Source organism: Pristis pectinata, chromosome 1 (assembly GCF_009764475.1).
Source record: "Pristis pectinata isolate sPriPec2 chromosome 1, sPriPec2.1.pri, whole genome shotgun sequence".
NCBI lineage: Eukaryota > Metazoa > Chordata > Chondrichthyes > Rhinopristiformes > Pristidae > Pristis > Pristis pectinata.
This window is the reverse complement of record NC_067405.1, coordinates 74,133,962-74,278,140: the sequence shown is the minus strand read 5'-3', so window position 1 is coordinate 74,278,140 and position 144,179 is coordinate 74,133,962. Positions and strand designations below refer to the sequence as shown.

Sequence of the window (144,179 nt, the reverse complement as noted above, 5' to 3'; positions counted from 1 at the left end):
CAAGTACTAATAATCAACTGCAATATAAAACCTTACCAGTACCTCCTCACCAAAGCTTTTTTAAAGATACACTCTCACTCCCAACACCTGGACCACTTACTCAACCTCTTTACAGACCCTAGGCCTCAGCTTCCCCACTCTTCTACCAACTCCCTCTCACAATGGACACTCCACTTGAGCCTACCTTCTTTTTATTGGCTGCTGTTAATGAGCCAATCAACTATTAACTAACAATTAGCAAATTTGCCTTTTTTAAATTCCTGTAAGGTGACACTCACAAGCCAGTCCTAAGACCTACCTCTTTTAAACTCTCCTACTCTCACTCCAAGTCTTGACTCCTGTAGGGTAGTGCTGCATTAATGAGTATTGATACAATTAGAAGTAAAAGCTAGTAACAATATTATATCTATAAAGTCTAATGAAGGTCTCCAAGAATTGCAGGAACTGTGCCTTTAAACAAGTCTCAAACTGAATATGTATTAGATGCCTTGCATAGACCATTCAACTTGCTAGATTTAAGGAGCTGAACTATTTAAGATGACAGATGCCAATTTATGAAGTATTAAAAGATTAAATTTGGAGAAGTTGTCCCTGTTGACAGAGGGAGCAGCTAAGCAGAGAACAGAGATTTAAGTGACAAAATCCAAGGGAGAGATGAGAAGGCATTCTTTCCTGTGGTTTATTATGACTGGGAACATATTCCCTGAAAATCTGGCAGAACTATGACCTTCAAAAAAGAACTGAAGATACTGCATATATTGAAAAGAAAAACAACTGAGGAAAGATGAAGTAGAATTAATTGGGCAGCTCTATCATTAAAACTGTCACAGGTACAACAGGCTAATTAACCTTATTTGTCCCACGTGATTCATTGATTCTCAAACACAGAATAGGATGAATGAACTGATAGAACAAATACATTTATTGAGAATGAAAAGTAAAATGAAGCACAGAAGTCAGCAAACACAACTTAAATAACTACAATAATAAGGTCTGTGTTGGGCCAGTACTCTTTGTGAGAACGCCAATGGATAAAATAAGTTTTTTTTAAAAACCTGGAAAATAATGGAGACATAAGAGACTGCAGATGCTGGAAATCTGCAGCAACACACAAAACGCTGGAGGAACTCAGCAGGTCAAGAGGCATTTACAGAGGGAAAAGGACAGTCAACATTCTGGGATGGGACTCTTCAGCTGGACGTCCATTTCCCCCCATAGATGCTGCCTGACCTGCTGAGTTTCTCCAGCACCTTTATGTCTTGCTCTGAAAAATAATGAACAGTTTAATCTGGAACTGCAAGTTAGAACAAATGCTTTTGTCTCCTGACATCTTGCTATCCCTGTGCCATTTTCATTGTGACTATCTTGTTCACTTGCATGGATCATTGCATGCATCACTTTCAATGATGCCTAATGATATTATCACCTTGCATGTTGTTGTTCCAACATACACAAGGCCTAAGAACAGTTGCATAGTCCAACCATCTGCTAATTTACCATAGAATCCAAGAGCGCTAATATTCTGAATGGAAATTAAAAATGTCTTTGAAGACTGCACTGACTATATCAACTGGATACTTCTGCTCCATCAGATTTGACAAAGGAAAAGAAATGGCAATCTTAGCCTAACCCTCCTCTGAGAAATTTGTAGGCGGGTGATTCACAGCTCATTTGCATTCAGCCTCCATTGGATGGCAATAGAGAGACAAACATTGCGCAAGGAATAAACCAGTACTTCAGTTGAGCTTGTCGGTTTTCCACCTGGCAGGTAGATTAAAACCGTCTCTGACATACTTGAACTCAGAGAAAAAAATATAGACAATGTTCCAACAGTTTCTTTAAGTAGCTCAATTTCCTTAAACTAAGATTGATTCACAAAACCAGCAACACTAGTGGAAGGAGATTTTTGATCAACATCGGTGACACATACTGCACATCTTTTCCAAAATACCAAAATAGTTATTTCTAACTGTAGTATATACTGGAATTACATCAAAATTTCCAAGTAAAAGTGACTAACTGTTGCTTCAAATGAACGAAATTGGTATGAATTTCATTCGGTTCTGAGTATCTCAGGATATTTTGGACTTAAACCTAGCCATGTGCAAGAGGCCTGAGAATGATAATTCTCATATTATTTCTCATATTTGCATATGACATAGAAGGAGGTTATTCAGCCCATCGAACTTACGCCAGCTCTCAGAGCAATTCCACTAATCCCATACCCCCATTTATTTTCCTATAACCTATTCTCCCTTCTGATTCTCCTACCGCCCACCTACACATTAGGGGTATTTTACAGCAGCCAACTAATTTATCAACCAGCATGTCTTTGGTATGTGAGAAGAAACTGGAGCACCCAGGGGAAAGTCATGTGGTCACAGGGAGGATAGGCAAACTCCAAAAAACAGCAATGAAGGTCAGGATTGCGCTAGGATTGCTATCTGCACTAACTGCTGCTTGAAGCCAAAGGAAAAAAGAGATTCCTCAGTAATTACTAAGAGCAAAATTTTCTCAGAGAATGTAACTGTTTATGAAACATTAATCTCCTAGCAACTGAGTATATATTAGGCATTCAATATTCCAAAGAAACCTACCACTTTTTAAAGTTTATTTTGTCACAGCAGCTTTTATGCCACTGCCAAATGAAACAGAGAGACATCTTGTTAAAGCTCATATTGAGACAATAATGCTTCCTAGTGCATTCAGTGTGTTCTCAGATCTAGCCTTTGATATCTGTGCTAAATATCATTTGATAATTCAATTGTCACTCCATTCTCAGTTAGCTAATCTAGTAGCAGCACTTGCAATGCCTCTAAACTACTGAGGGGCAAAATAATTTGGGCAGGTTTCCTGTTTCTGATTAATATTCAATGATTCATGAAACAAGTCATGAAAAAATCTTTATATATATGAAACCATTCTTGTTTACACAAAAAAACCCTGGTTATGTTTATTAAGCTCCAGATCTAAGGCACTGAGAAACCCATAAACTCAGAGCAATAAGAACTGTAAACTCTTTTCCTTTTATTCAGCATGTTCTCGCCAAGATGGAACATTGTGTTCAGAAGGACTGTGTGGTCTACCAATGTCATCATTGGCAGATGCATCTGTAACAGGTTGATTGGTGAGGATGAGATCATTTGGGTTTATCCCCCATGTTCATTTGAACACAATTTGCCACAGATCTACCCTTGAAGTTTCTGTGCCCTTGTTACTTTTCAGTGCTTGTTCCAGGTGTTGTTCAGCATGAAGGAGCACTGATTCAACAACAGATGGCAAACAGCAAGATGTTGATGTTTGAACTGATGCTCCAAGATTTCATGGGAGCTGGAGACATTGTTGAGAATTCCTAGGGCTACTCTCTCCCATCTGTACCACTCTCCGCTGTACCGCCACTTCTGGTGGGTCTATCTTTCTCAGGCGGTAGGATACATCCAGGGATTTGATGGCGGGCATCAATGAACAAGATGGGTTTTTAATGGGTGGTACAGTGGTGGCTAGCATCTCGTGCCAGCAATCCGGTTTCAATCCTGACTTCTGGTGCTGTCTGTGTGGAATTTGCATGTTCTCCCTGTGGCTGCATGGGTTTCCTCTGGATGCTCCAGCTTCTTTCCACGTCCCAAAAATTTGCGAGTTGGTAGGTTGATTGACCACTGTAAATTGCCTCTTGTGTGTAGATAAGGGGCAGAATGTGAGGGGAGTTGTTGAGTTTTGACAAGAATTCGGTTGACAGTAGCCTATAAAGTGCCAATTTCACAACTTGCCATGATAAAATTTGTATTTGGAATGTGCTGCCAGGGATGCTGGTAGAGGCAGATACATCAGGGATGTCTAAGAGACTCTTAGATAGGCACATGGACGATAGAAAAATGGAGATGTATGTGGGAGGGAATGGTTAGATTGATCTTAGAGTAGGCTAAAAGGTCGGCACAACATCGTGGGCCGAAGGGCCTGTACTGTGCTGTTATGTTCTATGTAATTTGCATCCAACTTACCCTTGATAGTTTTAAGAGTCTTTCTATAAAACTACATTGTTAAAACTTTATAGAAATATGGTTTATATTCACTGGCTGAAATCAGTTAAGTGTTTGACAGTTACTAGTTTTGTTGTAGGACATTGATAGTTCCCTCATATTGTAGATTAATTCTGTATGTCCAAGTGCCACACTCAACATGAATAACATAAGTAGTTAACTTCAGAATCCAGGCTTACTCTTATTCTTTACAAGACTACCCATCAAACCAATCGAGCAGCTTGTGTTAGGACATTGGGTTACAGGGTAATCCAGAGGCATTCAGTTCCTTTACTGAAGCAGCCTGGATGGCTACCAATCAACAATGCCATGGAGTACCAAAGATTCACGGCCACAGGCATCACATATAAGAGTCTGCCATGGAGAGACATTCATCATCAACCATTGTGTTTAACTCAAGAATTGTCAATGAAATGTTGCATAGGAGGATGCCTGAAACACTTGCATTGGGCCCCATCACTGGATCATCTCAGGGGAAATGGAGACAAGGAAACTGTCTCTATCTCAGGAATTTAGTGCTTATAAGCTAGAAGTTATTGTTGAAAGCACTTAACTAAGCCTTTGCCATTTATGAATCAATTAATTTTAATGTGAAAAAAGTGGTCAGATCGTGTGGCCGCAGTTATATAACAATAAAGTTTGCTTTTCAATGGAAATAAGTGAGGTTAATTATACTCCAAGATTGCTCACCTGCTCTTCTGCAGCCATCAGCTCTTATTGGGTAACTCACAAAGGTTCCCCACTGTTAATGTAGGCCTAGGCAGAGAATACTGGTAGACTATTTGGCTATGGGAAGCACTTTAAGCTAGCCCTATCTGCTGTTTCTAGCAGGGTTACCTTGAAAGCCTTGTACTCAGCACACCTAAAGAAATGGTCAATACAATTCAGTTCCGTGGTTGATGGCGTTGAACAGCCACTGCATGTGGTCATGGTTCAAACAGCTGTGATGCCACATTACAAATACAAACCATTATATCCAGGTTTTATGTTGTGGAAATATTGAAATAGTAAACCAGGCAAATATAGGCAGTATTTGTCCTACCAATCAAATTTAATCATCTCCCTCCCAACACTGGATCATTAATATAACTCTTGCCTCTGATTCAGATACTTTGGGGTGAAGTCACACTCCAAAACCTTGAGCACTGAAATCAGACTAATATTTCAGAACAGTACTGAGGTGATGCTGCACATTTGGATGTGCCAGTGTTTGGATGTGATATTAAACTAAGGTCCCTTCTGCTCTCTCAGGTGGATCTCTTGACACTATTCTCCTGATTGTCACTGGTAATATCTCCCTCAACAAGTTGCCCTAAAACCCATTATTATAATGCAGTATGTGGGAACTTGCACACACAAGCTGCATTGTTTTCTACATTTCAAAATAATACAACTAAAATATTTATAATCGCAAAAGAGCCATTCAGCCCATCAGATTGATGCAAATCTGTATGTTCCACATGAGCCACCTCCCACTTCATGTCATTCTATCAATATATCTTTCTGTTCCTTTCTCCCCAATGTAGTTATCTAGCTTCTTATACTATTGCCCCAACTACTCCATGCAAGAACATAAGAAATAGAAGCAGGTGCAGGCCATTCAGCTCCTTGGTTCTGCCCTGCTATTCAATAACGTGATAACTGTTTTTTTTTGCCTCAGCATCAATTTCCCATACTAACTGTCAACTTCTTTAATATCTCAAAATATATCAATCTCCGTCTTGAAAATAACCTGTGGCTGAGCCTCAACAGCTCCTTTGAGCGGAGAATTCTAAAGATTCACCATCCTCTGGGTGAAGAAATTCCTTCTTATTTCTGCCATAAATGGCAGAACCCTTATTTTGACTCTGACCTCAGGCAGGGGAAACATCAGTTGCTCATCTACCCTGTCAACCCCTGTACCAATTTTGTATGTTCCAATGAGATCATTCTTCAAAAGGTCCAGTCTGCTTCATCTCTCCCAAAGTGACAAATACACCATCCTAGTAGTCAATCTGGTTGACATTTGATGCATTAACTCTATTAGCCATTGCTTGCTTAGTATCATACCACATGATGAAGTTTCCCAATCTACCATTACCAACTCATGCCTCATGGCTTTGTGTTTTGATTTACTTAGATACAAGACCTTGGTTTCAAATCGTATTTTTGTACCAAGTTCTATGTGTTTTGATCCCTAAAGGCCCCTTAATGACAAGATCATCATTTTTTTTCTCATGATACAATACTACATTTACAATAGGAGGTTCCCCCTGTGGTTACTCAACATACTGATCTAGAAAACCATCCCTTTTAACCTGCATGATTTCATCTTCCCCACTGTTACTGATAATTTGGTTTGCTATATTAAACTCCTCCATAATTATTATATTCCCATGTTATATGCCTTTGGAGGTCAATGCACAACTCTAGCCAATGTTTTCTGTACCTTGCTGTTTCTTAGCGCCATCCAAATTGATTCTACCTTATTTTCAGTCTTTTTGCCATTCTTTAATATCAGGGCCACACTGCCTCCTTTTCCATTTTGCCCATCTCTTTCAAGCATTGATTATTATGGAATTGTTCACTCCAACCACATCTGCATAATAGTTATTGGAGTACCCATGTGCTCCTTATGCTTCTTGCCTTAAAGTACCACCCCACGTTTATCTATAATAATTTAGCAATAATACATCAATTCTGCAAGTTTTTCTATGCAGGGATGAATCCAAATGCTTGATTTGACTTTTTTATGGCCTTATTAACCTGCGTTGCTACTTCTATAATAGGGAGTTCATTCCAAAAGTACTTTACTGGCTGAAACTATCAAGGTACATCCTATTGGTGTCATACAATAAGCCTTCATCTTCCATTACAAAATTCCGCTTTTAATCTACTTAGGTTTTCATCACCTTGGCAGTGAGGCAACTTTACTTCCTGACGAAAATAAAAGTAGATAATGCTGGAAACACTCAGCAGGTCAGGTAGCATCTGTGAAAACCCTTATGCTGCTGATGTAGTTTCTCAGTCTATACTAAGCAAGCAATGGTGGAGTTAACCCTTCAGATCGATGACCCTTTGTCACAACTGGGGAAGAAAGAAAACGATTTATTTTTAAGTTGCAGAGAGGGAACGAAGCAAAAGAACCAAAAATAAATCCTTTCGGAGAGAGGAGCAGAGCTTCTTCAAGAGAAGTGGCAATGAATTCAACAAGAAATGAAAATTTAAAAAAAACTGCAGATGCTGGAAATATAAGACTTCTGATCAGTTCTGATGATGGGTCTTCAATCTGGAACATTAATTCTGTTTCTCTTTCCACAGACGCTGCCTGAGCTGCTGAGAGTTTCCAGCATTTTCTGTTTTTATTTCAGATTTCCAGCTATTGCATTGATTTTCATTTACCTCCTAATCATTGCATTAACCTAGTATCTGAAACATCAGTGGCACTTGCTTGCATCAGCGGGCCAGAATATGACCAAAATCAATCCCTTCAATGCTGAAGATATCTTCTGACATTTCTTGCTTTTGATTGTGTGACTCTACATTCCAAAACATTTTGGGATCAGGTGAGGATGGTGCTTGTACAGAGGCAGAAATTAGAATTTATTTTTAAGCATTATTATAAACATACCACCCGTGTTTTGAATGACAGAGAAAGAATGCTAATATCTAAAGTACTTCCCATATCATAAAACTTAGAGTAGTACAGCAGAAGAACAGGCCCTTCAGCCCACAATGTACTGCTGAACTAATTAAACTAATGACACCTAACCCCTTCTGTCTACACATCAGAATCAGATTTATTATCATTGACTTGTATATCATGAAATTTGTTGTTTTGCGGTAGCAGTACAGTGAAAAGATATAAAATTACTATAAATTACAAAAAAAAAGGAATAACAAGGTAGTGTTCATGGGTTTCATGGACCATTCAGAAATCTGATGGCGGAGACGAAGAAGCTGTTCCTGAATTGTTGAGGATGGGTTTTTAGGCTCACACTCAACGATTCAGAAAACATTGTCCATATCCCTTCATTCTCTGCATATTCATGTGCCTAGTATATCCTCAAGGCATCCATTAGCCAAAAAAGTACATTTAATAAAAAAAATTAACAAACTGTTGTAATGAAGGAAACACAGCACCCAATTTGTACTCAGCAAGCTCCCACATGCAATAATGTCTTAAAGATGAGGTAATTTGCTTTAGTGATCTAAATTATAAGGCTTTGGCTGAGACACAGGAGAGAATTTTTCATCAAAACACACCTTAGGGGACAGACAATTTAGTATCTCCTTCAAAATATAATTTATGAACAAATGGGATTGAACAAATATTTTACACTGTCAGAAAGAGCCCAGAAATCTACACTCTTGTAATGACGCTCAAACAGGAATTTCTGCATTTTTCCATTGATTATAGTCAGATCTTCAACAAATCCTGCAGTGAATGTGACAACTCCTAGTTACTTTTTATGTTTATCAGATTTGCACAAATAAAATAAGCAATGGTATACCCTTAATGGCTAGTGTTGACATATTACAGGAATTATTTAAGTCATGCAAGTTTATACAAGGCTTGTAGTATTCATTAGCAGCACAGAAACATAAGTTATGCTCCCACCTCCCCCACTCCCCTCACTGCCCAGCCCATCCAATCTCCATTGTCTGGCTCATGTCAGACACACAGAAAGGAATGTGTTTACTGTTTAGAATTCCTAATAAGCAAAAGTACATTACTTTAATAATGTAGACAGGGCGCCAAATTAAACAAGAACAAAAAAGCAATGATTTATCATTGATAGATTAATGTTCTATGTAAGACAGCTCACCAGAACAAGAAATAATCTCTATTTTAGACACATGTGCTAGCTCTACTAAGCAGCTTTGATGTCCTCTTTAAAGAATGTCCTCTCCCCCCATCCTTGCCCAATTATTCTACAGCTTTCAGTCACTGACCTCTGACAAACTGCATGGACTTGGCTCGGCTTGCTTTAAGTAAAGACAGTCTTTGCTACATATCGGGATGGGGATTGTGAGCCCTGCAGGCTCCCAAGGGAGTGCTGTTTCCAAATACTTCTTGTGAGGAGGTGAAGAGGGGGAGGAAGGTGAACTGGAGAGGAGGAGTGCAGGTCAGCAGCAACCCACTATGCTGATATTGAGGCAGGAGTACTCCTGCTCTTCCAGGTTCTAAACTAAGGTAAATGAAACCTATCCTGCTGCTTCTTATATATGTGAGTGCTGACAGGCTGTTTCCACATTGTTTTAATGCAGAATATAACATGCTACAGAGTCTTGACCATCACCGTTCCAGCCCTCTTTTTTTCTGTGTGCTGTGTGAGAGTTTGACCATTGATGGTAAACCTTACAGTTATCATGCAAAGTGAGGTGACATGGCCACACAGCCAACTAACCAGCTATTCAACTATCAGAGGTTGCATAGCCATCCAGCAAGATACAATGGTCGAAATCTTGGCTGATTTATTTCTTAAAAAGACAGGTGGCCCAGTAATACATTCACTACAGATGGTATATCATTCATGGTGTTTCACTTATTACTTGCATGAAGATGTTGCATTTGATAGATGGGCATCAATAGCCATCATATGACTTCAACATGCCTTTTAACGAATCCAGTGATTTTGACCTGGGCTCTGGTAAGGGGTGCTGCAGAGCAAGGACAAGAGACAGGAAGCAGCATTTTCTTCCATGTCGCCTTCTGTTTAGTTTTCTTTCCAAATGCCCAGGTATTCTGGTTATACTGTTAAATTGTTAAACCATCAGATGTGTAACTCCTAACATTGCAGATAAGTTCACCCCAAAATTTTCAACAACTGTGTTCTCCTGGTAATGCTACTCCAACTAGTTAATGGAGTAATCAGCCAACGTTGTTGGTATTGGACAAGATCCATCATTAACTGCAGTGGGGGCCCCCAAGAGTGATTACACTTTGGAACTGACTGCCTGCTCCTGGCCAACAGTTTGAAAAGGAACTGACTTACAATTATGATGTCCTTACTGTAGCTGAGTAACTCAGGTAGTGTGCCAGCCATTGTGGTGAAGGCTTTTATCATAAATTTTATCTGAATTGACCATTTCTAGCAATTACTTCTTCATTTGGTCAATTTGTGGCTCCTTTGGTAAATTAAAACAGAATTAGTGAATATTGCAGAAGTGTAATCAATTACTGTGAATGTGACTCTCCAAAATATTTAGGGACATACTGGGTACAGGGTGGATTACAAGGTTGTCGCATAAGGAGATTTGGGATGCAAATTGGGTTTAGGCCTCATTTTATTAAAAGCTTGTTTCCATGACATTAGGACCTTCCAAAGCACTTTAAAGCTAAGTAAATGTGTTTTGATACAAATCATTGTTGTAATATAGACTACACAATAGCCATTTTGAGCACAACATTGACTCACAAACTATAATAAAATCATTATCTTATCAAGATCATCTGTCTTAGTTACATTGGGGAAGGATAATTACTGTCAGCTCATTGGAAAGAATTCTCCTACGCTTTGCAGCAGTGTTGTGGAATTATATATCCACTTGAGAGAGCAGACCTCAATTTAATGTCTCCTCTGAAAGGCAGCATCTCCAAAATGTAGCTCTCTTTTGGTTGGGCATGAGAGTAGATTATTTGTCTGCTGTGAATATTGATCTTTAACTCATAGGCAACAGTGTACCACTGAGCCATAGCTTCTCAAAACACCCACAAGCTGGGGCCTCCAGCTGGAAGCCCCATGGTGCTCATGAATCAGTCGCCAAGCTTGTGAGGAGGTGAAGAGTGGGGAGGAAGGTGAACTGGAGAGGAGGAGTGCAGGTTAGCAGCAACCCATGATGCTGATATTGAGGCAAGGGTACTCCTGCTCTTCCAGGTTCTAAGCTAAGGTAAATGACAAAAAAAGCAAAAATGTGTTGGACCGTTGTCAGAGTTCAATAGTCTTTTTAACCATAAGAAAATATGGTAGTGCATGTTTCACCGAATTGTTGCCATATCTGGCAGAAGTATTCTGAAATAAGCATCACACCTGTGATTATAATGAGCAAAGATCATCTGTTCGGTGAGGGTTCATATCACCAACTGTTTATCAGGTACGGGATCTCATTCACCCGAACATGAATTTTACACTCAAAAAGATTGTGTACTGGGGACTGAATTCTTCTCCAATGATGTTTTCCCTCCCAGATTTACATGAAACTTTTTAATTTTTTTTCAGGATCTGGGTATCACTGGGAAGGCCAGCATTTATTGCCTATCCTTCATTGCACTTGAGAAGATGGTGGTCAGCTGCCTCCTTGAACTGCTATTGTCCTTCAGTGCTGTTTGGTAGGGAGTTCCAGGACTTAGACTCAGTAATGTAATTCGAAATCAGAATGGTTGTGACTTGCAGGGGAACCTGAAGGTGGTGGTATTCCCATGTCCCATGGTGTACTCACCTTCTTGAGGGTTTTGGGAGGTGTTGTCAGAATATCCTGCAGTGCATTTTTGTTGACAGTGCACACTGCAGGCACTGTGTGTCAGTAGTGGAAGAAACGAATGTTTAGAGTGAATGAATAGCAATATATAGTGTAGAGGTTGTCACCAAAAAATAGCTACTGCAGATGGTTATGGCTGTCAGTATGGACATATATAACTTATGTAAACTCTGTCATCGATGATAACAAAAGCATGAATCTGATACTCAAGTAATGTAGATAATGCTAAAGTACAGAATCTTGTTGAATTGACAATTTCAGGAAGAAGTTGAAAAAACTGAGGAATTTTATCCCACGACAAGCATATTTCACCAAACTAAGTACAACATTCTTGCAGAATGTGGATATTAGTATCTTTAAATTCCCTATTCCACAACCCACAACTGTACTCTCTACTTTTCAGTGATGCAAATTCACTGTGAGACATTGCCAAATGGTAGCAATTTTCTATATCCATTCTCAATAATCGCTCATGTCCTGAACACAAGTATTGTCTGTGAGGAGTTTGCATGTTCTCCCTGTGACTATGTGGGTTTCTCCTAGATGTTCTGGTTTCCTCCCACATTCCAAAGATGTGCCGGTTGATAGGTTAATTGGCTGCAGTAAATTGCCCCTGGTGTAGGTGGATGGTAGGAGAATCAGGGTCCCATTGATGGACGTGTCAGAGAAGACAGGCTGGGGAATGAAACTGATGGGATCGCTCTGACGATTGGCATAGACTGAATGAACTGACTGGCCTTTTTCTATGTCATAGAGTTATATAGTAGAGAAATAGGCCTTTCAGCCCAAACCGTCCATGCTAACCAAGGTGCTTACCTGAGCGAATCCCATTTGCCTGTGTTTAGCCCATATCACTCTAAACCTTTCCTATCCATGAACTGGTCCAAATGTCTGTTAAACATTATAATTGTACCCGCCCCCACCACTTCTGCAGGCAGCTTATTCCACATACCCATTGGCCTCTGTGTGAAAAACCTCCCCCTCAAGTCCCCTTTAAATCTTTTCCCTCTCACCTTAAACCCTGCCCTGGGAAAAAGACTGTGAACATCCACCTTATCCTTGCCCCTCATAATTTTATAAACCCCTATAAGGTCACCCCTCAGCGTCCTTCATTCCAAGAAAAGCAGTCCCAGCCTGTCCAGTTTCTCTTTATAAGCCTGGCAATATCCTCGCAAATCTTTATGGCACCTTCTTTAGATTAATCACATCATTTCTATAGCATGGCGACCAGAACTGCATGCTATACTCCAAGTGTGGTCTTACCAATGTCTTTACAGTTATAACATGGCATCCCAACTCTTGCACTCAATGTCCTAAATGATGAAGACAAGCGTACCATATGCCTTCTTCATAACCCTGTTTACCTGTGTCACCATTTTCAAGGAACTATGTATTTGCCACTTTACAACACTCCCCTGAGCCCTGCAATTCACTGTGCATGTCCTCCCCTAGTTTAACTTCCCAAAATGCATCACTTCACACTTGTCTGAGTTAAGTTTCATCTGCCGTTATTAGAAAAAATATAAAATATGAAGGGCATGAGTTTACTGTAGAATTTGATCAGTTAGTGAATAAGGACATTTTGTAATGTGGAGATAAAATCAACAAGAAGGCTCCAAAGTATGCGGGGAGAAAGCAGAACTTATTCCTTGCTTTTAGAATCTAAATCTTATAGTTGATATGGATATGGAGATAAGTAATGGTAATGAAGCCAGCCTCAGATGGTTAAGGTTGGTGGCTTGAATGGTTAATATAATTGGAGGGATCTATTTGCTATACAAGAGGGAGGCAGAGGTTAAAAAGCTTGTTCTTCAAAGAGGTTAGGAATAGTACATCAGGAAGAGTTATTTACAGGAAGTAATTTGGTGAAAATAAATGACAATAAAGCCTCATCTGCGAAGTGTATCTTTGACGTAACAAAATAATATAAAACAGCCTGGTTTTAAATAGTTCTAAAGAGCTCAAAAATATAAAAACCAAAAACCTTCTCTCTCTCTCCCTCCGTCTCCCACTCTCTGTACAATTAGGGCATTTAAACATTTACAGAACTGCATATTAATAAATAAAAACAGAAGATGCTGGAGGTACCCAGTGGGTCAGGCAGTATCTGCAGAGATAGAAAAACTAAGTTAATGTTAAAGGTTGATAATCTTTCAGCAGAACTGCCATTCTGAATCAAACTGGAGAGAGTGGTCCAAATAGCACAAAGTGGAAGGTGAACGTGTGATATCTCATTGCTGTACAGATGTGTCGATGCCTTCATCCACCAGACCATTGGGAGAACTAAATAGGTACATTACTAAAAATAATAACTGTTTTATCTATATTTGGGTTGTTATCTAATTGCAAGTTATCCAATTCTATCCCTCAGTGAAAAGCAAGTTGTGTATTTTCGTTTTGTTATTGGACCCAGAGTCTTTTTCAAAACCCGTTTCTATTTGTTTGCCTTGCACCACCATGGTTTAATATTTACATAACTCAGCTGGTACAATGAGAAGCAGTGTTTGATATTAAGAGGACATTAATCACAGCTTAAATTAGGGACCTCAGGAGCAGATCAGTTGCCACCATCAAAAGTGTTCCATAACTCTGACTTTGGGCTCAAGTTCTCCACCATGCCAGATCCACACAGTCACCCCAAACAAAGCCACTTTTGCATTAGTGCTTCCTGAGATCTGATGGAGAGAATTCACAAAGACTTTTGAAAATTGTTTGGAGATTCCACCAAAAAGATCCAGATTCAGTGCATGATCTGTATTATGTTAGCTGATATCAAATATGGCAGCTAGTATCATTCAACACACCAGACCCTGAAAAAAGGGGCATCACCTGGATTGTTACCTCCATTTCTCTCTCCACAGATGCTACCTAATCTGCTGAGTGTTTCCAGCACTCTTCTGTTTTATATTTTATCTTTGAACCTTGTTGCATCATGCTTTCAGGAAGTAAATTCCAGATCATAACAAAATGTATTGAAAAAAACCTCTCCTCTGGATTTTTTTTCAATTGCAGTGGTTTTAATCCTCCGCTGGAGAAAAAAGTCCTATTTTAACAAGAAACATTACTTTGAACACCTCTGTTTATTCTCTGCCTCACTTTCACCCTCCCACGGAGATCAATCCAAGCTACTAATGTCTCACCATGTAAGTAAACTCTTCATCCCTACAATTCCAGTAAATATTATGGCAACCCCTCAAAGGCATTAGAAGTAGCCCTCTCATCCCTATCTTTGGGAGTGGAAAATTCAACTATTATCAAGTACTGCTAACCAATAACAGCTTACTTAATACATCTCCATGCATGTCTTATCTGCATTGCTTACCTTGCACTTGCCATCTTTTGTCACAGTTTTTGTGATGGCTTTTTTCCTGTTAAAAGGCTGATGACATGGTTATGTAATATTACCATTTGTTAATAACACACCACAGGCTGATTAACCCGGATACACAATATTTATTTCAAAAATGGCAAAACCTGCGCAGCAGAAAAAGGGTAGACAGATAGTTTTAATGACAGGTTTTGAGGGAGGGAAAATTCTTATTATGGAAAGGTTGCCAGACACATAAAGTAGCAAGTCTGTTTATTTGGTCGCAAAAAAATTACTTTCATTTATATGGTGCCTTTCACGATGTTAGGTCTTCAGGATATCCCAAAGCACTTTAGAGTCAATTAAGTACTTCTGAGTGTCCAATTTGCAAACAATAAGATCCCACAAATAACAATAACTTATCGTCAGATAATCTGTAATAAGTGATGGATTATTTCTCCATCACACTCAACAAAACCACTGTTTATCTCATTACACTACTAGAACCATGTACCCAAGTAAGTATTAATGAGAAGTACAAGTGAACACATCTATAAGTTAAATAAGGCAAATCAGTGTCAGAGCAGTGGGGGGGGGGGGGGGGCGTTTGAAGAAATTCATGGGCAAACATCACCACAAAGAAAGTAGGCGGGTGTTTTGAATGCATAACCCTCTGGACAACGAGGAGTACAGGGGGTAAGAAAGGCAAAAAAAAAGAAGCTTATGTCTGACACTGACAGAATACTGCAGAAAGCCCAGTGTAGTACAGAAAATGTAGGGTGAAATTAAAAGGGGAATTATGAAAGAAAGACAAGGGTATGAAAAATTACTGACAAGTAAAATATGTTAAAAAAAATCCAAAGGTTCTTAATAATCACTTAAGTATGAAAAGGATAACTAAGCTAAGAGTATGGCCTGTTAGCTGTCAGAAAGGTAACCCATGTGTCCCTTCAAGGATGCAGGGAAGGATCTTAATGAGTATTTTGCTGCTGTTGTCAGAAAAGAGGGAAACAATGTAATTACGGAGGAAGTGTATGATATTAAGGGTGATAGTTGATGGATTATTGTGATTGGTAGGCTGGTTCTAGTGGTGCTCCACAGGGCTCAGTCCTTGGGTCCTTGTTTTTGTAGCCTACATCAATGATTTAGAGCTAAATGTACGAGGCATGATGAAGAAGTTTGCAGGTGGCACAAAAATTGACTGTGCAGTTGACCAAAAAGAGGAAAGCTTTAGACTGCAGCAGGATAATGGAAGACAGGTCATTTGGGCAGTAAAGTGGCACATAGAATTTTATCCAGACAGGTGTGAGGTAAAGGATTCAAGGAGATGGAACAAGGCAAGGGAATATACAATAAGTAATTGAGAAGGCCACGGATTCTTAAAGTTAGCTGGGTAGGTCAATAAGGTAGTTAAAGAAAGGATACAGGATGCTATCCATTATTACCTGAGGGAAGGTACACTGGAACTGCACACACCTTGAGTATGTGTATACAGTTCTCACTATTGCATTATAGGATATGATGTACTGGAAGGATGTGCAGGGGATTTGAGGATGTTTGCAGTACTGAGAAACTGTAGTTATGAGAAAAAAATTAAATAGGTTTTCTTTGGAACAGGAAACTGAGGGGTGATTTGATTGAAGTGTATAAAATTATGAGGGCCAAGATAAAATAGAAAGGATCCACTTCCATGAGCTGAGGGATCAAAAGCCAGAGGGAATATATTTAAAGTAATTGGGAAAAGGATTGGAATGTGAAAAAATCTTTTCACTCAGAGAGTGAACTCTCTGCCTGTAAGTGTGGGCATAGGAAAACCCATATCACATTTAAACGGTTCTTGAAAAGCTTTGGGCTATGGACCTAGTGATGGAAGATAGCATTACATTGGGTAGCTCTTTTATCACTGGCAAATAAGGGATAGGCCAAATGGATTTCTTTGCAGTTGTAAGTTTTCTGTGACTCCAGTGCATTTGTTGCATTTTCTTTATAATTTTCATTCCTAAGCACCCTTGTATAATGAAGGTCATTGTACTTTTATCATTGTTCAGTCTCCTTAACTTGCTTGTTAACCTTTGCATATGTTTTTAAACCTGTTTTGTATTTTCTTAAGTACTTTACCCAAAAGCTTTCTCCTTCCTTTTCCTTGCTGGTTTACTTCCTTCTATTTGAATTATTCTATTCAGCCACCTAAAGCTTTGCATATCATTTTAAGATGTTTGTGTTTTTTTTTCCAAATCTAAATAGTGCTTTTAAATTCCTTCAATTCTTACCCAAGTTCTATTGAATTCATAGCATTCTGATAATGTCAGGAAGAGAATCACTGGCTAATTTTTCTTCTCCATAAAGTACTGTTGTTAAACCCAGCTGGGTACTTGGTTTAGATCAGCCAATTAATTAGAAACATGGGATTGGACTTCACTTTCTGATCTCTATAGCTTAGTGGAATGGTGGACAATCCCTTTATGATTCAGTACATTTGGGAATCCAACCAGATCCTTGCTTTGGCTCCATTGATGATGCCCTGCCAATGAAGCTCCTGAATCTCTCTTCACCAACCAACTGGGAACCATGCAGAGAAAGACAGATTTGCATTTCTACTGTACCTTTCACAAGCTCAGGATAGGGTGGTACAGTAGTGTAGCAGTTAGTGTAACACTATTACAGTGCCAGCGATTCAGATTCAATTCCCACTGCTGTCTGTAAGGGGCTTGTACGTTCTCCCTGTGTGTCTGTGTGGGTTTCCTCCGGCTGCTCCGATTTCCTCCCATATTCCAAAGACATACAGGTTAGGAGTTGTGGGCATGCTATGTTGGTGCCGGAAGAGCGTCGACACTTGTGGGCTGCCCCCAGCACATTCTCAGTAACGCAAAAAGATGCATTTCACTGTGTGTTTCAATGTACATGTGACTGATAAATAAATATCTTATCTTATATCCCGAAACACTTTACAGACAAGACACTCCTGAACAGACACTATTGTAATGCAGCAGCCAATGGTACACAGCAAGATCCTTCAAAGATTTCACCACAGCCAAATAATTCATTTTAGCACTGTCGGTTGAGAGATAAGTATTGGTCATTATGCTAAGGAGAACTCCACAGCCCTTATTCAAGTAGTGTCAGCAATCTTTGAATTCACTGGAGAGAAAATCTTCAAGTTATAGGATTGTCTCAAAGATTCTATCTCTAACAGTACACCACTCACTCAGTGTGGTGCTGAAGTGCCAGCCCAGACTATATGCTCATCTGTCTCGAGTGGGACGTGAACCCACAACCTTCTGACTCTAATACAATAATACTGCCAACTGACAGCTTTCTCAGCAGTGGGTGGATTCTTTTCCATGGTATTTGTTGCTGGGAACTGGCAGAATTCCACAACTTACATAGGCTGCTAACGATCACAGGGCCTCCTTCCATCCTCATCACTAGACAATCCAAAGCTATGGCACCATACCAGAAAACACACACAGCCTCCTGCACCTCCTGGCTAACCACTGGCTGATAACTGATTCCACATCTTTTTTGTTATCATGTCCCTATTCCTACATATGAAATCCTCACGTATTACCAAACTTTAATACAAACAACTTGCATAGGTGGTACCTTTTAGAACCATAAGACCATAAGGCCATAAGACATAGGAGTGGAATTAGAACACTCGGCCCATTGAGTTTGCTCTGCCATTCGATCATGGCTGATTTATTATTCTGTCTCTACCCCATTCTCCTGCCTTCTCCCTGTAACCTTTGATGCTCTTACTAATCAAGAACCTATCAAACTCCACTTTAAATATACCCAACGACTTGGCCTCAACAGCTGTCTGTGGTAATGAATTCCACAGATTCACCACCCTCTGGCTAAAGAAGTTCCTCCTCATCTCTGTTTTAAAAGGACATCTTTTTATTCTGAGGCTGTGCCCTCTGGTCCTAGACTCTCCCACTACTGGAAACATCCTCTCCACATCCACTCTATCCAAGCCTTTCAATATTCGGTAGGTTTCAATGAGATCTCCCCTCATCCTCCAGTGAGTACAGGCCCAGAGCCATCGAACGCTCCTCATACATTAACCCTTTCATCCCTGGGATCATTCTCGTAAACCTCCTCTGGACCCTCTCCAACACCGGCACATCCTTCCTTAGATATGGGGCCCAAAACTGATCACAATACTCCAAATGTGGTCTGACCAATGCCTTATAAAGCCACAGCATTACATCTTTGCTTTTATATTCTAGTCCTCTCGAAATGAATGCTAACATTGCATTTGCCTTCCTTACTACTGACTCAACCTGCAAGTTAACCTTTAGAAAATCCTGCACTTGGACTCACAAGTCCTTCTGCACCTCCGATTTCTGAATTCTCTCCCCATTTAGAAAATAGTCTACGCTTTTATTCCTTCCATCAAAGTACATGACCATACACTTCACTATGCTGTATTCCATCTGTCACTTCTTTGCCCATTCTCCCAACTTGTCCAAGTCCTTCTGCAGACTCCCTGCTTCCTCACCACTACCTGCCCTTCCACCTACCTTTGTATCATCTGCAAACGTGGCCACAAAGCCATCAATTCCGTCATCCAGTTCACTAACATACAACATGAAAAGTAGCAGACCCAACACCGACCCCTGCAGAAAACTATTAGTCACCAACAGCCAATCAGAAAAGACCCCTTTATTCCCACTCTTTGCCTTCCACCAGTCAGCCAATCTTCTATCCATGTTAGTACCTTTCCTGTAATACCATGGGCTCCTATCTTGTTTAGCAGCCTCATGTGTGGCACCTTGTCAAAGGCCTTCTGAAACAACATCCACTGACTCTCCTTTGTCTATCCTGCTTGTTACGTTTTTCAAAGAATTCCAACAGATTTTACAGGCAAGATCTCCCCTCAAGGAAACCATGCTGACTTCGGCCTATTTTATCATGTGCTTCCAAGTACCCCAAAACCTCATCCTTAATAATGGCCTCTAAAATCTTACTAACCTCTGAAGTCAGGCTCACTTGCCTATAATTTCCTGTCTTTTGCCTCCCTCCCTTCTTAAAGAGTGGAGTGACATTTGCAGTTTTCCAGTCCTCTGGAACCATTCTTGACTCTAGTGATTATTGAAAGATCACTGCTAATGCCTCCACAATCGCTTCAGCTACCTCTTTCAGAACCCTGGGGTGTAGTCCATCCAGTCCAGATGACTTATCCACCTTCAGACCTTTCAGCTTCTCAAGCACCTTCTCCTTAGTAATGGCAACTACACTTACTTCTGGCCCCTGACCCTCTTGAATTTCTGGCATATTACTGGTGTCTTCCACAGTGAACACTGATGCTAAATACTTATTCAGTTCGTCCGCCATTTCTTTGTTCCCCATTACTACTTCTCCAGTGTCATTTTCCAGTGACCTGATGTCCACTCTTGCCTCTCTTTTAACTCTTTATATATCTGAAAAAAACTCTCGATATCCTCTTTTATATGATTGGCTAGCTTGCCTTCATATTTCATCACTTCTCCCCTTATTGTTTTCTTAGTTGCCTTCTGTTAGTTTTTAAAAACTTGCCAATCCTCTAGCTTGGAATTGGTTTATTATTGTCACTTGTACCAAGGTACAGTGAAAAACTTGTCTTGCATATCGTTCATGATCAATTCATTACACAGTGCACTGAGGCAGTACAAGATAAAACAATACAGAATGCAGAGTAAAGTGTGAGAGCTACAGAGAAAGAGCAGCACAGGTAGACAATACGGTGTAAAGTCATAACGAGGAAGATTGTGAGGTCAAGAGTCTATCTTATTGTATAGGGAACCGTTCAATAGTCTTATAACAACGGGATAGAAGCCGTCCTTGAGCCTGATGGTACGTGCTTTCAGGCTTTTGTATCTTCTGCCCAATGGGAGAAGGGAGAAGAGAGAATGTCTGGGGTGGGTGGGTCTTTGATTATGGTGGCTGCTTTACCAAAGCAGCAAGAAGTATAAACAATGTCCATGGAGGGGAGTCTGGTTTCCATGATGTGCTGAGTTGTGTCCACAACTCTCTGAAGTTTCTTGCAGTCACGGGCAGAGCAGTTGCCCTACCAAGCTGTGATGCATCCAGATAGGATGCTTTCTATGGTGCATCAATAAAAATTGGTGAGTGTCAAAGGGGACATGCCAAATTTCTTTAGACTCCTGAGGAGGTAGAGGTGCTGGTGAGCTTTCTTGACTGTGGTGTATACAGTATGTGGTTGGACCTGAACAGGCTATTGGTGATGTTCACTCCTAGGAACTTGAAGCTCTCAGCCCTCTCAAACTCAGCACCATTGATGTAGACAGGTGTATGTGCACTGTCCCCCTTCCTGAAGTCAATGACCAGCTCTTTTGTTTTGCTGACATTGAGTGAAAGATTATTGTCATGATACCATATCACTAAACTCTCTATCTCCTTCCTGTATTCCAACTCATCGTTATTTGAGATACGGCCCACTACGATGGTATCATCTACAAACTTGTAGATGGGGTTAGAGTAGAATCTGGCCACACAGTCATGAGTGTATAGGGATTAGAGTAAGGGGCTAAGGATGAGGCCTTGTGGGACATCAGTGTTGAGCATTATCGTGCCAGAGGTGTTGCTGCCTGTCCTTACTGATTGCGGTCTATTGGTCAAGAAGTCAAGGATCCAGTTGCAAAGGGATGTGTTGGGTCCCAGGTCTTGGAGTTTGGTGATGAGTTTTCTTGGAATTATAGTACTGAAGGTGGAGCTGTCATCAATAACAATAGTCTAATGTAGGTGTCTTTACTATCCAGGTGCTCTGGAGATGAGTGCAGGCCCAGGGAGATAGTGTCCGCTGTAGACCTGTTTCAGTGGTAGGTGAATTGCAGTGGGTCAAGGTTTTCTGGGAGGCTGGAGTTAATGCGTGCCATGACCATCCTCTCAAAGCACTTCATGATGGTGGATGTCAGAGCCATTGGGTGGTGGTCATTAAGGCACGTTACCTTGTTCTTCTTAGGTACCGGGTTGATAGTGGTCTTCTTAAAGCAGGTGGGAACCTCAGGTTGAAGCAGGGAGAGGTTAAAAATGTCTGCAAATACCCCTGCCGCCTGATCTGCACAGGATCAATTTGCAGACAGCAAACTCCCACAAACAGGACCAGGTAGGTAGGTTGTTTTAGTATAGTTGGTGTAGGGATAAATATTGTTCTGTACTGAACATTCCTCTGTTCATCTTCCAAATAGTGCCTTGGGATCCTTAAATGCACTTGAAATGTCTTGAATTCCGTCTAAAATGAACAGCACCTCTGACCATTGATTACGTTTGCAGCACTCTTTCCAGGTCTTAACAAATGGCTGCATTCAATCCCATCTCCTATTTTCTTTTCTAATGACATTATATACTTGACTTCTGGTTACCTAACGCTTTGCCAGTGGAAATTTTCCCAATCAAGTCTCTCCTTAATTCTGCTAGATCTTTACTGTCATTCCAAAATCCAGTGCCCAAAACTGGACACAATACTCCAGCTGAGACCCAGCTAGTGATTTATAAAGTTTTACATAATCTATTTTGCTCTTGTGCAAATATACAGAACTGCAATGGGCTGGTTATTCAACTTGTTTCTGTTCTAGTCTCTTGTTGGTTGAATATTATTGAGTGCAATGTTGGGTAGAAGCCAAAAATATTGTGGGAATGACTGCTGAGTCACAAAGATTTTGCCATGAGATGGTTTTCAGCACTGTCAGAATTGACCACCAATACATTCACATTAAAACCTGATCCAGAAAGAAAAAGACCCAGGCCACTTACTCAGCTTGGGAGGAGAAATTTTCCTTTGATAATCAGTGCTAAACACATTCATAAATATTGACCACCACAGAAGTATTCCATAGGGTCCAATGCAGAGTGAGTAAATGGACAAAATTCTCACTTATATTTAGGATGGGCACAAAAAGAAAGACCTTTCCCCCTCCTGCCCCACCTACTCTGCGTTCCCTCAAGCCTGCAGCTCTCAGACTTAATTCATAAAAATCTGTAGAATTTTAAACATTAAAGAAAACATCTTTACACCTTTGTGCATGATAAGGCCTTTAATGAATTCCAGCCTGTTCTATCCATTCTTAGAAATAGACATTGCAAGGTCTGCTTAGCACCGGTTATATGCCCAGACAGGGCAGCCTTTTCATTAACTAAATATATTAATAAAACTCCCACTTGTTTTGCTTGTGAATTTCAGATACCCAGCCTTCAAAGCCTGGCAGATAACAGAGGAAACTAAAGTACTAGCAGAAATCACAATAGGGTTCTACCAATATAACACTCTAGTGTCTGTTAAATGTGGCATATTGTGGGGAACATAAACAGATTAAACTTGGTACCATTGTCCTCCCATTGATCCTCAGATGCAATGGATGATCTAATTGAGCCACTTAAGGTAATTAAGGGACTTGAGGAGGCTAGATGAGGAAAAACTATCTTCTCTGATAAGGCAGTCTAGAAATAAAAACAGAAAATACTGATATGCTTAACTACCAGGCAGCATCTATGGGGAGAGAAACAAAGCTGACATTTCAATTTGATGAGACCTTTCTGGTGAAAAGACAGTGATCTTAACTCTGCCTCTCTCTTTGGAGGTGCTGCCTGACTTGATGAGCATTCCCAATGTTCTCTGTAGTTATTTCAAATTTCCATGGTCCACAGATATATTTGTTTTTGTGCTATCAGACAATCTTAATATTTGGCCATCCAAGGGCCACCTCAGAAAGCACTGCTTCACACAAAGTGTAGGGGAAATCTGGAACTCTCCCCCCAAAAGGTTGCTGAATTCCACATATCAAAACTGAGCGTTTTTTTTTGTTAGACAAATATATTAAAGGGGTTACGAAACCAAAACATATAAGTGGTCTTGAAATCCACATAAACTATCATCCTGAGCAAAATGGGGTTCTCCTGTTCCTATGTTCCTTGCAATGAAGGGCAGATGGCATGCATGTACCTGTATTTCAATACTGGTGCTCTTGGGAGGGGAAGGAAGTTAGGGAAAACCAACTCTGCAAGTTATATATTTTTATATGGAGGATTTTTTTGCCAGATACAAGTACCAATTTGCTGCAAGCATTTGCAATTGATTATAATTTCAAGCATTATTTCCCCCCTCACCATAATTTTCACTTACTGCAGAGTAGTAAGCATGGAGTATAAAAGAACGAGGGAGCCATCATGTGGTTCATACCTGAACTGCTCCAAAATAACGCATGGCTGATTTGTGCTGGGAGGAGAGCATGGAGGTTGTTTTAAGAATGTGTATTTTCACGTCAGCCGATAATAAAGATTAATTCTAAACTCACAATAACCTCACAGTTTTTGCTCCCGACGTGAAGCATATTCGGTTAGGCAGTCTCACCTTATTAAGGAAACAGGTTATGTCACAAGAAGGTAGAAATGATTAGGATCCATTTGTGTAAAAGAGGTGCAGGAATTGCATTCACCCAGCACTTAGGACACTTGAAGAAGCATTGCTTGTCACACAACAACAAAGTCTTCCTGTCTTGCACTAACAGAATGAGACACTGCCAATGGAGAAAAGGGCTGGAGAATTCCAGTAGGTGGCCAAAATTTAGGAATATAGAAGCAGGAAGAGGCTCCTCACTCAGAGTCCATTAATCAATTAGATTCCAAGGCTGATCTGTATTGGTTCCATATACCCTTAATTTCCCCATTTAAAAAAAAATCAATCAATCTCTGCGGTGCAATTTTTAATTGACCACTCAATTCCTCAGATCTTGGAAGAAGCAGGCCCAGATTTGCCCTCTCCCACCCTCACCTTTTGCCCATCACCTACACATTCCTCCCACTGGTTCCCCTCCCCACCTCCTTCCCTTTATTCCATGGCCACTGTCCTCTCCTATGAGATTCCATCTTCTTCAGCCCTTTGTCACTTCCATCTATCACCTCCCAGCTTCTTATATCATTCCCCCTCTCCTCCCTCTCTCACCTGCCTATCACCCCCCTCACCTAGATCCACTCCACCATTTCCCCCCACATTTTTATACTGGCTATCTCCCCATTTTTTCCAGTCCTGATGAAAGGTCTCAACCCGAAACGTTGACTGTCCATTTCCTTCATAGATGCTGCCTGACCTGCTAAGTTCCTCCAGCATGTTGTGTGTTACTCCAGATTTCCAGCATCTGTAGTCTCTTGTGACTCCAGATATCTACTATGTTTGTAATAAAAGATGCTTTCTGAATGATCTAGCTATGATTTTAAGATTTTCTTCTGGACCCTATCATCAGATGTAATCTTCATTTTAGGAAATCCCACAGGATTGAGGCTGACTTTCTACCACTCTAGTTTTATGGACTGAGATAACTCAGAGGAAATGGCTTCTTTATATCTACCCTATTGTATTGAGGTATATTGTATATTACAGAAGGCTCAGAACCTTCTGACATTGTCCCTTAAATATACATTAATGGACTCCATTGCTCAGGAGCATGAACAAATATATATGGTTCTGGGGACGCTGCATTTTATCAAACCAACCCCTGACTAACCTGTGCCAACTCTAGCCGCATTGTTGACCGGTGCAACAACCAAAAGGTGTAGTACAATCCCTTTCCACAAAATGGAAAGATTGCCTAATAGAATTTATTAAAATTATGAAGAGCTTTGATTAGGTTGATGTAGGGAACTTACACTTGTGGGGATGATCAAAATTAGGGGCCATAAATAAAAACAAATTCAGTAAACTCAGAGACTCAGTGTTTTCCACTTTGGCCTCATCAGCCATCTCAGAACCCACAAAACTACAGTGAAAGAAAGACACCTTGATCCCAAGGGACTGCCTAAGAAGAAGAAGCAGAAAAGATTCACAAGGATGTTAGGACTGAAGGATTTGAATTACAAGGAGAGACTGGAAATGCTGGGGCTGTTTCCCCCTGGAGTGTAGGAGACTGGGGGGGGGGGGCGGGTTGGGGGGGCAGTGACCTTATAGAAGTATATATGATCATAAGGGGCAAAGGTGCATGGTCACAGTTTTTTTTCCCCAGGATAGGGGAGTCTAAAACTAGAGAGCATAGATTTAAGATGAGAGGGGAAAGATTTAGAGGGAACCTGAGGGGCAACTTTTTCACACAGAGGGTGAACATATGTGGAACAAGCTGCCAGAGGAGGTGGTAGAGGCAGTACAATTACAATGTTTAAAAGACAGTTGGACAAGTACATGGATAGGAAAGGTTTAGAGGGATATGGGCCAAGTGCAAGCAAATGGGACCAGCTCAGATAAGCAACTTGGTCTGTATGGATGAGATGGGCCAAAGGGCCTGTTTCCATGCTGTTTAACTCTTTGACTCAGAGATACACATAGGTGTAGAAGGAGGCTGAAGTGAAGCATTAACAAGAAGGTGTGGTGCTTTTAATTCACATGCCGTTCCTTCACACTCAAAGATTAGGTGGCTTGAATTAATCCTTCAATACGCAAGTAACTTTTCTTGAGTGGAAGAAAAACAAACATGCTGTCAATTTGCAATAAAAACAGAACATGCTGGAAATACTCAGCAGGTCGGGCAGGGTCTGTAACAACAAGACGCACTGTATACTGTCATGGCTGATGACACCTTTGTAACTGCTCACCTCAAAAAACTATACCCTGAAATCCAGGCACTTGAGAAAGGGTTAATGTTTCAGATCAATGAACAGTTCTGTAGTGTAAATTCTATGTAAGCCGCCAAATCAAAATGTCAGGCTTCATAAACTTCAACATGAAGCTTAAGCTGCAGCGGGAATTGACGAGTGGCTTTGGTGTATCACACTTCTCAAGGTATAAGTGTTATGTTTTCCTATATAGCAGGACACAACGATCCCTTAAATTCCTCGACTGAAAGCAATGTCCAAATGGTATGTGATCTACAGAAAAGCATTATGCATGCAATCTTTGGATTACTGATACCTGTCATTGCATATTCCACATTGTGGCACTGTCAATTACCTGTCTTTTTACGGACAAGCTGACATCCTTTTTGACAGCAAGATACTGAGACACATCCAGACATTCAACAAATGTTTAATATTTCAAGTTGATAATTGGATGATCTGTTGAAAGTTCATTGACCTGAAACGTTAACCCTTTTTACTAGAAAACAATAGGACTAGGGTTTGATGAGAATGACCAGGAGATCCAGAAGCAAGGTAACAGCAAACACAAAGTGCTCTTGGATTATAAACTCTCCAATGTCCTAATGGAAAGGAAGTGACTCTACATGCACCCAAAGGCTGGGATTCAGCAGAAAACCTGTAACCTGCAGAACAGATAGTGAATGGAAACAATGCAAGAGGTCCAGCATCTCATTAATAATTATAGTACTGTCAAGACCATCTATGGCCCAAGTGCCCACAGTGCTGAGAGCCAAGAATCAAAGACAGCTTCTGAAGGATGGAGAGACAGTCAGCGGCCACTGGAAGAACTCCTCAACTATTACTGTGCTCTTTATATGTGCCCTTGACTCCATACCATAGCAAACCATAGCAAAAGGTAGGTGTGATAGGCAGATGATAGAGAAGAGACGTGCTTAGACAGGTTTGTGATGTGTCTATTTTAACGCAAGGAGTATTGTGAACAAGGCGGATGAGCTTAGAGCTTGGATCAATGCTTGGAGATATGATGTGGTGGCCATTACGGAGACTTGAATGGCTCAGGGACTGGAATGGTTGCTTCAAGTGCCGGGTTTTAGATGTTTCGGAATGGACAGGGAGGGAGGTAAAAGAGGTGGGGGAGTGGCACTGTTGATCAGAGATAGTGTCATGGCTGTGGAAAAGGTGGACGTCATGGAGGGACTGTCTACGGAGTCTCTGTGGGTGGAGGTTAGAAACAGGAAGGGGTCAATAACTTCACTGGGTGTTTTCTATAGGCTGCCCAATAGTAACAGGGATATTGAGGAGCAGATAGGGAAGCAGATCCTAGAAAGGTGTGAGAATAACAGAGTTGTTGTGATGGGGGATTTTAACTTCCCAAACATCGATTGGCATCTCCAGACAACGAGGGGTTTGGATGGGGAGGAGTTTGTTAAGTGTGTTCAGGAAGGATTCTTGACACAGTACGTAGATAGGCCTACAAGAGGAGAGGCTGTGCTTGATTTGGTATTGGAAAATGAACCTGGTCAGGTGTCAGATCTCTCAGTGGGTGAACATTTTGGTGATAGTGATCATAATTCTATCTCCTTTACGTTAGCACTGGAGAGAGATAGGAACAGACAAACTAGAAAGGCGTTTACTTGGAGTAAAGGGAATTATGAGGCTCTCAGGCAGGAAATTAGAAGATTAAATTGGGAACAGATGTTCTCAGGGAAAAGTACGGAAGAAATGTGGCAAATATTCAGGGGATATTTGTGTGGAGTTCTGCATAGGCATGTTCCAATGAGACAGGGGAGTCATGAGAGGATACAGGAACCGTGGTGTACAAAGGCTATAATAAATCTAGTCAAAAGGAAAAGAAAAGCTTACAAAAGGTACAGAGAGCTAGGTAATGTTAGAGATCTGGAAGAGTATAAGGCTAATAGGAAGGAGCTTAAGAAGGAGATTAAAAGAGCCAGAAGTGGGCATGAGAAGGCCTTGGTGGGCAGGATTAAGGAAAACCCCAAGGCGTTCTACAGATATATGAAGAGCAAGAGGATAAGATGCAAAAGAATAGGGCCTATCAAGTGCAGCAGTGGGAAAGTGTGTATGGATCCAGAAGAAATGGCGGAGGTACTTAATGAATACTTTACGTTAGTATTCACTACGGAAAAAGATCTGGGGGATTGTAGTGGGGACTCGCAGCGGGCTGAAAAGCTTGAGCATGTAGATATTAGGAAAGAGGAGGTGCTGAAACTTTTGGAAAACATCAAGTCGGATAAGTCGCCGGGACCGGATCAGATGTACCCCAGGCTGCTGTGGGAGGTGAGGGAAGAGATTGCGGAGCCTCTGACGATGATCTTTGCATCGTTGATGGAGACGGGTGAGGTTCCGGAAGATTGGAGGGTTGCAGATGTTTTCCCTTATTCAAGAAAGGGAGTAGGGATAGCCCAGGGAATTATAGACCGGTGAGTCTCACCTCAGTGGTTGGTGAGCTAATGGAGAAGATCCTGAGAGGCAGGATTTATGAAAATTTGGAGAGGTATAATATGATTAGGAATAGTCAGCATGGCTTTGTCAAGGGCAGGTCCTGCCTTACGAGCCTGATTGAATTTTTTGAGGATGTGACTAAATACGTCGGTGAAGGGAGAGTAGTAGATGTAGTGTATATGGATTTCAGCAAAGCGTTTGATAAGGTACCCCATACAAGGCTTATGGAGAAAGTAAGGAGGCATGGGATCCAAGGGGGCACTGCAGTGTGGATCCAGAACTGGCTGGTCCACAGAAGGCAAAGAGTGGTTGTTGAAGGGTCGTATTCTACGTGGAGGTCGGTGACCAGTGGTGTACCTCAGGGATCTGTACTGGGACCCTTGCTCTTTGTGATTTTTATAAACGACCTGGATGAGGAAGTGGAAGGGTGGGTTAGTAAGTTTGCGGATGACACAAAGGTTGGGGGTGCAGTGGATAGTTTGGAGGGCTGTTAGAGGTTACAGAGGGACATAGATAGGATGCAAAGTTGGGCTGAGAAGTGGCAGATGCAGTTCAACCCAGGTAAGTGTGAAGTGGTTCATTTTGGTAGGTCAAGTATGGTGGCAGAATATAGTCTTAATGGTAGGACTCTTGGCAGTGTGGAGGATCAGAGGGATCTTGGGGTCCGAATCCATAGGACGCTCAAAGCGGCTGCGCAGGTTGACTCTGTGGTTAAGAAGGCATATGGTGTATTGTCCTTCATCAATCGGGGAATTGAATTTAGGAGCTGAGAGGTATTGTTGCAGCTATATAGGTCCTTGCTCAGACCCCACTTGGAGTATTGTGCTCAGTTCTGGTCGCCTCACTACAGGAAGGATGTGGAAGCCATAGAGAGGGTGCAGAGCAGATTTACTAGGATGCTGCCTGGAATGCAGAGCATGCTTTATTAAAGTAGGTTGAGGGAACTCAGCCTTTTCTCCTTGGAGCGACAGAGGATGAGGGGGGACCTGATAGAGGTATATAAGATGATGAGAGGTATTGATCAGGTAGATAGTCAGAGGCTTTTCCCCAGGGCTGAAATGGTGGCCACAAGAGGACATAGGTTTAAGGTGCTGGGGAGTAGGTATAGAGGAGATGTCAGGGGTAAGTTTTTTATTCAGAGAGTGGTGAGTGTGTGGAATGGGCTGCCGGCAGCAGTGGTGGAGGCGGATACGATAGGGTCTTTTAAGAGACTGTTGGATAGGTACAAGGAGCTGAGAAAAACATAGGACTATGGTAAGCCTAGTAATTTCTAGGGTAAGGACATGTTCGGCAGAGCTTTGTGGGCCGAAGGGCCTGAATTGTGCTGTAGTTTTTCTATGTTTCTATGTTAACCATCTAATCCAGCCTCATTGCTACTCCTTGCTTGCAAACAGAAACTGAAAATTGTCGATCCAGTACAGAAAATCCTACGGTGCTGGTCTGAGGAAATAGGTGAGCTTCTATAAGACAGCTTTGAGTCAGTAGACTGGTCCATTTTCAAGGACTCAGTGGCCAATTTAAATGAGTACATCACTGCTGTCACAGACTTCATCAGCAAGTATGTAGAAGACTGCATACCAAAGAGGTCAATCCAGATGTTCCTCAACATGAAATCATGAACGAATCAAGAGATCCACTTCCTACTGAAGGCCAGCAACCTTTTCCTCAATGTCAGCAAAACAAAAGAGCTGGTCATTGACTTCAGGTAGCACGGTGGAGTACACGCCCCTGTATGTATCAATGGTGTTGAGGTGGAGATGGTTGGGAGCTTCAAGTTCCGAGGTGTAAGTATCACCAATATTTTATCTTGGTCCAACCACACAGACGCTATGGCCAAGAAAGCACACCAGCACCTCTACTTCCTCAGAAAGCTGAAGAAATTCAGCACATCCCCATTAACCCGCAACAATTTTTGCAGATGTACCATAGAAAGCATTCTATCCAGATGCATCACAGCCTGGTATGGAAACTGCTCTGCCCAAGACTGCAAGAAATTGCAGAGAGTTGTAGACACAGCCCAATCTATCGTGAAAACCAGCCACTCTCTACACTTCTCCTGCCTCGGTCAAGCAGCCAACATAATCAAAGACCCCTTCCACCCCGGTCATTCTCTCTTCTCCCCCTTTCCATCAGGCTGAAGATAGAAAAGCTTGAAAAAAATGCACCACCAGGCTCAAGGATAGCTTCCATCTCGCTGTTATCAGGAGAGGAACTTCAAGCACAAATTCGCAAACTCGTCTCCCAAATCTGGGAATAAAGCCAGAGGACCACTCAGTATCCCGCAGGCAATGAATTCCAACATGGCAAAGGCACATCTCCCCGTCACAGATGACTTTGCCAACCTCTGCTAATAAATGTCTGGGGACTGGTATACGTAGGGACAGCTATCCCTTAGACTGATCAAGCAACAGTGTAATATAGCTGACCTTATAGAATCACATCCCTTGGTAAATGTCCTAGACCACTCTATCACAATCCCTGGGTACATCCTGCCTGGAGAACAAGCCTATTCAGATTTGCAGCAGGACAGATTGCTTCAGGATGTCATCAACACTGAGTCTAGATCCCATGAGGTTTCACATAAGCATGGAAATCTCCTTCTGAATACCACCTATCATCCTCCTTCAGCTGATTGATCAGTAATTCTCAATGTTGAACACCCACTTGAAAGTAGCAAGGGCACAGAATATATTCTAGTTGGGGAGTTCAATGTCCATCACAAAGACTCGCTCAGTGGCAATACCACTAATCAGGATGGCCAAGTCCTGAAGGACATAATGATCAGAATAAGTCTCCAGTAGTGATGAGAGAACCAAGAGGAGGGACAAACTATCTGATTTTAGTTCTCACTAATCTACATTTCAGGGGCATCTGTCCATCACAGTATAAGTAGGAGTGACCAGCACACAGTCCCTATGGAGTTCACCCCGAGGATATCTCTATCATATTTTGTAACACTATCATTTTAAATAGGATAGATTAAGAATAGATATAACACCTCAAAACTGGGCATTCACGAGGCTCTGTCAGAAATCAGTAGCAGGACCCAACGGTGTCAAAACTGAGGCTGAAGCATTTATAATCAGTTTCATCCAGAACGAGTGAACAGAGTCATAGAGCAATGCAGCACGGATGCAGGCCCTTTGGCCCAACGAGTCCATGCCAACCATGGTGCCCACCCAGCTAGTCCCAATTTCCTGCATTCAGCCCATATCCCTCCAAGCCCCGCCCCTCCATGTACCTATCCAAGTGCTTCTTAACTTATACGATTGTACCTGCCTCAAACATTTACTCTGGCAGCTTGTTCCATATACTCACCACCCTCTGCGTGAAAAAGTTGCCCCTCAGGTCCCTTATAAATCTTTTCCTTCTCACCCTTAAATCAATGCACCCTAGTTTTGGACTCCCCTACCCTGGGAAAAGACTGTTACCGTCCATTTTATCTGTGCCTCTCATAAGTTTAAACATTTCCACGTTCTTCTCATTCTCCTACGTTCCAAGGAATAAAGACCTGGCCTGGCCAACCTCTCCCTATAACTCAGGCCCCCTAATCCTGGCAACATCCTCGTAAATCTTTTCTGCACCCTTTCCAGTTTAACCACATCTGTCCTATAACAGGGTGACCAAAACTGTACATGGATGTATGGGTGATCCATGGATGGATGATCCAGTTCAGCTTCCTACTGAGGATTCAATCATCACAGAATCTTGTGTTTAGCCAATTTTCATGATTTCACAAAATGCACGAGAGCACTGGATACAATAATCCAGTTGTAGTGCACTCCAAAAGTAGGTGTGTCTCCAGCTGAGCTGTTCCAGTGGAACTATATCAATGGTGATTACACACTGCAACAATGCTAAAAATTGTCCGAGTATGCACTCTTCCAAAAAGCAGGAAAATCCAGTCCAGCTAATTACATCCAATGACTCTACTGTCAACCATTGGTAAATTATCTTCGATATGCCCACCAAGTGGGACTCACTCATCATAATACATTTGGTGTTGCTCTGTCTGGATTTTGTCAGGACCGCTCACTTCCATTCCTCATCTTGGCTTAAACATGGACCAAAGAGCTGAATTCTGAAGATGAGGTGAAAGTGAGTGCCCTTCACAGGGTGAATATTTCATCAGAGAGCCTAGATAAAACTGAAAGCAATGGAATCAAAAGGAATGCTGTCAGCTGACTGGGGCCATACCTTGCACAAAGGATTATTACGATTGTGGTTGTTAGCATCAATCATCTCATCTCCAGGATATTGCCATGGGGAGTTCCTCAGGGCTGCATCTGAGGCCCAACCATCTTCGCCTACTTCACCAATGGTCTATCCTTTATAAGGCCAGAAGTGGGTATTTTCATTGATGATTGCACAATGTTCAATCTATTTGCAACTCCTAAGATAAAAAGCTGTTCATTAATGAATGGAGCTCCAAAAGCACTCAAGAAGCTTGAAAGCATCCAGGACCCAATTGTTGCACAACCAATCCTCCACCCTAGACTTTTCCTCTATCATGACTGCATCATGGATATACTCTGCACTATCTTCAAAAGGGACTGGAACCCCATGCCAAAGCTTCTTCAACAGCACCGGTGTCCTCTGCAACCTATAAAATTAAGAGCAGAAGGCACATTGGATTAACCCCATCAAGTCAAGCACCCTCCTACCTCAAAAATATGTCACTGCTAGGTCTCAGTCCTGGAACATCCTACCCAACAGCATTGTGGCAGTACCATCGTCAAAAGAACTACAGCATTCACCAATACTGCCTTCTCAAGGGCAGTTAAGACTGGGTAATAAATGCTGACCATTCCCACAACACTGATATCAATAAAACAAAATATAGGAATACATGCATGGGGTGGCCCAGAGGCACAGCAGTTAGTCCTGCTGCCTCACAGCGCCAGGGACACAAGTTCAATCCTGTCCTCCATTGATGTCTGTATGGAGTTTGCATGCTTTCATTGTAAATGCATGGGTTTACTTTGGGTGCTCTGGTTTCCTCCCACATCCAAAGACAGGCTGATAGGTTAATTGGCTACTGTAAATTGTCCTTTTGTGCAGGGAAGTGGCAAAAGAATCAAAGGGGAATTGACAGGAGCAACAAACAAAATGCTGGAGGAAATTAGCAGGTCAGGCAGCACTTGTAGAGGGAAATGGACAGTTGACGACTCAGGTCAAGACTCTTCATCTAGACTGGCATATGTGAGAGAGAATAAACTACATGTAAATAAGGAGATATAGGGTCATACAGCACAGAAACATGCCCTTCAGCCCAACTGGTCAATGCCAACCAAGATGCCCATCCAAGCTAGTCCCATTTGCCAGCGTTTGGCCCATAACCTTCTAAACCTTTCCAATCCATGCACCTGTCCAACTGTGTTTTTTTAAAAGTTGTTATTGTACCTGCCTCAACTACTTCCTCTGGCAGTTCATTCCATATACATACCACGCTCAATCTCCTATTAAATCTTTCCCTTCTCACCTTAAACCTATGCCCTCTAGTTTTGATTCCCCCAACCCTGGGAAAAGACTGAGAGCATTCCCCTATCTATGCCCCTCATGATTTTACACACCTCTATAAGATCACCTCTCAGTCTCCTATGCTCCAAGAAAAAAAGACCTAGTCTCTCCAATCTCTCCCTATAACTCAGTCCCTCAAGTCCTGGCAACATCCTTGTAAATCTTTTCTGCACTCTTTTCAGTTTAATAACATCTTTCCTATAGCAGAGTGACTAAAACTGAACACAATACTCCAAGTGCAACTGCACCATAACTTCCCAACTTCTATACTCAGTGCCCTGACTTATGAAAGCCAACATGTTAAAAGCCTTCTTCACCACTCTATCTACTTGTGACTCCACCTACCACAGATGTTCGGCTTACTAGTCTATGGTTCCCAGGTTTTTCTTTGCAGCCTTCTTACATAAAGGCACAACATTCGCTACCTTCCAGTCTTCCAGCACCTCACCCTTGGCTAACGATGATGCAAATACCTCAGCTAGGATTCCTGAAATTTCATTTCTAACCTCTCATGATGTTCTTGGATATACTTGGTCAGGCCCTGGAGGTTTGTCTATCTTCATACATTTAAGATGTCCAGCACCTCCTTTACTGTAATGCTGACTATCCCCATGACCTCCCCATTAAATTTCCCTAGTTTCATAGTCTACATGTCTATCTCCATGGTAAAAGTAAAGGAAAAATATTCATTGAGGACCTTGCCCATCTCCTGCGGCTCCACACAGAGATGTCTACTTTGGTCTTTGAGGGACTCTATTCTCTCTCTAGTTATTCTTTTTCCTTTACTATATATAAAATTTCTTTGGATTCTTCATAATCTTCTCTGCCAAAGCTATCTCATGCCCTCTTTTTGCCCTCCTGATCTCTTTCTTGAGTAGACTCTTGCATCATTTATAATTCATCTGGGATGGTGGATCCACTTGATCCCAACTGCCTGTACTCAACCCATGCCTCCTTCTTTTTCCTAACCAAGGCCTCAATATCTCATCATCCAGGGTTCTCTACTCCTGCCAGACTTGCCCTTCACTTTAACAGGAACACGCAGACCTTGAGCTCACTATCTCACCTTTAAAAGCCTCCCACTTGCCAGGGGTCCCTTTGTCCGCAAACAACCTACTCCAACCGACCTTTGCAAGCTCCTGTCAAAATTTGCCTTGCCCCAATTTAGAACTTGAACCCTTGTGGACCAGTCCTGCCCCTTTCCATAACTATTTTAACTATTTATGAAATGGGATTAATGTGATTGCTCCCCTGGGAGCAAGTATGCTCAAGATGAACTGGAAGGTCTCCTTCCGTATTGCTGTAAGTATAAGATATTACACGAGAAAAACTGCTTCAACCTTAGGTCAAGGATGACTGCTCATGGTGTTTAATACTTGTTAAACCACTAGGTGGTGCACTGGATCCCTTTATGCGGAGGTTTTACATGTTTGCCCTGAATTGCAGCATGAAGATTGCCCTTATTAGCACTGCTGAATTATATTTCTCTTTTCCTATTTTTTCACAGTCTGTGAAAGCACATGCTCTTCCTGGATATGGCTTCACTGGTGCTGGCTATATTCCAGTGTCATTCCAGGGATCATATTTATCTATGGGCCTGGATAATGAATATGACAGAAAAAAGAACAACCATATCCAGAGTGGAAAAGCAAAAGTAAGCAGGTATTCGAAATCTGAAACAAAAACAGAAAACGCTGGAGATATTAAGCAGCTCAGGCAGCATTTGTGGAGAGAGAGATAGTTGATGTTTCGGGTTAATGACATATCATCAGAACCTCCCTACCTTGAAATTTGATCAGTAGCAGCAAAGCATGATATAGCAGAGTCTATGCATTATACTCTGCATTCTAAATATGTTTCCATCAATTTCAATATACAGGAACAGCAATAATACTGATTCCAAATAGAAAATCCAAAACCAAAAATACTGCAGTTGCTGGAAATCCATAAGAATGTAAGAAATTGAAGCAGGAGGAGGTCATTTAGCCCCTCATGCCTATTCCACCATTCAAATAAGGCCATGGCTGATCTTCCATTGCAGTTCCATTTCCTGTGCTAACAACATATCTCTTCATTGTTAAACTTCTATTGATCTCATTCTTGAATATACTCAGCAACTGAACCTGCAGAGGCTGAGACAATATTCCAGGAATCTTCATAACTGGAGCAAGACCTGTCTGCTCAAATCCTCTTGCAATAACTCCCACCAGACTGTTTGCCCTCCTAATTACTTGCTGTACCTGCATCTTAACTCGGTGATTTATACAAGAACTCCCAGGTCCCTCTGAACACCAACACCATTTCAAACTTCCACCATTTTTAAAAGATGTGTTGTTTGCTATTCCTTACTTACTTTATAAGGCTTAAGATGTGTGAATACCCAAACCTCATTTGCATGTATCAAGCAAGCTGTCAGCTTATAGTTGCCAACACTTCAGGAATACCCAGGAGTCAACACAAATTGAAGTTTAAGAAATCAGGGAGGATAATCCTAGCAACATTAAACAAAATGGTGATTTTGTCACAATTTCTTTGAAGATATTCATTCATTAAAAAATCATTTGCAACAAGTGGAAATGACTATATGGCTGAGCGTCAAGGAAAAATCATCCAATTGTGTTGCAAAGAATCTGTTCAACCAGTGATGCAGCATCACAAAGATGGGTATGCTGAGCAACCTGCCGTGGGAGTAGGACAGTTGATGGAAGAAGTTGGATGAGCTAGATTGCAATTCCATGCTAGCTCCAAAACTGGGCTTTGAGGCAGCTTGTCAATTGGGTGAGGTCCAGCTAACTACTGGAGCTGGAGAGTGGATGATGTCCACACCTATACATTACCTATATGTCCTCCCCACAGTGACAGACCTGCTTATGTGTTGCCATTTTGCTTTGATTGTTTTATTTAATCCATGTTTTAAATGTTTATCTGTGTTCTTTTTTTATTTTCTTATTATTGTACTTCATCAGTATTGATGTGGATTGCAATTACTCTGGTATTTTTTCCATACATATTTGTTATCTTTGAACAAGATTCTCAGCAATATGCTATGGTATTATGCAGCAATTGGAATTCCATTACCAAACAGTGAAGGTTGTGCAATGACCTTTACAGAAAGTCATCATGAAATACATTAGGCTCAGACACAAATGTCAGACAATGGATTTACAAGTTAATTAAAGCATCCACGATCGATGCCTAAAATTGTAGCAATTTTTAGTCAAGCTTTGTTCTTCATTAATGTTGAGAATCATGGCAAGAATTATTGACTGCTGTGATTGTGATTGTTTTGCCTGTGTTAAAGTAGAAATCTGTAATCAAGACCAAGTTAATGCTGCAAAATAACAAAGGAAAATTTGCTATGTAGTTGACAAATAACCTTTACTGCTCTACAGCAAATAATTGTGCTTAATCTAGTAACAATGTGAAATCTGCAAATGCTTTTATACTGTATTCTTAATTTCAATGATTCAGCTAGAGATGATCCTGGACTGAACTAAAACCCCACAAGGAAGATGTAATAATGCTGTTGCTCAGTTGGTACCATTCCAGTCGCCACTTCAGAAAGTTCTGGGTTCCAATCCTACTCCTGAGACTGAAGACTAAAAATCAAGAATGAACAGTGCTGCACTGTCAAAGGTTCATCCTTCAGGTGAGACAATAAACCCTGTCTGGCCTCTCAGATGGATATAAAAGATCCCATGGCACTATTTCAGAGGAATTCTCCCAGGTGAAATAATTACCCTTTAACCCACACCTGACATAGATTTTCTACATATTAACACATTCCCAGTGTCCTAATTAACATTAGGTTGTCAAGTCAACATTACTCTATCAGATAACTGGTCATTTAGTAAATTGTTGTTGGTAGAAGCTTGCTGGCTTCAAATTATAAAGAAAGACGGTGGGATTCTAGGCAGTTGAATAAAAGGGGATACTGATAACTGCAGACTAACATTAGAGCTGGAGAAATTTATTAGAAAAATGTCTGAACTGCAATTTAAGTTGCCATTTGAATTTTAGCAAGGGGTTTGATAAAGTTCCAAATGGAAAACTTTTCAGAAAAGTAAAACCACATGGATACAAGGAAAAGTGAAAGGCTCACCTGTCTCAGTGGCAGGTGACCAGTGCAGTATGGTTTAGTGCTATGTGCATGTTTTTTTTCATGGTATACATCAATAATTTAGGCTTAACAGTAGAAAGCATGATTAAGAGGTTTGCAGATGATACAAAAAATCACCCATGCACTTATTTGTGAGAAAGAAAGGTAAAGATTGTAGGAAGTTATAAATGGACTGTTCTGGTGGACAATAAAGTGGGAATAGAATTTAATCCAGAGGGGTGTGAGGTAATGTATTTGGCGGAGGTGGGGGAGATATATAAACTGTGGAAATTTCTCTTCTTTTTAGGCAGAGCCTTGGGACTGAGGATTACTTTCTTCCACTCGTTTTGTGGGTTCTGAGGTGTGAGCCACTAACTCTTCCACAGTTGGGGCAGGAGGTATCTGACGGACTTGTGGGTAACCTATGAGTTCCTTCTACCACTTCCTTTGGACATTTGTGTGCTGTCATGAATGCTCCTCTCCGCTTTGAGCAATCATGGGTCACAGTCAACATTGCATTCTTTCAAGGAGGCTTTGAACACATCCTTGAATGTTTTCTTCTGTCCACTTGGTATTCTCTTCACAAACTAAGGAAATGTACAATAAATAGCAACATACTGAGATACGTAGGGGTGCAGCTGAAGAACAAAGGGACTGGTAGTGCATCAGCATGTAGAAAAGCTGGTTAAGAAGGCTTATAAGATTTACTAATTTAAGGAGAAAATAAAGGAACAAAGGGGTTAGGCCAGAACCATACAAATATTACTTAGGCCACACACCTCTGGTCATAACATTACATAAAGGATATGATACCATTAGAGAAGACACAGAAGAGATTTATAAGGGTATTTTCAGCATCAGTCAGAATTTGTTAAGAGAAAAATGGAATAAACTGGGATTACTTTCCTTAGCATAAAGCAAGGTGATGGGAGCTTTAATTAAGGATATAAGTTATGAAGGAATGAAAATGAAGACCTCTTTTTCGGGTTAATAAGAAGGGGCATAAATTAATCCAATAGAATAATTAGGGAGATTTTAAAGATCAACCTTTTTACTCAAAGAGTGATGGGATCTGGTACTTATAGTCAGAAAGGGCTGGGGAAGCAAACAACTTAATCACATTTAAACAGGACCTGGAGGAGAACTCAGCTGTATCCTGCAAAACTAGGCATAGACAGCTAGAAAGTAGGAATGATATGAATAGTTTTATTTGGTTGGCATGCTCACAATGGTATGGGTTTCCTCCGTACCGTACATGTTGACGATTACAATAGTGACTATACTTCAAAAATATTTGTTTACAAAGCACTTTGGGACAATCTAAGTGCAAATGTTCCCAAATAAATTACCTGTGACATTATAAGGAGACTAAAATAAGGATGAATCATGCACTAGGTCGCCTAGATTATTGGTTTATTATTGTCACATGTACCAAGATACTGTGAAAAGATTTGTTTGCATGCTATCCAGAAAGATCATGATGCCATACATAATTACATCAAGGTAGTAAAAAGAAAACAGAATGGAGAATATTGTGTTACAGGTGTTACAGTTACAGAGAAAGTGCAGTACAGATAGACAAATAAGGTGCAAGGGCCACGACGAGGCAGACTGGGAGATCATGTTTTACCATATAAGAGGTCCATTCAAGAGTCTGATAACAGTAGGATAGAAGCTGTCCTTAGTCTGGTGGTTCATGCTCTCAAGTTTTTGTATCTTCTGCCTGACGGCAGAGGGGAGAAGAAAGAATGATCAAGGGCTCTAGTACACAGGGACCAATGTAAAGTACTTCAATAGGTAATTGAATCCAAATCATAGCCCTGAATGCTCAAATTTACTTTAATCACTGACACAATGATCTGTCTCATACTACTGTGGTCAGTGTGCTAACCATGTCTGTGGACATATAACAGATATTGGCTGATCCATTATGTAAACCACAAGCATAGAGATATTTAAGCTTTTTGCACATACAGACCACCTATTAGTGCCGGTATAGTGCCACTGCTACATGCCATTTTAATCCTGAACACTTGCAGCCATCTGACATGGATTGAATCCAATTCTGTTTTCACTGGTACCCTTTTCAGAGTATATTAGTTTAGCAAATCATTGGATTAGTACATTGTCCTCTATTCCAGAGAAAATCCAAGACCTATTTTAGCTTACATTCTGCTTTCCTTATTGAGGTTAAACTGAACTTCAAACTTGTAATCTTCCAATTGTGCATGGTAAAGCCATTCTAAATTTGTCAGTTTATTCACCAACTAGGCCACAGGTGAGAATTTGACCTATACTCAGGGTAGTATAGAACATAGAACACTACAGCAGAGTTCAGGTCCTTCGGCCCACAATGTTGTGCAAACATTTTATCCTGCTCTAAGAGCCATCTAACTTTTCCCACCCACATAGCCCCCTATTTTTCTATCATTCATGTGTCTATCTAAGAGTCTCTTAAATGTCCCTAATGTATTTGCCCCCACAACCTCTGCCAGCAGTGCGTTCCATGCACCCACCACTCTCTGTGTAAAAAAAACTTACCCCTGACATTCCCCTTATACCTTCCTCCAATCACCTTAAAATTATGCCCCCTCATGTTAGCCATTGTTGCCCTGGGAAAAAAAAGACTGTCCACTCAACCTATGCCTCTTATCATCTTGTACACCTCCATCAAGTCACCTCTCATCCTCCTTCTCTCCAAAGAAAAAAGCCCTAGCTCACTCAACCTATCCTCATGAGACATGCTCTTCAATCCAGGCAGCATCCTGGTAAATCTCCTCTGCACCCTCTCTAAAGATTCCACATCCTTTCTATAACAGGGCGACCAGAACTGAACACAATACTCCAAGTGTGATCTGACCAGAGTTCTATAGAGCTGCAACATCACCTCATGGCTCTTGAACTCAATACCGCGACTAATGAAGGCCAACACTCATACGCCTTCTTAACAACCCTATCGACCTGCATGGCAACCTTGAGGGATCTATGGACTTGGACCCCAAGATCCCTCTGTTCCTCCACACCACTAAGAGTCCTGCCATTAACCTTGTATTCTGCCTTTGAATTTGATCTCCCAAACTGTATCACTTCACACTTATCCAGGTTGAACTCTATCTGCCACTTCTCAGCCCAGTTCCGCATTCTATCAATATCCTGTTGTAATCTACAGCAACCTTCTACACTATCCACAACACCACCAACATTTGTATCATCAGCAAACTTACTAACCCACCCTTCCACATCCTCATCCAGGCCATTTATAAAAATCACAAAGAGCAGGGGTCCCAGAACAGATACCTGCGGAACACCACTGGTCACCGACCTCCAGGCAGAATACGCTCCATCTACTACCACCCTCTGTCTTCTATGGGCGAGCCACTTCTGAATCCACACAGCCAAGTTTCCCTGGATTACATGCCTCCTGGCTTTCTGAATGAGCCTTCCATGAGGAACCTTATCAAACGCCTTACTAAAATCCACGTACACCACATCCACTGCTCTAGCTTCATCAATGTGCTTTGTCACATCATCAAAGAATTCAGTCAGGCTTGTGAGGCATGACCTGCCCCTTACAAAGTCATGCTGACTGTCCCTAATCAGCCTATGCTTCTCTAAATGCCCATAAATCCTGTCTCTAAGAATCTTCTCCAGTAACTTGTCCATCACTGAAGTAAGACTCACTGGTTTTTAATTCCCAGGGTTATGCCTACTTCCTTTCTTAAACAAAGGAACAACATTTGCCAACCTTCAATCATCTGGCACTACTCCTATGGCCAGTGAGGACGCAAAGATCATTGCCAAAGGCAGAGCAATCTCTTCCCTAGCTTCCCATAATAACCTTGGATATATCCCGTCCAGCCCTGGTGACTTATCTTTCCTAATGTCTTTCACTACTTCGAGCACATCCTCTTTCCTCACATCAACATGTCCTAGCATATCAGTCTGTCGTATGCCATCCTCACAAACGTCAAGGTCTCTCTCTCTCTGGTGAATACTGAAGCAAATTATTCATTAAGGACCTCCCCTACCTCTTCCGACTCCAGGCACACGTCTCCTCTTTTATCCCTGTTCAGTCCTACCCTCACTTTAGTCATCCTCCTATTCTTCACATACATGTAGAACGCCTGTATTGTGGAGGGCCGGGGCTGTCATGTGACAGCACTGCCCAGTACCTGGTCGAAAGACACACCGCTGTCAATCAAGGCTTGGCTCCACCCCACCCATCAGTGCACACCTGACCATTGGCCCCTTTAAACACCTTTGTACCTGGCCTCGGGCCATTGGTCTCCGGTGATCAATTAGTCCTTGCTGGCACCGGGCCATTGGCCCTTTTGAACTACCTGAGCTGGACAACCCCCCCCCCCCCCCCAGTACTATAACGAGTGCCCCATGTGCTGGGTCGGCTCTCTTTGTTGCCCCAGAGGAATCGTGAAACGATGCTGGAGAGACAACTGGTAAGCTTTGCACTTTGACAGGGTTAGAAGCATCGGAAGTCTTTTGGTGGTGCTGCATGGAGTAGGTCATATCTTGGCTTTGAACCACTTACCTTTTAACTCCTTATGCACCACCCTTTACTAAGACTTTTATAATACTTTTACAAGATTGATTTTGACTTTTAAGTGTCGGAATGAATACCAGAGCTAAGGCTGGAGCTGATAGCAAGGGTAACGGAGACCCTCAACTCACTTTGGAAGCTATCTCTGAACAGGATAAAAAGCTTGACCAGAGATTTGCCACTTTGGAAACGTTGTTAAAAGATATGGAAGACAGGCAGACCACACTCATACAGAAGAGTGTTAAACAACAGCAATTAATTGCTGAACTGGATCAAGCTGGCAAAGATTTGCTGGAAAAAGATTTAATCGTGACCAAAGACTGGAACAGCAAAGACAGAGGATTATTGATTTAGAAAGCTGCAGTCGAAGAAATAATGTGAGGATTATTGGCCTTTCCGAGAATGCTGAATCCGGTAATCCCATTGAATTCTTTTCTAAACCTCTGAAGGATGTGTTTGGCCCTGAAGTTTTTTCTACAAGCCCCATACTTGATCATGCCTACAGAGCGTTAAGACCAAAACCTCCGCCAGAGCAAAAACCACAGCCAGTAATATTGAGATGTCATTATGTCAGTACCAAAGAGCATTTGATTCGAATTGCTCGTCGTCGAGGAATGATTCAATATAAAGAATGGAAGTTTTGTCTGGTTGAAGATTACACCCCGGAAGTTATGAAAGAGAGACTGCTTTACAAACCAATTATGTCGCGGCTTTATCAAGAGAATTACCAACCTGCATTATTGTTCCCAGCCCGTCTGAGAATTTCACTTCCCAACAAATCATGCCGGTGGTTTAATTCCATCAAAGAAGCCTAAGATTTCCTCCAAGGTTAACTTTTTGTCTCCAAATGGTCAAGAAATGTGCTTTTCTTTGACTTTATACTTAATTGGTCTACTAAGCAATGATTAACTTACAGGTTTAAATGCTTTTTATGCCCGGAGATATTTTCCTGCCCTTTGTTAATTTTTTCGTGCTTAGTTCCAGAACATGGATACTTGCCATGTTTTGATTTAATTTTGTTTTCTCTTTATTATTTTACTTTAACATTTTTAATGTTCTGTTTGGGTAATAATTAAGAATTTAAGTGAGTGACTAATTGCCTTTTTCTCTTTGGAATTAAAATAAGAGTGTATTTTTTGCAAGTCTATTTACAATTTGAAAAATTGTTTTGGCTAATCTTTCTTTTTTGTTTAGTCTACTGATGGTGCATTACATTCTTTTTAAATTTGGGACCTGCCACCAAAAGGTCGGGGTTAAACAATAGTGGGTAGCATTCTGGCTGCCTATTGGCCAGTTTTCGGGCTTTGCTGGGTGGGGGGGGGGGGGTGAGGCTGTTTTTAGGTTAGTTGTTTTTTTCTTCTTCTGGACTGATAAACTACAAATATGTCTGAACTGTCGTCATACCCAGCTCCTCTTTGAACTGTTTTATCTCTTCCTGTTAATGAATCTCCTTAACAACAAGGTTAACCCTTTACATACCTTTTTGTTAGTCTATTAAAATGGATAAGATGATTAATTTTGTTACATGGAATACAAACGGCTTGAATAATCCAATTAAGCGTAAGAAGATCTTTAAAGTTTTTCATAGACTGAATGCTCAGATTATTTTTGTGCAGGAGACTCATATCAGGGAAGAGGATAATCAGTGCTTTTTTAGATTTTGGAGGGATCAACAGTTTCATTCTAACTCACAAGCAAAGGTGAAAGGAGTCTCTATTTTTATAGACTCCTCTATTTCATTTGTTCATTATGAGACAATTTCAGACCCAAATGGTAGATTTTTATTAATTACTGGCTTACTTCATAACAAAAGAGTTGTTATGGTTAATGTTTATGCACCTTATGTGGATCATCCTGAGTTTTTTAAACATTTATTTGCATCTTTTCCTAATTTAAATGAATATACGTTGATTATGGGTGGAGATTTTAATTGCTGTCTAAATCCTTCGATAGATAGATCGGTGTCATATCTTGCACTTTCTAATAAATCTGCTGTTTTTATCAACTCCTTTTTAGTTGATTCCAGAATTTTAGAAGTTTGGAGATTTCTGCACCCAAATGAGAAAGAGTTTTCATTCTTTTCTCATGTCTATCACAATTACTCTAGGATTGATTACTTTTTTCTTGACGCATGATTAGTTCCACTTGTTACTGACTGTAAGTACGATGTAATTGCCATTTCTGATCATGCGCCATTGAAATTATCAATTAAATTAGTGGACGTACCCTCTGGTGCCAGACAATGGCGACTCAATCCTTCTTTATTGTAAGATTTAGACTTTGTCCATTTTATTAAAGAACAGGTTTCCTTTTTCTTCTCAACTAATTTTACTGAAAAAATTTCCAGTGGAATATTATGGGATACCTTTAAAGCTTATATCCGCGGTCAAATTATTTCATACTCTGCTGGACTGAAAAAACGAACTAATAATGAATTACGTATATTGGCTGATAAGATTAAAGAAATCAATAAAAAAATACTCTGATGCTCCCAGTTTGGAGCTCTATAAAATGAGAACAGAACTTCAATTACAGAACAGTTTATTATTAACATCTCCAATTGAAAATCAATTACTCAAAACCAAGTCAGTTTTATATACATGGTGATAAATCTGGTAAGTTGTTGGCCAACCAACTGAAAGCTGTTTCAACTAAACGTCAGATTATTAAAGTTCGTAAACGAGATGGTAACTACATGGTAGACCATGATCAAATTAATAAATCTTTTCAAGAATTTTATACTTCTTTATATCAATCAGAATCTCCTGAGGATTCTACATCAATGCATGAATTTTTAAGGAATTTGAAGACTCCGAAATTATCAAATAATGAACGTTTAATATTAGATGCACCCATTTCGGAGGAAGAAATTAAGAAAGTAATTTCTTCAATGAATTCGGGTAAAACACCCAGTCCTGATGGGTATACAGTTGAATTTTTTAAATCCTTTTCTGACCTTTTCTCTCCCTGGTTAGGTAAAATTTTTAAAGATGTCCTATCAGTGGGTAAATTACCACAATCCTTTTATGAAGCAACTATTTCTTTAATTCTTAAAAAGGATAAAGATCTCACTGAATGTGCATCTTATAGACCTATTTCTTTATTGAATGTGGATTCTAAAATGTTTTCCAAAATATTGGCTTCTAAACTGGAAAAGGTACTTCCACAAATTATTTCTGATGACCAGACAGGATTCATTAAGAATCGTTATTTGCACTTTAATAGTAGGAGGTTAATGAATATTATATATACCACTTCATCTGTAATTCCAGAATGTGTTATTTTGTTAGATGCCAAGGAGGCGTTTGATAGAGTCGAATGGGAATATTTATTTAACACGCTTGAGAAATTTAATTTTAGTTCAAATTTCATATCCGTAATCAAATTGATTTATCAAACACCTATGGCTTCAATACTTACTAACAATCAGTGATCCCTCTTGTTCAGGCTTTTTCAAGGCACTAGACAAGGTTGCCCTCTGAGTCCCTTATTATTTAATATTGCTTTGGAACCTTTGGCAATTGCCATTCGGGATTCTTCTAACATATTTGGTATTACTCGTGGAAAGGGGACTCATAAGATATCTCTTTATGCAGATGACCTGTTACTTTATACCTCTAACCTGGAGAAATCTATCCCTGCAGTATTATCACTACATGCTCAGTTTAGTGTTTTCTCTGGTTAAATCTTAATAAGAGTGAACGTTTCCCATTAAACATGCAAGTCCCAATTTATAAGCAATTACCATTTAGATTAGTGACTGATTACTTTTCGTACCTGGGTGTTAAAATTACCAAGAAACACAAGGACTTACTTAAAGTGAACTTTTTACCTTTAATTAATTACGTTAAACAATTATTTACTAAATGGTCCCCATTCTCTTTATCATTGATTGGCTGAATTAATGCAGTTAAGATGAATATTTTACCAAAATTTTTGTATCTACTTCAGGCGATTCCAACTTTTATTTTGAAATCCTTTTTCGACACTATTGATTCCAAAATTCTTTCATATATATGGTAGAATAAAAACCCAAGGTTAAGTAAGAAATATTTACAAAGATTAAAAAAAGATGGTGGTATGCCTTTGCCTAATTTTAGATTCTACTATTGGGCAATTAATATTAGATACTTAATTTTCTGGGCACAAGATTTAGATGCAATTGTTGGGTACCTGTTGGGTACACCTTGAATGTGAATCAGTGCAAGGATTTTCATTAGTTTCTATTTTAGGAGCTTCATTCCCTTTTGCACTTACTAAATTGAGTAAACAAATGACTAATCAAATAATCAAACATACTATATGGATATGGTTTCAATTTTGTAAATTTTTTAGATTGAATAAATTTAATTTGTCAAGTCCTATTCAATCTAATTTTTTCTTTCAACCATCTAGAATTGACTCAGCCTTTTCCTTATGGAGAATGAAGGGAATAACATGTTTTCGAGATTTATTCATTGATAACTGTTTTTTATCTTTTGAACAGTTGTCTAATAAATACAATCTGCCTAGATCACATTTTTTTCGATATTTACAGATTAGAAATTTTTTAAAAGTTACTTTACCTTCCTTTCCAACACCATATAAAATTGAAATTACAGAAAAAATTTTAGGTTTTAATCCTTATCAGAAGGGCCTGATAGCAATAATTTATGATCAGATTATGAAAATACGTTCCGAGGAACTTGATAAAATTAAGAATGAATGGGAAAGAGAACTCCAGATACTTTTACCTACAGAGGCATGGAAAAAAATTCTTCAATTAGTTAATATATCTTCAATGTGTGCCAGACACTCTTTGATACAGTTTAGGGTGGTTCACAGGACCCATATGTCCAAGGGCAAGTTAGCCCGTTTTTATCATCATATAAATCCTATATGTGATAGATGTAATTCGAAGGTGGCTTCCCTGACACATGTTTTGGTCCTGTCCCCTTTTCGAAAAATATTGGAAAGAAATTTTTAACATTATTTCATCTGTATTGAACATTGATTTACAACCTCATCCTAGTACTGCAATTTTTGGGTTACCAATGATGGAATCTCGCCTTTTATCTGCTTCTGCTTGCTGTATGATCGCCTTTGTCACATTAATGGCCAAGCGATCCATTTTGTTCAAATGGAAGGATCCAATACTCCCCACCACTTTTCAGTGGTTTTCTCAAACTATAGCACGTTTAAACTTAGAAAAAATTAGGAGTGGTACTGTTGATTCTTCGCTTAAATTCGAGGAAGTTTGGAGTCCATTTATTCAATATTTCCATATGATATAAGCTGACCTTTTTCAGATCCCTTTCAATAACCCTTGAATACAGGGGGGCGGAGTTGATGACATAATAATGTTTTTTTTCTTTTTAATTGAAGAAATATCAGTCCAATTTTTTTTGAAGTTTTTGGCTTTTTTTGGTTTATTATTAATATTTTTTTTGATTTGGAGGTTCTTTCATATAATTAAATTTCATTTCTTTTCAATCTTTCCTTTTGTATTCATTCACTTAGTAAGAGAACAGGAGGTCTAGATTACTTTTTTTTTACTCCTTGTGATTATATATATTAACTGTTATGATTGTTATCCTGATCTCTTTGCACCATATGTATAATTACTCATGTTATATATATATTGTTTTGTACTAATTTGAAAATTAATAAAAAGATTGAAAAAGAAAGAAGCGTCTTAAGTTAGTATTCCCGGTGGCATGGAGCCGTACCTGCACTGAGTCAAGGGGTGGCGGGTAGCGTATTGCTTTTCCTTGATTGTTTGTACCCAGTTTGGTGTGTGTGTGTGTGTGTGTGTGTGTGTGTGTGTGTGTGTGTGTGTGTGTGTGTGACCCCATTACCTTTTCCCCATGTTTGCCTTTGTAAATAAATCATTTAACTCTAAGACTGTGTTCAGAGTCCTTGTCCTTTGAGACCTTGAACTTGTTTGACAACAACATCTTGGGGTTTTCCTTGGTCCTACTTGCTAAGGACTTCTCATGCCCCCTTCTGGCTCTCCTGTCCATTCTTAAGCTCCCTCCTGGCTACCTTGTAACTCTCCAGAGCCCTGTCTGATCCATGCTTTCTAAACCTTAGGTAAGCTTCTTTCTTCCTCTTGACAAGATATTCCACATCTCGTGTCAACCACAGTTCCTTCACTCTACCATCCTTACCCTACCTCAATGGAACAAACTTATCCAGAGCCCCATGCAAGTATTCCTTAAACAACCTCCACATTTCCACTGTGCACTTCCCCAAGAACATCTGTTCCCAATTTACGCTCCCAAGTTCCTGCCTGATAGCATCATAATTCCCCCTCCCCCAGTTAAATACTTTCCTATATCGTCTGTTCCTATCCCTCTCCAAGGCTATGGTAAAGGTCAAGGAGTTATGGTCACTATCTCCAAAATGGTCTCCCACTGAGAGATCTGAAACTTGATCAGGCTCATTGCCTAGTGCTAGGTTCAGTATGGCCTCTCCTCTCATCAGCCTGTCCACATACTGTGTCAGGAATCCTTCCTGTACGCACCGAACAAACTCCGTCCCATCTATCCCCTTTACACTAAGAAGGTGCCAATCAATATTAGGGAAGTTGAAATCACCCATGACAACGAGCCTGATCAGGTTTCAGATATCTCGGTGGAAGAGCATTTTGGAGACAGTGACCATCACTCCCTGACCTTTACCATAGCCTTGGAGAGGGATAGGAGCAGACGATGAATAATTTGCTTCAGTAATGAATATCTCACTGATTCAGTGGACGATTCCTCCAGGACATCCTCCCTTTCTACAGCTGTGACACTGTCCCTGATCAGCAAAGCCACTCCCCCTCCTCTTTTACCTCTGCCCCTGTACCTTTTGATACATCTAAACCCCGGAATATCCAGCAGCCATTCCTGCCCTTGCAACAGTCAAGTCTGTGTAATGGCCATCATGTCATAGTTCCACATACTTAACCATGCTCTAAGTTCATCACACTTGTTCCTGATACTTCTCACATTAAATAGACACACTTCAGCCCATCCAACTGACTGCAATTTTGCCCTTTCAACTGCCTATCCTTCTTCACAGTCTTTCTACACTCTGCATCTACTTGTACACTAAATGAACCAAGTTCTGACCTATCACTCTGGTTCCCATCCCCCTGCCAAACTAGTTTAAACCCTGCCCAACAGTTCTAGCAAACCTGCCCACAAGAATATTGGTCCCCCTCCAGTTCAGGTGTAACCCGTCCCTTTTGTACAGGTCATACCTTCCCCAGAAGAGATCCCAATGATCAATAAATCTGAAACCCTGCCCCCTGCACCAATTTCTCAGCCATGCATTCATCTGCCAAATCATCCTGTTCTTACCCTCACTGGCACATGGCACAGGCAGCAATCCAGAGACTACTACCCTTGAGGTGCTGCTTTTCAGCTTCCTACCTAACTCCCTATATTCCCTCTTGAGGACCTTATCTCTTTTCCTACCTATGTCATTGGTACCAATATGTACCACAACCTCTGGCTGTTTACCCTCCCCCTTCAGAATGCTGTGGACCCGATCCAAGATGTCCCTGACCCTGGCACCAGGGAGGCAACATACCCTCCAGGAGTCTCTTTCACGTCCACATTGTACAGGATACAATAATACAAGTTTAAAAGGCACATTAACAGTCTTTTAGTGATAGATGGTGTAGAAATAATTTGGGAATTATATCTTTATATGCCAAGAATAAAGTGAGGTAAAGGCCAATCACATCATTGCAAGTGAATAACTTTCATTGTGCCTCTTTTGAGGAAACAGTATCTAATACTGTAATCTCCTCTTTCCCCTCAAGAAATCCAATTTGCTTTCATTTTAGCCTCTCGCACATTCTTGATTTTTTTCACCTACCAGCAGACCATTTGAACCAAAATGAACAAACCTCAGAATAGTATTTATTCAAAAATCAGGAAAATACAGACTAGTTATCTTAACATATAGCAATAATATTAAGGGCTATTATAAAAGACATTAGAACATAGAACAGTACAGCACGGGAACAGGCCCTTCGGCTTGCAATGTCTGTGCTGAATTTAAACTACACATCTGCCTACACATGGTTTATATCCCTCCATTCCCTGCCTGTTCACATGTCTGTCTAAATGCCTCTTAAATATTGCTGTCGTATCTGCTACCACCACCTCACCTGGCAGCGCATTCCAGGCACCTACTGCTCTGTGCAAAAAAAACTGCCTCTCAAATCTCTTTTAAACTTTCCCCTCTCAACTTAAAGATATGCCCCCTAGTATTTGACATTTTCACCCTGGGAAAAAGACTCTGACAATCTACCCTGTCTATACCTCTCATAACTTCATATACTACTATCAGGTTTCCCCTCAGCCTCCAATGCTCCAGAGAAAACAATTCAAGTTTGTCCAGCCTCCTCTTGTAGCTAGTGTTCTCTAATCCAGGCAACATCCTGGTAAACCTCTTCTGCACCCTCTTCAACGCCTCCACATCCTTCCTATAGTGTGGTGACCAGAACTACACACAATACTCCAAATGTGGCCTAACCAATGTTTTATAAAGCTGCCACATGACTTCCTGACCTTTACACTCAACCCCGACTAGTGAAGGCAAGCATGCCCTACTGCTTTCTTTACCACTCTATCTACTTGTGCTGCCACCTTCAGGGAGGTATGGACTTCCACCCCAAGATTCCTCTGTCCATTAATGCTCCTAAGGGTCCTTTCATTTACTGTATACTTTCCTTTTATATTTGATCTTCAAGTGCAACATCTCACACTTGTTTGGATTAAACTCCATCTTCCATTTCTCTGCCCATATTTCCAGCTGATCTATATCCTGCTGATTCCTTTGACAACCTTCTTAACTATTCTCACCTCCATCAATTTTTGTGTTGTCTGCAAACTTACTAATCAGCCCACCTACATTTTCATCCAAATCATTTATATAAAATCACAAACAGAGGTCCCAGCACTGATGCTTGCGGAACACCACTGGTCACAGACCTCCATCACTACGCTCTTTCTTCTATGGCTAAGCTAACTTTGAATCCAATCTATCAAGTCTCCATGGATCCCATGTAGCTTAATCTTCTGGATCATCCTACAATGACGGACCTTGTAGAAAACTTTACTAAAGTCCTATGTAGAAAACATCCACTGCCCTACCCTCATCAATCATCTTCATCATTTCCTCAAAAAAAATCAAATTTGTAAGACCCCCACCTTGCATAAAGCAATGCTGACTATCACTAAGTGTATGCTTTTCCAGATGCAAGTAGATCCTACCCCTAAAAATCTTCTCCAATAATTTCCCCACCAGTGATGTAAGACTCAATGTCCTATAATGTCTTGGTTTGTCTCTATTGCCCTTGAAAGGTTACAGAGAACAATATTGACTATAATCCAGTCCTCTGGGAAGTCACCTGTGGCTAAAGATCTCTGTCAAGGCCACAGCAATATCCTCTTCCCTCTCTCAATAACATGGGATAGATCCTATCAGGCCCAACTTAACCAATACCTTCTTCTTCTTGACATCAACATACCCTTCTCTGATCTCGCTATCCTCCATGTCCTTCTCCTTGGCAAATACCGATGCAAAGTACTCATTGTATCCAGCCCACTTTCTCTGGCTCCAGGTATAATTTCTTGTCTTTGTCCTTGAGTGGCCCTATCCTCTCCCTAGATACCCACATTTTTAATGTATGTAAAAAAAATACCTTGGGATTCTCTTTAATCCTATTCACTAAGGACATTTCGTGACCCCTTTTAGCCCTCCTGATTCCTTGTGTAAGTTCTCTCCTACTTCCTCTATATTCCTCAAAGGCCCTGTCCGATTTTAGCTTCCTGAAAATTATTGGTGGGCACCTCAAAAAATTCAATGTAGTCAACAGTCAGTACAGTTTTGTGAAAGAGAAGCATGAAAGGGAAATCAAGTTTGACCTATCTATTGGAGTTCCTTGATGAAGTAACATGCTGTGGATAAAGTGGGAGCAGCAGATATGTTAAACTTAGATTTCCAGAAGGCATTTGTTAAGGTGCTGCATCAAAGGTTATTGTGAAAAATAAAAGCTAATGTGTAGGAGGTGACATGTTGGCATGGATAGAGGTATGGTTGGTGAGCAAAAAACAGAGTAGGCATAATTAGGTCTTTTTCTGATTGGCAAACTGTAACAAGTGGTGCCTCAATCTTTTACAATATATATGACTCAATAAAGGCACCAAATGTATGGTTGCTAAATTTGCTGATGAAACAAAGATGGGTTGGAAAGTAAGGAGGTTGCAAAGTATTATAGGTTGGTTGAATGAATAGTCAAACTTCTGACATGTGGCGTATATTGGAAAAGATGAAACTGTCCATTGAGGCAGGAAATTTAAAAAAAGATACATATTATCTAAATGGTGAGAGGTTGCAGAGCTCCAAGATGCAGAGGAATCTGGATGTTATAGTGTTTGATTCACAAAAGGCTGGTATGAAGGTACAGCAAATAATTAATAAAACTAACAAAATGCTATTGTTTATTGCAAGGGGAACTGAATACAAAATTAGAGAAGTTATGCTTCAGTTACATAGATCTCTAGTGAGACTACGTCTGGGGTGCTGTGTACAATACTGGTTTCCTGATTCAAGAATGCTAATACACTGAAAGCAGTTCACAGAAGTTTCCTAGACTAGTACCTGGAATAGGAGGATTACCTTATGAGGAAAGGTTGGAAAGGCTAGGCGTCTATTTGCTGGAATTTAGAGAGGTAACTTAATGCAAACATATATGACCCTAAGGGATTTTGACAATGTAGGTATGGAGAGGATGTTTTCTCTTGTAGAGAACCTAGAATTAGTGGTCATTGTTTAAAAATAAGTAGTCACCCTTTAATACAGTTAAGACCATTATTTTTCTCTTTGAGGGTGGTGAATCTTTGGAACTCTGTGGTAGCAGAGTCTTTGGATATTTTTGCAGAATATGGAAATACTTGATAAGCAAAGGTCTGAAAGGTTACCAAGGCTAGGTAGGAAAGCAGTTATAATCAGATCAACTACAATCTTACTGAATAACAGAGCAGGCTTGAAGGGCCAATGGCCTACTCCTGTTCCAGCTCCTAATCTGCAAGTTCATATGCTTGTATTTAAAACGGTGATGCAGTTAATTTCCTGTGCATAATGATAACACAGAGCAGCCAGCTTCATTTTGTTTTGCATTCTGATGCTAGATCATCTGCAGTTGTTTAGTCCCTCAGCTCCAAAAGTACTGCATTTTATTCTCCAGCTTTGACTCAGTGGAAATACTATTGCACAAATAAAATATTTTCCTAATGAGCAGAAATTGCCCTACTTCATTTTCATGAAAAGCTGTTTGTCAATCAGCATCCTTAGAAGCAGAAACATTTGTGTATGGATCATCTAAACAATCCTCAAACTGAGTACAAGATTACAAATACAGCTGACAGCCCTCGTGGGCTAGGGCTGTCAACTGTGGTTGGATAGACTGTGGCTGGAGGTTCTGTCATATGACATACAGTGTCCCACTATCCCACCCTCATGCTCCTGCAATTGATTTATGAATGTCACACAACATCATCTTCCCATGGAAAGCAGTCTCTTTCTGGCTCAACTGGATGTTTCTTGGCTGGCAGAGACCCTTTTGATCCTTCTTCCCATATTTTTTAAGTAAGTAGAAAATGCAAGCTTTCAAAGAAAATGACAAAAGATACTTCCACTGAGTTGCTCACAGCAATGTGCTAAAAATTAAACTTCAATTCCTAGTGTGTGAACAATACTAAGCATACATTGAGAACCATGAGCAGCTTCCTAAAAAGAGATTTAAGGCTTTAAGAGCTTCTTTGATAAAGGTGCACATATGTGCAATTTATTTCAATGTGCTGTTATTTACAGGAAGGATTCTGATGGATCTACAAACAGAATGTCAATCATAAGGTTCCATTTCAGGAAGGTAAATGTGGGTCACTCACTGTCTCTACTGCTTCAATAACTATTGGTGCCTGCTGGCAGAGATGCTTCTGGACAGAGATTAGGATAACATCAGCATAACGAGGGAATACAAAATCAGACAATTCCAAATCCTTAAATTTCCCCTTTCACATGTCTGACCTTGTGTTTTTGATCAGTAAGCCTTTGCATTTACTCCTTCTCTTCCATGCAATAGTCAGTTCCAGACCCCTGGTTCACTACTGGACTTATCATGACAGCTCATCTGTGCATGCACAACATACCAGATATCAGGAGGCTGAGAGGTACAGCAAAGGGAAGAACCTATTTTATATAGTCTCTATCCCACCACATGGAAGAAGTTACCTAAATATTTAGGTACCATCAGATTATCATGTATGTCTGGCTCATTAACAAATCTAAAGTAGTCTGCCCCCTTTTAGCCTTTAGCATATATTATTGCAGAAAATTATCTAGAGCACACTCAAAGCCAGTACCTCTCAGACAGGACTTAGTCTATTTAAAATTAAAATTCTGAATTAAAATCAATCTTTCATTGCTGAATTATTGACAAATTTCTACATTTCTGCTTCACAACTACAACTAGGGTTGCTTAATCCAAATATATCACCAACTTTTATCAATGCACCTTAGAAAGCATCCTATCTCAATGCATCACGGCTTGCTATGGCAACTACTCTGCCCGTGACCACCAGAAACTGCAGAAAGTTGTGGACACAGCTTAGCACATCACAGAAACCAGCCTCCCCTTCATGGACTCTGTCTATACTTCTCACTGCCTCAGTAAAGCAACCAGCATAATCAAAGACCCCTCCCACCCCGGACATTCTCTCTTCTCCCCTCTCCCATTGGGCAGAAGATACAAAAGCCTGAAAGCATGTACCACCAGGCTCGAGGACAGCTTCTATCCCGCTGTTATAAGACTATTGAATGGTTCCCTAGTATGATAAGATGGACTCTTGACCTCACAATCTACCTCATTATCACCTTGCATCTTATTATCTTCCTGCACTGCACTTTCTCTGTAGCTGTGACACTTTGTTCTGCATTCTGTATTGTTTTACCTTATACTACCTCAATGCACTGTGCAATGAATTGATCTGTATGGATGGTATGCCAGACAAGTTTTTCACTGTACCTTGGTACATGTGACAAAAATAAACCAACTCCAATTCATATTATAATCATAAATCATTTCCATTCCCTAAGCTACCAGACAGACAGCACCAGACATCAGGATTGAACCAGGGTCTCTAGCACTGTGAGGCACCAGCTCCATTGGCTGCACCACTATATCTCTATCATTTTGTGCAGTACTACAATCAAGCTAAATGGAATGTACTCAGAATATCTGGCAGCTCAAAACTGAGCATTCAAAAGTCACTGCAAACCATCAACAGCAGCAGGAATGTATACTACCTCAATATGTAGTCTCATTGTACCCTAGTCTCATATCCCTCATTGTACCATTATTATCAACACAAGGGATCAACCGTGCTTTCATGAGGAATGCAGATGGGCAAACTGGGAACTGCATCAAACATATGTGAAAATGAGGTGCTGACCTGGTGATGAAACTACAACACAGGACTACATGTTTGCTAAAGAACAAAAACAAGATGCAGTTAATGATGCAGACAAAGTTAAATGATCCCACAACCAATTGATAATATCAAAGCACTGTAGTCTTACCACACCGAGTCAAGAATGGTGGTGGACAATTAAACAACAAGTAGGAAGAAGAACATCGGTATCCTCAATGACAGTAGGGTCTGCATGTGAGTGCTCAAGACAAGACTGAAGCATTTGTAGTCATTTTGAGCCAGAAATACCATGTTGATGATCCATCTTGGCCTCCTCCTAAGATTCTCACCGAGACAGAAGCCAGTCTTCATTCAATTTGATTCACACAAAAGATATTAAGAAATGGCTTACATTACTAGATACAGTAAAGGTCATGAGAGCAGACAACATTCCAGCTATGTACTCAAGTTGTTTATTCCATGATTGGTCACGGTCTGAGCCAAGCTGCTGCAATACATATACAACTCTGGCATCCATCAGTCTTTGTGGAGAATTTTCCAGGTATGTCCTGTACACTAAAGTAGAACCATTCCAATTCATATATTTAACACCCAATCAATTTACTTTCAATCATCAGTAAAGTGATGGAAGGTGTCATTAACAGTGCTATAAAGTGGTACCTTCTCATGAATAACCTGCTTATTGATGCTCAGTTTTGATCTTGTCAGCACCACTTGGCTTCAAGCTTCATCACAACCTTTATCCAAACATGGACTAAAGAGTTGAACTCCAGGGCTGAGGTGATGTCAAGGTGACATTTGAATGGGCATGGCATCAATAAGCCCCGATAAGACATCAGTCAGTGGAAGTCAAGTGGAAAATGCTCTAATGATTGGAATCATACCTTGTACAGAGAAATAAGGTTACAGTTGTTGGAGGTCAACCATCTCAGCCTTAGGATGTCAGGTTGGGCAATGTCCTTGGCCCAAACAACTTCAGTTCTTTTATCAAAGACCTTCCTTCCATCATAAGATCAGAAATGGGAATGTCATCTGATGTTTGCACAATATTAAATTCCATTTGCAGCTTCTCAGATAATGGACAAGTCTATATCTGCATGGACCAAGACCTAGACAATATTCAGACATGGAATGAACAGGAACATTCACATCACTAATGTGCCAGGCAATGACCAGTTCCAACAAAGAGAGGCTTAACATCTACATTTAATACTTAATGGCTTTACCATCACTAAATCACCCATCATTAACAAAGTTCAGATCCTTGCTGGACCAGCCACAAATTCTGGGCTACAAGTGCAGGTCAGGGGTTGGATATCCTGCAGTGACCGTTTCACCTTTTGACACTCCAAAGCCTTTCCACCATCTACAAGGCGTAACGTGGGAGCACGATGATATACTCAACAACAAACATGACAAAACAGCCCCATTGATTGGCATCTAAACAACAACCCCAGATATTCATTAACTCTACCAATGGTCACCATGTACACCAAGAAGGACAAAGGCAGCAGGATCATCAACACCAGCAGTTCCTTACAAAGTCACACACCAGTCATATTGCCACTTGTTCATCATTGCTGTCTAAACCTTGGAACTCCACCCCACCCCCCACCCCCGCCAACAGCTTTGTGAGAGCACCTTCACTAGAAGAAGAGCAGCAGTTAAAGAAGGTGGCTCACCACCACTTTCTCAAGACTAATTAGAGGGATGGGCAATAAATGCTGGGTTTGCCAGCCACCTCACACTACAAAAGCTGAATATTTTTCTAAATTTATAAATCCAGAAACCCAGTGTAATAAAAAAATGAATTGAATGTTTTCTGTCACCTTGATCAGGTCCATGATTCATGGCTGTTTTCAGTATTAAATTTGTTTTGGAGGCCCGTTTTGCAAAATATTTCTGTGCAGTTTCTTTAAAATGAAAACAAATTCAAGTCAAAGTGTAACAGCCATTTATTCTGGGACTATGAGGATGGGCAAATCATCCTTGATTATTTAAATCTACTTAAACACTGTTTAAAATCCATCAAAGCCTCAAGCACCTTGGTAATAAAATCCTCCACAACAGGAAGAACAGAAATATTTTTTTTGTTTTAAAAGACATTTCCAATCATCTCACTCAAAACTTGGGCACATGAAAATCTACACTGAGCCACACAACTCAATCACCTTTGAAATTTTACCACAAGGAAGATATTCTGCCTGTCATACCTGTGCCAATTCTAAAAACTATTCAATTTTCTCTGCATTTTTTTTCATTTTCAAATATAACCAAATTTCCTTATGAAAATTGCTACCGAATCTGCATTCATCATCCTTTCAAGCACTCTAGATAACAACTCTCCATAAATAAAGCCATCTTCATCTTCTCCGCTGGTTACTTGCCAATTGTATTAAAACTGCTTACTCAGGTTCTCAACTCCCATGCCAATGGAAGCTTCTATCTATTAAAACCATTCATAATCTATTAAATCCCTCTTTAACCTACTCTGCTCCAGTTAATAGCAAGCTATAGAGAACCTCTGACCACAATAGCAGTCAGTAAGCGGATCTACTTAAAAAGTCTGTATTGCTAAGTAAACATGCTTTTCCAAAAACAGGGCACAGGGCATTGGTTTCCAGATGTACTAATTGTTTCATTTATCTTTTAATTACATTTACTCCCTACTTTCTCAAATCTGACACTGTCCCTCTGAAATTACAGATAAAATGTAACCTAAGTCGAGTTTATAAGAAATCAACTACTTCCCAAGATTTGTTTACATTTGTTTCTCACAAACATGTCACTATTGGCAACATCTATCTTTGGTTAGCACTTATGAAAACATTGTAACAATTTTTTTGACTTTGTCTTAATTGTTCCTTGCATAGTCGTGTCTATTCCCCCCCCCTTTCACCCGGTTGTAATGCAGAGGATTATGCAGTTTCAAAAACAACCAATAATAAAGTTGTGAAATTCGTTATCATCAGTTCTAAAATATTGCTAGTGAGCTCCTTCATGTAAGTCTACTGTTTCAGGAACAGTGGGTGTTAGAGGTCATTTTTTTTTCATTTTGGTGGCACCATACCTCACAGATCTAACCTGAAAAACTATTAAAGTGTGGCGACTCACCATCTAGTCGGGCGAACCGGCTCGGCAGTCGGGTCGCGCGGTGTCGGAGCGACGAGGCCCAAGATGGCGGCGGGCCTCGTCTTTCCAAGCGACGGGGAGAACCCGCGCGCGGGTAAGTCCTGATGACTAAGGACTTACGTCATTGCCGGTTGTTTTGGGCGGGAACATTCTCCCTTAAAGGGCCCACGCAAGGCGGGAAAATAAACCAGTTCTGTTTGGCAATCCTCCGAGTAGAGTCTTGTTTTATTCTGCAGTAGCAACCGCTACATTGGTGACCCCGACGGTCCAAATGGCTTTTGGACCCGCGAAATGGACAACAGCGCAGCAGCCAACGCAGTGGCCCTCAAGCTGCCCACCTTTTGGACACTTCGGCCCAGCGTCTGGTTTGACCAGGCCAAAGCGCAATTCCACCTTTGGCAGATCACCTCCGACTCCACGAAGTACTACCATGTAGTTAGCTCTCTGGACCAGGAGACAGCTGCCCAGGTTGGAGACTTCATCCAGTCGCCTCCGGAGGAAGATGTACCCGGCTTTCAAAGACCTTTTGATCCGGACCTTCGGCCTCTCCCGTCGTGAGCGCGCCGCCCGCCTGCTTCATCTGGATGGCCTGGGGGACAGATCCTCATCTGCCCTAATGAATGAGATGCTGGCATTGGCCGAGGGACACAAGCCATGCCTGATGTTCGAACAGGCCTTCCTCGAACAGCTCCCCGATGACATCCACTTGTTGTTAGCTGACGCCGACTTCAGCAACCCCCGTGAGGTGGCCGCCCGGGCAGATGTCCTGTGGAGGGCCAAGCGCGAGAGCAGTTCGTCCGTCAGTCAAATCACCAGGGCGCGAGCCCAACGCCCGCCTTGCCCGGCCCCAGCAACCGAGCAGCCACGCCCCAGGAACGCAGACGACGACACGGGTGACCAGCTGTGCTTCTACCAATCAGAGGTGCGGTGCGGAGGCCCGTTGATGCCGCCCACCCTGCAAGTTTCAGGGAAACGCCAGGGCCAGCCGCCGCTGATGGCTACGGCAGCTGGCCGCCGACAGAGCCTCCTCTTCGTTCAGGACAAGAAATCTGGACGGCGTTTCCTCGTTGATACTGGAGCGGAGGTCAGTATGTTGCCCCCGACAGGCCGCGACACTCGTGACAGGCCACCAGGTCCTCTACTCAATGCCGCCAATGGTACAACGATACGGTCTTTCGCCACCCGTACGCTTCAATTACACTTTGGCGGCAGCCGTTTTACCTGGACCTTTACCCTTGCCACCGTCGCCCGACCACTCCTAGGAGCCGATTTCCTTCGGGCCCACAACCTGTTAGTCGACCTGCGAAGGAAGCGGTTAGTCCACTCTAGCACTCTCCGGACCTATCCCCTGGGAGAAATCAGCCCACCAGCCCCGCGCCTGGACTCCATTTCCCTTTCTGGTGACGATTTTGCCAAGCTCCTAGCCGAATTACCATCGATTTTGGCACCTTCGTTTACAAATTCTAGGACCACACACGGGGTACGACACCACATCATTACCACAGGGCCACCCCTTCATGCCCGAGCACGACGATTACCTCCAGACAAGCTCCGCCTGGCAAAGGAAGAGTTCCGTCACATGGAGGAGCTGGGGATTGTTTGCAGGTCAGACAGCCCCTGGGCCTCCCCCCTGCACATGGTCCCCAAAGCCACCGGAGGGTGGAGGCCCTGCGGCAACTACCGCAGGCTGAATGACGCCACCACCACGGACCGCTATCCCATCCCTCACATCCAGGACTTCGCAGTGAACTTACACGGGGCCCGCATCTTTTCCAAAGTGGACCTCATTAGGGGATACCACCAAATCCCGGTCCATCCGGATGACGTCCCCAAAACTGCGATTATCACCCCATTCGGCCTGTTCGAATTCCTTCGGATGCCGTTCGGCCTTAAGAACGCCGTGCAGACCTTCCAGCGGCTGATGGACGCGGTAGGCCGAGACCTGGACTTCGTGTTCATTTACTTGGACGACATACTGATCGCCAGCCGTAACCACCAGGAACACCTTTCCCACCTCCGCCAGCTGTATTCCCGCCTCCGCGATTTCAGCCTCACGATTAACCCGTCCAAGTGCCAATTCGGACTTGACTCTATCGATTTCCTCGGCCACAAAATCACCAGCGACGGGGCAACACCCCTACCCGCCAAGGTGGATGCTATCTGCCATTTTGCCCACCCCGACACAGTCAAAGGCCTACAGGAATTCCTTGGGATGGTCAACTTTTACCATCGTTTCATCCCTGCAGCAGCCCATATCATGCGCCCTCTGTTCTCGCTGCTGGCTGGTAAGGGCAAGGACATCACCTGGACTGACGAGGCTGTGGCTGCTTTCGTTAAGGCCAAAGACGCCCTGGCAGACGCCACGATGCTGGTACACCCCAGGACTGACGTCCCGACTGCCCTCACGGTCGACGCGTCCAACACCGCGGTGGGTGGGGTACTGGAACAGCTACTCGAAGGCCGCTGGCAACCCTTGGCATTTTTCAGCAAGCACCTTAGACCGCCCGAACTGAAGTACAGTGCTTTTGATCGGGAACTTCTTGCACTGTATCTGGCAGTCCGGCATTTCCGATACTTGCTAGAAGGCAGGCCTTTCACTGCTTTCACTGGTCATAAGCCTCTGTCCTTTGCCTTCTCCAAAGTCTCCGATCCCTGGTCAGCTCGTCAGCAGAGACATTTATCCTACATTTCCGAGTTCACAACTGACATCCAACATGTCTCCGGAAAGGATAATGTCGTTGCTGATGCACTTTCCAGACCAACCATCCACAACCTATCCTTGGGTGTCGACTACACGGCCCTAGCTGACGCACAGCAAGCCGACGACGAACTGCCCAGCTACAGAACCGCAGTCTCGGGTCTGCGGCTCCGAGATTTCTTGGTTGGTCCAGGTCAGCGGACCCTACTTTGCGACGTTGCGACTGGTCAGCCCCGCCCTATAGTCCCTGCAGCCTGGCTGAGACGCGTTTTTGACTCAGTACATGGGTTGGCGCACCCGTCCATCAGATCTACTGTCCGACTGGTCGCCAGCAAGTTTGTCTGGCATGGCCTGCACGAACAGGTCAGTGAGTGGGCCAGGACTTGTCTGCACTGCCAGACGTCAAAAATCCAGCGACACACCAAGGTCCCACCACAGCAGTTCGAGCCTACCCGTAGGAGGTTCGACCACATAAATGTCGACCTTGTGGGCCCTCTGCCGGTTTCAAGAGGAGCCCAGTACCTCCTTACCATCGTGGACCAGTTCACGAGGTGGCCTGAGGCAACCCCCCTGGCTGACATCACAACTGATTCCTGCGCCCAGGCGCTGCTCACAACTTGGGTCTCACGTTTTGGCGTTCCGGCCCACATCACTTCAGACAGAGGCACCCAATTCACTTCCAGTCTCTGGGCTGCATTAGCGAACCTGCTAGGGACGCAGCTGCACACCACCACGGCCTACCATCCTCAATCAAACGGGTTGGTGGAACGTTTTCACCGCCATCTGAAATCGGCCTTGATGGCCCACCTGCAGGGTCCTAACTGGGTTGACGAGCTGCCTTGGGTCCTGCTCAGCATACGCACTGCCCCCAAAGAAGACCTCCGCACTTCGTCAGCTGAGCTTGTATACGGGGCGCCACTAGTTGTCCCCGGGGATTTCATACCTGCCCTTCGGGACCAAGGGGAACAACCCCCAGCAGTCCTACAAAGACTGCGCGAGAAGCTTGGCGCCTTGGCCCCGATTCCCACCTCACGGCACGGTCAAGCCCCATCCTGCCAGCCCAAAGAACTACGGGACTGTAAGTTTGTTTTCGTTTGCAGGGGCACACCTCGGGCGCCATTGCAACGACCATATGAGGGACCGTTCCGAGTCATACAGAATAACGGATCCACTTTTATTTTGGACATTGGAGGCAGGGAACAGGTTTTCACGGCGGACCGCCTCAAACTGGCCCATTTGGATCTGCAACAGCCTGTCGAGGTTGCCACGCCGCGACGCAGAGGCCGCCCCCCTAAGCGGCAGCTGGCACAGCCCACGGACCTTGGGGACTGTCTCGCTGGTTCTGGGGGGGGTTGTGTGGCAACTCACCGTTTAGTCAGGTGAACCGGCTCGGCAGTCGGGTCGCGCGGTGGGCCTCGTCTTTCCCGAGCGACGGGGAGAACCCGCGCGCGGGCAAGTCTTGATGACGTAGTACTTACGTCATTGCCGGTTGCATTGGGCGGGAACAGTCTCCCTTAAAGGGCCCGCGCAAGGCGGGAAAATAAACCACTTCTTGTTCGACAATCCTCCGACGAGCGTCTTGTTTTATTTCGCGGTAGCAACCGCTACACAGGTTTAATTCTTTTCTTCTAGAACTGAAGATTTTGATTAGTTTTCATTGTTGGTTTTTTCTAAAGCAGCTTTTATACAATTTCAGGATAGTGTGCATTTTAATTATTGATATTTGATAATTATGTCACTAATTTTGCCTTATATGAATGGCTGCAGTTTTAGGAGTCTTGCAGTTCAGTCAAGTGCCTCTTCAAAATGCAAACTGAAATATTGATCAAAAGTGGAAGATCCTTCATTTCATTGGCAAAGCTTTTCTTGACATTTGCAATGCAACGATCAGCAGTGTTATGGAGCAAAAGAATCGTACATACAAGTCCATACTTCGGTAAACCTTTTGCCTGTGGGAGGAAGAGCCCAACATATAGATACAGAACACTGAAGCCCTCTGATTGTACATATATTTTTGAGATAAGGTACAATTCCACCAATTTTCAGATTTTCAGTTCCCTTCTTTCTCTTAAGGAAAAAAAAATTAGTCAATGTACATTTATTAAATCTTCCAAAGATTATTTGTATGCAACAGGCCTCTTATTAGTAGCCCCATTTCCTCTGGTGACCACCTGTGTTCAACAGACCTGTTACCCCTTTCATGCAGAGATTAATTATTTTGGAAACAAGCTTGTGACTCCTTTTATCTCTTTTCCACTTGTACCTTTTCCATAAGCAGCCTATCTGGAGATAACAAGTCAGCTACATCTTTCCTATATACATCTCCATCCATATTGTCCTATATGACATGCTCTTGTATTGAGCCAGAGTCTAATTGCCATGGAGTTACCACAAAGATTGCTATAATCCTGTGACCTCCAGTGAGGTGAGGTTAGGTTAGGTTATCTTAAAGAGAAAATTCCAATGGGCAGTCACTTCATTACATTTGTAAATTGGTTTATTATTGTCATATGTACCAAGGTACATTGAAAAACATGTCTTGCATACCGTTCATACAGATCAATTCATTACATTGTGCATTGGGGTAGTACAGGGTAAAACAATAACAGAATGCAGAGTAAAGTGTTAGTTACGGAGAAAGCACAATGCAGGCAGACAATAAAATGCACGGTCATAACGAAGTAGATTGTGAGGTCAAGAGTCCATCTCATCGTACTAGGGAACCATTCAATAGTCTTATAACAGTGGGATAGAAGCTATTCTTGAGCCTGGTGGTACATGCTTGCAAGCTTTTGTATCTTCTACCTAATGGGAGAGGCGAGAAGAGAGAATGTCCAGGGTGGGAGGGGTCTTTGATTATGCTGGCAGCTTTATTGAGGCAGCAAGAAGTGTAGACAGAGTCCATGAAGGGGAGGCTGGTTTCCATGACACACTGAGCCATGTCCACAACTCTCTGCTGTTTCTTGTGGTCACAGACAGCGCAGTTGCCATATTATTTGTGTTGCCAATATTTCTAGGACAGCTACACAGCCAAATCTAATTTTCTCCAGAGCAAAAATACACTTTGGTCTTACTATTATGATATGCAAGTTAATCGTACATGCTACTGCCAGTGTCCAGAAGTTCCACTACAAGCAGTAAAATGTCCCATGGCATGTATCAACAAAAATCACCTACAGGGATCATAAGACAAGATTTCTGAAAGGGTGACTATAGTTTTGAAACCAGTGCAGCAATTTGTGTTTGCTTCCTAGACAAACCTCAAGTTGCAACCAAATACAAATGCCTACACTGCTCTCATAGTGGAAATAAGGGTCACCATCATTCTCTAAAGACTTTCCGTGGATCCCTTGCAGGTTGTCTCTGCTGAGCTATGCTACATATAGTATTTGCTACTCACTAATGCATGGCAGGTCAAAAATGAGCTCCTACCAGCAAACTGGAGATCCTTCCATTTTCAATAAATATGACTTTTACATCCATCCTCAAATGGGCACATAGCTGCACTCCTGCCCTGAGATGCCTCCCAGAAATTTCCTGCTCAAGTGCTACCTCTTCAGTCAGATGTCTTTCTCTGGTTTATTTTAACTTAGTTCTGACCTGATGAACAGGGAACATTTCTGCTTTTGCAGAATTCCTTCTGGCATTTCTGGCTACTTACATTTCAGGGTGAATCTGCAGAAACACCTGAGGATTTGAGTGACTGCAATCCCAGTTTGGGTTAGTCTACTTGGCAGAGAGTTGTGCAGCACTCTGCCTATGATGCAGGTGATACATGTCTGACCATTTAAAGAAAACATTTGTTTTGAGCCTTTGGCAATATTAAAAGTTGGTTCTTCTGTGAGTGAACAATTTCAGTCCCGATTCAGACTAATGTAGTTGAAAATAATGATAGTAATGAATTTGGGATATTGTAGTGCTGCCACTACTTGGCTAACCTGGTTACCAGAAGACACGAGATTTCTTGAAATTGTCATACCAAATCACCCGCACTTTCTGAATGACTCAGAAACATGCACAAAGTTAGTTAATGATGCGTGAGGCGATTTTCATTTGTGCAATGTTGTTTTCTTGGATACTGCACAGAAAAATCTCAAGGCCAATGACTTCAAGACATGACTGATGAAAAACAGGCAAAATTGTTTCTGATAAGTCACTTGACTAATAATATTCCTGCAAACACTATAATTCATAAATAAAAAGTTGGAAATCTGAAAGCAAAACAGAAAAAGCTGGAAAATGAGTACTGAAAAATAAGAGACAGAGGAAATACCTTAATTGAATCTGTAAGGGCTATCTAGGAAGCTGATAAACTAACACAGGGAAGAATCAGTGGATTAATTGTTGGGTGATTCACAGATAAATCATAGATAAGGAAGAAAGATACACTGAAAGTAGAAAATGAAAGATATTGAGTAACAAAAAAAACTTGTGGGGAAAAAACACACACAAAATTGAAAAAAATGGGAGACATAAATGCTTATGTACATGTTACATATCAAATAATAGACAATACTCCAAACAAGCAAATAATCCTTTCCAGTGATAGTACAGCATTTGGTGAGGTAGTATATTACCAGTTTGTATGAGTGAATCAATATTCTAACCAATGAAATTATCCAATATCACCAGCAATAATAAAGAAGCAATGATACATTGAGAGGAAAAATAATCTACAACCAGCAATGGGTAGATGAACATTTATATTTTTAAAAAAAATGTTATATTTTAGAAAGAATGGCAAGTGAACTCTACTGTCATTGTGCCTTTAAATAGTCCTATATATAGTAACATATATAACTTAGTAACACACATTGAGCTCATCTTAGTATTGTAGCCATAGTGTGGAAACATCCCGTTACCCATTGAGTCCATTCCAACAATCAAGCACCCACCTACACTAACCTCATTTAATTCTTCCCACATTCCCATTAACTACTCCCAGATTATATCACTCCCCTATACACAAGGGGTAATTAACAGTGCCATTCCTACCCTCACCAAGTAATTGAAAAGGTAGCATGAATTCTGAGAATTGTCCTACTTTAATTTACTGCCAGCTTGTATAAGAATGGAAAATTATGAAGTCCATTTAAAAAAAACAAAAACAGGAATTGCTGGAACTACTCAGCAGGTCAGGCAGCATCTGTGGAAAGAGAAAAAATATTTCAGGTTGGAGACCCTTCTTTAGAACTGGTACAGGCCACCCCTGGGTAACAAATGGGTTCCTTTTTGTTTAAACAGACATCCATAAGTTGATTTTGTCTGCAAGTCAGAAAGTGCACGAAAAAAATGATATGGTAACCATCCTTCCACAATATTGTAATGAAAGCGTACAAGACTGATAAGAAAGAACAATTACAGAGAGAGAGAGAGAGAGAGAACGAGAACTAGTTCTGCTGTTCATAGGAATAAACATAGTACATGCGTCAGACTTATGAATTTAATAATATTATGGGAGCTTGCTTGTATTTAGGATTGCCTACAAGTGAGGTGTTCATAACCAGGGGATGGCCTGTAAAGTGAGAAAAACAAGTTATTTTTAAGTTGCAGAAAAGGAGGGGGTTGGAATGCATAGGACAAGAGAAATATTTGTGATAGGGTGAGACCAAGTCAAATAGGAGGCCTTTGAGGATGATTATGCCTCTGTGTTATGACTTGCTAAATGCAGGACATGTCCAGCAGGTCAGCCTGTACAAATAGAGAGGGAAAAACTGAGCCAATATCACAGATGGATGGCTTACAGCACAAATGGCCAGTTCTGAAACATACAAAAAAAGCAAATTATTTGAATTTGGAGAATTCAATCTGAGTGCAAAAGTCCACAATGTGCCCAGACGGAAGATGAGGTGTCATTCCTCAGGCTTGCATTGTAACAGTGCAGGAGGCCACAGACAGATCAGAGTGGGAGTGGGGTGGAGAATTAAAGTGGCAGGCAATAGGAACTTGAGGAGTGCTCATGCAAGAAATCAATGAGAGTCAAGAGCCTATGATAAAGGATGAGAAGTACAGTCAAGATAGCTGTGAGTGCCTGTAGGCTTGTAATAGATATTTGTGGCTAGCCTATCTCCTGCAATAGAGACAGAGTGATTCAGAAGGGGAAAGGAAGAATCAGAGATGGACCATCTGAAGGGGAGATGAATGTAATGAATACAGAAAGTATGAATGCAGGAAGCAGCTTCAAAGCCATTGTTGATGTACAACGAAAGAGTTGATGGAGGGGGACAAACAGGACTAAAACAGAGATTGTTCCACATATTCTACAAAAAGGCAGGCATAGCTTGGATCCATGTGGGTTCCTGTAGCTACATCTTTGAAAATAATGGAGCTCCTCCCACCCTGCCTCCTATAAGGACTTCATTCCATTCTCCCAGTTCCACCAATCTCTATCATATTTCTCTGATGATGATACTTTTCACACATGTACCTCTGAGATGTCTTCCTTCTTCCTGAAGATGGATTCCCCTCTACTATAGTGGACAGAGTACTTGACCACAGCTCATTTATTTCCCGCACCTCTGCTTTCCCCCAATGTCATCCTGGCCAGACCAAGGAGAGAGTTCTCCTGGTCATTAGCTACCACCCCACCAGCCCCCACATTCATCAGATCATCCTTCATAATTTCCAGAAGGTCCATCAAAGTTCTTTTGACTTGGCCTACCCTTTCATCCCTCAGCCCCACTTCTCTGCAACTTAAAACCAACTTGTTTTTTCACTTTTCCTTTCTGAAAAAGGATCTCTGAACTGAAATATTAACTGTTTCTCTTTCCATAGATGCTGCCTGACCTGCTGAGTGTTATCAACAATGCCTTGTTTTTGTTTCAGATATCCAGCGTTTCCAATTTTGTTTTTGACGTCCATTTAAGAAAGGTGGAAATTCCAATGCTTAATACCTAAAGGTTGTGGAAGCTGAATCAATGAGTATATTCAAGGCTGGATGATAGATTTTAGGAATATAATAGAACTAAGGGCTAAGATAACCAGGAAGGAAAGTGGAATTGAGGCCAATGATCAGAGCAGCCAGAACGAGGCTTGAGGCATCTTATGCCTGGTTCTCAATTCTGATGTCTAAATGTCCTGACTGACCACGTGTACCCTTCCTCCATTCTTACCTATCCCTGCAACTTTCCTCAGTATTCTTCGCCTCCCCTCTCATTAGCCTGAACTTTCCCTTTCTTCTTAACAAAGTATCTCTTCACGTGTTTGCTTCTCTTAAGTTCTTTCCTAACACAACCTAACTAAACTGTCAACTGATCACTCAGCTTACTGCTAAATGTGGGATAGTGCTTTACACAAATCAGCTGCCAACACAACTTGTGATCAGATCCTTCCACACAGCAAGGAATCCATTTGGACCGCTTGAGACACACAACAAATTCTTTCTTTGCTATAGTAGATTGTCATTTATGGAAAAGCCCATAATGCTTATCTCCAAAGTAAAATTAGAGCATTATGCCATTTCAAGAGCACAGGGGGGGAAAACAATCCTGACCTAGACACTTCATATCTGTGTTAGACAGCAGGGCTGTTCGTGGAGTTAGCGAGGAGGGTAGCGGCAGCACAGGCACCCTAGCAGAAAGGGAATCAGTCAGTCTCGACCCCAGCCTGCACTTTCGCCCAAGAAAACGAGAGCCCGCGGTTACTGCAGTTTAAAGCTGACAGATCGCGGTCCCCCGTTGAACAGAAGGTGCAGGGAGGGAAAAAATGCACGGAGTGGAGGGGAGGGAAGAGGAGGGAGAGAAGGAGGTGCGAGCATTGGACGCAGACGAGCAGTGGGGCGCGCGGCTGCGCGCACGCAGAGGAGGGAGAAGGCGGCGCGCGCGCCCGCAGAGGAGAGGGAAGGGGGCGTGCGCGCGCCCGGAGGGGAAAAAGAGGGGCGTGCGCGCGCGCGCCCGGAGGGGAGGGGAAAAAGAGGCGTGCGTGCGCGCGCCCGGAGGGGAGGGGAAAAGGGGGCGTGCGCGCGCGCCCGGAGGGGAGGGGAAAAGGGGGCGAATAAGGAGGAGGCGGATTCGTGTAGTTGGGACTAAGGAGAAGGCGTGCAAGGGGCAGGTACCGCGGACATCACATCATGGCTCAGCTAGACATGGAGCAGCTGCGGAGCAGGGGCGCCGGCAAGTCCATCGCCGTGCTGACCAGCGGGGGAGACGCGCAAGGTAGGGTGGCGTGTGTCCGCCTACCGCACACGTCCAGTGGCCGAGCCAAGCAGAGCCGTCCGCCATGGCGGGAGCTCGGTCTGCCCCCCTCTCACAATCTCCCACTCATCACCCCGACCCAGCTCAGCGGGAGCTTGGGGGGGAAGGAGCGGGAGCTTGGGGGGGAAGGGGCGGGAGCTTGGGGGGGAAGGGGCGGGAGCTTGGGGGGGAAGATGTTAAAGGAGCGGAGGAAGGAAAAGAAACTAACCCGGCCATCATTCGCCGTCGGCGCTGGTCCGTCTCCACAGGGACTTTCGACGCCGAGACACTCCGCTCCCGCCAACCATCCTTTCCCCTCACACACGGGTCCGGGCCGGGCTCCCCTCCCCTCCCCTCCCACACACACACACACACACACACACACACACGGGTTTGGGCCGGGCTCTCCTCCCCTCCCTCACACACACACGGGTCTGGTCCGGGCCGCCCTCCCCTCACCTCCCTCACACACACACGGGTCCGGTCCGGGCTCCCCTCCCCCCCTCCCCCCCCCCCCTCCCCCCCTCACCCCCCTCCCTCCCCTCCCCCACCTCCCTCCCCCACCTCCCTCCTGTCCCCCTCCCCCTCTCCCTCACCCCCCTCCCCCACCTCCCTCACCCCCCTCCCCCACCTCCCTCACCCCCCTCCCCCACCTCCCCACCCCCTCCCCCACCTCCCTCACCTCCCTCACCCCCCCCCCCCCCCCCCCCCTCCCCCCCCCCCTCCCTCACCCCCCTCACCTCCCTCACCTCCCTCACCCCCTCACCCCCCTCACCTCCCTCACCCCCTCACCTCCCTCACCCCCCACCTCCCTCACCCCCCACCCCACCCCCCTCCCCCACACACGGGTCTGGTCTGGTCCGGTCCGGGCGGCCGGGCCCCCACACCCACACACGGGTCGGGCTCGGGCTCCTCCTCCTCCCGCCAATCCCCACGGGTCGGGACCGCACTCGCAGCTCCCACTAACGGACTTCCCTCGAGCCCAACGGCTGCGACCGCCATCGTTGATGCGGGCAGCACCCCCCGCGATTTTGATTTTTATTTAAGACATCGGTTCTTTTCCACGTCTCGGAAGCTGGACCTTGTCGAGTGTGAACTGGTTTCAAACGGTGCACAGCCCATTGATTGGGGCTGCAGGTGCGGTTTTGCTGCTCTGCGAACTGCCCGTCTGAATGATGGCGGGGTGGTCACGTGGTGCGGACGTGCTTCCCGGCAGGTTGTCCCCGAGATGCTCTCAGGACCGGCTGACAGTCTGTGGGGGCCACGCATTACCTGCCTTCTAAGTATTTTATTCAAGGTTGCTGCATGTTCAGACCTGCCATTTTGCTTTCACCGTGGTTAAAAATTGTAGCCAGGTTGCTGCTTGTCTCGCAGCTCCTTACTAATGAGAGAGACGAAACGTCCAGGGAAGCACATTAGTAGGAGCTACATTTCTCTGCGACACCTTCAGAACATAAGGGAAGGGATTAGTATGTATGATCCTTGATGGAGTAAGATCACGTACCACCCTTGATACAGGAAGATCAGGGCTCATCTGAATTTGGACTCAACACTTTCCCATGTGTTCACTTTGCATAGCTTTTGTCCCCTTACTAAATAAAGTATATACAAACATTGGAGGCAGACCAGAAGAGAGTCATTAGACCAATTCCTGGGATAGAACATAGAACAGTACAGCACAGGAACAGGCCTTTCAGCCCACCATGTCTGTGCCAAACACAGTGCCAAATTAAACTAAATCTCTTCTGCCTGCACGTGATCCATATCACCGCATTGGCTGCATATTTATGTGCCTGTCTAAAAGCCTCATAACCACCACTATCATATCTGCTTCCATTGCCACCCCTGACAGCTCCTACCAGGCACCTACTATTCTCTGTGCAAAAATAACTTTCCCTGCACACCCCCATTATTAAACTTTCTTCCTCACTTTAAATATATACCCTCTAGTATTTGACATCTGGGAAAAAGATTCTGACTGTCTGCCTTGTCTGTGCCTCTCATAATCTTACAAACCTCTATCAGGTCTCCCCCTCAGCTTCCAACAAACTCTGAGGATGAGAGGGCAGTCTTATGAATGGCTAAACAAGTTAGATCTTTTCCTTTGAGTTCAGAGTGATCCTACTGAAGCATCTGAAATTCTAAGGGGGAATGACAAGATGGATGTTGAGATGTTTCCACCTGTGGGAGAATTGTGGGATGAGGAGACATTACAAGATTATGGGGCTGTCTTTTAAAAACTGAGGTGTGTCGGAACTTCTCACAGAGGGTGGTGAAACTAGAATTCCTTACTCCGTGGGTTCATGAAGGCTAGATCGTTGAAGGTGGATAAATTATTGAAAGATTAGGGAATCGAGGACTCTGTGGAACTTGCACAGAAGAGGATTTGCAGTCTGGGGCTGATCAGAGATAAACATATTGAAAGATGGGACAGACTAGAGAGGGCCTGTACCTGCTTTTAATATGTTCCCCATAACATTTCAGTTTCCTAAGGACCAGAAGTCTGTCCATCTTGTCCTTGAATACATTCAATGATTCAGCCTCTGCAATAAATAATTCTAGAAGTTCCTGACCCTCTGAGACGAAGCTCCATAATCTCCCATGAAGCCTCCTCAGAATCTTGCATTCAATGAGATTGTATTCAGTCTTCCCATTCTTCTAAACTCCAGTTTCCCACCTTCCCAGGAATCAACATCGTAAATCTCTCTGAACTGCCTCTGTGCAGAAATATCCCTCTTTAAATAAGGATTCCAAAACTGCTTGGAGACACAAGAGACTGCAGATGCTGGAATCAGGAGCAACAAATGATCTGGTGGAGGAACTCAATGGGTCAAGCAACATCTGTGGGTGTGGAGGTGGAATTGTCGATGCTTCAAGTCAAAACCCTGCACCAGAACTTCCAAATCTGCTTGCAATTCTCCAAGTGTGATCTCCACATGCAGTTTCTACCTTTACACACCATTACTTTAATTAAGGTTGTTGGATGTCCAGACATGCCATCTTCTAATCTGCATTGCCCTTTCCTGTTCTGAAATCATTACTTAGTCTATGAATTCGGAGCAGCTCGAGGGTCTGTTTTATTCAAGGTCATGTAATTGGTGTGTCATTTTTGCTCCCAGCTATTCTTCTAATGGATATCCTTTTGGCATAAGTGCATTTATTTTGTGTATGCAACAATTACTGTCACTCCCCTTTAGTGTAATTGTTTATGCACAGAAATGATTTACTTTTATAAAGACAAGTTTCAATGCCATTTCTCAACATGTCAATGATCCTTTCAATTTTTTTTCAGGCTGAGGCTGCATAACCAGCTATTTTGAGTATATTTAAAGAGCCATGACTTTCACATCGTACTTTGTTACAAGAAATAGAACGAACCCTGCAAAAACAACTTGTGTGGCATTTTTTGTATCCGATCTGCTGCTAATTTACTACTCTACCTTTTCTTCCCATCAATTGATTTATTTTCTAACAAAAATAATCACTGGCTTTTGGGGAATTGCCATTTTTTGAAAATATGATTTCTGTTTTCACACTGAACCAGTAAATTCACTCTGAACCAGCTGAGCTCTTTTTAGGATAATGTTTGCTGTATCTGGAATCCTTCACTAAAGGAAGCCTTGTCTCTATACCAACAATATTAAAACATTTATAATTTTAAGCATTTCAAATAAATAAGACAAACATTCTAAACTGAAAGAAAGCCATACAAGTTTATGTAAACTCTCCTCTTGATTTAAATGCTCACCTCTCCAAGGTCGGAATTGGACGCAGCAATCCAGGTGGGGTCTCACCTGTTAAAACATAGCTTCCACCTATTTTGTTTTCAACTCCTCTAGATAAAGGATAATACTTCATTGGCCTTGTAACCTTTCCATATGTCAGTACACTAACTTTAGGTAATATGCATACATGAAGCACTAAATTTCTTTGCTCATCCGCAACTCCTTATGAAGAAGATATTCTATTTTTCTTGTTCTGCATCCAAATTCATTCATTTAAGTAGCAAGGAGCTGAGCTTCTGGACAGATCTAGGGGGGAAATCATGTCACATGCCATCAAGGAATGCCTGTCCTCTTTATCCTTGCTCTCTGTCCTTTGTCTTTCAACAAATTGTCAATTTATATGCTAGAATTGCCTTTAAAATTGTGTATGATTTCATTTGTCATTAATGCAGATGTTTTCTAAAAGTCCACCTAGGTACTGCCTTCCCACGTCAGTAAATTGTTCAAAAAAAATTGTGTGATATTCTCCTTCATCCATCTTTGGCTCCAGTCCCCTGCCACTCATGTTATCTCTACTGCCACCATCTGGCTTGGCCTCCACCCACCCCTCTCAGAAACCTTTATAGTTCTATTATCTCAGACCATATTAAATTCTTGATCCATGAATCCCATCATGGTTGACATAACTTTGCGGTGCCTTTCACAACTTCAGGATGTCAAAAGCAACAAAGTAGTTTTGGAATATAATTTATATTCCAATGCAGTCAGCCTATTTTTGCACAGGAAGGTCCAACAAGCAGCAGTGTGATAAACAACAAATCACCTTTTCTGAAGGAGGTTGATCATGGAATCAATATTGACCAGGATACAGTAGAGGAATTCTCAGTTCTTTAAAATGCAGGACACCTGAGAGAACAAACAGATCTAGATTTAACAACTGAGGACCTCTACCAGTCCTCTACTAATTCAGCACTGCACTAAATTAAAAAGTCTTTGCAATGGTGTTTAAACCCACAGCTTTTTTATCATGTGTGCTACCGACTGAGGCAAATTTGATGCCATATTGGCTTTTAATCGGTCAAAACATCAAATGTGAAATTGCTATATTTTTTTCATTTGATACTTTTACAGTTGACCTTGACCTTTCCTATTTTTTTTACTGAATTTTCATTAAGGCAAGTTACAGTAAATACAGACTCTGTGGGCAAACTGGGAGGTGAATTTGCCGAGAGTTGATGCAAAGATTTTAAAATAATGCATGCTGACCATTATACGCTGTCACACTGTTGTGTTCATTAACTCCACTCGTTTTATCAACCCCAATCATTTCTCATCCCTTAAAATAGTACTTGGAAAATATTGGAAAAACAAGAGGGAGTTCAAGTAACAAGCGAATTGTTGATTTGAAATAATACATTGCAAAGCAAAAGTCAGTGAGTCTGTTGCATCAGAGCTTGTGAAAAAGAAAGCACATCACAAAATTAAAATTGTTTGGAGCTTCTGAAAAGCACTTGATATTACCATGACATGTAAAATATTCCTCGCAGATCAATGGGTTTAAAAACTTAAACTTGGTCATCTGATTGGTGCTGATGTTTGCTTAGGACTAGATTATGCCAATACAGATAGGAGCAAAGAAATTGGCAGTCCAGGTAAAATCAGATGTGCACTTTTAATATGCCGTTCTGTACCTCTTTGTCTGTTCAAATTGTTCCCATCACTACCAGCCCCTCTAGTGATGCTCTTGTCTTCACCCCTTGTTTAAAAAACTCATTGCAGACACCAAAGGACCAAATCCACTCTATTTTACTGAAACCCTTGTTAAAAGCATTATTTTAGCTCTAAGCTTTAATTCTTCTCTACACTACTTAATTATTCTTGTTATAAGTCATCAACAAAACTCTTTCTAAGTTAAAGGTGTTCTAGATATAGGATAATGCATTGGTCACAAATGTAATCCTGTACGAGTTCTGAAAATAATCTGTCAGTAGACCTGTTAGCATTGGAGAAAGCACCAAGCAATGAAATTTTCATCAGAGCTCAGGTATCTGGAGTATCTACTATAAAAATGACCTGAAACAATTAGTTGGTACCTGTCTCAAGGCCCAAACATCCTAATTTCAGCACAATGTTGGAGGACTAATAAGATATTTGGGAGCACATATTTACTTAGAGGATTCCAGGAGCATTCTACATTAAACCCATTAACATTCTACTTAGCTATTCACAATTCTGATCACTTGGCTTTTCTTAATTGACTTACCTTTGAAATGCCATCAGACACCTACCCATATATTGACCTATTCCTGTATGTATCCTGTCCTCCCATTGCCCAGTTCGCAAAGGTTCTGTACCAACTCTGGACTCAAATCAAATGATAATCCTTATTCAACACTGCACACTGCATCCTTATGCAATGAATTATAGACATGCCATAGATAGCCATTCATCTCCATTTCAGCCACCAGTTGTTTTTTTTTAACTAATCCTACTTCCCAGCTCGTAGTCCGTAGCATCATAGATGCAGCTCTTCAAATACTCAAGCAAGTACTTTTGAAATATGATGTGGGTTCTGTCGAGCACACGTTCTGACTCTGTACCAGATACTTGAGCTCTTTAGGTGAATACTTTTTCCTAATATCTTAAATCTATATCTCTATGAAGGTCCACCCGCTAAGCTTTTCATAATTTTACACATCTTGAATAAGTCCCTCCTTAGCCATCTCTATTCCCAACCTAACTAATCACCTCAGAACTAAAATTCTCTGGTCCTAGTGACCTTCCTATAAATCTCCTCTATTCTCCCTGTCATCGCACCTGTGGTGCAATAATCAGAAGTGTAGATATGCCTTAACTAATGTTTTATATTGTTATACCATGACCACTCTACTGATAAAATCAAAAGCACTGTATGCCACCTTGTATACAACCTCAGGGATCTATGAAGATGCACTCCAAGCCCCTCCGTTCCATTACACTTTGTAGTATTTTATCATTTATTGTGTATCACTTTGTCTTCGTTGCCCCCTCCAAATGCTTTACTTCACACTTCAAACTGAATTCCATCTGCCACTTTTTTTTCCAATGACATTATCCTGCAGGCTACAACTTTGTAACTCTTAGCTGCTTTGGCTATACTTGTATCATCTGAAACCTTAACCATGGCCCCTACATTAAGTCCAAGCATTAATGAAATCCAGGCAATCAGAGGCCTGCCAAATCCTGATGCATCTGGCAACTCCATCACTAGAACTCCTGTCAGGTCTCACCGTGTGTGTTGTGTCACTGGGCAAATTTTGGAAACGCCACCACTTTCTCTTGGTCCAGTCTGCCAAGTGAATCTTCATCAAATACCTTGCTGAAATCCATGTAAATCAAATGTGCTATCTACATCAATCCTCCTTATTTAGGAAGGATGCTAATGCATTGGAAGCAGTTCAGAGAAGGTTTACTGGACTAGTACCTGGAATGGGTGGGTTGCCTTATGAGGAAATGTTGGACTGGCTAGGCAGCAGTTTGAAAGAGTTAGTGGTGACTTGACTGGGGAGGATGTTCCCCCTTGTGAGAGAAACTTGAACAAAGGATCTGTGCTTAAAAATAAAGGATCACCCATTTCAGACACAGATAGTGACATTTTTTTCTCTGTAAGTCCTGAATCCCTGGAATGCTCTTCCTCAAAGCGGCAGTGAGAGCAGAGTTCTTGAACACATTTAAGGTAGAGATAGATGTTTGATAAGCAAGGGGGTGAAAGGTTGCCATGTATAATGAGGAATGCAGATTTGAGAATGCAATCAGGTCAGCCATATTCTTATTAAAGGGGAGAGCATGTTGGAGGGGTCAAGTGGTCCTAATTTGTATATTTGCTACTTCCTCACAAAATTGAATTATTAACCAGACATAAACTTTTTAAACAAACTCCATGCTGGCTGTAGTACATTCAATAATAATTTATACTATCCCTCAGGATTTTTTCTAGTAAATTAACTCACTACCAATATTAGACTGATGGTCTGTCTCACTCTCCAGTTTCAAATAATGCTATGACATAACCAGTCTCCTTCAGCACTGTGCCCATAGACGCAGAGGATTGGGAAAGGATGGTAAGAGGCTGTGCTATTTTGTGATTTGTTTCTTCCAGGGGTCTAAAATACATTTCATCTGGCCCTAGTTGTTGGTTTATCCACTTCTGAAAGTGCAGAACCTTCCTCTCCCCCTCCTTGGTTTAACCACCATCCTCCCTTTTCCATCCCCCAATTACATCCAAGGTTTCACCCTTTCGAAGCTGGCAGCTATCTCTCCAAAGCTGAGGTTAACTGTTCTCAGTTCCTTCTCTTTTTTTATTGCCATCCCTGTCTCCTCTCTTTGCCTAAAACAGTGAACCAGTTCATCTTGCACTAACTGTGATGGTGGTAAAGACTGCACTAATACAAAGGATTGATTGTTAGCATGTAAGATGGCAGGATGTCAAACTCTTTGTACAGTGCCCCTTGGACCTGTGAACCTAACCATCAGACAGTTTATAATTAGTTAATTAGCTGTTTTATTAGTCTGGCAGATGGCAACCAAATATTTTACTGCACATTATTGATTGTCCTCTGTTTTAGTTATGTATTGAAAGGACAGCACCTGCAACAGCATAGTACTATATATCAGAGTATCAACTTAGAATATCAAAGCTATCCCCGGATGCAATATTAAATTGGCAACTTTATATCACTGGTGGAGGTTCAGGTGGATATCAAAGTTCCCATGACACCATTCAAAATGTCTCGGTATCCTGACCAATATACCTTCCGAAACCAATCGTGCGAACATTCCTTCCTCAACTAATCACAGTAAAATGGAATAAATTGATAAATAAATTAGCCATTATTTAAAAAGCATCTCAAAGGAAGCACATTTAAATATATTGATTTAAGTGTTTTTCTATATCTTATTGAAGTGAATTCATGCATCACTAATCGTAGATGACTCAGCTCATTTGATCATGAAGCATCCTTGTCTTGTGTAGCTCTTGAATGAGTTCTTCACTCCGACTCGACTTGTCCTTTCCCCTGCTTATTTTACTTTTCAATTATATTTCAAGATCCTTCTGAAATTTGATATATATTTGCTCTTGCCACTCCTTGGTAGGCACTAAATTTCCGATCATAACACCTGCTGCAAAAAAAAGTCTTACCTTTCCCCACTGAGACACCACCCCCCACTGCCCGACCCTCAACCCACTGCTCATTTTGCCAGTTGTGTGGTCTGGTTACTGCACTCAATATGCATTCATATTTACTCATTGTTTTAAATACCTTTTATTAGTTCTTCCTTTATGATTTCCTGCTCTAACTGTACTTATTGTAATCTACAGGTATGAATGCTGCTGTGCGTGCAGTGGTACGGATGGGGATCTATGTGGGAGCTGATGTTTATTTTGTGTATGAGGTTAGTGTCGTTCTTGTCCTAATTGTCCAATATTGAGGATTTAATCCCGATCAGGAAGGGTTCTATCCTGTTATCTCACCCTATCTGGCTATTCACTTGTTTGCAATCCATTTTAGTGCTCTGTCCTCAGTCTCTTTATCTTCTTGCATGGCATTTTATCTGTAAGGTAAAAAGGGCAGATTGAACCTGAGAAAAGCACTTCAGGACTGTCTAAACCAAAAACTGATTATACAGTAAAGAAAATCTTCAAACCTTGATCTGATTTTTTTTGTTCCCATCTGTTTTGGTTAGTCCAGTTCCCTCCTATCTCTGCTTTCCCTGCGACAAAGTCATGGACGTGCCAAGAATACCAGTGCCAACAAACCATTCATCTGTATTAGGCAGAATAGCCAACCCTAATCCTATTGTTACACCAAGCTTTGCATGTTCTCCAGTTTGGGTGCCAAGGAAACAATTAGGAACAAGATCTAGTGTTTATCTGTGCACCAATAACCACACTTGCAAGTAATCTTTTGGGAGTGAAATTCGTACTGATAGGTTTAAGAAATACAATTTCTTTGCTTTCCTTCCTTGGTTATTGTCATGTAGATTTAAAATTTGCATTTCTGATATTTGAACTTTCACGCTAATGGACAGTTTACTTGGATTAATGTTCTTAATGCCTTCATAAGTTTAAAAACTTTATTTGAACTTGATACCCTATTGAAACAAATGCTCTATTCCCAGTTTCAACTAGCCAATCGATTTCTTTATTTCTGTAAGATGTTAAATCGTCCAGTCTTAGTTCTGCATATAGTAAGTTGTTAGAGATTTTAACATGTTATTCTGAAATGTAATCTTTAACTTTATTGCCCTTTTCCTGTTTAATATAGTCTCTTTTTAAATTCTCATTTTTGTATCTAAATCAGTTTTTTTTTCTCTTCAGTTTCTTTCTCAATCCCTAAATCAATTAAAGGAGATAGTAAATAATGGGAACCGCAATGCACATTTCCAAATGTCTCATTGCTTCTGCCAGTATATTATCAGGTTTCTGCTTGCAGAAGGTTGTAGTACAAAAAAAATTGTGAGCATGGGAAAAGCAAAGGAAGTTTCAGCATGAGATGTCACATCAGAGCAAGATTTGACTGAATTTCTTGCATTCAGCAAATTGGATTAATTGAGTTAGCAACCCAGACTACCCAAGGTTCCAGTGGCACAAAGTATTCTTACTTAGACTTCATTTCAATTTAATTAACTTTTTTATTGGGGGGGGGGGGCCAATCTTTATTGTTTCTAATCGTCTATGCTTGTGCTTTCCCATCCTCTTCACCCCTCCATCTTACTGTCAGCTTCTCCCTGTGTTATTCCCCATACAAAACTGTGGCAAAGATCATGAAGGCTACAGCCAGGAGAGGAGCTTTCATTTTCGCCAACAAAGGCACCACAGTCATCACAAAATAGGTGGAAATCCCAGAAATCGCTGTATGAAAAGAAAAGCAGTTTTATTAGTTCTTTGGCCATGAAGCTTTGCAGTGACTCATTGGAACTTTGAGCTGCCACTGCATCTCACAGAGAGGCAAAAGTAATTTGCATTTCTATGTCTTCATTACAGGAGTAAAATCTCCCAAGTAGGTGCACAGGATTGTTAACAAACCGAATTTGATCTCAAGCCACATTGGGAATATTAGGACAGCTTGGTCAAAGAGGTAGCTTGTAAGAATCTTACTTAAAGGAATAGAGAGAGAGTTGGGCAGGTTTATGGAACGAATTCCAGAGCTTGGGGCTTTTGCAACTGGAAGTATGGTCACCAATGGAGCGGCAAGGAAAACTAGGGATTTTCAATTTATAACAGGAGTGTCTTTTGCTTTTGCAGGGTTATGAAGGGCTTGTTGGTGGCGAGGAGTACTTGAAGTTGGCAGAATGGGACAGTGTTTCCAATATCATCCAACTCGTAAGTAACAGGCATCTCATCATTCTTTTCTTTAGTTCTTGCACAAGAAGATCCTGATTTAGGAACAAAATCCCTGCCATCAATTGTTTTTTAAAATTGTGTTGAATATTCCTTGTTCACTTTCACCTCTGTAATGGGAAATGTGTTTAAAGTAAACCAAAGAGCAGGCCTGTAAGTACAACACTAGTCCTTGTCCGAGGAATCCACATTCTAAGTCAACTTGCATTTTACTCCTGTGGGAAATTATATTAGTCTTGGCTTCCAGCATTGTATTCTCTGCTTTTACTACAACTCATAAGTCCTTCAAGTACAATATTTTTGTACATTTGAAAGTATGAGTATATGACCTCTCGAAATCACCACCTGTTACAACTCACCTGTCACTTGGCATGTCATTCTCTCTCCATTATCAAACTGAGTCTGCGAACTCTGCTGGAGAATTACACAATGTTAGTTACTTGCATTGGCAGCATACCTTTTGGAAGGAAGTTGTGGAGAGAAGGCATCGTTGGTTCAGATCAAACTGCTTAAACCTGTGTGCCGCTCATCTTTAGACTCAATCCAGATAGGACATTTTATTCACTGTTTTCCAGTAAACTAACATTTGCACCCGTGCAGTATATTTTCACATAGTATGACATATGACTGACACTACGGTTGTCAGAAGCTGTAATCATTGGCCACTCAGTGTTGAAGTCAATAAGTGATTGCCATGTTCCAGTCTAGTCTTGTGTTCTCACAATTCAGATGGTCTATCTGGTTAATAGTTGGAGCATTTCACCCAATTAAATGCTGAAAGGAGTATGAGAAACAGCTCATTGAGGGTTCAGCCCAAAATTCAAGTCGAGTTAGATCGTTAATTTTTTGAATGACTTTACAACCCTTGAGTGCACTTATTCACATGTGTTCTTTTTTTGCCCTCTTAAATATATATCTCCCTCTTTCTGTACACCTTGTAATCTATCTCTGCCCCAGGTTGCATTCATAATGAAATTGCATCATTCCCCCTTGTAGTGATGGAGTGCCATCAGCGGTAAGATTGTTCTATCTCTGGCATTGGTTGCCTATGCTATTGCAACATTGCGGCAAGTGGGGTATTTGCGTGGGGATGGGTTGTGAGAAAGAGTGCTGCTTGTGGAACATGTTGGATGTGTCTGCAACTCACTGCTCTGGCCTCACCCTCTGGTGGAAGAGCTGGAGGTGGATTTTTTGATTGCATGTTTCCAGTAACTGCATATGAATGGCTCGTCATCTTAAGTTGGAAACTATTCAATGTAGAATAGTTAATGAGCTTTATTTAATAAAAAAATAAAGAACCTAATCCATTCATACAATTTTCATTGCCATGAAAATGCATTTCATTAATGCTGCATTTTGTAATTTGGTGCTTGGCCAGAGAAATCCACTGCACTAGGGGCATGGTGGACTGATTGTATTTATCATAGTTCATTCATAATTTCTCCTTTAATGGCCAAGCTGTTGTCTTTCAGCATCACAATCAAATTAGCAATGTGTATGTGTTTGGATCAACATCCAGTCCCCACTCTCTGCCCAATTCAATCAGCTGCATCTGTGAGACTTGTACATGTCTGAAAAAGCCTTGTGAGCCTTGGGTAGGGGTAGTGGGGTGGGGATAATGGACTTGAGGGTAGGCAGTGTAGGATGACATCACTTATGGATCATGTCCCATATGACCACAACCCATGGCTGCAGCCACACATTTTGGCTTCAAGAGTTGGAAGCAGAGTCCACTTAAAGGACGGCACGGCCAAGACAGCATCTGTTTTCCAGTTTGAACCAGTCTGAAAGATGCCTGGCATCAGTGTGGAAGAGTCAAGGAACATCCCTCCACAATAAGGCACTTCATAGATGGCTGCAGTCGGTCAGAAATGGTCAGTGTGTTTAAAGTAAATATTAGCATAAGAAATTGCATTTGTTTAAGAGCGCTAAAATATTGTGTTAATATGACTTGGCAAAACTAGTGAGTGAACTTTGAGGGCCTTTGTTAAACACTGGAACAGCAGAGGGAGCAATACAGTGGGAATGCAGGCTGTTGATCGTGGTCTGATCTGAAACAATTAAAACAGCAAAGCCAGGGATGAAAGGGCAGGTCAGACAGAGGTGCAGAGAAAAGGGGGAGGAATCTAGAGAGAAAAAAAGAAAAAAGGACACATTAAGGAAGTAATGGGAGATATATCTTTTGTATCTATTTTCATACATATTTAAAAATGTATGTTTGAAGAACAGAGGATTCAGGAAGAAAATGCAATTAGATGCAGAAACCTGCCTCAAAAAGGGTTTGGAAAATTAGAAGTCAGCAAGCACACTGAACAAACCTTCCAGCCAATCCATGAGAATCCCATACCGACTATTTAGGCTGCAGAATTTATAGGTACAAGTGATCTGGGATAGTGGTCAGTATCTTGTAAGAGCTGGGATGGGCTGCCAGGGGAGGTGGTGGAAGTAGATACATTGGTGGTGTTTAAGAGGCATTTAGACAGGCAGGGAATGGAGGGATATGGATCATGTGCAGGCAGATGGGATTGGTTAGATTGGCATCATAGTCGGCACGGACATTGTGGGCCAAAGGGCCTGTTCCTGGGCTGTACTGTCCTCTGTAAGATTATATCAAGGAAGAGCTGCTTGTAACATCTGTTGTTTTCTTTTTGCATGAGTCTGATCAGCTTTCAATGCACCTTCTGCAAATGAATGTTTGGATCTGAGGCACAGGTATAGGCTGGTTTTTGATTTCAGTAGAATCTTTCCTTTGTCTGGTGAGCAGGGTGGAACTATCATTGGAAGTGCCCGGTGCAAGAGTTTCCGCACCCGTGAGGGACGCCTGGCGGCAGCTTACAACCTGGTCCAGCATGGCATCAACAACCTGTGCGTGATTGGAGGTGACGGCAGTCTAACTGGGGCCAATATCTTCCGGACAGAGTGGAGTGACCTGCTGGCTACTCTTGTTCAAGAGGGTAGGTGCCTTAACCTGTTGACCTCGACCCCTACAAGCATCTGCAAAATGAATTACCTGCTGAAAAATGTACTGGATTTCACTGATATTGACAAGCAATTCTGCAAGGAATTACTCAGTTTAAACACTGACTAGTTTTGAGACAGCTCCAACCAAATATGTCAGAGTCATTGGAGATTGTTATCATTGAGTTAGACTGCTGGAGATGCTGACTCAAGGGAAGGGGGTGAGAATCTGGGCAGCTTAATCCAGACCCTCAGTCACACAATTTGGAAGATTGTGGTAATTGTGAGGAATTTTATAATTTGAGAAATATTATAAACTAGATTGAGAGTTCCATATGTTTGTTGCTTACCTTATGCCAGAGTGAGGGACATCTTGAGGTGGCATTAAAGGATATTGGTGAGGGAGGGAGGGATCCAGTTGCAATCTGTATTAGAGTTGTATAAATAGCAAAGAGTGCCAAGTGATCCTATTTGAAGTATAAATAGCAAAGAGTGCCAAGTGATCCTATTTGGAGTAAATCAAAGGGCAGGACTTGTGGGATTCTAATCTCTGAATTGTTGCCTCAAGGAGTGAATTGGGGAGAACATCTGTTTGAAGTGGCAAGCGAAAAAGAGATTTCTTGTCGTGCCAATTTCTGGGATAGAAAGGAACCTAAAGGTGTCCATCTGAACTGGACTGGCATTTGAATCCAAGCGACAAGAATCAAAAGACTGACTGGTTCTTTAAATTAGTAAATGCTGGGAGTGGAAGACTATCTACCTCACACCAAATGATGCCAGGTCATTGTTGCTTTTAAATCTGGGACTAACAGGTTGTTGATAGTGAAAAACCTTGAGGGATATAAGAAAAAGGCAGGTATTTGGAATTGGGTCACAGACCAGCCACGATCTCATTGAATGGCAGAATAGCTTGCTGAATAGCACATTTCTGTTCTTGTGTTCTGTCAGTTCCCTCCCTGCTCCTGGGACATCCACATGGTTGCACTGTGACTAATCTTTAACCTGGTGAATAACGCTGTGAAGAATCCATTTGTAATAATATAGGAACTAAGGATGGGAGAAGGCTGTTACACCATTAGGCCATTCATTGAGACCATGGCTAATTTCTGGTTCAGCTGACATACCTTCCTCACTTGCTTTCATATCCCCTAATTTCCTGTGTACCCAAAAACCTGTTGCACTTTGCCTTGAATATACTCAACATTACAACTCTCCATGTAAAGACATTTGTCTCATCTCACTTCAAAGTGCAAAATGTCTGTTCTGAGACTATTGCTCCTAGTCCTAGATTCCTCAGCCATATCTACCCCATCAAGCTCTTTAAGAATCTTGTATGCTTTGATGAGATCACAGATCATCATCCTTAAGTATACCAGTTTACTCGGCCTTCAGTCACCTTAGAAGCCGCCATGTGTATCTTTATCTCATTCTCTCCAAGGCATGTGTTGGTAAGTAGACCAAAACTGTACAAAGTACCGCAGTCGCAACCAGTTCCCATGTAACTGCAATAAGATTTTACTTGTGTCCTCTAGTTCCTTTGTAATAAAACACAACATGTCATTTACTTTCCTAATTGCCTGGCATATCTGCATGTTAACTTCCTGTGGTACATGTACAAAGCTGACATTTTCCATCTTTTCTGTTTTTCTAGCAAAGTTGATAACTTTACATTATAGGGTAACCCTTGCTGAGAACTCCAAGCAGTTGCTAAGTTAGTAATTTTATCTATGCTGAATAAACAGCAACACCAAGCATTTAGGCATCAACTAAACTTTAAGAAACATAATACTCCAATATTTCCGATTTGTCATTCAGGTAAAATCACTGAAGATGTTTCCCAACAGTATTCCCACCTGAACATTGTTGGGATGGTGGGATCAATTGACAATGACTTCTGTGGGACAGACATGACTATTGGTACAGACTCTGCCCTGCATAGGATCATGGAGGTGATTGATGCCATAACCACCACAGCACAGAGGTATGTCTGCTTATAAATGTGCTCGATGGTCAGTGGCAAGGATTTTGGGAAAGTTGCATGCTACAATATCTACTTGATGTTACTGCAGCTACTTTGGGCTAAAGACTCTACTAAAGAATTGTATGGAAGAGAAATCATGAATCCCCAGAAAACGTCAAGGCTTGAGCTAGGTGATAACAAGAGGCTTATGTCCCAGGCTGCCGAATAATTTCAGTCACACTGTTTCTGTTGCTTTCTCCAATGACTCTTTCCTTCTAACCATGGTGTTCATGTTTCTCCCTCTCCTGATGGAACCCACCAGCATTTAGATTATTAGTTTTGTCCACTTGTGCCTCCAAACAAAAAATACTGATCCTTGTTTTCAAAGCCCTCATCCGTCCCCATCCCTGTTGTCCCCTTCTGCCCTACAGCCATCCGAGACCTCTGCACTCCTCTCTTGCATGTCTTTTAGCCCATTCTAGTTTCCATTGCCCATCATTGATATGTGCACTTTCAAATCCAAGGCCAAGAGTGCTGGAAATCTCTCTCCAGATGTTTCCATTTCTTCTACCTCTCCTTCCTCTCTCAAATGAAGAAATTCCTTACAAAGCTTGGTGTTAAATTTTGTCTGATGATACTCCTGTGATGGAGCTATTGTCACAAATACAAGAACATGACACGTGAGGGTAATGGTCATTTCTCAGGGACTTTGAGATCTCTGCTCACCCAAACATACTTTTAATTTCTTTTGTACAAGATTGGGATGTGAAGTCCCAAATTTGATTTTAAGGCAACATGCATCAGTGTTGCAAAATTGTTCATGTCAACAAAACTAATCCATTGTGTTATACAGATAATAGGGTGCTGGTTTAAAGGGAAATAAGCTATATTAAAGAACTTCAATTGTTTTATCATTATCTTACTAATATTTATGTTTAAAGGGACAAGGAAGCCTAGCCTATCAGCCTTGATGAGAGATAAGCTTAAATTGTTCATTTTTTAAATAAATCAGGTGTGAAATAAACCATAATGAGTTGAAAGAAAACAATGAGATGGACTATGACCTCACAATCTACCTTGTTGTGACTTTGCACCTTATTGCACTGCGCTTTCTCTGTAGCTGTGACACTTTACTCTGTACTGTTATTGTTTTTACCTGTACTACATCAATGCACTCTATACTAACTCAATGTAACTGCACTGTGTAATGAATTGACCTGTACGATTGGTATGCAAGATAAGTTTTTCACTGTACCTCGGTACAAGTGACAATAATATACGAATACCCCCTCCCCCCAGCATGAAATGAGAGGAGAGCTGTAATGAGGAGCTAACATTTCAAGGATCGTGAACTCCAAGCACATGAGAAATCCTTCTGTTTCGAAAAAATTATCTCTCACCAGCCCAGCATGTTGTAGTTAGCTTGAAACCAGGACATCAGTTACCATATGTAGGTCAGGCATCACAGGATCAGTAACTGATATTTCCCAACCTATAAGTATGTTTTGAAATGGTGATTGGGATGTGTTGAGATGGTTGGAGGACATAGGAGAGGGGGTAGATCTCAAAGTTCATTTGTTTGCTAGCTCCTTCATATTTAACTAGGTATCTAAATCCTGGAGTTTGCCTCGAGTTTTTTTTTGCTCTTCATGCTGGGATAAAGTTTTCTTTCCTTCTTTTCCCCAGTAGTTATTTATTAAAGACATTAGCAATGAGGAATGAGCTACAAGTTTTTGAAACTGGGTGAGATAAGAGGATTTGATATATAACCCCAATTACTTAATGTCATAACATGTTAGCCTAACATCAGTAATAGGGAGCAACATACAATCTGCTGGAGGAACTCAGCAGGTCAAGCAGCATCTGTGGGAGGAAAGGAATTGTTGATGTTTCCAGCTGAAAGCTTGCATCAGGAATGAGAGTCCTCACTCTCAGTCCTGATGCATAGTTTCAACCTAAAATATTGACAATTCCTTTCTTCCCACAGATGCTGCTCGACCCTCTGAATTCCTCCAGCAGATTGTTGCTCCAGGTTCCATCATCTGCATCTGTAGTCACTTGTGTCTCTGACAGTAATAGGGAAAATGCTGAGGTCTATTCTAATAGATGTAATAATAGGGAACGTATTAAACAGGTAAATATGAAGGAACTAACAAACCAATGAGCTTTGAGATCTCCCCATGTCCTCCAAAGAATTTATTAAAAGGAAATTGAGTTTAATAAGCCTACTAGAGTTTTTTGAGGATGTAACTGGTAGAATAGAGAAGGGAGAACCAGTGGGTGTAGTGCATTTGGATTTTCAGAAGGCCATTGCTAAAATCCCATATTAGGGGTTAGTGTACAAAATTAAAGCAAGTGGGATTGGGGGACATAGTGGATCACAAGGTTTTCCTCCAGAAAATCCATCCTGCCGCTCTCCCAAGTGCTCGCACATATGTAGAGGCTACATATAAGTCGGGTGTTCATTACCTGGCATGAACTGAGAACTAGTTGTCAGAAAACAGAGTAGGAATAAATGGGCCTGCCTTGGGGCAGATGGTGAGTAATGGGGAACGGTGCTTGGGCCCCAGCTATTCATAATTATACATCAATGATTTGGATGGGCGAATCAAATGTATTTCGAAGTTTGCCGATGACACAGGTGGGATGGTGAGTTGCAAAAAGACTGCAAGGTAAATTAGATAAGATGAGTGAGTGAATAAATACTTGGCAGATGCAGTACAATGTGGATAAATGTGAAATTATTCACTTTAATAGAAAAAACACCAAGGCAGAGTATGATGCAAATGGTGATAGATGGGAAGTGTTGATATACAAAGGTGCCTAAAGAAAGCAAACATGCAGGTGCAACAAGCGGTTGAGAAGGCAAGTGGTATGATGGCCTTCACTGCAAGAAAATTTGAGTACAGGAGCAAAGATTATGATTGTTACAATTATTTTATAATTATATAATTGTAAAATAATTATAATTATACAAGGCTTTGGTGAGACCACACCTACAGTATTGTGGGCAGTTTTGCTCTTGTGTAAGAAAAGACATACAGTACTTGCCATGGAGGGAGTGCAGTGAAGGTTCCCTGGACTGATTTCCTGGGATGGCAGGTGGTCATGTGAGGAGAGATTGGGCCAACTCAGCCTGTATTCACTAGAGTTTAGAAGCATGAGAGCAGATTGCACTGAAATGTACAAAATTCCAACAGGATTTGATAGGCTGGATGCAAGGAGTCAGTACAGGTCCTCCCCAGCTTACAACAGTGTTGCATTCATGAGAACTGTTCGTAACCTGAACCGATCGCAAGTTGGAAATGTGGCCCTGAACCGAATTCATACAGAGCAGAAGATGCCTGCAGCCCCACAGCAAACAAAAAATTCATCCTGCCACTCTCCCGAGTGCTCATTCATATGCGTGGGCTACATATAAGTCAGGCATTCATAACCTGGGGAGGACCTGTAATTGCCTGAAGCAGGAAGCCCAGTGCCAGCCCAGTGTTAATCCAGCCCAAGTGATGAATTGCTGTTGCGTGTCCTGTTTTAATTCCATGTATTATTGGGGCCCTAACCTATTATTGGTTGGTTGCTCTTCCTAAAACTTGTTTATTTAAAGAAGTTTTTAAAATTCTTTTTCATGAAGGTAGTCTTCAGAATTGGGCAGTTCTGCATCAATAGAAGATGAAAGCTTTATCTTTGAAAATTTCTTATATGTTCTCAATGTGTCTCTAAAATCTGCCACAAAAATGTAGTTAGCAAATAAAGCAGAGGTCATGGGCAGGAATTTGAGGATTTCATTGGGGCCTCTGATATAAAGGAAATATAAACGATCCATTGTTCTGTTGTTGGGCTCGAATCCTAGTTGTTCTTTTGCTGTAACATTGCATTTTCTTTTGTCTCTGAGTGAATGGTCGGAGATGCTAATAATCGCTCTTTGTCCATGAGTGCTCTTTCTGTCGCCAGGCAGTGAAGCATGATGAATTTTTTCATATTGGAAGAAATTAACCTAATATATCATTATTTCTGAGTTTGGCAGTGCAAAACCAGACCCTGGAATTATCCAAGGACCAGGTAAACACATGATCAGGGAAAATGGGGGTTTACTGAATTCTCACAAGGAAATATGAAGTTTTCAAATCTGGTGCATATTGTGCCTTAATTTCCCAGTCTCAGAGCAGTGTCTTCCTACCAATGTTATTTTATCATTTACAGGAATTAGGAAACACTGGGAGAGCCAGTATTTATGACTTAATTATCCTCCAGAATTATTTGCTGAAGGCAGTTCAAAGAACTCTTGGAATCTACAGGTGAACCACATTCACATGGAACTGGTATCAAGACCCAATGGGGACAAGAATTCTTTCCCTTGAGGTTATGTTTTTAAATGTAACAATTAGATGGACAGGATCATAATCACTTTTACCAATAACCAAACTTTCTTCATGAACTCCCACAGTGGGATTTGAGCATAAGTTTTCTTTATTGGTAAGGCCTCTGGTTACTTAGTACAATGCTAAGTATGGTGTGATGCCTCCATTCTCCCTGATTGGTCTGCACTGCTACATTGCAAATAACACGCTGAATTGTGATCATTTACAGTGCATTAATTTGCCCATGGCAGTAACTATTCCTCTCTGACTTCTTGCACTTGAGAGGCTGGTAAATTAAATTTTCCTGCAGTAATCAAGTTCTTTACACTCCACAGTCACCAGCGAACCTTTGTACTTGAAGTCATGGGCAGGCATTGTGGGTAAGTTGCAGATTTTTTTTGCATTTCAACATAAAGTTAATAATTAAAAAAATGTTATTGAAGTCATAAAGTTTGCAGAAAGATCTCATTACTTAAGAACTGATGAAGTGCTTTTGAAGTGTTGTATTATCACTATAATAATAGGGGAAATGTTTGCATATTATAAGGCCCACAATGCAGGAAAAATTCTTTGGCCAGAAGAAAGTGAGAATCTACAATCCACTACCACAGGAAGTAATTGCAATGAATTGTCTAAATGCATTTCAGCAATCATTGGTTAAATACATGGGGGAGAAAGAATTAGAAGGCTTTGCTGATAAGATAAGGGTGAAAGTTGTATTGTGCAGAACAGAAAATGTCAATGTACACCAGGGGACCTAATGAGCTGTTTCAACACTAAACAGCTTTCAGCTTTGTGGGCCGAAGGGCCTGAATTGTGCTGTAATTGTTCTATGTTCTATGTCATGAATTGTCCTCTCCTGAGGAAAGATTTTGATTGTTGATCCTAACTCCAGTCCCTCAGTATATCAGATGAATTCCACAAAGTCCCAGGTTATGAACTGGTATTAGCACCAAAATGCTGCTTGCGTATCTTTCCAAGTGTCTGTCTTTTGATTTGTTAGATACCAGGTGTGTGCAGTTTTAAACTAACCCACCTGTCAGTAAGCCCAGAGGTTCTGGTGGGATGCTCGTTTGACATCTTGTCTGATTTTTGTTCTTGTCTGAAGATGCTAAATAATAATATAAGGCATGGGTCCCCCATTAGTGAGTTGGGTAAATTAAAATTGCTCCAAGCTTTCTCATTTGTTCATCTTGAGGTGTCATCCACGTGCAAGCCTGTCCAGTGTGGTTGGTTGGCTGATCTATTCATTTTTCTAAAGGTCACTTAGAGAACACTGATAGCTAACTGTGCAGATCTCAAATTTAACTTAAAACTTTAATGGAACTATTCTATTGTGGGTGTTGAAAATGTAGAGTTCTCTATCACAATATACAATTGTGACAAAAGCATCAGTCATTGAAAGGAGAAAGCTAGGTTAGCATGAGGGAGAAAAAGTAAAATAAAAGTTGGTGTTTAAGGTGAGATGAGGAGAAGAAACTCTGGTAGAGACATTTTGGGCAGAATGTCCTGTATTTGTGGTGCTCTTGTGCGGGTAGTATGATCATCGACTAGTGCTTTCCTTTTATTGGTTGCCTTGGTAATTGATCTGGTTGCCTTGGTCTATTTTTTTTTAAGATACCTTGCACTGGTGTCTGCATTGGCTTCTGGTGCAGACTGGCTCTTCATCCCAGAGGCCCCTCCAGAGGATGGCTGGGAAGAACTCATGTGTAAGAGACTTGGAGAGGTAAGAAACGGTTGGACACATGACGGTGTTGAGTCTCTTGCAGTTTCTGGAGGTCCCAATTCCAACCACCCTGTTTTTCAAAAAAGAAAGCCAACAATTCATCTTCTTCATTATAGTACCAAGTGTCTTGTTATTAATTATTTCTATTAGTCACGAGTTCAAGAATGTCACTGCCATGGTTAGCATATGTTTGTCATGGGTAGAAATGCTTATATATGTTAACATTGAAGCAGCAACGTACAGGAGTCCCCTGGTAGTTTGATTGGCTGTTTTGGAAAAGGTACAGTGATGGGCTTGAACCCTACACATTCTGATGAGGTGAGAATATTATCCACTGAGCCACAGTGACACCTGCTGATTTCCAAGTCTGATTAACCAACCTAATGTGTCCTTTCTCCAGAGTCGCAGCAGAGGCTCAAGACTGAACATCATCATCCTTGCAGAGGGAGCAATTGATCGGCATGGAAATCCCATCAGCTCCAACTATGTAAAAGATGTAGGTATCACAAGCAGCGAGAGCATCATTGAAATGGTGTAAAGAAATGGATTGTCCCCAGGATATGTCTTTGTGTACATTTGCCATGTTAATTACTGGACTTCAAAAAGAACGCAGAGCCTAGATAATTGAGACATGGGGCCAGTGACTTGTGTGTATAATTCACGCAAAGTGAAACTGTAGGAGTCAGGGTATCAACCAAGTTATTTGAAGGACAGCAGAGACTGGAGTCTACACTATTAGGTTCAGTTCATAGATGTTTTGTGCATGGATTAATGTTTATGGCAACCTACGTGAATGACCTTGTTTTCATGGTCCATGTATCCACTTTCCTTCCCTCTGAGTAATTTTTGTTTTCTGTTTTATTTTTCCACCCAGCTTGTTTCAAAGTGCCTCGGATTTGACACACGGGTCACTGTCCTGGGACATGTCCAGAGAGGGGGGACACCTTCTGCGTTTGATCGAATTCTGGTGAGTGCACATAATTATTCTGAGTGTTATTGGCCATCAGCACCTTCGCTGTGGAATTTCCCCAAATGGCTCTCGAAGTAGCCTGATCATGTTATGGAGGAAGCTTCAAGCTCTATTCCCTAACTGTGGAGTTGGATAATCACGAGAGTTCAGCATTAGTAGAGGTACCATGATTTGCCTTGGGAACCATCTCCTGGAAAAGTAAGGTGAGCACCACAGGACCCAAAACCACTGCCTAACAAAAATAAGGACAATTACAAGGGTATGAAGGTAGAGCTGTCAAATATGGACTGGGAAAGTAAGCTACGAGACAGGTCAGTAGATGAACGGTGGCAGATATCAGATGGTCTGTCACACTCACACTCAACAGGAATTTATCCCAGTTAGAAAGAGAGATTACACAGGAAAGAGCCACAATATGCGGTTAACAAAGGAGGTTAGGGCTAATGTTAAATTGAAAAGTAGGGCACACTAAGTGACAAGGGCTGCTGGTAGGCCAGAGGACTAGGAAATTTTTGGGATTAGGCAGTGAAAGACAAAAGCTCATAAGAAGGGAATAAATTCATTTTGGCAGAGGCCAATTTTAATTGTGCCTTGGATTGACGTCCTCACTTAGAAATGAGAATGCTGCCCACTGAGCCATATTTGACATGGCATGAGGAAAGAAAGTGAAAATTCAAAGCAAATCAATTAGCTATGATGTGGATAAGCAAAAGATTTGTGGTTTTAAGGTTTAGTTTTATTAGTAATGCATATTTTTCAGATTTAATAAAGCCGGGTAAATTCAGAAAGAATCCCATTTAAGTCATCACAAAAGTGTAGTAAAAGAGATCTAAAAGATCTACAAGGTTCCACAATAGCACAAGTATGAAATTATGTGAACAGTAAGATATTTATACTGTTTAGAAAACTGTCTGGTGTGGAATTCCCTGGGAAGCAGGAAATTTTCCTGTCATATCTTTGTCAGAACAGTTATTTTCCAGAAGTATACACAAAGGTACAGAAGGAGATCAGACAAATTCCCAGAAATGCTCTAAGAAGATGTTTGAAATAACTGCCCCATATTATTAAGTATCGTTAGTCTGCCGATAAATAGAACAGTACAGCACAGGAACAGGCCCTTTGGCCCACTATGTTGTGCAAACTAATTAAGTGCCTAACTAAACTAACTCCTTCTGCCTATCCAATGTCCATATTTCCCCCCCCCCCCACTCTCTGCACATCCATGTGCCTATCTAAGAGCCTCTTAAATGCCTATATTTTATTTGCCTCCACCACCACCCTGGCAGGACATTTCCAGGCACCCACCACTGTCTGTGGGGAGAAAAATAATAAATAAATAGAAATAAAAAACTTTGCCCCGCTCGTCTCCTTTGACCTTACCCCCTTTCACCTTAAGTGCATGCCCTCTCGTATTAGACATTTCACCCCTATAAAAATGTCTACTCTATCTCTGCCTATCATAATATTATAAGCCTCCATCAGGTCTCCCCTTACCCTCCAATGCTCCAGAGAAAACAACTCAAGTTTATCTAACTTCTTTTCGTAGCACATGCCCTCTAATCTAGGCAGCCTCCTAGTAAACCTCTTCTGTGCCCTCTTCAAAGCCTCCATATCCTTTCTACAATGGGGCAACCAGAATTGAATGCCATACTCCAGATGCAGCCTAACTAGAGTTTTATAAAGCTGCAACGTAACTTCCTGACTGTTGAACTTATGCCGCAACTAATAAAAGCAAGCATACCATGCACCTTCTTTATCACCCTATCAACCTGTGCAGCCACTTTCAGGGAGCTATGGACTTGGACCCCAAGATCCATCTGTATATCAACACTTAAGAGTCTTACCATTAACAGTGCACTGTCCCTTTTTATATTTGATTTCCTAAAGTGTAACAATTGATTAAATCCTGCTGTATCCTTTCTACACTATCCACAACACCAATCTTTGTATCGTCTGCGAATTTATTAACCTACCCATCCACATTTTCATCCAGATCTTTTATATACAGTATATCACAAACAGCGGAAGTCCCAGTACGGATCCCTGCGGAACACCACTGGTCACAGACCTCCAGCCAGAATAAATCCCATCGACCACTACCCTCTGTCTTCCATAGCCAAGCCAATTCTGAATCCAAACAGCGAAGTTATTGTGGATCCCAGGCAGTTTAATGTTCTGAATGAGCCTACCATGAGGGACCTTGTCATATGAAATGGTTACAACTAAAATGTAAGGTTGCAAATGTGTCATGAATATAATGTTACAGTCATTGTATGCAGTCTGTTTTCTATTAATAGCCTGCTGCCAGTCAGTGCCAAGGCTCTTCAGACATATTATTTGGGGCATTTTGTTTAGGAGCTTATCAGCATGCCAGAGTATAAAACCCCTTAACATTCCTATAACCAGGCCGTCCTCAAGTTACAAACAGGTTCCATTTTTTAAAGATGTGCATAAGTCGGAAAATACACAAACTCACTCCATACATTTATCTCTCCACAGTATTGTAAAGAATGGTGCTGGTGAGGGCCAATTAACATGAAAGCTGATTTATTGTCTTCCCCTGCCAAGTTACAATGATTATAGAATCAGAATGTCCCACATGCAATGGCTAGTTTCAATGGGCTTGAAGTATCAGTGGATGTTTCATTGTTTAATAGAATGTCATTGTACAAGTGTCAATAGAACCAATTGCTTGCCAATTTCCAAAGCAGCTCTTAAGTGGCCTCCTGCTGTGAAACTGGCAGCCTATGTTCTTAAGAGACAGTGATGTCTGATGCTGTGTGAAGGTTACATGTGACATGACAGGAGCTTGTGTAGCTGCGTATGGGACTCCTGGTTGGTGTGTTGCCTCCTGGGTGCAAGGGTCAGGGATGTCTCTGAGTGGCTGTACAGCATTCTGGAAGGGGAGAGTGAACAGCCAGTTGTTGTGGTGCATGTAGGTACCAACGATATAGGAAAAAAGAGGGATGAGGTCCTACATGCTGAATTTAGGGAGCTAGGAGATAGATTTAAGAAGTAGGACCTCAAAGGTGGTAATCTCAGGATTACTACGCATGCCGAGTAGGAATAGCAGAACAGCTTATTACAGTGTATTATGCTTAAACAAGGGAGACAACAACGGGATGAGGGAGGAGTTGGCTAGCGTAGATTGGAAACACAGGCTATATGGTGGGACAGTTGAGGAAAAGTGGAAGACTTTCAAAGAGATTTTTCAGTGCTCAACAAGAGTATATTCCAGTTAAAAGCAAGGACAGAAGGGTGGGGAGAGCCAGCCTTGGATAACTAAGGAAATAAAAGAAGGCATCAAGCTAAAAGCTCATGCATACAAAGTCACCAAGAGTAGAGGGAAACTGGAAGATTGGGAAAATTTTAGAAAGCAACAAGGAACCACTAAGCAAGCAATAAGGAAAAGGAAGATAGATTATGAAATAAACTAGCACAAAATTTAAAAACGGATAGTAATAGTTGTAATTACATAAAGCAGAAAAGGGTGGCTAAAGTGAATGTAGGTCCCTTAGAAGATAAGAAGGGGGAATTAATATTGAGTAATATGGAAATGGCCAAGACCTTGAACCACTATTAATGCCCCAGTGACCTGGGTTCAATCCTGCCTTCTGGTGCTTCCTGAGTGGAAATTGCATGTTCTCTCTGTGACTGCTTGGGATTCTTCTGGGTGCTCTGGTTTCCTCCATTGTTCCAAAAATGTGTGAATTAATAGGTTAATTGGCCATGTAAATTACTCCTGGTATAAGTGGGAGGCAGTGGCGAGTTCATTAGAGTCGTACAGCATGGGAACAGACCCTTCGGCCTACTAAATCTGTATCGACCATCAACCACCCATTTACACTAATCCTGCATTAATCCCATTTTCTTCTCCCCTCATTCCCATAATTCTCCACAGATTCTACCACTCACCTACACACTAGGGGCAATTTACAGCAGCCAATTGACCTTAACAGCCTGTGTGTTTTGACATAGAACTGTACAGCACAGGAACAGGCCTTTTGACCCACGATGTCTGTGCCAAGAATTATGCCAAATTAATTGGTGTTGGTGTGCATGTGAGAGAGAATATGTTGCAGGGAAATAAATGGATGAATGGGATTGCTCTGAGATTTGGCATAGACTTATTGGGCCAAACAGCCTCCTATGTATTAAGAATATGAAATTAAGGAAAAATAGGAAGAGGTGATATGGCCTAATTGTCACTCACCTGATCCAGTGTATCGCAAGCTCCATCTTTCCACTTGGGACAAGTTTAAAAAAAAAACTTCAAACTGGATACTTTCTGGGATAACTAGAGGATATTGCTTCTCACTGTGTTCCTAATGTGTAATGCATGTGAGAAGTACACCTTCATGTGTTTGGGAACTTATGGTTTACAGGAAAGGCTACAAGCAGATGTCCTCTGTCAATGCCTCAGACAAGAAGTAGAACCTCTGGAAGTGCAAAGGGAATTAATATTCTGTAATGTGGAAAAGGCCGAGGTCTTGAACGACTATTTTGTGTCGGTCTTCACGGTGGAGGACATGTCTAACGTGCCAAAGAGAGATGTTATGCATGCGATGGGGGATGAGGACTTGGATACAATCACTGTCACTGAGGAGGTAGTGATGAGCAAACTAGTGGGTTTAAAGGTAGACAAGTCCCCTGGTTCTGATGGAATGTATCCTAGGGTACTGAAAGAAATGGCAGAAGTTATAGTAGAGGTGTTTGTGATAATTTACCAAAATTCTCGGGATTCTGGACAGGTCCTAATGGATTGGAAGACAGCGAATGTCATGCCACTGTTTTAAAAAAACGATGTAGGCAAAAGGCAGGTAACTATAGGCCAGTTAGCTTAATGTCTGTAGTCGGGAAAGTGCTTGAAGCTATCATTAAGGAAGAAAAGATGAGACATCTGGATAGAAGTGGTTCCATCATGCAGACAGCATAGATTCATGAAGGACAGATGCTGTTTGACAAACTTACTGGAGTTCTTTGAGAATATAATGAGCGCAGTGGATAGAGGGGAGCAGGTGGGTGTTCGATAAGGTGTCACATACAAGACATCCATAAGATAAGGCTGCATGGAATTGGGGGTAATGTATTAGCATGGATAGAGGATTGGTTAACCAATAGAAGGCAGAGAGTTGGGATAAATGGGTGTTTCTCTGGTTGGCAATCAGTGGTGAGCGGGTTGCTGCAGGGGTCGGTGCTGGGCCCACGACTCTTCACGATATACATTAACAGTTTGGAAGAGGGGACCAAGTGTAGTGTATCTAAGTTTGCTGATGACACTAAATTGAGAAAAAGGCAAATTGTGCAGACGATGCAGAGAGTCTACAGAGAGATAAAGATAGGTTAAGTGAGTGGGCTAAGGGTCTGGCAGATGGAGTACAATGTTGGTAAATGTGAGGTCATCCACTTTGGAAGCAAGAATAGAAGATCAGATTATTATTTAAATGGTGAAAGATCGCAGCATGCTGTTGTGCAAAGGGACTTGGGAGTGCTTGTGCTTGAATCGCAAAAGGTTGGTTTGCAGGTGCAACAGGTTATCAAGAAGGCAAATGGAATGTTGGCCTTCATTGCTAGAGGGATTGAATTTAAGAGCAGGGAGGTTATGCTGCAACTGTACTACAGGGTACTGGTGAGGCCGCACCTGGAGCACTGGATACAGTCCTAGTCTCCTTACTTGAGGAAAGGTGTACTGGCTTTGGAACCACTTCAGAGAAGGTTCACCAGGTTGATTCTGGAGATGAAGGGGTTAGCTTATGAGGAGAGATTGAGTCACATGGGACTATACTCACTGGAATTCAGAAGAATGAGAGGGGAACTTATAGAGACATATAAAATTATGAAAGGGATAGATAAGATAGATGTAGGAAGGTTGTTTCCACTGGTAGGTGATACTAGAACTAGGGGACATAGCCTCAAGGTTCGGGGGAATAGATTTATGACGGAGATGAGAAGAAACTGTTTTTCCTAAAAAGAAGTGAATTTGTGGAATTCTCTGCCCAGGGAAGCAGTAAAGGCAACCTCATTAAATATATTTAAGACACAGTTAGACAGATTTTTGCATTGTAGGGGAATTAAGGATTATGGGGAGAAGGCAGGTAGGTGGAGCTGAGTCCACGGCCAGATCAGCCATGATCTTATTGAATAGCAGAGCAGGCTCGATGGGCCAGGTGGCCTACTCCTGCTCCTATTTCTCATGTTCTAAACAGTTTTTCAAGATTGGTTGTCATTTGAATTTAATAATATTTATGGGACCTCATTTGTATGTATGGGGTGCCCATAAGTTGGGTGTTTATAACCTGGGGAGGGCCTGTATATCATTGCATAGAAATTACTGAACAGAAACTGGCCATTCAGCCCAACTGACTGTTATATGCTTATGCTCTACATGAAACTCCTCTAAACTTATTTCATTCTGTGTAATTTTTGATTCATTTCTCCCTTTGATTGTTTTCTCTTGCTGCCTGGTGATATTCTCCTTTCTGTTCTCCATCCTCAGAGCAGCAAGATGGGCATGGAGGCTGTACTCACACTGCTGGATGCCTCGCCAGAGACTTCGTCTTGTGTCGTCAGCCTTAGCGGTAACCAAGCCCTGCGGCTGCCGCTGATGGAGTGTGTGATGCTGGTGGGTGTTTGACGGTTTCCCTGTTGAGGTTTATTTGCTGAAGGGGCTCGATCCATGCCAGCCTCCTGCTCCAAACTTGGAGGTGGCGGCTGCCCCCTCTGTTCATTGGCTTCATAAATCACTGATCTGATCACCTGATGCCAACCACAGATGTTTAAACCTAAGGAACTGTATATCAGAGTCCTTTCTAAAGAATGAGCAGCTAGGAACTTGGGCAAAGCAAAGGGATTTAAGAATTTATTTATAGATTCTCTTTTTCATCTGGCTATTGAGTACAACTGTAGAGCAACATCTTAACATTTTGCACTTAGCTGTTGAGATAAGATGGTTGCTTTTGGGTTGCAAGAGCATTTGTCGTGATACCTCCATGTTTATGGATGCTTGTTGGATCGTTAAGTGTTCCTTTGTCTGTTCCTGACTGTGACAGTCACATATTGGAAAAGTTCATAATTTCTATTTGTCCATCAGGTGCCTCATCTGCCATGATTTGTACCTGTGTGATGACCTCACCTTTGTGAGAGATTCAGACCAGGAGCCCTCTATGTTCAGTCTTTGACAAGGTGCTTAGTTTCTGTATGACTTCCATTTGGCTTTTCAAGCTTCATTATGGTTGAAATTGCTTTACTGAAGATCAAATGTATGGGCGTTGGGAGGCGTGCTTGACTTCAAACACCAGCAGGAGACATTGGTGAGGTCATGGTAAATGGGGAGGTTTTTATTTAGTTCACTGGAGTTCACGGAACATCAATCAAGTCTCCTAGTCTTCAGAGCAGTGGCAAGCATCATTATTAACCAGCAGAGAAAAGAGGCTGATAGAATTAGTTCAAGGAGGCTGAAATATAAAAGCCTGGAAACTGTTGCTCCACTTTTGTTAGACTGTCTCTAGATGACCTGTAAGAGGTTCTAGGCTCCTGTTTTCAGGTATGCATTTTGATCTTGGAAGAGGATCTGTGTATATCTGTCAAAGTAAAGCCCAAGCTGAAAAGGTTAAGTTATGCATAGTCAAGGATTGCATTGCCTTGATCCCAGAATATTAATGAGTTATCTAATTAAGATGTTGAAGGTGATTGAAGGATTGATGTTTATGGAGACAATGTTTCCAAAAGATTGATAAAAGGTGGCTGGAGTGAATGGGGGAGGAACAAAAGCAGGAGAGGCAGAGAGGGAATTCCTGATCTCAGGGTGAAGGCTCAACTGTCAATGGTGGAGCAAAAAAAAACTGGGATATACAAGAGTCCAAAATTATTGAAGTGTAGAGATCTTGGATGGTTGTTCAGCTTGAAGAGGATGCAAAGATAGTTGAGGGTGAGGCCACAGAGGTATTTGAATGCAAGGATGAGAATTTTAAGATTAAAATAGTAATTAAAGTGCTTGATTAGCTGGTAATACCCAGCTTTCCAAGATCTGACATTGGACTTCTGCTTTGATAATTTGCAGGGCTCTGTTAACCTTCAAGCCCCTGAGCTAATGAGGAAAAAAATCAGCAGTGTAGGGGTGTGTGTTCCTCCTCCTGATCTTGTCATGTTCCCTTCGGGGCAAGAATATCAATTGGATGTACAATGTGTCATCATAAAGATGTTCTTTATGCAAGTGGCTTAAATTTTATATCCTCCAACTGATCATAGAATTGCAAATTGCTTCCCACTCCCATTTATCAAGGTGAGAGCAAGACTTAACATGCCAGTGATGCATTCCACAGCTCACTTGTTGAGGTAAATAAATGCTGCTGGTATCCATGGAACTGTACGCCATCAATGGTTAGCACCTTCGGGTGAGAGTTAGGAGAACTAAGGAGAAAGCATATTTTTAAATCATTGGTAATTCGTTTTTATTGTCAATTAGAGGCCAGACACTCACTTTCTTCATTTTGCTCCATCTCTAGACCAAGGATGTTCAGAAAGCAATGGATGAAAGGAGATTTGATGAAGCCATCACACTTCGTGGCAGGTGAGGCCTTGTTTCTGTTCTCTCTCTCCATCTTGGATGTTATGAATAGTTTGAACTCCCATTTATGTCCCACTTTTTATGACCCCCCCCTACAGATGTTCCAATCACTTTATAACCAATGGAGTACTGTTGAAATGTATTCAATGTTGTAATGGGAAGAATAGTGCAGTCAGTTTGATAAGATCCAGAAAATGCTTATGTGGTAGTGACCAGATCACTTGCTTTATTGATGTTGGGGAATAAATGTTACATCAATGGGAATAAATACCCTGCACTTAAGAAAAACTTATTGTGATATTTTATAACTGGATACGTAGTAAGTGGTTGTGAGAAGAGGGGCTGATTACGAGTAACTAAGGTGGTCTTTACATAGAGACAGAGGACGTACTAAGTAAATACTAATGTATCGTTTTTTACCAAAGAAGAGGATACTGCCAAAATCTCAGTAGAAGCAGAGGTAGTACAGATCATGGATGAGGTGAAGATTGATGAGGACAAGGGTGGCTGTGCTTAAAATTAGCAAATCTTCAGGTCTGAATGCAATGCAATTCCTTAGAGAAGTGAGGTTGAAGGTGGCAGAAAGACTTGCTATACTGCAGTTGTTCCTAGATACAGGGTAGTTGTCCGAAGAGTGGAAAATGGCATAAGTAACATCCAGTGAGGGGTGCATGGACCTGTCAGGTGACTGCAGATCAGTTGGTGTAAGCTTCATTGTGTGGAAGCTTTTGGAAGCAATAACCAAGGAAAGAATTTATTGATGCTTGGAGAAATTTGAAAGGATAAAGGGTGAACCAGTGTAGACTTCATAAAGGCAAGTTATGTGTGACTAACCTGGTAGATTTTTTTGGCAAAGTGTTAGAGAAGATTGATTAAGGGAATGCAGTAGGTGTGATCTGCATGGATTTGTGAAAGCATTTGGTAAACCTCCATGCAAAAGATTAGTTATTAAAATTGAAGCCCACGAAACCAAATGGTCACTAGTAGCATGGATAGGAATTTGGCATAGAGGCAGAAAACAGAGTAGTGGTGAATGATTGTTTCCTCAAACTAGAGGATGGTAGACAGTGATGTTCCCCTGGGGTTAATCGTGGGACCACTGCTTTCTGTCGTACATATTAATGACTTAGACATGCATGGGTAAAATGTCCAAATTTGTGGAAGACACAAAGTGTGAAAGTGTAAGCAATGTGGAGGATAGTAATAGACTGTAAAAGGACATAGAATGCGTGAATGAAGGGTTCAAGCTGCAAGGTCAGACCGGAATTGTTGGGGTTGTATTTGGAGGAAAGGAAATTGAGAGGATACTTGCTAGAAGCTTGCACAAGCATCACTGGTTTAGAAAAGATGATGTTGGAGAGGGTTCAAAGAGGTAAACTGTTCCCATAAACAGTTGGTTGAAAAAAACTAGCGAATGCTGATCTAAAATTTTGGGCAAAAAGATAGAGCAGTTAAATCTGAAAAGCAGTGCCTACAAGTGTCTGCAAAAGAGAATAGTACCAACACTTGGGAGAGATTAATTTGCAGGGTTATGGGGAAACAGCACAATATGGGAATTCACATGGACTTGACAGGCTATTTCTCAATATCTAGAAGAGAGTAGGCAAAGTCTTAATGCCTAATGCCTCATTCAAGAGATGGCACCTCCTGAGAGCGCACTACTGTTGGTACTCTACAGTTGACACTTGATTATCCAATGTAATAGACTGGAGTGCTTCCAAGGATAATGCACAAATTGGGATAATGCATGGGTTTGGAGTTTGCTTTGCCAGAACCCTTCAGCTATTTGAAGGTGCAGTTGTAGACAAAGCATGAAGTGAAAGTGGATTTTGACAGAAACCTCAGAGCCAGCTTTATAAAAACTGCGGCTACAAGAACCAGTTGGGAGCTGAGTATGCTGCAGTGAGTGACTTGGCTTCTGTCACCCAAGCCTTTCCACTATCTACAAGACAGAAATTAGAGCTTGATGGAATACTTTCCATGTGCCTGGAGGAATGCAGCTTCAACATCACACAAGAAGCTCAACTCCTGGATCACAGCCAGAATCCTTCCTCCTAGCTGCCACCCCCGCCCCGCAGCTGATTGCTTAGACCATTTCCATGGCAGCATCCAACATATTCTGGCTATATTCCTGGCAGCCAATCTTTCCCATCCATAGGCCGAGTGCTGGAGAATTCTGGCAAATATAACTCGGCTGTTAAAATTGGCCAGCCCTTTACATTCCCAGGCTCCTTGGATTCACCTGAGCAATTCAGGTTTTCTGGATACTCCCCCTTTCTCTAAAATTGGTCAATAATTCTGAAGTGCCATAGAATGTTATTGTTTTCTTGTGGGGAAACTCTGGAGATCACAATGGAAAACAGCAGAGAATGCCCATATGGTGATTAGTTGCCTACCAGAGTGGGAAAATGCCAATGTTGGTACTGCACATTGGGAAATATGTGCCTTAAAATCCATTTACATTAATACTGACTAAAGAGGGGAGGAGAGAAGAAATGCAAAATGTACATCCAAAAATAAGAGGCTGGCATCCTCAATCAGCTAGCACTTTCAGATTAAATTGGATTCATAAGCAAGATTTTGGAGCTACAAGAGTTAAATTTTCAGGGAAGTTTGCACAAATGAACCTGGAAGATTGACCTAATCAATGTATTTAAGTGATTAAAAAATTTGCAAGGGTAGACAGAAACTTTTCTCTGGTAATGGAATTTAGAACAAGGATTGGAGCTGTGCCTTTTCAGGAGGTACATGTTCATTCAAAGGGTAGTGAAAATCATTCCTTCCAAAGTTGATGAAACTAAGATTTAAATTATATTTAAGTCATTTTAATTCCACTTGGAACTCTTCAGAGAATGTTGCGATCCATCCTTGTATGCAACAAAAATTGGACAACATATGAGCAGGGACTGATGAGTGTAAAATAATTCAGATCAGACAATTATCTCAACAAGACAAAATCTAAGAATCTGCTCTTCACATTCAATGGTATTACCACTGCATTGAAGGTCAAATGCAACAAACACATGGGAACAATGTTATCTACAAGTTCTACTGCAAATTGCGCACATTCCTGACTTGTAAACACATAACCTTTTCTTTCTCATTGCTGGATCAAAATCCAAGAATGCTCACATTTAACTGCATTGTGAGAGGACCCTCATCGTATTACTTTCTCAAAGGCAATTTTGGGTGGGTGATAAATGGTGGCCACCCTCTCACTGAGTGATAGTACTGGCTCTTGGGGCTGAATACCCTCCACTGTTCTTGTGTTCCAAGGAGAGCAAGGTGCACCCAAGTCAGGTAGGATCAGAGGAACACCTGAGGAATCAACACAGCTGTTAAAAATCACATTAAACAGACAGGGGATAGGGAGCAGAGGGAAATGGGTCCCCAAATGGAACAGATGTTAAGATAAAAGGTATTCAGCTGGTAGTACAAACAGGAACCCAGAAATACAAGTAATGAGGTTGAGACAATTTGAACAACAAATGTAGTTCAGTGTTGTATTTTATAAGACCAGCTGAGAGTTGAACAAACTTCAGCCCACAAGGCTGCATATTCGGCCCCCTATTTTACTCGCTATATACTTATGAATGCGCAGCCAGATTCTGCTCTAACTCCATCTACAAGTTTGCAGATGACACTACCGTAGCAGGCTGAATAGCAAATAACAATGAGGCTGAGTACAAGAAGGAGATAGAGAGCTTAGTGGCTTGGTGCCATGAAAGCAACTTTCCCTCAATGTCAGCAAAACAAAATAGCATGTCGTTGACTTCAGGAAGGGGGACAGTGCACATGCTCCTCCAAGGTGCTGAGGTTGAGAGCTTCAAGTTTCCAGAAGTGAACGTCACCAATAGCCTGTCTTCATCCAACCATGTGGACATCCTAGGCAAGAAAGTGCACCAGCACCTCTACTTCCTCAGGAGCTAAAGAAATTCAGCATGTCCCCATTGATCCTCATCAATTTTTATAGATGCACCACAGCTTGGTATGGCAACTGCTATGCCTGTGACCATAAGAAACTACAGAGAGATGTGGACATAGCTCAGCACATCACGAAAACCAGCCTCCCTTCCATCAACTCTGTCTACACTCCTTATTGCCTCAGTAAAGCAGCCAACATAATCAAAGATCCCACCCACACCGGACATTCTCTCTTCTCCCCCTCCCGTCGGGCAGAAGACACAAAAGCCTCAAAGCACGTAGCACCAGGATCAAGCACAGCTTCTATCCTGCTGTTATTGCCCCTGGTACAATAAGATGGACTCTTGATCTCACAATCTACCTTGGTCTTGCACCTTATTGTCTGCCTGCACTGTACTGTACCTGTAACACTTTATTCTGCATTCTGTTGTTGTTTTTCTCTTGCACTACCTCAATGTATTGATGTTATGAGATGATCTGTACAGATGACATGCAAAACAAAGTTTTTCACTATACCTCGGCACATGTGACAATAATAAACCAATTTACCAATTTCACTCTCTAAGACCACTCTGGTTAGATAACATCAAAATAACAAATTCAAAGTGACATTTGTAGTAGATGTACATTAGAAGGACAGTTTGTTCTATGTTAATGGTGAAAATATGTGAGCAGTAAATTCATTTCCATGAGCAACTTCAGTCAATCTAATATAAACTGGGTAAAAGTGAGTCAGAATCTGAGGTATACTTCAGGAGCCAGTTTGTCAAGGAAGGAATGTTAGGCCATATTTATCATGAATAATGCAGACAATAAATAGAAAATGAGATTTTTGACAACGGTAACTTTGAATTGGCTAACTTGAAAGAAATCAGGGAAAATAGTGGATTGGGGAATGTTCAACAATACATTCCCTTTAATAAGGAATAGAAAAACAGCTAGGACATGCATGAATAAACAAATTCAGCCCTAAGTAATTTACTAAACTAATTAAAATAAAACACTTAAGCAACCTCTGCAAGTCCTGGAGGAGGAAAGTAGAGTTCATAGCTGTGGAGACAAAACCATAAAATAACCCATTTTATACCACAGTATTCATCTGGCTGTCATAGAAGATGTGACAACTAATAAAGATACAATCAGACTTAAAATTGAGAATTAGCACAAAATAGTGAATATTGTAAATGATTATATCTCCTTTGTGGAGATGCTTGCTTCATCGTTAGCCACTGGTGAAGTTCCCGAAGACTGGAAGGTGGCTAACATTGTTCTGTTGTTTAAGAAGGATAGCAAGGACAAACCAGGGACCTACAGACCAGTCAGTCTGACATCAGTGGTGGGGAAGTTACTGGAGGGAATTCTGAGGGACAGGATCTACTAGCTTTGTGCATAGAAAGTCGTGCTTGATGAACCTTTTAGAGCTTTTTTGAAGAGGTAACCAAAAAGGTAGATGAGGGTAGGGCAGTGGATGTCTACTTGGACTTCAGCACCCTTTGACAAGGTCCCGCATGGTAGGCTGGTCTGAAAGGTTAGGTCCCATGGAATCCAGGGAGAGCTAGTTGGGTGGATTCAAAATTGGCTTGGAGCTAGGAAGCAGAGGGTGGTTGTTGAAAGTTGTTTCTCAGAATGGAGGCCGGTGACTAGTGGTGTGCCGTGGGTGTCAGTGTTGGGACCCTTGTTATTCATTATTTATTCAGATGCAAATGCACAAGGCTTGATTGGTAAGTTTGCAGATGACATGTCATTAGGAGGTTGTTGATATTGAAGATTATTTTAGATTATGGGGGATCTTGATCAATTGGGGAAGTGGGCCGAGGAGTGGCAAATGGATTTCAATACAGATGAGTGTGAGGTGATGCATTTGGGAAAGTCAAACCAGCGTAGGGCTTATACTATGAATGGTAGAGCACTAGGGAGTGAAATGGAACAAAAGGGACCTAGGAGTACAAGTGCATACTTCATTGAAAGCAACATCACAGGTAGACAGGGTGGTTAAAAAGCCATTTAGTATGCTGGCCTTCAGTCAGGGCAATGAGTATAGGAGCTGGGATATTATGTTGCAGTTGTATAAGCCGTTGATGAGGCAGCACTTGGAGTACTGTGTACAGTTTTAGTTATAGGAAAAATGTGGATAAACTGGAAAGAGTACAGAAAAGATTTTTGAGGATGTTGCCAGAACTAGAGGGCCTAAGTTATGGGGAGAGATTAGCCAGGCTGGGTCTTTATTCCTTGGAATGTAGTAGAATGAGGGGGACCTTATAGAAATGTTTAAAATTATAAGTAAAATTATAAGTGGACAGTAACAGTCTTTTCCCTGGGGTGGGGGAGTCTAAAACTAGGGGGCATAGATTCAGGGTGAGAGGGGAAAGATTTGAAAGGGACACAACGGGCAACTTTTTCACACAGAGTGTGGTGAGTATATGGAAGAGCTACCAGAGGAAGTGGCTGAGGCAGGGACAATAATATCATTTCAGAAGGACTTGGATAGGTACATGGAGGGGTGGGGCTTAGAAGGATATAGGCTGAATGCAGGAAATTGGGACTAGCTCGGTGGGCACAGTGGTTGGCATGGATTTGTTGGGCCAAAGGGCCTGTATCGCTCTATGACCATTCAGAGCAAAGCAGCCTGACTGGCATCCCATCCACAACTGTAAACTTTCATTCCCTCGAAACTAGTGCACTTTGGTTGCAATCTGCATCATCTAGAGAATGCACTGCACTGCACCTCCATCACATTGGTAGATGCATGAAAACATCACTTTTATATTCCTTCTGACGCACACCATCATCACATATGTTGCAGACGTTCAAGAAAACAGCTCACTCCCACCTTCTCTGTGGCATTTAAGAGTGGGCAATAAAAATAATGGCTTTGCTAGTGTTGTCTACATCCTATGAATAAATACATTTTTACTTCAAATTTTATTTATTATTCTATGTAGATCTTCAATCTGTAGCCCATTTTCTACCTTTTCTAAGATCTTTAATAACACTATGTTTTTTGAGGCTGGAAAACAAAACATATCTCCACATCTTTCTGCTCCCCGAGTTCAATTTTAGGAAAGGCATCTCTTAACACAGTACAGATCAGTTATTATCTGTGGCTTTATTAATTAGCACTCTGATTGAGAAGGCCAGGCAGCCAAGAGAGATTCTGGGTCCGGTTGTGGGAGGGAGCCAGAGTAACTCAAGCTCAAAAAAAAACAGAAAGGTGGAATATTTTTTTTAAGTGATGAGAGACTGAAAGATATAGGATGAGAGACTGAAAGATATAGGTGTCCAGAGGGACCTGAGTGACCTCATACACAAACTGCTGGAAAATAACATGCAAGTGATTTGCAAGGCAAGTAGTATGTTTGCCTCTTTATTGCAGGAGGATTTGCGTACAAGAGTGGAAACATCTTGCTGCAATTATATAGGGCCCTGGTGAGTCCACATCTGGGTTATTGTATATAGGTCAACGTGGAGAAGGAAATACTTGGGATTGAAGGAGTTCAGGAAAGATTCACCAGAATGACTTCCCAGAAATCAGGTTTGTTGTAAACAGAGAGATTAAGCAGACTGGGTCTGTTCTCTGTAGAGTTTAGAAGAATGAGAGTTAATCTATTTGAAGTGCACAAAATGCTGATGATGCTGGCAGGGCAGATGCAGAACCATTTAGGACAGAATTGAAGACATCTCTTCCCACAGAGGATGGTGACTCGGTTTGGAATTCTCTGCCCAAAGTGACTATGGAGGCTCAGTTGCTGAATGTATTAAAGGCTAATTCAAGAGGTAGATTTTTGAATACTTAGATAATTGAGGGACATGGTATTGGTGCAGTAAAGTGGTGCTGAGGTAAAAGAGCAGCCACTATCTTATTCAGTGGCAGAACAAACATAAGGGACTGAATGGCCACCTTGCTCCTATTTCTTGTGGTCAGTACTTTCTCCTATCTGTTGCTCAGATGGTTGGGTGCTTATAAAGCTAAGTGATTAATGAGGATTGTAATTTTTGAAGGTATTGTAGCCAACCTTTTGCTTTCAAAGAACTATGTGGGTCAGGGGATGACAAATACTACCGCTGGTGACACAATCAATCAAGGGAGCTTAATTCTGTATTTCTCCTTGGCTTACTTTCACCTTAGGCCAGTCATTGATTCAAATCTTTATCCAGAGATTTGAGCACAAAATCCTGGCTGACAGTGCATTGTCAAAAGTGTATTTTTTCCAGATGAAACCTTAAGCCAAGTCCCTGTGTATCCTCTAGGTTAGATATAAAAGATCTCATAGCACTATTTCAAATGAGAACAGGGGAGTTCTCCGGTGCTCTGGCCAGTAGTTGCCCTCGAAAATCACAAAAATAGATTGTTGTTTGGAAAACATTATGAGCAAGTTGGCTGCATGTTTCCTATGTTATAATTGTAACTGTAACAACTCATGTTATAACTGGGTGAGTAAGTACCAAGTGGAGCAATGCAAAGGGTGATGAGTCCTGCACCTGGGAAGCTGACAACCAGATTCACACAGCCTTATAATCACACAGAAAACCCAAATAAAAATTCAAGCAACCATTCATAATACTGGTAACATTCCTCAACAAAAATAGTTATCCATACAAATGAATGTGAAGGACCCACAGCCACCACGAGCCAAAATCCCAAACACCACATTCCTTTTTTGAAACAGAAAATGAGATCTGTGGTTTTGACTGGAAATTGGATGCATTTGAGCATTTCTTTTACTGTTAGACCACACCAGCAGTCGTTTGGCTGGAGCTCCTTTCGCTGATCACAGCTATTTTATCCTGTCAGTTGTGAGCCATCCCCTTGAACAGTTCTGAGGTGGAGGTGGCCACTTGCGACACAGGAATCCTTGTGTGGCAGGAGGGTGCCCGTATACACTGGGGAGCACGGGGTTCCTCCACCCACATCTTCCCTCCCTCAGTGGCAGCTTCTCCTAATGCTGCACTCTGGCTACCTTGGGGAGAGTTCTTTAACACTGACTCGCTTCCCAGTGGCCAGCATGACAAAGATCTGTACAAGCCCTGTTTTAACACACATATCTTTGTGCTTAAATACCATAGTGCTACTTTTAATACATTATGGCTCAATTTCATAATTTTTTTCAGGAAAACATTAGCATTACAGCTAATCAGGAAACCATTAGGATTACGGAGTGAAATCCAATTTGTAGACATTTATATTGAGTCTTTAAAAACAATCAACATTTTTTACTCATAGTCCTCTTTTAAGGAATCTGAACAGAACAACATTATGCAGCCACAAGAAAATGTAGTGCAGGCTGTGTTTTTTCAATTTGATGAAGGTGCTTAAACTTGCATTAAATGTAGAAATGACATTTAGAAGCTCCCGTTTACGAATCTGATATGCTTTCTGGGTAAATGCATAAGGAGCTGTCCAATTGTTCTTCGCCTGGAGTGCTTGTTAGGCATCGTCTAAGGAATTACACTTCTTATGAATGTTCCCCAATAAGTTTAAAAAGGAAATTCAATACCTGTCTGTGATAGCCAGAGAGTTGGAATGCAGTCTAAGTAGAATCCAAATCCCAATTGAGCATTTCCTTGTTCCTTTTGTTGCAGGAGCTTTGAGAATAACTGGAATATCTACAAGCTGCTGGCTCACCAGAAGCCTTCTGTGACTAAGGTAAAGTTGTAGCCCAGTTAGAGCACCCTTTCATGAGTGCATCAGGAGAATCGCAAGAGGGGATACACAGGCACACGGGGGGGTAATGTGATGGGTGCGGGAGTGGGTATTGCCTGCAGTTAGTGGCTGGCTTTCCCCTACTGCAGAACAACATCTCATAAGAGACTATATTATCCACAATGGACTTTCTGCGAGTTCCACAAGGGGGAGGAATTTATGCAGTAGTTGTATAGAGCATGGTGAGACCACATCTTCACTAGTGCTTTCAAATCTGGGCCCAGGAGAAAGATATGTTGCCCTCTCAGGTGGTGCAGCTCAGTCTTCCCACAATAGCATTGGGGATAAAGGGGTTTAGGATGATTGGCTGCATAGGTTAGGCTCAAATTCCATTGTCAGGAGATAGTTATGCAGTGGGCTAACTGAGCTGCTTAAAATGGCTGAAGGATTTAACAGTGTAGAGAGAAACGATTTCCTTTTGTGAGGGATTCTGACAAGAGAGGAAATAACAGAATTAGGGTTTAACTCTGTGGGGATATTCCAGGAAGCACTTCTTCGCTCACAGGGCAGTGGAACTTTGGGAAAGGTCTCCCCAAAGATGTTGAGCTGGAGATCAATTAGAAGTGAGATAACTTTTTGCTGCATCAGGGTATTGAAGAATGAGGAACCATGGCATAAATGGAATTGGGTACAGATCAGCCACAATCTAATTGAATAGCAGAACGGGCTTGAGAGGCTGAGTGGCATCTTCCTGTGGGCATCAACTGCCCCATAGTACATTCAGTTTGCTGCTTTTCTCTACTTACTTACTTTGCTCCCTTCAGGTATCGACTTATGGTTTTAGGCACAAGTCCCTTCTTCTGCCATATCCAGCATCTGGGTGTGGTACGTGTATGGTGACTATATATGTATTAGGCAGGTCTGGTACGGGGATTGTCAGCTGGCTATTAACAGCCTGCTCTGATGTGGCTGAGTTATCGCAGCCTCCTTACACCATATGAAAGGGTTCTGTTACAGTAGAACTATTGTTTTGGCAAGTACCCTCCCCCTTACTGTAGAGAGTGAACAGATCTCTCATCAAGCACCACACATAGTGATCCCTGAGAGTGGCCTAGAGAAACATGAAAGCAGATACCCTACTGTCCCATGACTGTGTATTGCTGAATCCCCTTGGTAAACGGCAAGTGCCCGAGATGAGGTCGTTCGATGCCTTGCTGACATCTTGTTGTGCTTTCCCATTTCCACAGAGTAATTTCAATCTGGCCATCATGAATATCGGAGCTCCAGCAGCAGGGATGAATGCAGCCGTGCGTTCCGCAGTCCGAGTTGGGCTGTCGGCGGGGCACGTAGTCTACACCATTAGCGATGGGCTGGAAGGTTTTTCCATGGGGCAGGTAAGAGACACGATTCCAGGGCATCAGGGTCCCTGTGATCTTGCTAGTGTGAGTCACAGCGGTGGTTTAACTCTATCCAGGTGGGCTTAAGCTGGTCAGCATTGGTATTGCTCCCACTCCCAAGATCATGGGAGAGATGTACCATATCCTTTGGTATTGCTCACCATTGAAGGTGATACCTCTGTTGAAATAGCATTGATTTGAGCAGTCTCAGAATTGCTCAGTCAGTGGAGGTGTGCGTAGCTATTAGTAGATCTCCAGTGGCATTGCTCGCAGTTTGCTTGCACGAAGAAAGATGTAACAGGTCTGTGCAGTTGACCACACTTGGAGATGGGTGTTGACAAATCACCAGTGCTGTTATTCACATTGTGTTTCCTTTTAAATGTTGGTGGACCTTTTGCTCATGGTTGGCGGAGAAGCAGTGTACTTAGACATAGATGGGTGTTCAGCACATCTACAGAGACATTGCCTACTCTCAGAAAAGAGCTGCATACATGGAATTGCCAGTGTGCTGTTACTGATTTGAAAGTGACCCAGGAATTGTCTTCTCTTTCTGCTACAGATTAAGGAAATGAGTTGGCGTGATGTTGGAGGCTGGACAGGACAAGGCGGGTCGCTGCTGGGCACTAAACGGTAGTTATCACCACAACCCCTGATGACCTTTCAGCACCTGAGATAATTTTAGTGAGCACATGTGGACAGGGTACTTTTTGAAGCATCTGACTGCACATTTACTCAAAAATAGCTGAGAGTATTTTCGGGATCACTCGTACTGGTCATTTCAGTTATTACTGCAGTCAACTATGACTAATGCCTAGCCAAAGGGACCTCTAATATAGCGGTGTTTATGAGATGGGAGTATTGAGGGAGAATCTCCATCAGTTTGCCTTGGTGATTGGCAATGCTCCCTCCTAGAGGCGTAGATCATAGAGGTACAGCACAGAAGCAGGCCATTCGGCCCACTAGTCCACAGCAACCATCAACCACCCATTTACACTTACTATACATTAATCCCATATTTTATTTTTCCCATATTCCCATCAACTCCCCCAGGTTCTTCCACTCACCTACAGACTCCAAAAACAGACACACTGTTCTGAGTTCCATCACAGAAAGAGTTGTCAGGATGACCAAGGAAATGATTCTACCAGCTGTGCCACTGTGCTGCCCTCACATTATACACGCAAAGCTGTGGGCCAGTGTTTCAGGCTGAGATAACCAGTGCTGAAGGAACTGACGTTTCTGAGGAGAAATATTAAACGGGAGTGTCAAGTGTCCCCTCAGGTCAATGTAAAATATATCATGGGGCTGTTTCACAGAACATAGCAGTTCTTCCTTGTGACCTGCCCAGCCTGTCTCCCTACCTCTGGAAGGCAAACTTAAGCTAAAGATGTTTGTGGGACTTGGCTGTATGGCACTGGTGGAAGTATTTGCTCAAAGAATTAGAGTATTGGACTTCACATGAAGGACGTGGAGTAATCCTAAAAGAAGTGATTAAAGTGCTGTATCTTCCTTTTCCCTTTTTCTCACTCTGTTCATAGAGTTTTAGAGCATAGAAAAAGGTCCTTCGGCTCACTGTGTCTATGCCCACCATCATGCCTATCTATACTAATCCCACTTGCCTGCATTAATTCCATATCCCCCTATATCTTCCTCATTCCATTATCTGTCCAAATGCCTCTTTGAGGTTATTACCATTTCTGCCTCCACCACCACCTCTGGCAGTTCATTCTGGAGATCAACTACTGTTTCTGTGTAAAATTTACCCCTCAGATTCCCTTTAAACCTCCTTCCTCTCACCTTAAACTATGCTCTCTAGTTTTAGACACCCCTACCATGGGAGGTGGACTCTGGTTATCTACCTTTTCCATGCCTCTTATAATGTTATATACCTCTATCATGTCACCTGTCAGCCTCTGTCGCTCCAGGGAAAACAGACCCAGTTTATCCAATCTCTCCTTGTAACTCAAGCCTTTCAATCCAGACAATATCATTGTGAATCTTTTCTGCGCCCTCTGTAGCTTAATTACATCTTTCCTGTATTGTGGTGACCCACCAGAACTGCACACAGTACTCCAAGTGCAGCCTAACCAACATTTTGTACAACTGTAACATGACATCCCAAATCTTGCACTCAGTGCCTCAGATGATGAAGGCAAGCATGCCATATGCCTTCTTCACCACCCTGTCTACCTGTGTGGCCACTTTCAGGGAACTATGTATTTGTAACCTAAGGTCTCTGTTCAACAGCACTCCCTGGGGCCCAGTCATCCACTCTGTATGTCCTGCCCTATCTTCCCAAAATGCATCAATTCACACTTGTTTGAACCAAATTCTATCTGCTATTCCCTTGCCCAGTTTCATAGTTGATCTATATTCTGCTGCAACCTTAGACAGCCTTCTTTACTGTCCACCACACCACCTATTTGCTATTAGTACCAAATTTGCCAGGTACTAATTTAATTGGCAGGATATTCAGTCACAACATTGTCCATGCTCAGTCCAAACCGTTTACATCTATGCCCTCTAAGGATAGGAGTTGATCACTGTTCAGCAGCAGAGTGTGGGAACTCAGGCTCATCGGGGTGATACATCTAGAAGTCAGTTCTCCTCCCCTCCCACTGAGCACCCTCACCCTTTCCCACTGGTTTGAATCAGGCATCGCTGTGCAACTAGACATGTGAATCTGGAAGGGACCAAAACCCACATTATTCATGTAGTCCTCCTTGAGAATGAGATCTTGATTTCTTTGGAGGCATCTTTATAAAAATAGTCAGATTTGCTTTATGCTCTCATGACTAAGGATGTCCCTAAGGACTTAACAGCCAACAAAGTTGTCACGTAAACATCAGTAGGTTACTTATAGGCAGCAAGGTCTCACTACCAGTAATGTGATTGTGGTTGAGGGATGACTGCTGGCTGATACAACTCCTTTGCTCTCTGATTAACACCATGGGACCCTTTACGTCCAAGTGATAAAACCGAATTCAGACAAGGCAGTGAAAGGCACTTTGGAGGTTTAGAAGCGTCCACTCCCTTTATGCAGATCAGTGCAAAAGCCTGTTGTGCTTCAGCTTGGCTTCTGTCCTCGAGTTTGGGAACTCCCCTGTCTGACCAGCCACACACAGGACATTACGTCTGTAGCAGTGGCCTTCAGTGCCTGCCTCAGCTATCCTTAAAATCACAGTAAGAGGCCATTGGGCCATCACCCTTGAGCTGCCTCTGAAAGAGCAATCCAATTGGTCCTTCTCCCCAATAGCTCAACGGTACTTATCCAGTTCCCTTCCAACTGAATATGTATGCAGACAAAGAGTTTCAGATCACAGCAATTCCCTGCCCATTCTGGCATTGACTCTGTGCCCACCTTCCGCTACACAAACAGCATATTCTTTGTAATTTTCAGCATCGCTCAGCAAGTGCCTCCCCATAACTGTTGCATTCTAATACTCAGTGCCAACTTCCCCCTGATTTTGGATCAATGGCTTATTTCCACTCTGCCTTAGTTTACACACTGTTTAGTTTCTGTTTCTGTTTTGTTTCCAGAACACTCCCTGAAAAGTGCATGGAAAAACTTGTGCAACAAATACGCAGCCACAGCATCCATGCTCTCCTGATCATTGGTGGGTTTGAGGTGAGATGTGTGCATGTTCTCATTCTGTCGGAGCACTCCAGGACCTTTTTCCTTCGGCTCAGGCCAGTCACTGCTTTCCTCGGCCATTTTCGCACTGTCCCAGTTTCTATGCTCACGCAGTACCGTTAGACTGCAGACAGGGGGTGGTTTTGAGCTGCTAGTAGCCAGTCCTAATCGGTGCCATCTGCTGATGTGTAATGGCACTTGCAGCCATATCATACATGGCATGTTTTAGCTGAGCTTGTAGCATCGAACCTAATATTTTGCAGTGTTTTCCTGTGACCGCTCACATGGAATCCTGTTTGCCTAAACTTAGTACGTGCTGGTGATAAGTCAGTGCTGCTGTCCCTTGCTGTGCTATGCACTCTCATTGGTACACGCTGAGAACCTAGGCAAACAAGATTCCGTGAGAGTCGAATTCTCAGAGTCCTGCAAAGGTGTATTTTAATTTTTTTGGAAGTAATTCCAAAAAACTCAATGTATGAGATATGATTGGTTGCCTCAGCTCTTAAAAAATCTCTTTCTAAATTCTTATTGTTTCCATCCCTTTGCTGAAAGGTCAGAGGCTGTGGTACAGCACTGGGGTAGCTGGAGCATGGGCTATGCTGGGGTATCTAACCATGGATGGAGCTCTCATAACCCATTTTGATTCTGAATGTGGTGGTGAGTGTCAGTATATGTAGCTTCAAGTCCTTGCTGCAAGGATAAGAGCATACAACTGTACAACTATCAGCACGTTCCAACTCTGTCCCCTACCCCCATGTGTATCCCACTACAAATTTTTGGGGCATTTAGGGAACTTTTAATAGCCCCAACCTCTCTGCATTCCTCATACTGCTGAAATAAGGTCACATCACTCTGAAGCAGAAAAAACTGCAGAGGCTGGATATATAAAGTAGTCTGAAAATGCTTCGAAATACACACAAGTTGGGCAGCCTCTGTGAGAGAGAAAATCAGAGTCAATATTTCAGGGTATTGACCCTTCCTCGGGCCTTCCACCAGTTCTTCTGAAGGGTCATTGACCTGGAATGTTGACTGTTTCTCCCTCCACAGATGCTGCCTGACCCGCTGAGTGTTTTTGTGATCATTACTCATCACCTTTTGCTTCCTCCCTCCTTTCGCAGAATCTTCCAAACCTAGTTAGGCTCTTTCATTCTTCCCCCTACTGGTGACCCACCCCGACCATCTCCTGCCTTCCTCTCCCTCTCCTACCCTGGCGGCTGAACCCCTCCACAACCTGCTCCTCGAGGAGGTCCCCACTTTTGGAGGCATCGGTGACGGGAGTGCATGGGTTAACGGGAGCTGTTTCTCCCACCGCAGGCCTTTGTGGCAGCCCTGCAGCTGACCGAGGGGCGGGAACACTACGAGGAGCTCTGCATCCCCATCTGCGTCATCCCCGCTACCATCAGCAACAACGTGCCGGGAACCGACTTCAGTCTGGGCTGCGACACCGCCGTCAACGCAGCCATGGAGGTAAGACCGGGTTGGCGCACCAGGCCATTCAGCCCATCAAACAGGTTAATAGAATGGGAGGGTATTCATTCCATCAGGCTTATTAACAGCGGGAGACCATTGAGGTTGTTAATCATGTTGTGATGAGCAAGCATTTTGACCATGGCAGTCCTCCTGGTGAAAGTGTCCCTCCAGGATAGGTGTTGGCAGTGGGAAGGCCTGGTGTGGGTGGGGTGAGGTGGGTGTGGGAAGTGGGGAGGGGTTAGTGATGAGGGTGGAGGCAAGACGAATCCCTCGGACTCCCTAATCACAGGGTTAGTGAGGTGTGGTTGCTGCTGCCTTCCAGTTTGGACTGTTTTAAGGGGAAAGTGGATCTCCTTTTAATTCAATGAGTTTGGTATGTGTTCGGAAGGGGCTGGCACAGCTGGGGACCCAGCCCCTGTAGGTGTGTCCTGTGCGGGGACCCTCTGTCTGACTGCAGTTTCTCCCCACAGACCTGTGACCGCATCAAGCAATCGGCCTCAGGAACCAAGCGCCGGGTCTTCATCGTGGAGACCATGGGAGGTTACTGCGGCTACCTGGCCTCTGCCACTGCCCTGGCTGTTGGGGCCGATGCTGCCTACATCTATGAAGACCCGATCAACATCCACGATTTGACGGTGCGTTGTGATCCGGCTGGGGGGTGGGGGTCTGTGCTCAGTCTCAGATCCCCTGCTGTGGTCACCCTACCCCACACAGAGGGCACTTCTTGCTGCAATCTGCCATCGTGACGAAGGGACTATCTTCAGTAGAAGGCTCTTCAACTGCATGGGGTATCACATCCTGCGACATTGTCTCTCGCGCTTTCCTGCCAGGAGTTCAGTTACTTTATGGTTCAAGCTAAACCCTGGTGTGAGAGTGTTTCCTCCAGCATGAAACTATAGAAAAAGAAGCCATTCAGCCCTGTGCCAGCTCTCTGAAAGAGCTTTTCTACTCAGTACACTGACTTGCTTTTTCTCCGCAGATTGTTTCCTACTCAATTATTCACCCACTTCTCTTAACCAGCTTCCACCACCTTTCTGGCCTTGCATTCCAGATCACAGCTCTGTGATAGTTTCCCTGTTCCTTCCCCTCCCACTTCCACAGTGTTCCGAATCTCTGCCCTCCGATTACAGGACCCTTCTGCTGGGGGAGCCGTTCCTCCGGGGTTACCCTGTTGAAAGTTGGCCTTTTACTTCTGAGGTGTGGGGGACAGGGGTGTGTGGGGGACGGTGGGGGTGTGGGGTGCGAGTTCAGGAGCTCCTCTTCCTTGCTGCTCACCTTCTGACACCTGGTTTCCACAGGCCAATGTGGAGCACCTGACAGGGAAGATGAAGACGACGGTGCAGCGAGGCCTGGTGCTGAGGTGCGTTCCGCGGGCAAATGGTGGGGGAGAGTTGGAGGCAAGACCCAGCTTGCTGACAAAGCCCTGGAAAGGTGCACACCCATTACCAGCCCCACTGGGCACCAGCTGGCACCCTCGGCTGCCCCGTGGGCTCCAGTCCCACAGGCTCAGGTACTGCAGCACAGGTTCTCCACTGAGGCTTTGGTGCCACGGCTGGTACTGGGAGTGCCGTATGGTCATCAGCGCTGCCTTTCAGATGAGAGGTGATAGGAAAGATCTCAGCTCTTTGGGGAGCAGGGAAGTGATTCCCGGAATTCTAGTCAGCATCCCACAGGTTACAGCTGGCTGTGGCTGCTGTGTTTCCAACAAGTATTTCATCGGTTATAACCGTTGACATCAAGTGGTTGTGAAAGGTACTATATAAATGCACGTCCTTCCCTGTGGATTGGAAAGTACTATACCTTCTCTGGCCTCCTCAGAGGGTTCAGTTAGAGGCTGAATCTGCTCCCAAGTGGAGAGCAGGCCAGTGTGACTCCCAAAGGTCAGTGTGCTCCAGTTGAAGTCATACGCTGAGCAGTGAGCTGAGTTCCCCACGCTGCAGCAGTGGCACTGCTCTGAGCTGGCCACCAGAGGGTGCCTCAGAGCTACCAGGGAATGGGACACCTTCCCTGTTTACTGAAGCTTGACCTCCTTCAGGTGACTGATATGTAAAGAGGATTATATCCAATTTATCTCTTGATCATTTGGGGGGAAGTCACTGCTACAGCCATTGGGACACTTCCAACATGTACCATTCTGTCCCCACCCATTGCAACTGAGGGTACGTAGGACTGTGTGATCAGCAGAAGTTGCTAGGTTAGTCACAGGATCCTCCAAGTTTTAGCAGACGTAGGAGTTGGGTCTGCAGAGTGCCCATTCTGAGCTCCAACGCTCTGGGCTTGAGCTTGGGTTGGGAAATCACCCAATTAGACCTCCATGATACAGGGTCTGGTCCTAGAAATTGCCCAGTTGAAGCTCCACGATACAGGGTCTGGGCAAGTCAGTCACCTTCCTGTGTTTTCCCAGTGAAGTAGTTGACCCAAGGGGAAGACAAGATGGGTGTGTTCCCCCTGCCATAATCACTGACCCATTGGAAGCGGTCTGTTATGCTTCCATATGAAATTGACGTGAGCATTCTTCTCCATTCCTCTTCCCTCAAGAAATGAGAAATGCCACCAATACTACACCACGGAATTCTTGTACAACCTGTACTCTGCTGAGGGGAAGGGCGTGTTCGACTGTCGTACCAACGTGCTGGGCCACATGCAGCAGGTGAGTCTGAGGGCACAGAATCTGTGGTCCTTCCAATAAAGCTTCAGTGAAGCGGTGGGGGAACCTATTCAGCTCTACAACTATTGGAAAGGGAATTGACTAAATGGCTCCCAGACTCATCTCGGTGATCCTCAGTAACATATCCTGTGTCTGATAAATCCCAATGCCACTTTCTGCTCCAGACTCCTCTCCCAATAATTCCCAATCCCACACGCTGAGTTCTTTCATCTTTACAAAGGGCATTAGTTATTGCCATTCCCAGAGAATCCAGGGGCTTTGAGGCCCACCAGATCTTAAAGGTTACCAGAATGTTAGAGCTTCATTAGACATGTAAAAACAAAAAGATCAACTAAAGTTAATGTAGGTTCTTTACAGATCAAAATTACAGAAATTATTTTAAGAAGCAAGAGATGGCAGAGAAATTTAACAAAAACAATATTTCTATCTTCATGTAAGAAGGCTGAGAAAGACTCTTGGAAGTTGTGGAGCTCAAAAGAAATTAGCATTAGTGAAAATCCAACACACTGAAGGCCCCCCGAATGTGATACACTCTGTGTTTTGATGCAGGTGGCTGTGGATGCATGGCTCTTAAATTCTGTAGATTCTCAAAAAGTTCCTATGGCTTGGAAGGTAACAAATGTATCCCCAAGGAAGTATATTCTTGGGGTTGAGGTAATGCACTGAAAGTTCACCACATTGATTTGAGGGATGGTGAGTTTGTCACATGAAGAGAGATCAAGCAGATAGAGCCCATATTCTCTTGAGTTCAGAAGAAGGAGAGCCGATCTCATTGAAACATACCAAGTTTTTACAGGGTTTGATGGGGTAACTGCAGAGTGTTTAGAACCATAATGGTCAAGGCACATGCATGTCTTAACCAGTGATGCCCATGGAAAATTCAAGGCTTTAAGAGGACCATCAGACCCACAGTCCCAGAGTCCTGACTGGCAGCAGTACAAATTGGGGGGTGTGGCCAGAGTCCTGTGGGAGGAGTGGGGTGAATCAGCACAGTCTTGGAGTGTGGCGGGTCGGGGCTTCTGACAAGGATACTTTGTGGTGAGGAGTACTCCTCCTTGAGCGAGTGGCAATGCAGAAACAGTTGCTCGTCTTGCGGCCCATCACCTGCTCGTGTAGTAGTTCAGCTGCTGAGCGCCAGGTGGTATGGGGCTCTCATGACATGAGGCTCCTGTCTTGTCTGGGCACCTGCATAACCTTTGCACTTCAAGCAGGCTGGGGTTTATTATCACCGAACACCCATTGCAGAACCCAGATCACCACTGCCACGCTGCATAGTGACCAGGAAGGTGAGCAAAAGACCACACGTCAGGATTTTGACCCCTCTCACACGTTGGGTTGGAAACCAAGGCCGTTGCATGGACTGTGTGACTCCCTTCTCTCGTACACAAACTTTCATTTGCTTTCTTCTCTCTGTGTCACCAGGGAGGTGCACCTACCCCATTTGACAGGAACTTTGGGACAAAGCTGGGCGTGAAGGCTGTGCAGTGGCTTACGGAGAAGCTCCAGGAGTCCTACAGGAAAGGTGTGACGTAGTGCGGACTGGCTGGGGGAGTGGGGGTGGTGGTGGGAGTTGGGGTAAGGTGAGCCACCCCAGGCTGTGCTGGGTCAGGCACAGCACAGTCCTGCAGCAGGAACCGGTGAAGAAATGTTTCCCTGGGCAGTGAAGAATGTTTCCCTGGGCTTCCTGCAGTTTGTGAGGTGTTTCAGTGAGAATGGAGAACCGGGAGCGGAGGGAAGGCACCAACAGTGTCTCTCTGACACTTTGAGGGAGTTGAGAGGAAACCACAGGTGCTGCTTCTGGAATTGGCAGTCGCTTCAGATCTTTCAAGCTCACTGAATCTGGGAAATGCTCCCTGCAGAATTCCTGAGCATCGGAATGTCCCCGTAGCAATGGGAAAGGATGACCCGGAGTGGCGCAGGGAGTCAACAGCAGTAACATCACCCAGGCTGGGTGAGCGCGTGGGGGATTTCATGGTGTAATCTCTCTCTCTGTAACCTGCTTGCCTCTTCTTGCATAGGGAGAGTCTTCGCCAACTCTCCTGAGACAGCCTGTGTTCTGGGAATGAACAGGAAGGCCCTGGTTTTCCGACCTGTCACGGAACTGAAGGGAGAAACCGACTTTGAGTAAGTGACTGGGGATTTGAGGGTGGGTGTAGGGGTCAGGACATTGGGACTTCAAGGAGCTGTTGGGTGAAAGCAGGAAACCGCAGATGATGAAGTGACTGGGGCTATGGTGGGCATAAGAGGTGTCAGTGAAGGGAGTGGGAATTGTTCCTTGCACCAAGAAGTCCGTATCCCAGAATTTGATTTCATGTGATTAACAATACACTAATCTTCATTTAGGAAATGCCTCTAAAGTAATAAAAGTGTACCCAAATACTTTGCAGAGGTGTAAAAGACAAAATTCGACACTGAGCTTTGAAGGTTGTCAAAGGCTAGGACAAAGGGCTCGGTTCTGAGGGAGAGAGGGAATACCTGGATTTAGGGCCTTGGCAGTGAAATGCACAGGATCAGCAGGAGGTCACTTCAATACACGAGGTCCCACTAGTTCAGCACAGGAGGGGTGAACCCACATACCTGGTGTAGATGCCATGCTCCCAGTGAACCTCTGCCAAGAGGTAGGGCTGCTACACTACCACTCACAACCACTGACCCCAAACTCCTCCCACTGGAAGCCCAGTGCTCGTGTCCCAGTGCCTGGAAGGACTGTGGTGTAATCAAACACCATTGGACCAGTCACTTCACGTGTGACTTGCATTGCCTCCAACGTATAGCAGGTGAAGGCATTGGATGAGGAATTACCACAGGGGCAGTCTTCATCCCCTGAAACCCTGTCGTCTGCTCAGGTCAATGTGAATTTGGTATCATTTATCCACATCCCCTATGCCAACCCATCAGTCTGAGTTGGAATTTTTTGTTTGACGCACCCTCTTGGCAGTTTGGGGCAGAAGCTTCCCAGAAAAGCTGGAGTTCTTCCTCATGCACACTGAGCTGTCATCTGATTTTAATGTTATGCCCCCTTGTTTGTGCTTCCCCCAACACATCTCTCCATCTACCCTGTGGAGAGATTCGATGTGGAAGGAGACTGAGTGGAGTTGGGGGTCGGACCTTGCACTGATCAGTAGGAATGGATCTTCTGCTGGAGAGGGGGATGTGAATGGGCCTAATGGAAGAGGTAGGGTTGTGGCTATTCCTGGCTGAGGTGGGCGCTTTCATCGTGTGTGTGTATGTCAACAGGCACCGGATGCCCAAGGAGCAGTGGTGGCTGAGGCTCCGGCCTCTGCTGAAGATGTTGGCCAAGTACCAGACTCTCTTCGACAACTACATCACAGGGAAGGTAGAGCACGTCAACCGGAGGAGCCTCAGCGTGGAGTCCGGCTTCTGAGAGGGGCGGCTCACTAGCACTGTGCGTCTCCCACCACTGCATTTCACTCCCCTTACTGTGTCCCACCGTGAATTAGTGTACAACAGCTTGCCCTGGTGTAGCACCTACAACCTAGAACATCCCCAGGTGCTTCAGACACACTCTTAGACTAAAGGAGTTTTACACCCCAGATGGCAGCAGCCGTGGCCCTAAAAGGGCCATGTTCCTTCCACTCTTGGAGGGAGATGTCTCTGTGACCGCCATGTCTCTACCGTCCCTTCTGACACAAATGAACTGACCTCCACATCCTCTACCTTCTGTTCACAAAACACCAGGACATCACTACGTCACTCTCTCTCTCTCTCTCTCCCCCCCCCCCCCCCCCCCCCGCCTTCTCTCTCTCTCTCAGCCTTCTCTCTCTCCACGGTAGTCCTGAAACTACAGGAGCTCGACACAAAGCAGTGTTCTCAGTGTTTTTAGTTGACCCATCTCGGGTGTAAACAGTTCAGCAATCCTTCCACTCAGTGCGGTAACTGGAGGCTGTCTGGAAGGCACAAAGGTAGGATGTGGGGATGTTGAGAGCAGTATTCTTTCAGTGTTTCTAGACAAACACACCTGACTGAGAATGAAGCAGGAGAGGTGCCGAAGGCTCATTTAGGTCAACTCAAAAACAGAGCACCCTAGCCAACCTCTCCAGTGGCACATCGGAAGTGCAAGGATGGCACTGAGATAACTACCTCCCCACATCAAACTACAGCAAGGCATCTCCTGAAAGTAAGCCCCAAACTATAAATTGTGTGTCTGTGCATTCTGTAACCCCAGTGCTGGTCATGTAATCCTCGTCAAGGCTGTGGCTACATTGTAACTGTTATGGACATTCCTACATTAGCACCCGTTTTGAGTACACTGTTTATAATGTCCACATCCTCCAAAAATGTGCTGTAGAAATTAACTGATCTGTTATTTAACATCCCTGTTTGATTGCAATGAAGGCCTAGGAAGTGAAAAATTCTGTGATTCCCTTTTCCAGAAATGTATTGATCCTGAAATTAATTGTTGTTGATTATACAAAGTTCTATTAATAACCAGTTTTTAAAATTCTAAGTACAAACCCTAATCTTATAGCAGCTTTATCTTCAGAAAGTGCTGGCAGTTTGTCAGAGAACACAGCCATGGATTATTATTGTCCCTCAATAATATGTAATACATTTTTTCCAGTGTTTCCAAATGAGTAAATATTTGTCCAAATATTAAGGTGGCATTTCCCTTTAAGTATTACCATAGCATGCACTGGTCATATGGCCACTCCAGCCAATGCCATGTGAACAGGTCCCTTGTGTTGTCACAAGAGGAACACTGTTAGCAGATGTCTGATCATGGTGAGGTAGCAGGATGGGTTATTATTCTGTCCATCCAACCCTGGTGGAAGGAGTGAGAGTCTCCCTTGCCAGCTGGTAAAGTCAGTCCTGCTGCTGCTGCTGCATACAAGGTACAACATGGGATATCTGGTCTACAAATCAGTAGGCTGCTGCAGATGGAGCCTTTCATTAGAGACTGGGCACCAGACCACAGCGAAAGCAGTTTTACTTCATAGTTAGCTGTAAAGCACCTGACCCAGAAAGGTCACTACTCACAAATGGTATAGAAAAGATCTCTGTGCCAATGTAATATCTTGAAATCTCCAACAATAGTTCAATGAAGTACATCAACTGTTGGATACCACCACTTTTAACATTGAGTAAGCTATCACTGGCCAGTGTGTCTAACCTGTGCAACGGCTGTCTGTGGGCTGTGTGTATATAAAATTGTCTATATCATGTACTGACAGTGAAATTTGAGCTGGATAGATTATGTCTTGTGATTAAATTTGTATTGCACAATGGCTCTGGTCTGTAAAGTTGTTGACTTTTGGGTTTATTTGAAACTTCTGGCAATTTCCTGGCCTTATTCCAATTTACCTGAAACATTATGATTACCTGCCTTCAAAAATATGCCCATATAGCAAAGAGAATGCACAATGAGTGGGTAGCAGAGTGGCTCCTGTTACCCATGTGTTGCAAATCCCTTCTGTCACTTTATTGCATCCCCTGACCTCAAGCTCGAGTGGAGCTATTCACATATGGCACCAGGAGGTAAGAATTGGCCCCAGTCTGTCTGCGCTGAGGGTTTGACCCCAGTCTGGGTGAATGGTGCACCTGCTGCTTAGAACCACGCCACGTAGCAAACCTGACTGGAGGCAGGTCTCTGAAGCCAGCCACATTTGAGGAGGAGTCTCCGTAATCTCTCCAGGTTGACAGAGTTGCAGGTTTTTGTAAGGTTGAAAAATTCTACATTGGGTGGTTGAAGCTGATCCTTGCATCTTCCTTGGAACAGATGTGCGGTGCAGATCATGACTATGGTAACTCATGGTGGGTGGATTCCAGACTGCAACTTGGGGAAGGGCCATTTGACTTTCTCCATAGACAGCAGGGAAACCTGTGACAACCATGTACATTTTTGCAATGCCTATAACTTTGGACGTTCCTTGAAATATTTCTCAATAATCATTCAAAAGGATATTAGGAAGTGTAATTGAAAGGTTACTAAGAGGGGTGAGATTTTGTGGGGAGCTGGTGTCGTAGAGGGGGAAAGTTGGATATATGCTAAGAGTAGAGAGGTCGATGGAAGAGTTTAGGAAGTGGCATGGATTGGCTGAAGGGCTGCCTCAATGATGAAGCAAAGGACAAGGATGCACAGTAGCTCAGAATCGGAGGAACGTGGGAATTTTGGGGAATGTAGTAGGAAATGAGAGATCATGTGTGAGGCAAGTCCATAGAAGCATGTGGTGAAGAATCTTCAAGCTGGTAGCCAGTCTGGATTAGTAGGAGCAGGAGTCCATGAGGGTGAAGGGAGAGAGGTGCCAGTGGGGTTCAGGAGGAGCAGGAGCTAATGAGGTCAGGGAACACTGGCAAAGTGAAAAGATGCCATTGGGTGACTTGGGATATGGATGGGATTTAAGACACTGATATTTACAGCAGGTTGAAGTTAAGATATCTGTTAGTCACATGTACATCGAAACAGTGAAATGCATCTTTTGTGTAGAGTGTTCTGGGGGCAGCCCGCAAGTGCTGCCATGTTTCTGGCGCCAACATAACATGCCCACAACTTCCTAACCCATACGTCTTTGGAATGTGGGAGCACCAAGAGGAAACCCACGCAGACACAGGAAGAATATACAAACTCCTTACAGAGAGCGGCTGGAATTAATGTAATAGCATTATGCTAACCGCTACACTATCCTGAAGTTCTGGGGCTGCCCTGGAGTTGACAAGTCTGGCAGTTTTGAAAGCAGAGGCGAGTGTTTCAGCAGCAGGAAATGGCGTATTCAGAATGTGCCTCCCTCTCCCCCCTCCCCCACCCCCTTATCTCTATATAAGGGGACACAAGAGACTGTAATAGATCTCCTGCACTGTTTACGAATCAGGATGTCTTAAGTTCTGTGGTAGAGTTTTAATCTTGAAGGCAATGCACCAGCGTTAAACCTACCTGGCACTTGCGTAACCCATCTGTGCAGTGGACCCTGCATTGCCAACTACTACTAAATAGTGCATATCAATGCAGAAGAGGGGAGTGACGAACAGAGCCCATATGCTGCAACATAAGGACCCTTGGTTTGGGTTGAAACATATTGAGAGCTAGACCCATAATAATGCTTGACAATAGCATTCGTTCCAAGTTATAAATCACAGCCTCTTCCATTGACCATAATGTCAAATACATGTGTAAAATTAATTACTCCCATCCAATAAACACTGACTTAATTATGGTTTCATTTGCCTTGCAGTCGGATTTAAATTCTAATCTAGCTGGAGAGGTTCTGATTAATATAACAATGAATTATTACAAGTCTGTGACAAGAGGCTGTTCTGAGTAATTGATTTCCATCCTAACCAATCATCTAATACATTCTGCGTGTCCCGATACTCGAGGGCACACTCACTGAAATGGTATAGTCAAAAGATGGAACTGCTGCTGTATGGAAAGGTTTAATTGGAAAGGTCTCAGCACTGAAAGGAATTAGTCACCTTTATCCCAACTTTCTCTGCTTGCTCTGAAGGTGCCAGTGGCCTTCTGAAGCCGTATTCCATGGATGCCAGCAGAACTTAATCAGGAGAGCAGCACTGATCATTGTGGTATTCAGCCACGAGATGGTTAAGCTGCCAGAACCAAGAGCAAACCTGCCCTCACCCCCACTTCTACAGTCAACCAGCTGTTATGGGACAGTGGAACAGCTGGTAGAACCGCTGCCTCACAGCTCCAGAGACCCAGGTTCGATCCTGTGAAGTTTGCACGTTCTCCCTGTGACCATATAGGTTTCCTCCGGGTGCTCCAGTTTCCTCCCAAAGACATGAGGATTGGTAGGTTAACTGGCCACTGTAAATTGCCCCTACTGTGCAGGTTAGTGGTAGTCTCGGGGGGGAAGGTTGATGGAAATGCGGGGAGAATAAAGTAGGATTAGTGTAAGTAGGTGCTTGATAGAACGAACTCAGTGGCTGTTCCTGTGCTGTATGACTCCATAAGTAATCAAGAACAGTTGATGCAGTTCTGCGTCAATTGAGATCAGAGGGATTCCCCTTGCTGTTACCAAAGACTAACTTGATTTTTCTCAGTCCCAGTTCTGACAAAGGGCCTTGGATCTGAAACGTTAACTCTGTTTCTCTCTCCACGGATGCTGCCTGACCTGCTGAGTGTTCCCAGCATCTTCTGATTCTATTTCAGATTTCCAGCAGCTGCAGTTTTTTGGATTTATCGTGCAACCCCTACTGTTGCCTCAGCCAGACCCAGTTTGCTTCACATGCGAGACATCAGGGAACCATTCGCCGAAAAAGCAGCAGCAGTAGAGTAAGCCACACAGCACCATTCATCGAGAGCTCCAACCTCCAGTCCTCTTCTACACAGTCCCCATTCCTTCTGTGTCTGGAGGTTGACTGGTGTCTCAGTATTAGATATGTCATTGAACAATGCTCTGCATAGAGAATACCAAGGAAGCAGCTCAGTGAAAACTAAACCAAAAATAAAATTACAGAAAAATCTGCGTGGTGAGTTCTAACTACATGGAAACAACTTTCATATTTTATATTTGTAAACAATATAAAACTTACATTATTTTTTATATTTTCCTGCAACATAGGAGGCCATTCAGCCATTGCTGTTGGCTCTCAGAGCATTCCCATTCCCCCAGCTATTTCCCTACAACTTATTCTCTCTCCCACTGCCCACCTACTCATGGGGGGCAGGGGAGGGTGGGGTTAACTTACAGCAGCCAGTTAACCCACCAACCCGCACACCTTCAGGATGTGGGACGCAACCAGAGCACCTGGAGGAAACCTACGTAGTCACAGGGAGAACATGCAAAGTCCATATAGATACCACCCAAGGTCAGGATTGAACCTGGGTCTCTAGCGGTGTGAGGCAACGGTTCTACTAGCTGCACCAACATCTTGCCAGAGTGAGCCCACACCCCATAATTTGGAGGTGATCATTTTATTAGTTTATTCTTTATACTGTTGGGGAACTAGAATTGGTTTATTATTGTCACTTGTACCGAGGTACAGTGAAAAACTTGTCTTGCATACTGTTCATACAGATCAATTCATTACACAGTGCATTGAGGTAGTACAAGGTAAAACAATACAGAATGCAGAGTAAAGTGTCGGAGCTACAGAGAAACTGCAGTGCAGGTAGACAATAAGGTGCAAGGTCACAATGAGGTAAATTGTGAGGTCAAGAATCCATCTTATCATACTAGTGTCAATAGTCTTATAACAGTGGGATAGAAGCTGTACTTGAGCCGGTGGTATGTGCTTTCAGGCTTTTGTATCTTCTGCCCAATGGGAGAGGGAAGAAGAGAGAATGTCTGGGGTGGGAGGGGTCTTTGATTATACTGGCTGCTTTACTGAGACAGCAATAAGTATAGACAGAGTCCATGGAAGGGAGGCTGGTTTCCTGATGTGTTAAGCTGTGTCCACAAATTTCTGCAGTTTCTTGCGGTCCCGAGCAGAGCAGTTGTCATACCAAGTCATGATGCATCCAGATAGGATGCTTTCTATGGTGCATCAATAAAAGTTGGTGAGCGTCAAAGGAGACATGCCAAATTTCTTCAGCCTCCTGAGGAATTAGAGGCACTGGTGAGCTTTCTCGGACATGGCGTCTACATGGTTGGACCAGGACAGGCTATTTGGTGATGTTTATTCCTAGGAACTTGAAGCTCTCAACCATCTGGACCTCAGCACCGTTGACGTAGACAGGAGCATGTACACCGCAGCCCCCCACCCCACCCCACCCCCCTTCCTGAAGTCAATGATCAGCTCTTTTGTTTTGCTGACATTGAGGGAAGAGTTGGTCCCATGACAACATGTCACTAAAGCTCTCCATCCACTTCTTGTACTCCGACTCATCGTTCTTTGAGGTACGGCCCTCTATGGTGGTATCATCTGTAAACTTGTAGATGGAGGTAGAGCAGAATCTGGCCATGCAGTCATGAGTGTATAGGGAGTAGAGTAGGGGACTGAGGACACAGCCTTGTGGGGCACCAGTGTTGAGAATAATCGTGCCAGAGGTGTTGCTGCCTATCCTCACTGATTGTGGTCTGTTGGTCAGGAAGTTAAGGATCCAGTTGCAGAGGGAGGTGTTGAGTCCCAGGACTTGGAATTTGGTGATGAGTTTGCTTGGGATTATTGTATTGAAGGCAGATCTGTAGTCAATAAACAATAGTCTAACGTAGGTGTCTTTACTGTCCAGATGCTCTGGAGATGAATGAGGGAACCCATGAAATAATATTTTCCTACTTGCAGTTAGTGTTTACTAGATTGAATGTAACCTTGTTTTAAACTGCCCACACCCTTTGCATTAACAGATGTAATACAGAGACCAGAATTAACAGCGAATGCAATTGAAATATTTATTTGTATTATGGAGTATTAATGAATCTGGGAAGTATATCAATAACTTACAAATTGATTTCTTTAATATGGTATATTCCTCATCAGATTTCAGAGGAGAATTAACATGCAAAACTGGGCAGCCAGTCACATAAGGAGATGTCAGAATAGGGAAGCAAACATTTGCTTTGAATTTTAGGGAGTAGAGAGAGATGGAGAAGTTTAGGGAAGAAATGTCAGAGCTTAAAATGTATTGAACTCTGAAATTTGATTCTGATATAGGGTGTTGTCTGGAATCATTAACTGTTTTTCTCTCTCCACCTATGCTGCCTGACCTGCTGAGTATTTCCAGCAGTTTCTGCTTTTATTTCAGATTTCCAGTATCTGGAATATTTTGCTTTTGGTTCTTCACCTGATGTCTGGTACATATAGTGGAGAATGCCATTCTAACACCCTGGCTATCACCAAACACAACAAACCGATTGTCATAAGGAGATCAGAAATAGGAACTGATGAGGCCATTTGGTCCCTCCTGTCTGCTCCACCATTCAGTCAGATCATGGCTCAGTTTCCCGCACCAACCCCATATCCCTTGGCTTCTCTGATCAAGTCAGATCTACAAATCTGACTTGAATCCATTGAACCTCCTCAGGCCTCTTAGGGAAAGAACATCCTTGAGATGAAGAAATTTCTTCTCATCTCTGTCCTGAATGGCTAACCCCTTATTCAGAGAGTGTGACCCCAGTTCTAGACACGCCAGCCAGGGAAAATACCTACCCTGCCAAGCCCATGAGGATTTTGTACATTTTGAAAAGATCATCTCTCCTTCTAAATCCAAGAGAGTATAGGACTAGTCAATGCAATGTCTCCTATTTTGACAAACCTGCCAATACAAGAATGGCCCAGGTCAGTCTTCACTGCCCTCCCTCCACTGCAAGCACATTCTCATTATTGTCTGTTGTGGAGTGAATTGGACAATAATTTCTGCAGTGCATCCAGGACTTCGCAATCTGATCTAATTCCAGAAATAACTCTGGAATTAGTTTCACCATAACTGCAGCAGAGGTCAACTGCACTTCCCTAGAACAGAATGTCTACAGCCTCTTCCAGATCCCAAGTGGAGAGGGGAGGGGTGGGGGGGGGGGGGGGTGGTAACAGAGCAGTGCAGTCTATTCCTGCCAACACATCTTCCAATCCACAGCCAATGGAGCCAGAGGCATGACTGTTCTTTCTACCATCCTGTGCCTACTTGTGGCACATGATGGATGTGGTGGTGGCAGGGTAGCTGGTCCTTGTGTGCCTCTGGTTTCCAGACCAATAAGTAAAGGTGAAGAAGTCCCACTTAGGGCCATTCTCCCATGCCTGAACCACCTCAGGAACATACCTGTGCCTTATCGATTCGGAGACTCAGTATATGCTGCCTTGAGAATAGGGGTTGGGTTGGGCAGTGTTGGGATCTATTGCCCTGGTGCTCTTTCTGAAATATCTAGAGCGGCGGATTGGATTCCCCCTGTTCTGGCTCCATTTTACCATCCTGCACAGCCCCAGCCCCTCCCACCTGTCTGCACTGTCCTGGCCTGGGTGCTGTACCTGTCCCACTACTGGTGCACATCTCACCAGAGCGCCTGAGACCCAATATTGATGGGCATACCAGATGGTAGCTCAGGGAATCTGGACTGAAGGGACTTCCACTCCCAGCACCAACATCTCCCACCCCAGTGGAATGAAAGAAGTCATTAATCATACAATCAGTTCTTAATTACTGTTTATACCCAGTCATCTCCAGCCAGCACTGCAAGAATGCCTACAACAGTGCATCTGAAACCACTGCTGGGTGAAGTTAACGTGTTAATTACATTCTGCATTACCTTAGCACTATGCTAATTAACCCAACACACTCAACGACAAATGTTATTCGTCAGCTGAAGAGAGCTCAGTCACTGTCGCCCTGCCAACCGATAGGATGGGATGGAGGGTGAAGGGCAGATGGGGGGTGGGTGGGATGACTCCCTGGTTGAGGGACACGGGACAGCTGGCCAGCTGCTGTGACTCGACATATCCCTGGATCCACAGACCCAGCTACAGGTTGTTGATGGTCGCCAAGCTGGGAGATGAAAGCACAGGGCCAAACACTTGGATGTTGACTGATTCTAAGCCAGCAATAGGCCTCAAACTGTCTCCACGGCAATGTCATATTTTCCTTCCCTCTGCATTGTGATGTGTGTGTGTGACCCTCTCTCTCCCTCTCCCTCTCTCTCCCCCTTCTCTCACTCCATCTTTCTTTACCTTCTCTCCTCTCTCTCTCTCTCTCTCCTTCTTGCCCTTTCTCCCCTCTCTCTCCTCACCTTTCTCTCCCCCTCTCTTTTCATCTTTCTTTACTCTCTCTCTCTTTCCCTCTCTCTCTCTCTCTCTCCCCCAATGATTGACCAAACCTACACTGTCTTGTTCTGCTCAAACACCCTGCTCCCACAATGCTGTGCAGGTGAGGGGCTTTCAGGAGGGCGTGGGGGGGTGAAATTTATTGTCATTCATTCATCATCACTGGGTCTAAACCCTGGAACTCCAACGCCCCCCCCCCCCAAACATGGCTGTGGGGGCATCTTCACCAGAAGGACTGCAGTGGTTTAGGAAAGCAGCTCACCACCACCTTCTGAAGGGCAAGTAAGGATGGGTAATAAATGCTGGCCTTACCCACATCCTATACATCTCGAAACCCCCCCCCCCCACCCCATTCTTTTCAATTCCAGTGGATGTCTTTGCTTTTATGCACTTGCTAAAAAAACCAAAAGTTTATCAACACTTAGTATTAATATTTCCAATAAGAAGGCCTGGAGAAGCAATTGCAAAAGTGGCCAAGTCCTGATAGAAACACAGAGGTCCATCAGTTCGGAGTTAGCAACAGCCAACACTGGGAGGACAGGAGTAGGAGCTCGAGGAATACTCCCAGTTACCAGCAGGTGGCAGTCATCAACAGTCTTCCAATAGGCTGAAAACAAGATTCACATTTCCATCCTAAAGTCATGTATTTTCCTTTGTCATTACTTTGAGTGCATGATTCACAGAGTTTCCCATTCTCCCACTCTTTCATCTGTGGTTTCACCCATCGTCATCTTTGGTCCCCATCATCATGTGCTTTCCTTTGATAGTCTGGCTTGAATGGGATGCAGGATATTCAACTATGGAAGGCAGTTTCTCTGACTTTGATCCTCTCCTACCACACACACACACACACACACACACACACACACACAAAACATATACACCTAATACATACATATTCAAACATCCAATACACACATATAGCTAATCCAGACACAAAAGCACTTGTATGTCTGGATACAACTATATTAAATAGGAGACTCAAGAGATTGCAGATGCTGGAATCTGGAGCAAAAAAACAATCTGCTGGAGGAACTCAGTGGGTCAAGCAACATCTGTGATGGGAGATGGATAGTCGATGTTTTGGGTCAAGACCCTGCATCATGACTAATACATAACACCTAATACGTACACACACATGAACCAATACATCAACAGCCATCACATACACACACACACACACACACACACACCTAATACATACATATTCAGACATCCAATACACACATAGCTAATCCAGACACACAAACACAATACAGATACACAGAACAGCCAATAAACGGACACCCAATACATACACACACACAACATACAAACAGCCAATATACAAATATCCATCATATGTTCAAACACAAGGGTTAATACACACATTTGCACGATCTCAACACACAGAAATGCACAAAACATACAAAAATATCTAATTCACACCTCCCCACACACACACCCACACCCACACAAACACACACAACATGCACACACAAAACCACCCCATAAACAGACACAAATCCACACACATTCACCCAATACATGTGCACAACAGATACTGATACCATCACACTGTCACACACATGTGCATCTACACACTCACATATACACATTCCCCTGGCAGACGTGTGTTCACACACCTCTACGCACCATGCTGGATGTGGAAGAAGTTACGTAATGAGGAGGAGAGTTTTAGGATGGAGACCGGGGTGAATTCTGTTTTACGGAGGGCTACATGACAGTGGAACTCACAGTCACAGTTGGTGACTGTAACGGAGACTGCGTTCACATTTAAAAAAGCATCAGATGGGACTTTGAAAGAAAAGGGAAACAAAGGAATAGGGAAACAAGGCCAAGTGGGATCATGGATACCACCCGTGCGATAGCTTGAAACCAGCACAGATTAGCTGGGCCAAAGGGCCTGCTTCAGTGCTGCTTCCCATGTTAGGTGATTTCTTAGTCCCAGACCCCAACAGGCTTCCCTAGTGCACCGGCAGGGACACTTCAATCACTTAAGACATCCCCCCTACTGCCTCCCCAACCTCCCATGGCTGCTTCATAGTAATTAGTGACAAAGTAAGAGGTGTTCATATTCTGGATTCCTGCACAGAGACAGAGGGACAAGAGAGATAGAGAAAGAGAGAGAAAAGGAGGCTGAGAGGTATAGAAGGCACAGCAGAAACAGAGAGAAACCAATAGGGAGGCTTAGATAAAGTTAGAGAAGCAAAGGCAAAGACATGGAGAGCCAGAGCGAGAGTGGGCAGAGAGGTTGACACAGTGGCGCAGCTGGTAGAGCTGCTGCCTCTAAGCTCCAGCGACCCAGGTTCAATTCTGACCTTGAGTGCTGTCTGTGTGGGAGTTTGCACCTTCTCCCTGTGACCACGTGAGTTTCCTCCGGGTGCTCCAGTTTCCTCCCATATCCTAAAGACGAGTTGGTAGCTTAATTGGCTGCTGTAGATTGCCCCTATTGTGTAGGTGAGGGGTAGAATCTGGGGGGAGTTGATGGGTATGTGAGAGAGAATAAGTTACTGTTAATGGGACTGATGGGAATGCCTGAGAGCTGGCATTGACTCGACGGGCTGAATGACCTCCTGCTGTGTCATAGAGAAATAAGATAAGATAAAATATCTTTATTAGTCACATGTACATCGAAACACACAGTGAAATGCATCTTTTGCCTAGAGTGCTCTTGGGCCAGCCCGCAAGTGTCGCCACGCTTCCGGTGCCAAAGTAGCATGCCCACAACTTCCTAACCTGTACGTCTTTGGAATGTGGGAGGAAACTGGAGCACCTGGAGGAAACCCACGCAGACACAGGGCAGTACTGAATCTGGGTCGCTGGCGCTGTAGTAACGTCACGCTAACCACTACACTGAGAGAGAGAAAGGAGAGAGAAAAGGGGACCGTGAGGCAGACATTGAGAGAGATGGAGAGAGACAGACTGAGACACACACAGACAGAGGCAGAAACTTATGGGGGTGGGAGAAAGGCGTCAGGCGGAGCAAAGCTGAAGAAAGGGACTTGGTGGAGTTGGGATACAAGTGGGGGGGGGCATGGTGTATTTGATTAGGGAAGTGGGACTCTTGGGTTTGGACACAACTCTACAGCACAGAGTGAACCGGCAGCAGCACTGGTTGGAGAGATGGCACAGGAAGGCAGTATGTCAGATTAGGCTGAAGTCAAAACAGAGACGACTTTACTCTGTGCCCTGACACAGGGGTCAAAGGTAAATTTTAATATTATAAGAAGTAACGTATTTTAAAATAATAGAGCAACGTTCAGATTTACTCAGGAAGAGAAGGGATGGCTTCCCTGGGGAGTGCACTGATGAGTTTAATGGCCCAATTAGCTGGCAGTGGAGAAAAAGAGGCTTGCTTTTCTTGACAACAAGATGGGCTGCTTTATTCATACTTCTCATTGCCATGGTAACCGTGGAAAGGAAGATCTTTTGGGGATAGTTTGATCAGCGATCTATAGAGTCGTCCTCTGGGAAGATAGAGAAATAATTGACTTGGCCTTTCACTCCTTGGCTTGAGCTGAGACAAGCCAGGGTGATCTTGGCACCAGTCACCAGAGACCTGTGGCTTGAGTTTTTCCCGTTGACAGTGAGGAGTGAGGGTTTGTATCATCCAACAAGTGTTGTTATTGTCCATTAGTTGGGCTGAATTGTATGGAGTGAGAGGCCTGCTGTGGTAGGCCAGGCTATTCTCCCTTCCTCTGTCACCCTGTGTGAGACTAGAGCCACAAGTGATAGCCACTCTGGGAGTGATCAGCTTCCAGTCAATTGCCTGTCATCTTCCAAAAAACCTTTTTGTTTGTGCCTTTAACACTAAGTGATCTATATTTAATTGCCAGCTGAGACAACTTCAGGATGTCCTCAAGTCCTTTGCAAGCAATTAAGTACGACATAGCGGCCAATTTACGGGAGCAAGGTTCCAAGGACAGCAGATGGCTGGATGATCTGTTTTCGTGATGTCGGTAGGTTCAGTATTGGTCATGGCACCACAGAGACTCCCTACTCTTTGCCATGGTGCCATAGGATATTTCTCTCCTGGGTTTAAAGTCTAATCCAAACAATGGCACCTCCGACAGAGACTATCTCCCTCAGAAACAACCTGGATATGGATTCCATGCTCAAGTCATAGAGTTGTACAGCACAGAAACAGGCCCTTCAGTCCACTACATTCATGTTGACCTTTATTCCCATCTATACGTATCCCATTTGCCCGCATTAGGACTGTATCCTTCTATGGCTTGCCTGTATAAGTGTCTGTCCAAATTCCTATTATATGGCATTAAGAGTGTGGCTTGAATTTACAGCCACAGAGCATGGCTGACATTGGCTTGGCAGGTAGGTACATCTCAGGCCTTATTGAGATCTTTGCTGGACACAGAAGAGAAAATCATTCCGAAGCTTCCATGTGGTAAAGTTCTGAGGTTAGAAGGTTGCAAGCCTGGCCGGAGTAAATTCGGATTTGCAACCAATTCCCAGGAAACACCAAGGCATTTCCACCTTCCTGACCATCTGTCTCTGTGTTCCAATCCAACTGCAGTTGGGAATTAGTGATACATTAACACTCTCCTAATCCATAATCTGCCATGAACCCTTAATTAAGATTAAAGCATCGTGCTTTCAAGGAGCCAAATTTCCCTTTTTGGCTTCTCTGTAGCTAAAATGTCAGAGTCCCGCCTGCATTAAGCAGCATGGGAGCTCGAGGGAGAGGCGGACAGGCAGACAAGCACAGAGAGATAGACACAGAGAAACAGGGACATATGAGCAGACAGCGGGACGGTCAGGTATACAGGGGGGCAGGCAGAAAGATAGGCAGACTGAAGAGAGGTTGGGGGGAAGGTGGACAGAGAGAGAAAGCCAGAGGGAGAGAAGGAGAGAAAGAGAGAGTAAAGGAGAGGTGCGGAGATGAACAAACAAAAGACTGATGCAAAAGGGGGAGAAAGAGACTGAAGAAAGGGGGTGGGGGAGACCATGAAAAAGGAGAGGGAAAGAGAGAGAGAGAGAGAGAAGGAGAGACCAAGATAAAAAAAGGGAGAGAGAGAGAGAGAGGACCAATATAAAAAAGGGAGAGAGAGGAAGAGAGAGACTAATATAAAAAGAGAGAAAGACAGGAGGGAGAAAGAAAAAGAGAAAGAAATAGAGAGAGACAAAGATAAAAAAAAAGAGGAAGAGAGAGTGATAGGAAGAAAGAAATCCAATCAGATTAGTGATCTGTCACATAAAGAATATGAATTAATAACCAATCCAAACACCAGTGGCAATGGCATTTCAAGAATTGCCCTGAAATGGTTGCTGCGATTGTCCTTTTGTCATCTTGTTTTAGCTCCTTGCCAGACATGCATTGATCCTCCTCTCCTCTGCTCCCCCCGCCCCCCCCCCACCCCCCCACTAACTGCTGACTGACCCACAGGTATAAAATGAGGGCACATTTGAACTGAATGAACCCTGTGTGTTCCACTCACCCCTCCATTACAGTCTCACACTCCAGCAATCCAAACCGGCAAAGCCTAAAGCAGTTTCGACGACTCCCTGAACATTGCCGTGGATGTCACCACACTCTTCTTTTGTTGTTGTAAATCAACGTTCTCTCATACCCCCCCCCCCCATCTCACCCCCACCAGACCCTAGGCTGCACCTCCTGAGGCAACACTTCTACCTGGAATGCCACAGAGCCAGGTGAGTTATCTTCCTGAACCGCTGCAGTCCTAATCTGGCCAAAGATAACAATAACCTCTTATTTCAAAAGTATGTTATTTTTAAAGAAATCAATTGCGCATAGTACAAAACATCCACATCAACATTTTCATCACATCCAGTTACTTAACATTTATCACCTTACCTTCATTAGTCAGAATATTGAGTACAGGACATGGGACGTTATGTTGCAGCTGTATAAGACGTTGGGTAAGGCCACATTTGGATAACTCTGCACAGTTCTGGTTGCCCCCCTATAGGAAGGATGTCATTAAACTGGAGAGGGTGCAGCAAAGATGTACGAGGATGTTACCGGGACTGGAGAGCTTGGGTTATAAGGAGAGGCTGGATAGGCTGGAGCTGTTTTCCCCGGAGCACAGAAGGCTGAGGGGTGACCTTATAGAGGTTTATAAAATGAGGGACATAGATAGGGTGAATAGCCACAGTCTCTTCCCCAGGGTAGGGGAGTATAAAACTAAGGGCACAGATTTAAAAATTTAAAGTGAGAGGGGAAAGGTTTAAAAGGAAACCTGAGTGGGGGGGGGCACGTTTTTCACACAGAGAATGGTGGGTATACCAAATGAGCTGACAGGAAGCTGTAGAGGCGGGTACAAGTGCAACGCTTAAAAGACAGGTCAGGTACATGGATAGGAAAGGTTTAGAGGGATATGGGCCAAATGCAGGCAAATGGGACCAGCTCAGAGAGGCACCTAGGTCAGCACGGATGCTGGGCTGAAGAGCCTGTTTCTGTGCTGTATAACTCTACGAACCTATCAGCGTGACTTGAGTTGTATACAAGCCCTGAGCAAATAGTTCCTGGGGCTCAAGTGTGCAGTTAAGGGAGGATCATCCCCACGGAGCTCTTCTTCCTCAGCACCTCAGATCGTGCGAGTTTGCAGGACCCAGCAGAGGACAACACCTTGCTCTGGGAGACAGGTGCATACTGTAGAAGGAGGCAGATGACGGTGTTGTTTCCGCTGTGTCCTATACTCCGACTGTACACAGGCGATCCAACAGGTGCACCAGAGAGTGTTGTCTATCACATTAATGGTTCTCCAGCAGCAGTTCCCATGTTTCCATACAGCAGGGAAGGAGGCCATTCAGTCCAGTAAGTCTATACTGACCCTCAGAGCATTCCATTCCTTTTACTCTCTCCCCACATACCCATCAAATGCCAGATTATAGCCCTTACCTACACACCAGGGGCAATTTACAGTGGCCGATTAACCCACCAACTGGCACGTCTTTGGAATGTGGGAGGAAACTGGAGCACCCGGAAGAAACCTGCGCAGTCACCAGGAGAACGTGCAAACTCCACACAGGTAGCACCTGGGATCAGGATCAAACCTGGGATCTTTGGAACTGAGAGGCAGCAGCTCTACCAGCTGCACCACTGTGAGATCTGCCTCAGTGTGCGTCCCTGGGAACAGCCTGTTCAGGATGAACCTCAGTGTGTGTCCCTGCATCTCTTCCTGGACCTTTCTGGCAAGCGCACGGTTTCGAGGAAGGTGGATGACAATGTCATCTCCAGTACAGCTGTCATGAGGACAGCAGCCAACGGATGATGGCAAAGTGAAAAGGGCAAAGGATTCAGCAAAGGCAGGGGAGGTGACAGGCTGCAGCTAGGGTCAGTTTTCAGAGGGGAGGGACGTAAACCTTCTGTCATTTGTTCAAAAAATGGTTTATTAATATAGTTACAGGATTTAATTTCAGCATTTGCAAAATGTACACCAAATTAAAACACTGTCTTGTTCAGGATACACTTCAGCCTGCATATTGGGTGGGCAGGAGTGTAAAGTAGATACCTCAGTCTGGTCTGGTTACGTATGTGTGGGTCAACTCATTTAACTCACTAATCATTGTTGCTGCAATCCAAACGTCCAAACAGTTGGCTTCCTGGTGCTAAAGAAGACCTCGCTCGGAGTGCAAGTTCCAACCCTGTCAAAACAAGGCAAAGAAAGACTATGAGAGCAATCAGGGCCAAGGAGATAATTGTCATGGACTCTGTTAGATATCACCTTTGATTAGATACTGATTATAGAACATCTCCAGGTACCCCGCAGAACTGTCAGATCCTGGCTTGTCATGTGATTCATTCACCCACACCAGGGTTTGATATACGTTGCTTTCAGGGGTTGTTGCCCTGAATACGTGACTCATTTGAATTCCCTGTAAAATGACTCTGTTCTGTCCAACCCCTGGCAGTGACCCTATAGTGACCCCGTATTGATAACTGCCAGCGTTAGTCTCTGTCCCCCTGCCTTCATTGAACTGATTTCTTCATATTTGCTTACTTTACCCTTTAAAGGTGCTATCTCCTTTAAAGCTAACTTGGAGTCTTGTTCACATCAGAAATAATTTCACCTTTCACTGCAGACAACCGTGCTGGATTTTATTGCCTGAGGGAACACCTCATGGAGAAGACGAGTTCAATTCCTTGCCTTCACGGATTGTGTTTCCATTTGGCAGCTTATGAAAGAAACCACAGCAAATACTTCAGCTGGCCTTGGTGGCACAGAACACCAGCCTTCCGAAACTAATCCTGAAGCTTACCTCCCTCGCTGCCCCATGCTCACCAGACCTCACTCTCGTCCTGTCTCACTCTCCGATTTCTCCCCCAAGTCCAGACTCTCTCCTGCCCCCATCTCAGCTCGATGAGTCTCGTTGATTTTGGTTGGTGCTCTTTCGCTCCTCCCCATCTCTCTTCCCTTCTCACCGCCTTTGCTGACTTATGTACCTCTCCATCACTCCTCCAAGCTTCCCACTTCTTTCAAATCTGACCTCTTTATCACTTCTCTTTAACCCTGGCCCCTGATGCCCCTTATGAGCCTTAAACTGTTCAGTTCCCTCCCTAAACCTCACTGCCCCCACCTCACTCTCCCTCACAACACTAAAGCCTACTTGCTGACCAAGCTTTCAGTCACCAACCCTCGTCTCTCCCTGTGTAGTTGGCTGTCAATGTATTGATTCCCTCTCCTGTGAAGTGCTCTGTATTGACTTGCTGCATTAAAGATGCAGCACAAACAGTTGACTTCACTCATCCCTCCCTCTCTTCTAGCCTTGTTGCTCTTTTTGCCCTCTGTCTCCCACCAGCCTGAAGTGAGAATTCACCGGTACATTCACTACAAATGGGCGCAAAACAGGAAAACGAGTTCACAACTGTATTAGTAGCAGAGTTAGATTTCTTTCACCACTGGTCTGAAGTTGTTATCTACAGTCACAGAGTCATACAGCATGGAAACAGGCCACTTGGCCCACCACATCCATGCTGACCACTGGGCACCCATCTGTCTTAATCCCATCTTCCAGCACTTGGCCCAGAGCCTTCTACGCTGAGGTGATTCAAAAGCTCATCTAGACACTTCTTAAATGCTGTCACTGACTCTGCTTCCACCTCTCTCTCTCAGGTAGGCATCTACACTTTTCAAAAGTGCTCTGTGCAAGATACTTCTGATTTGTGTTGTTTAGTTTGCATTTGCCTGCCAAGCTTTTGCAGCCCTTCTGTCTAGATTAAGTTTCTCTTTCTTTTGCATTGTAGTTTTCCGAGTTCCCACTCCCGCTAGGTCAGTACAGAAGGTACAGAGGGCCATCTGGTACTCCCTGACCTGGCAGGTGTCAGAGTCTGTGGCTATCACATGCTGGTCAGGGAACCAGACTTCACTGGTGGGTCCCACACAAAGGTCATCGTTAAGGCAACTTCCAGACTCAGGGAATCCTGGTAATGCCATTGTTCCTTCCAAAGTTTAGATTTCAGGGCTGGGTTAACACAGAGGTGGAAATTTTAACTTCCACGTCAAGATGGGCTGGAGTTGACGGGGAATAGACATTTTAAATTCTCACAACACAATCTCCAAATTCTCCCCCATCCATGACCTCAGACCTACAACCATGACCTCTGATCCCGTGTGACCTCTGACTTCCCCTGTGGTCTCCACAGCCTACAACACTCCCCATAGTCTCTGGCTTGGTCTGGGACCAACTCTGCAATCTCTGATCCTCCCCTGTGACCGTGACCTTCGACCTCCATTTCCGCCCACCATATCCCCCAGTCGCTCTCCCCCTCCCTCACTGTCCGGCTCTGCTTGAGGTCCTCCAAGTGAGTGAAGAGGCGGGAGCAACGTGGATACAACAGCAACCATGCAATGTTCCGGAGTGGAAAATGCACGGTACACCTAGGGTGCAAAGGGGCTGGAACTGGAATAGTAGGAGAAGGAAGAGGGTGAGGAAGGGAGGAGGTGGTGTCGGAAACCCCCTTCTTAGCTTGTGAAGACATGGAAGGAGGCCATTCAGCCCATCAGGTCTGGGCCAGCTCCCAGGGGAACAATCCCATCAGTCCCATTCCCCCCTCCTTATTTCCCCTGTAACCCTGCAACTTATTGCCTCTCGCCCATCCCCACCAACTCCCCACTGACTCCTTTTGCCACCAACCCACTCTGAGGGTCAATTTACAGCAGCCAATGAACCCCACCATCTTTGGGATGTGGGAAGAAACCGGAGCACCCGGAGGAAACCCACGCAGACAGCACCGGAGGTCAGGATTGAAGCCAGGTCACTGGCACTGTGAGGGATTGGACAGAGTGAGGAAGAGCCCATGCAGAATCACTGCCCCTCCGGAAGGAAGAGGCTGGGCCTTCTCACCCTTCCCACCATGCAGCGGGGCAGTACACGGGAATGACTAGCAGATGACAGGTACCGGATGCTCCAACCAGCTGCCGTTTAATGGCTGTCAAGCGTTGGGAGCTGGTCTGTGAGCAAGTAAGTTTTTCATTGCACCTGTGCATACATGTACTTGTGCACACGACAATAAACTCCACTTTGACTTTGATATGTGATGGTACCCTCATCACTAAGACTCCCTCTGCTAACACCGTCAATGGCTTTCTGGAGTTACCACAGGGATTGTCTGGCTTTCACCTTCCTCTCCACCTCATTCACCACACCTTCTG

General features: G+C 43.0%; 1 protein-coding gene across 1 annotated transcript; it reads left to right on the top strand.

The window, feature by feature from the left end:
* Positions 1–70,292: 70,292 nt before the first annotated feature.
* LOC127569070 (ATP-dependent 6-phosphofructokinase, liver type-like) lies at positions 70,293–126,125 on the top strand. Its single transcript, XM_052013373.1, has 22 exons — positions 70,293–70,483; positions 79,586–79,659; positions 81,512–81,589; positions 84,372–84,561; positions 86,381–86,546; positions 91,219–91,263; positions 92,501–92,609; positions 93,010–93,105; positions 93,484–93,576; positions 100,076–100,201; positions 102,084–102,148; positions 111,650–111,713; positions 112,958–113,104; positions 113,667–113,737; positions 116,648–116,735; positions 118,056–118,208; positions 118,682–118,846; positions 119,510–119,571; positions 120,750–120,861; positions 122,302–122,401; positions 122,898–123,003; positions 124,117–126,125. Exons 1-22 carry the CDS (start codon positions 70,399–70,401, stop codon positions 124,262–124,264), a joined length of 2,343 nt encoding a protein of 780 aa, XP_051869333.1. The 5' UTR covers positions 70,293–70,398; the 3' UTR covers positions 124,265–126,125.
* Positions 126,126–144,179: the final 18,054 nt, after the last annotated feature.

Bases quoted from the DNA above. Each gene is read 5' to 3' on its own strand.
- LOC127569070 (XM_052013373.1), top strand. From the start codon at position 70,399: ATGGCTCAGCTAGACATGGAGCAGCTGCGGAGCAGGGGCGCCGGCAAG. The intron at 119,572-120,749 runs GTGCGTTCCGCG...TCTTCCCTCAAG, and splicing joins CAGCGAGGCCTGGTGCTGAG to AAATGAGAAATGCCACCAAT. The intron at 123,004-124,116 runs GTAAGTGACTGG...GTATGTCAACAG, and splicing joins AAGGGAGAAACCGACTTTGA to GCACCGGATGCCCAAGGAGC.